At 40.0% G+C, this 144,179-nt stretch overlaps 1 protein-coding gene across 3 annotated transcripts; it reads left to right on the forward strand.

Annotated features, from left to right (window-relative positions):
* The first annotated feature begins 6,586 nt into the window (after window positions 1-6,586).
* LOC136012148 (paired box protein Pax-3) lies at window positions 6,587-72,320 on the forward strand. Of its 3 annotated transcripts, none has more exons than XM_065675027.1 (6): window positions 6,587-7,308; window positions 45,598-45,803; window positions 56,889-57,054; window positions 58,218-58,432; window positions 69,916-70,162; window positions 70,689-72,320. In XM_065675027.1, exons 1-6 carry the CDS (start codon window positions 7,245-7,247, stop codon window positions 70,721-70,723), a joined length of 933 nt encoding a protein of 310 aa, XP_065531099.1. In that variant the 5' UTR covers window positions 6,587-7,244; the 3' UTR covers window positions 70,724-72,320. The 3 variants fall into 3 exon arrangements, with proteins under 3 accessions (XP_065531099.1, XP_065531100.1, XP_065531101.1); XM_065675028.1 differs by having other exon boundaries at window positions 6,866-6,923; XM_065675029.1 differs by having other exon boundaries at window positions 6,897-6,923; window positions 45,604-45,803.
* Window positions 72,321-144,179: the final 71,859 nt, after the last annotated feature.

Raw genomic sequence — 144,179 nt, forward strand, 5'->3', positions numbered from 1 at the left:
TATTGACCCCAGGATTTGGCTCAAGGCAGATAGTGCTAATAGTATTTTCTGTCTGTCTTCCCCCCTCCTTTCATTCCTCATATCCCAATAGTGTGTGAGATTCCAGTCCTGGATAGAAAAGCCAGGAGCTGAATGAGCACATACCAATGTAGGTGATACCGCACAACCCAAATACATTTTCTTCTCCCTGACCCATCATCTTTGTGGGGTTCTGGGCTCCCACTTCCAAATCATTATTTTGAGCTAATCATAATGACTGATGACCTCAGTGATCAGTGCTGACCTCACCATCAAGCGAGAGCACACCATCCCAGCACCGTGAGCGTTTTCAGAACATTGCTAAATGTTTGTGTTTTGGGTGACTTCAGAGTGGAGTTCTGCTCCAGAGATGATGGGAGCAGCCTGCGCCCTCCTGTCTTGAAGGCAAGCTGCGGGACTTTGAGGAGAGTGCTAATTGTCAGACTAACTGCAGGCTAATCGCCTTACATAAGCGCTAGTCATACTTCCAGCTTTGGAAGAAAGGGTGTTACTCACTGAGCAGCGTCTCTTTGAAGTAATACACAGATACATCATATCCCTTTCTTGAAATGATGATTTCATTCATGGATTTGCATCTTTTGCCACCTTAGGGACACTTTCTTCAACTTAAAAAGAGTTGGCACTTATTCAAACAGAACTGCTGTGGGCATCGCTTCCAGTTTTTCTAATTGTGTATATCTAGAACAAAGGCAAATGTTATTTTAGCAAGTGTCGGGGTTGCTTCACATGCAGCAGTAGAACAACTTGAATTTGTACCAAAGTTTGCATCTTATTTGGTTGCTCTGAAATTCTTAATAATCTAATAGTCTTGTCATTATTGAAAGGCTGAGGCAAGAAACACAGGCAGTCGACTTCAGTGTGGCTAGGACTTGATTCAGAAACTTGACTTTTATCTTTGGCTTTCTGGATTCTCCTACGATTGCAAAATCCTTGACGTCAGTAGGAATTTACCACGGTAGAGATCAGGCTTTTCTTGAAACCGGCTCTATAATGTGCTGAGCAACTGTGGCTCGAGGGGGAAATCCTCAGGTTTAGGGTGTAAGATGGGTTTCCTGGGTCGGGTATCAGACCTCCAGTTCTGCAAATGCCCTCATATGCGGGTAACAGCAAGGAGTCCCACTCAAAGAGCCTATTCATGTGTGTAAAGTTACTCACGTGGGTTGGGTCGGGCAGGAACGGGGCCCAGATTTGTTCTGTTCTGTTAATAGAAAGTACCCACTAAACAAGAGTGTGACTCTAATCCCGAGTGAAACTCTGGCAAAACTCTTATTGAGGGCAAAGATCTCTTCATCTGTGTTTACACAGAGGTAGTGATAGAATCAGCAGACAGACAGACAGAGCTTTTAATTAGATAGATAAAAAACTAATTAGCCATTAATGCTGAAAGTAAAAGTTAATTCTGATGAAATGCTTTAACCAGATTTTTTTCTGGGTCTGATTTCAAATACTATATTTTTTTTTTTTTTGTATCAGTAAAAGACAATGCTTTTATCTAACACTTACTTGGGGAATTTTTAATTTGGTATTAGGTTTACTTATTGATAAGGGTTGGAAAAGGGTTTAGAAGAAAGAAGCCAATAAAGTTGGTAGTGATAGATTATCACGAGTCCCCAGAGCTGTGTAATAAAACTGCATTGGGAAATGAAGCAGAACTACAAAGTGCTCTCTGGTTAATTTAAGAAGAAATTGAGTGAAACACAAAGCAATAAATCAGAGCAGGCCAGTCAATGTGAATTTCTCCATGTAAATGTCATTTTAAATCCTATGTAACAAACACATGTGGCTAGAGAAAGAACAAAATATAGAAATAAAAACGTGGGATACTTCCAAGTGCTCCCCAAACGCTGAGCTCTGGCTAATAAAAATGATGTACAGTAATATAATTCACCGCAAGACCTTGTTTAGTGTAGTGTGAGCACAGCGTTTAACTTTACTTGCCCTGGAGTACTCCTGCCCCATGCTGTTAAACTAATTCAGTTTAAATCACTCTGCCTAGAAAAAAAAGTGAAGCGTAATGAAATTAAAACTCACTGAGGACACATTAGAGTTAAAGTGTGCCATGTGCCGAGATTATTTAGTTAGTAGAGTTTGATGTAATTGTTGACAGGTCATTTATTCATCTCAGTAAATAAAGATTCACGAACTATTACAAATGTGCATATATAACTAACAGGACAGTAAAACGCAATTAAGCAGTCAGTTTAATGTCTTATCTTGCTGGTTGCTCTACAGTTGTTTTACAACTACGAATTAAAATTTGAAAAGGAAGTTTTCAGTGTCCCTGGCCAAATATTGATTAAGTAGTTGTTTGCTGATGCCATTGTGGCACATAAAAAGGCCAGTAGTTCTGCCCCTTGTTGTTCATCTTCCATTGTCACTGATTCTTAACCTCGGAGATCAAAGGAGGATCATTTCAGTTTATCTGTCTTGGAAAATCCCCCTTTGCTCCTAAACCCTATGGATTAATGGCCAAATTGTCTTTAATGAGATGTGAAATTTGAATGGAATCCTTATTTTTCATGGTTTGTTCAATCTGCGTGCTGTACATTCTTCCAGTTTTGAGGAGGATTTTTCTTTAGCATCATTGGATTTGGTTTTGTTTGATTCACTTTATTTTCACTATACAGTGCACAAAAATTTTACTATTACAACAGGTAAAATATGTGATATTTAAATGAATTTTAGTCAAAGTAATTTTGTTGCATGTAATCTTTTTTATGAGTGCAGCCTAAAGTGGAAAAAGAAAAGTTGTCTTTATATATCAAATCACATAGATAAACAGTCCAGGGCTGCCAATAAAAGAAAGGGATTTTGAGGAGTGAGCTAGTCCTCCAGATTTGGCTCTTGGTATAGAGGGAACACAAACGAGCTTCCAGTATTTCTGTGTGCATTTTCTTCAGTTTTGATTTTATGGACTTTGCTTGCATCAGCAAGGACAGTTGTACTGCTCCTTCTCTAAAATAGAGGGGGGGGGAAAATCAGGTCAGCCAGGCTGTGCAGAAAAGTGAGCAAGAGTCCTTGAGAATAATGAGTTCCTTGTTGCATTACAGAAAGCTATACTTATTTCAGAGATAGTAAAATATATTCCACCACATCCTCAGTAGAAGAGGCTGTGCAATCTGGATGTGTTATGTTGGCTTGTAATTATGATATGAGGTTTCATCTGAATTGTAGGGTATGTGAGCATTAGATCCAGAACACTGGCATATCTGGACACAGAAATCAGATTCACAAACAGTAGTAAGAAACCTGGTAAAGCTGGAGAGCCTCCTCTGGTGTCACATTGATTTTTATGTGGGAGAGCCTCTTCTGCTGTAGTGCAAACAGCAGAGTAAAGGGATAAACCAGAACTTTTAAAATCAGCATTTTCTCATTCCCTTTCCTTTCATTCCACTCTGTTTCCATTTTGTCTGGTTATCTCTGAATAAAATATCAGTCTGTGCGTGCTTTGCAAGTACTCACCTACTTCAGGAGAGATTTCGCCCCAGAGCAACAGCTAGAATTCTTTGAAAGCATTTTAGGGACAAATTTCCTAAAGTCCATGAACTCAACTTGTTCATTTGCTGGAGAGCTGCAGCGGGAACGGTGACACACATTCTACCTTGCTTTCTTTTTCTTTTCTTTTTCCTTTCCTAATGGACATTTGCCTGGATGTAGACTTTCTGCCAGACATGAACAATGTTTATGTCATGCAGATGCCCATAAAAGGAGCTGTCTTAAGGATTTTTGCATTTATGCAATGCCTCGTGTTGGATGTCTGATCCAAAATTGACTGTGTAGTAATTTCTTTATCAGATATACTGTCACATAGATCACAGTGGTTTGAATAGTATAAGGTATAAACTGCAGCTGACATTTCTTCAAGCAGACAGCTTATTCAGCCCCCGTCACATCTTATTCACCTTATTTAAATGAGTAGGACTGTTTATGCTGGTATAATCGGGATCTGTTCCATATACCAGCCCAGAAGAGCAACAACTACAGCTCTTCTGGCAAAATTACTCTCTTCTTTGTTAGAATGTAACCTATGTATAGTCCACACACCACCCCCTCCGTGAAGCAGTAGCACCACTCAGTGTAAGCAAATTGGACTTAAAACTACTTTCCATCTCTATGTCTTTAACTGGCTCAGAGAAAGGTGGAGATGAATACAGACAGGTTTTATAAAAACCAGGCTAACGGAGAGGCAGGGAATGCTTCTACAGAAAATCCTCTTTTGCTGGAGGTGATGTGGAAGTGCAGGACTTCCTTTTAGTTTTGACCCAAAGGCTGGCTGGTTGATCTAGTGTGAGGTGCTGAGGGGCTGGAGTGTGAGCTGGGGGGATGGATCATTTTCCCAATGAGCACTCAGACACCTACCCAGCCCCTCCTGTCAGGCTGAGTGGCAAGAAGAAACCTGCACAGAAGTAGCTGGAAGTCAGGTTTCCACTGGTTTCACTAGCAGCCAATGAAGCTGTTTTCAGAACGGAGGCATTTTGTCAGGAAAAAGGGAAGTGGCAAATGTTTAGCTAAAGAAATGTGAGAATGGAAAGTGAAAAGCACTGCTTTCCCATTTTCACAATGAAATCTTGCAAAGTATGGATTTTGGGGAAAAAAAAAACCCCGCAAGAAAAAATCTCCCCCCAAAACCCCAAACAAAAACCAAACCCCACAAAAAAGTCCCTCAAACCTCAGGAAATCCATTTACCAAGTTATGAATCAAGATTAACTCCACTGCAGATGGGGGACTGACACTGGTGGGTGAGAAACGCTGAATTAGACCCTCAGTATTTCCATGTAAGCAGGGGTAGTTTCACATAACTGCCATCCTGCAAATTTATCTGCCCACTTCTAATAGTCCAAAGCCAGAAAATGTATCGGGGTAAGGACTGCTTACAGAAGGAGTGATGTTTTAAGTGAGTAGTCATCAAACTTTTATGGTGCAGTATTCTGGACAGTGGGAGAGGGACACTTTTTTCTGTACCTCTTTTAATACATGTAGTGCAGAGAGAGACATTGCATGCTCTAACTTCTCTTGCTGCCTATGGTAGCTGTCCGTGTATGGTATATAGCTTAATTGTGTTCTTTGCTACCATCTGTGGGACTGGAAAATAATAGAAAAAAACCATTTTGGAATCTATTTAGAAGACTGTACAATAGATGTTTTAGTTAGGAAAAAGCCCTGTGGGTTCTTCCCTGGCTTTGCACAATTGATTGGACCTGCTCCCTTTTAAATCAACAGGATCAAGCAAAAATGCTCAAGTATTTGGCAGCTAGAGAGAAAACCACACAAACGCCTGTTGCTTGAGCACCCACAGTTTGTTTTCTAACAAATGCAGTGCTACCTTTGAAAAGCTTTTAAAACTAACTGCTCATCCACCTCTTCTGAACTGCCTTGACACTGGCATGAGCTGCATGTTCTGTGTGCTGGGGCAGGTGAATGGGTCCAGCCTGCACTGAGCTGGTGCCCAGTGGGGACTCAAGCAATGAAAAGTACTGCGGGCTCTCGGGATGCTCAGTTCCCCTGGTAAAAATGCAAAATGGCTGCATGCAGCAGACATTTTGTTTATTTCTTTATTATTTCCTTCTCCGTCTATATTTAAAATGGTCTTGAGACAAATTGTACTGTCATTCGTATCTGAACAATCTGCTGCTCTCAGCAGGGCCGTGCAGGTTCCTTAGGGTTGAATTTGGGCCCAACATGAAAGTTTAATTATATTTCAGTTTTGTGTGAACTCATTCGCTGTCTCAGACTCAGCGAGACTTTATAGTGCTAAACATCTATTTTCGTTGGTAAATAAGAGATCTGACATGGCAAGTAAGCATGGTTAAAGTAAAATGTTACAAGAAAAGCAAATTAAAAAGAGCTGTTTTAGAGAACTGCACTTAAAATCTTTCTAATACGAGGTTTAGCAAAAAAAAGGCAAAGTCACTGGTGCTCTGCTGCAAGAAGCTCTGTAACCGATCTGCTCCATCAGTCCCGGCAGGACGGAAGGCAGAGCGCTGCTTGCTCCGGCTGATTTCTGGCTCCTCCCTGGCTGAAGGGTACCACAAGGGGAGGCATGCTCTGTCCTCCTCAACTGCATTCCTCCCCTTGGCTTTTGATCCTAATCAACACAGCAAATGAAATTTTGGGAAAGAAATCGGGAGCTCTAATTCAAACAGCTGTCAAACCCTATGCTGTGACAGGCATAAAGAGGAGTTTTCTCCAAGCTCTTAGAGGTCACTTGGCCACGGAAGAACTTAAAACAAGCTAGGATTCAAAGAAAGTTACTATACTTCTCCTGTGTTGGCAGTTGAAAAGATGGATGATTGATGACAAATATTTCTCTTAATCTGAGTATTGGAGTGAGTATTAAAAGAATCCTAAATACATCTAGTATGTGAATCCTGATAATGGAAGTTATAAATGAAAATTAATGGTGGGGAGAGAAGATCCTCCAGGTGATAAAAGAGTGGAGCAGCGACTCATCTGTTTTCAATCTTGGGTGTTATCATGCAGAAAAGTTAGTCTATTAATGAAATAGGCCACGTGGTGCTTATTTTTTGGCCACTGGCTAGTGTGGGGAGAGCATACAGAACAGCAGGTTCCCCGGGACGGCAGGGGGAAGTCTTTTGGATGCCCTTTGTCTTACTGCTGTGTTACCGTTCACGTTTTAGCCTCAGGGCTTTGGAGGGGTGGTGTGCCCTCGGGGTACCTTGAACCAGTTTTGCAGGGCAGGATGCTTTGGTTAAAAGACTCATTGTGTTTCTCTGAGTTCCACGCACTGAGGAGAGTCCTCAATATTCAGAGCGGGGTGCAGAACCTTTAAGTTGAGGGGTGGTTCTCAGCCCAGGTAGGAGTTGATGTGAGCCTGTTTCCAATCTAGGAGCTCTTTGCTCTGCTTTTCTCTTCTGGGAGGCTTGTAAGTACTCTTTATTCATTTTATTTAATGTGAAGTTTAAAGCTTCCACAGGACTCTTGTGTTCTCTAGGTGAAGATGTGGTGGTTGCAGTTGTGCTTTGTAGGTGGCTTTTGCACTTGGTATTGTTCAGCTCTTTGAGTAGATGTCACAAGTCCCAGTGATTTGGGGTAAATAGCTTCCCTCCACTTGAGCAGCTGGTGCTGGTTTGCTGCTGAAGTTCCCACAGCTGTGAGAAACGGGCCGCTGAAGGCATCTTTCCATAGGCTTTAATAATCTTTTGACGGGGCTGTGATGAGTGTAGTTGTGCATCTTTAGAGTGGGATGACATTTTTTAATGCCCTTTTTGAGCAGCGAAGAGTGATCTTGGTGACCAATGTGTTTGTAAGTAAGTGATACCCCTAAGTACAAACAAGAAAAAAAAAGTAGTCATAGCAGAATTAATGTTAGAAGAGTTTGGTTTGTTCTGGAAAAGAACTGGTTTGAGTTGGTGTAATCTGCTCTGTGCTTCCCAGTGCATGTTTCTCAGTGTTTCTGAGTTGCCTTGAGCCAGCTGAGATAGGACTGCTCACTCCCCCTCCCCAGTTACTGGTGTCTGCCTCTGAGCCATGATCCTCCAGAGCCAAAAGAAGCTGTTGTATCTCTCTTTCTGCTCTCTCCTCTTGTTGTTTCCTGTTGGTGTGCATCCTGGCAGTGTGTGCAGTGGAGAAGGGGCTGGAGTATAGGAGATTTGCCTGCATTGGCTGCTCCTGTTGGGCTAATTCTTCTCTTTGTTTTTTTATGTGGGCTTCTTTTTTTCTTTTCCTTTTTTTTTTTTTCTTCTTTCTAAGAAATCAGTTAGAAACGATATTTTCCTCCCTCAAGGGTATTTCCTGGTGTCTGGGATCCAGAAATCCAAAGCACTATATAGGTTCAGCTGCCATAGCTCATAGGTTGGAACCTGAAATCCAGATGAAATGGTGTTTCAGAAGGAGCGCTTTGTGGCTAGAAAGGATTGCAGCCTGTGCTTGGCTGAGCAGTTGGACTTCCAGCCTTTGGGGTTGCAGAGCTGGGGAACACTAAGCTCTTTGTAGAGGGGCCAGTGAGTGCCCTTTGGTCGAGTGGCCTGTGGTGCAGAGCACTTCTGAACCGAACATAGTAATGCTGCAACCCCTGGCTCAGAGCTGCAGGTAAGTGTGTTTCGATGAAACAGATCAAGGTTCAGCATTTTCATTTCTAATGCCTTTATTACTGCTATTTACAGTAAAAGCAAATCAACAATAATTAGCATGATCTGGGATTAAGCTCATGAGTTCAGAAGCGTTGCTTGAATGTACATTGAGGCTCTGAGTCACAATGTGTTTTATGGAGTACAACAACTAATGATACATTCTTCATGCCGGTTTAGCTGGGTTTCTCTTGAATAGCCTGCAATTTTCTTAAATATGTGGTGTGGAAAATCTATTCAATAATATATGCAAATAATATTTGGTTCTAAGCAAATATTCAATGCTTGAAATTTATGTGGTTGTGACTGGGCACGCAGGTCTTGCACTGTTCTCTAGAACTGAGTGTTGCTGTTGAATTCTCTAAGAATATATCGTAACTTCTGGATAGCTGCTTAAAATGTTTTATTCCTTTTAAACTGGGTTTTTTCTCTTTACTGTTGTACTTTTCAATAGAATTACAAACAGAGCAGAAAAAAAGAGGGGACAAACCCCATACTTTAAACATTCTTTTGGTGTAAATTGTTAGTATTTATAGTTCAAAACTGCAGCTTACAAAATCTTTATGCAACAGGACGCGTTTCAGTGATAGGGTCTTGTGTTACGCAGGCTGATTAGAGATGAACTCTTTGGCTTTGGGTTTAAACTTTTTTTTTTTTTTTCTAATTAAATCTGTATTTATTTACTTTTTTTAACAAACATTTTTCCTGACAGAGAAGTAGTCTAGGGACTTGGACATGAAGCTATGAGCCAAAAACCTGAGGAGCCAGGTCCAGTTGGATAGACTAGCTCGAACTTGTCAACAGGTCTTAAGAAAAGTTTTTGTATATGCAAGTGCAGTACAATTTGCAGTAAGGCAAGATTTGATTTTTAGAGTTGCTGATACAAAGAGTTTTTACTGATCTCCAGAGATCTGAGGCATTGTCACAAGCAGGTTTTTAAACCGTGAAGTTGTGGGATTTGATTTGTGGTTTTAATTTGTTCTTTAACACCATTAATTCCTCTAATAGCATCAAGCGTGTGAGATTTCCCATAAACCTCAAAAAAGCCTGCTGAATTTAACGACAAGACTTGCATTGTCTTTAGCAGAATTTAGTCAGACCCTAAACTAAGAGGGTTTCCCTCCATCCTTTCCTTGAGGGAGAAAAAGTTTTTGTTTCTTTTTCCTTTAGGAAACTGGGGAATTCTAGCATTCCTGGGCATGAGAGGAGAATACTGATTAGAATCAGGCAGAGAGCAAGCAGGTGCTGAGCATGTTCATTGCTTAACCCCCTGCCCTGCATCCCTGCCCTGACCTAGTGCACAGACCCTGCAAATAGCAGCAAGTTGCCAGATGTTGGAGGTGTTTTCAGGGAGCGTGATTATTCACCAGGTCTCGTCTAAAAACAGGGAGTTCCTACAATGGTTGTATTTCATGTTTAAAGCTGTGCTGGGTAAACCACTGGGGACTATGCTGCGGAAAAGTACTGTATTTCTAAGGATGAGAACTGGCTGTTCTGCTGCTAACTGCCATGCATCTGTGGTATCCGCCTGCAAAATGTAATAAAAAAACCTACCGGGAAGAGTAGATTGCCGGAGGGGGAAAAGCAGTCTTTTTTTTTTTTTTCTTTTTTTCTTTTTTAATGAACAAAAAAAGATTTTATGGCTTAGAAACAGTACACCCTAAAGAGAGGTGTGTTTAAAAGTTAGACTCGAAAGCTTTTGTCTGGAGAATAATATGCTTGGTGTGAAGAGCAGCACAATGGAAGTCTTTTCTTCTAGTTATGTATGGGCGAGCATCAGTCAGCCAAGGAAGAACTTCAAAGGCCAAAGTAAAAACTTGCTAGGCTCTTTCTTTCCTGACAGGTTTTTCTTGAGGTAAGATGGGGAGAGCTGTTTATGCTGGGAATTGTCTCTCTCTTCCTGTAGCAGAGGAGGCAACAGATCATGTGCAAACTGAGGTGCCCAGCCTGAGCTATCTCTTGTCTCCAGCTGATGTGCCTTTTTGGAAGGTACTAACTCATCCCATCTCGTGAGTCATTTATTGCTTATGCATAAAGAGGTCTCAGAAATTCCACTTCTGCCTTCCTGGGAAGGTACCAAATGAAAGGGGAAGCTGTTTTCTAATTGTGTTCCTGAGGAAGATCTATTTCTCTGCCTCCAAAAAATACTCATTATTCATACACTATAAATTGCTTTTTAGAAGAGAAAATAGCCCTGATACGTTAATATAAAGTAGTCCAAGGATATAACTCCTATGCATTAAAGCAGCCACTGGACGTCATGTCTGTTAGCATGTGACACACAGTGCCAGGATTTGTAAAGAAGATGCTTATGTGATAGGAGATAGAAACTCCAAATAGCATCTAGACAAAGCTCTTCAATGCGACCTTACATCATCATTTCTTTTTGTGAATTTTAAAAGCTTTGTTTTTTGTGTTTTTTTTTTTTACCTAGGAATTTCCTTACAGGATGTTAAATACAGCAGTCTGGAGTCATTTATCTAGGTCGAAATGGGATTTAAGCAGCAGTTTAGGTGTTGCATGCTCTGGAGGCATGCAAAAAGAAAGTACTGCTACTTTATCAAACTGCGTCACATCATCCTTTGTTAAAGCAGGGGCACAACACAGAAACCAGAGGATGTCTAGTGGAGAAAGCAGCTCTTATTTTCCAATACCACAAAGCAGAGTTGTTCATGCCACAAGCCTAAACTATGCCGACCCTCCTGCTGATGCACATAAGGCTATTTGCTTTCTGGGAAGTGGGATAGCTAAAGACAGTCACCTTTTGGAACAAAAGAAATATTGCAGCATTTTTGCTCTAATACGCAAGAAATGATTGTACAGGCAAGAGAGCAAGCCCTCTGCCAGCCCACATCCAGGGGTGGTATGGGAGCATCAGCATGTGCCATCCCACAGCTTGCTCCATCGTGAGGCCAGTCATCAAGCAAAGCTGTGGAAGAGGAGTGCTGGGTCACCTTTCTCATGAAGCATGTAGCTTCTGAGCATCAGAGAAGGCTTGGGTGGGCTGTTCTCAAAGCATGTTTGGAGCTAGCCTGTATCTGGACTTCAGTCCTGCAAAAGGAGATCAGTGGTGGTTGTTTGCGTGCTTGCTCTGTGTTCTTATCCTGATTGTCTAGCTGTGCCAGACTTACAATTTGAGTCCTTCTTCATGACAACCCTCATTCAGCTAGCTATGCATTCGGCAGGGAAGAAGAACCAGCAATTATGAACAAGCTGGCAATAACATGTTTCAGTAATTCTGTTTCATATTGTGTTTGAGTTGATGGCTTTGAGAGTGGAAAGCAAGACTTTGGGATGATGTGAAAGATTTTGCATGCTCTGTCTTTTGGCTTGAGCCTGTCATACATACTCAGGCATCCCTGGCTTCAGTCAGGGTGTCTTTGGGTTAGGTTGAAAATAAATTATTTGCCCATAACAGCAGCAGTTGCAGTTATATCTGCTAGGGGTGCATCACATGGTTTATATAGGCAGAGGTTATGGACTGCTTTGAAGCCATCAGTGGAAAGTAACTGAGAAAAGCTGCCTTAGTGTTGATTGGCTTAAATTGGCTATGTGACTGCACACCTACTGATGAGCACCTCCCTACATGGAAAAAAAAGATGGTAACCACTGCACTTGGGATTTCAGATGAGTTCAGCTTTGCTGCTGAGAGAGTTGCATTTAGCAAAGCGAAGGGGATCATCAGGGAGCACAGAACAAAGATACATGCAGCTGTGGAAAACGGTCATCTGAACGGCTGCTGTTTTATAATAGTTTTCAAACACACAATACCACCACTTATTCATGCTTTGCCTTTTGGCATGATGCGATGCCATCCAACTCTCTGAAAATCGAGTCTGTGAACAGACAGTTACAATTATTTGTATCTTCCATTTTGGGGAAAATGGTGAAAGAATAAATGGGATTTAGAGCTGAAAATGAGACGGCAGGCTTGAATTTGGTAGACTGTTGTCAGTGGGGATTTAGTTTTTCAAAAGTAGAGAAGAAGCGTTTTGGATTCCAGTTCTGTTGTGGGCTGACAGTCTTAAACCATCAATGGGATTGGGTAATAGTCCTTGTTTTGCATCAGTTTTACAGAGTTTGAAACATATTTGGGAAATGAGAGAATTTGGTTCCCAGTTGCCTGGGGCGTTTTCAGACTCTTGCAGTTCAAATATAACATTTTTGACCATGATCATGTCTCTGTTTTCTCATCTTCAAAGTACTTGTTTTTACAGAAATAAGTAAATGTCTTTTGATGTCCTAGTGGAAAGTACTAGATAAATTCAGGGTATTATTTTTACCCTATTCCTTCCTGTAATTTAAACCACTGTCAATTTGTCAGAGATTGAGATAGGAGAAAGTTGAGGACCAAGAGGAATTCTTATTTTGCTACCACTTTTCCTTAAGCATTCATCACTCAAGGAATATGTGCCACAGGCAAGTTTCTGTTGCACGAATATCCAGGATATATTTGGGCATTTATCTTTTTCTGCTCCTTTGCATGGAGAAGAAAGTGCTGTAAGGAGCTCAGCACCAGATTTAGTACACTTAAATTCAGTCACCATCATCTCCTTTTTCCTGTATATTTCTGATTCAAATATTAGAAAGAGAACAATTTCTAATCTCGTTTTGTATGTTTTGATAGGTTACAAAGGGGAAACCAGCATAATTTGAGATACTGACTTGATCTAATTACTCTTGTGAAACACGAAATAATGGACTGAGGCATTACAAATTTGTACTTCCACATAGATGTTCCAATAAGCTGGCAGGAATTAATGCCTTAATACACTATATGTTTTAAGACCAGATTCTGGTCTGGCATCAATTTTGATGCCTGTTGGCATCTGATCAGTCGTGCCCCTGTTGAAGTCCTTTGATTCCCAGCAGTGTAACAGAGATCTGACTCTGGCTTCATGGATAATTGTACAGTTTGAACAACTGAGGATTTTTTCCTAAGCAAGGGCTTGTAGGATGTACTGCCAGGCATAGGACTATTTGTGTTGTAAGGTGTAGTTATTTTTTTAATTTTCCTTAGGGGATATAGTTGGTGTTTATAGAGGATCTTTAATTATATAAAACAAATTATGGAATGATTGAGATAAATCTGAAAGATTTCTGTTCACTTTTAATACATCTTGTGTAATATGGTGGCAAAACACACTTCAGTCTGATGTATGTGTTTATCTGGTATGAGTGCCCTAAATGTATTCTTAGGAAGCCTTACAGATCTTAAGGATGGTGCTCTGTAACTTCTGCTTGTTGGGTGTGCGTCATGTTCCACACACACAAGAATTACAGAAACACACAGCAGATACATGCGAACTATGGAGTTGCTGAGGCAGTACTGGGGCAGAGTTGAGTTTGACCAGGCACATTGCTTGTGCAGCCAGAAGTAAATCGTGTACTTGTTACAATAGATGTGTATTAAACAATTTAAACAAAGCTGTACCTGCTTTTGTTTGTAAGCTGATGCCAATAGAGGGGTTTTATGCATATTAAGTTTTTTGCTGCTCAGAGGGCTCGCTGTCAAAGTCTCCAATTTAAAAACAACAAAACCAGAACCAAACACCCCAGCCCAAAAAAACCCAAAACGAAACACAACAACACCACCAACAACAAAAAAGAACCCCGAAACCCACAAACTCAAAACAAGAACCCACCCCAGACCCCAGATTTCAAACAGAACCCAAACATATGTATATGTTCAATGTGACTGATAACATAGTAAACGAGGCTATATCCAAGACACTTTAGGCATCACTCCACTGGAGCACTGTTGATGTCCTTTGAAATACTTTGTGCTGTTGTTTTTCTAAATACTATTTAGAGGTTGCGCTGATCAGGAGATATCTGAACTGTCTTCTGCTGGGAGGATACAAGTACACTGAGCACGAAACTCCCATCAGATCATGGCAATTACAGCAACGTTTTGTTCTGAAGTAAATGAAAAGAAGGAAGAATTCAGGCTGCATAAAATCACTCATTTCAGCATTTTACAAACCTAAATATTTATATTTGATGTTTAAAAAATTGTGTCTAGTTTTTAAGCTCTTGCCGTTGGAATATGAAGATTAAAGGCCTAATGATTTTTTTGTTGTTGTTGCTTTTGAGACAAAGCAAATATGTTTGGAAAGATTTTTCCTGTGCAGTTTTCTGCTATTGAGGCATGTTCAGATTTCTGTTCTTAACCAGAACGTAAACAAATGCTGAGATACCAAACTTCTCCGGGGACCAGAATTTCTCACTCCAAAAAGTGTCCTTCAGAGCTCCGAGTGTGAAGAAATGTCAGAAACAATATTTTCACATTTTTCGTTTTTCCCCAGACTCTGGTTTACACAGACCGGTTAGTCTGTGGGATATGGGGAAGTTGGCAGCCTGTTGTTGAAGTAAGGAGGCAATTTTTGTGGTGGCTGTTTCCTGCAGTGTTTCTGTGCAGAGCATCATACAGTGATAGCAGGCACCAAAGCTGGTGGGAAAGACTTAGCTCTGACTTTACTGGCTGGGGCAGTCCTGAAAAGTAAAAGTGGAGGCTGTTACAGCAAACAGTAGAAGTACTCATTTCTAATAGGGCAAAATGACTTTCCTCACCCATGAAGTGTCAGTAATGAGTAAATCTGATCTGTCACTTAGCTTAAAAAGAGGTGATCCATGCAATACCTTTAAAGTTTATTTTCTTTTCCCAATTTGTTTTGCTGACTTTCTGTTAATTTAAAATCACAGGTGCTGCTCAGGGAAATAGCAGACTACGTAGCAGCAAACCAGTTAATTATAACTGAGCAGTGGTTTGAAATAGAGACATGAATATTAATTCTTTGGGAGCCGTTTGACGTATAAGCTGAGTTTGATCGGGGCTGCTTTTCTCTCTCTCTCCATTTAGCATTCCTTCATTTTTTTATTCTTTTGTTCACTTGACACATAGCCTCTCTGAAGCGGCCTTGAAGAAACTGTTGGCATGGTTCCTGAACGGTTTCTCCGTGGAATAAAAACTGCTCCCCCAAAATATAGTCTGACTTGTAATTAAAAATCTTGTCTACGCTGCTTCAGACAGATATAGAAATAGCTATTGACGTGCAAGGATGGGTGGAAAGATGGTCTTTGGTGCTGACAGCACTGTGCACCACAGCTGCTGTTGAATGTTGAGGATAAAGAGGTTTGTGGGAAGGAGGATGCTGTAATTTTTGATTTAGGAAGATTTCTGTGGCTGTCAAAAGTTTTCAGGGAGGTTCTATTTGGTGTCATTGAAATTTAAGTACAGGTTGAGAAAACAGTTTTGTTTATTAACTCAAGTTATGGGTGCTGTCAGTCTTCTGCAGAGAGAGGGGAGGGTAGGAAGGAAAGAAAGGTGTAACTTTAAGCACACACTGATTTGTTCTTATTACATAACAAAAGTCTATTTCTTTATCATGTTATCATTCAGTTAATAAAAATTAGCTACAATAACAGCATCAACTTAGAAACCCCTCAAAGTCCAGGGGATTTTCTTTCACAATGAACATGAATACTGTTCAGAAATACAAACAGTCAAAGGATAACTTTAGGTCTGAAAGAGAAACCTGGCAAGGGTAATTGAATAAGCCTGGATCTCCTGAATATGTCATGGTGAGTGCAGTCAACATGTCATAATTAGGTTTATTGAGGGCCATTCCAACAATCTGCTTCTATTCTTCCTGCCTTATTGTCCGCAGCTAGGCAAATAGCCAGGGGACAAAAGGAATCAAGTGCTGACAAAACATGAAAGAGGAAAAAGATTTAGCTGCTTTTATCAAAGAAACTGAGAAGGACTTTGTGTAAATAAAGTAAGTAACTGGCCATCCTGCATTTAGGCAATGCCGTTTTCATTAGAATTAATTCTTGACATATTGGAAGGGTTCCAAGGAAAGGATTTCTACTTCTGACAAGTTTAATTTGTAAATTAAAAACAGTTGGTTAAACATGAGCCGCCATCAACAAAACTTAACTAAAGCCATACATGGTCAAGTCCTAAGCAGGTGAAAAAGAGAATTACTTTGAAAAAAGCTATTCTCCAAAATTATGTAAATTCTTATTACTTCATAACAAATGTTTTCTATTGAGGCCTTCAGCAGGATATCTGTTTGGAAATTTTCTTTGGATCCTATTTATTTTCCTCTTTAAATCCTGTAACCTTGCACAGGAGTCACTGCTTGCTCTTTATGGTGGAGCAGAAAAGTGGCCTCAAGGTTTTGAGATCTACTGGGGACTAAGGGGGGAATAAAAAAGTAAGATTCATCTAAAATGAGTGTGCTTTGGGGGTCTCTGTGGTATTAAGTGCAGACCAGTGTTTCAGGAGAGTCCCTCCTATCTCCCCACTAACTCTTGAAGTGATGGTGATGTTTTGTTTGACCACAAAATATTTTCTGTGGTTCAAAACTGGTGATTTGATTGAGACCAACTAAATGCTGCCATCCTCGGCTGGGAGCGGCTTGTGGAGCAGCCTGTTTCTATTGGAGTCAATACAAGCTTCTTGTTGATTTAATGGGAGTAGAATTGGGCCCTCTGGGCTGAGCATGTAGAGTAGATTACATCATAGCATGTGCTTTGGGGTCACAGCAATGGTCTTTTAAGATTAAAGAATTAACATATGGTCACATTTTCATTCTCTTATATGGCTTCTAATTTTTCTTGAAGATAGTTGTATTGTATGTGTGAAAACTAGAAGCTCCTATTCTGTAACTGTCTGAAGTGTTTGTTTTTTGATAAGTTTGTCACGGAACATTTCCAGACTAAAACCCCTCAAACCCTTTTGTTAATTTGAATTTAAGGTTAAGCAGATGTACAATGAAACTTGTAGAGGAAAAAAAAAGGATTTTTTTTTCTTTTTTAACACACATATATCCTCTTCTCGACAACTTTGGAGTGGCTGGATATTAAACAGGAAGGCTGAACTTCATAAAATAAAAATTCAATACAGAAAACTTTGGAAAATATGTCTAAAGCCTTTGGCATTTTCCAGGACTCTGTTGTGTTAGAGCTGGAGGTCTTGGGAGAGTGGCTGTCCCGCTGCAGAGGAGCCTGAGAGCTAATGGCACAGTAAAAGTGTATCTAGATGCTTTCCCATACATTTTGGTTTTGTTAGGCATTTTTGTTAGAAATTCAGCCTTGAACTCTGAGGATTTTATGTTTTCTAAGATCTGATTTGTTTTTCGGCTTCAATGTTCTTTTAAGATTCTTTTTAAGTCAGATGCCAATTCATCTGTTCAACTTAACTCAGAATCTTCCTAGGCTCTTAAGGAAGACCATAAGATTTTGATGAGATACCCCAGCAGCAGGTAGAGCTTGAGCTTGATCAATGAGGACATTTGCACCTGCATTTGGCTCTGCATAAACCACATGAAGGGCGCTCTTGTGGATGTGCTGTCCCGGCGAACTTCAGGTAGGCTGAACAACAGTATGATTAGTATTGGGAACTCTGCATTAAGTCAAATATGGTATTAGGAGTGTGTTGATACAGGTTTAACATCTGGGTTTTAATTACTTACTGAAATGGCCATCTTGGTTGCAAACAGCAGGTTGTATCAGGTTTGGGACTCTCTGTTTCTGAACATAGTACCTAGATGGTAGCGGAGTGCTGTTCTTCCAAGTTGTAGTTGAGTACTTTGAATCTCCTGAAGATTATATGATTATTAAACACTAAAGTATTTTGATTCATTTTTTCATTATATGCATTTTAATTATCTTTGTTTTGTTTAGTAACAATAATAATTACAGAAATCCACTGTCAGTATTGAATTACTTTGTATAGCATTTACTACTGAAGTTTGCAGATAATAGAAAAAGCTGAATAATCAGAGTTTGAAGCCTGACAGTTAACGTATTTAGGACCACAAATAATACTGAAAAGATGACAAAGTAGAGAATAGTTAAATCCAGTTATCACAATGTGGTCCTGTATTATTTGTTACTAAACTTCCAGGAAAATACTGTCCAGGAGCACATATGCCCTCAACAGTACTGTATGGACAGCTAACTACTTAAGGGGGAGTAGTGATGGTTATTATGTTCATGCCCCCATTAGGTAGAAAGTGGTTTGTCTCTACGAATGGTGTTGTTTTGCTTTATATCAGTAAAGAATTTATGTAATACAAACCACTAAGAAATCCATTTGGTTACGTTTTGAATTTTATGGTGGCTCTTGATAATTCAATAATGATAATCACAATAATAAAGAGTTCCTCTGGTTCACAACATAAAGTGATTTAACTGTTTTTATGGTAATGAGTAGGTCAGGTGGCTTGACGAATGTTTTTTCTGATTTGCCCATTAAGTAGGCTATTTTAGAACAGTTATTATTGTAACTCTAAATATGTTTTCTGTATTTAGAGTATTTATGTATGCTAGAAGCTGGAATGACACCAGACAAAGTAAGGAATTAATAGGCAAATCCATTTTTTTTTTTCTACTTTAATGTTTTATGGTTTGGTTGTTTTTTAAATATATAAGGGTAAAGCAATGTTACTTAATTTGAAAGATGGAAAACACCTAAGCTATTTTATTTTATTAGCTTCATACTTAGTATGCTCCCAATGGAAAGTCTAGCTATCCTTATTGAAAACCTGCAACTCCAGATCTAGCTTTGTATATGCAATTTATATAATATAGTTAGGAATTATAGCTGTGACATTTTTCTGTATTTCTAGACTGCGTGCTAAAGAGTGAGAGCAATTTGTTTCGAAGATCATCTATACAAACTGAATACCATTGTAGTCCTAGTCATGAGAGGATATGTTTGGTGATTATTTCAACAATATAGTAATTGTGGCAATTAGTGCATGGGTAGATGTTTGACTCGAACTAGTTTTGACCTGGTGTTGGTCAAAACGTAAGTAAAGTCTCAGCTCCGGTAGTGGTACTGTAGTATCTATCATGACTGAATAGCAGTGAGATCCTGCGCAGTGGTGAAGTTAAGGCTGTGCCAGCTTCATGGCCCTGATGTCTCTGACTGAGCCTCATCTTCTGCTTGTGAAGCTAACAAATGTGGTGGCACGCAGATTCACCTGCTCCCTGTTTTTCTGAGAGGCTGCAGCATGGAGGAGGCTGTTTTGGTGCATGGTTCAGTGCTGTGAGCCAGCCAAGCATCAGTCCCTTGCCTTGGAGCAAGCCCTCAGGAATGGCTTTGCCATCTCAAGCGCCGAGCTTGTGTTGTGTGTCAATCTGCTGCTTGGCTCTCTGTTCCCGCAGCCTTCCTCTTAAGCATACTTCATGCGCAAACGTGAAAAACATTCGCATTACACGAGTGGAGGTGGTGTATAAGGAACGATTACTAAATGTATCGTGGTGCAGTTTCACTTCTGATGCTATACTGAGGCTGGTGCTGCTGAGAAGTCAGATGTGCTGTGGTTTCTAGAAGAGGAATTCAAATGGGACAGTGTGTCTTTCATTACCAGCTAACAGTGTAATCTAGCATAATGTACAGAACTGTCTGTGAGCATTTGAGGAAGAGTGAAATTAATAATCTGAAATATGGAAAATGTAGGGAAAAATAAATTAACTTGTATTTTTCTTGAAAAATGTGCTGGAAAATGTAGTGCTTCAGAAACAGAGGAGCATCAGGCATTAGAAGAGCGGTGCAACCTTGGTGGTGTTGGACATTTACTGAAATAAATCTCAGAGATAATCCAGAGTTTCTAGCATCTGGGCAAGTATTAAAATGGGATTGCAAATTAGGCTAGCTCAAAGAAACACCCAAATTAAAAGTTTCAGTAGTACCATTAATTTAAGGCAGTACAGTTGAACTGTTTCCCATCAGTCTGCTCAGTATATGGTGAGCAGATATATCCTGGAAAAAGATGCTAATGCTGACACCAAAACTTCCAAGTTGCTTCTGTCCCTCTTCTGCAGCTAACACCTTTCTGCTCTTCTTTTGTGTGTTTTTCACTGCTATGCTGCTTCTCTCCACAAATGCAAGATGCTTTTCCAGTGTTTGTCAGTACTGAGTTTTCAGCTGGATGTTTAAGGTCAAAGTTCTTCACGTTCTGATGAGTAATAAAGATTCAGAGCTGGGATCGGGGTGATGAGCTCTCTTGCTGAGCAAGGTAGGAGTAGGGGTAGCAGCAGAGGGGTAAAGAAAATAAATCACAGGAAGTGTCAGTGAGGGAAAAGTCTTGTCAGATGTTACATACAGGGTTAGGCTTCAATGTATGTGGTATCCTTTTTGAAGAAGCAGGGCTAAAAATGTGTTCTGTATTTCTCTGCTCTGTTTGTACACCTACAGCCTTGTTAGTTATGGGAGATACCAGCACAATTCCTGATGTGAATGCACTCATAAGGCACCTTTACACTGTTATGAGCATAGCTAATCCTCTTTCATGGGGAGATAAATTTACTGCAATAAAACAACCTTGTATTTGTTAAGTAAGTTATTATTTCTGTGCAAAGAGAAACCTGAGTCCATAAATAATAAGTCAGAATTTATAAAGCAGACACCTGTGAACTTCTTGTTTCTGTATACTTGCATTGTGGTTGTAATTGCATTACAATGCACATTAAAGCTTCTCATTTTAATTTTATATTCTTGGTTTTTTAAAGAGAAAATGGAAGACTCCATAGGTAGGATTAAGAAGCTGAGTAAGTTTTCTTAGTGCAGCTTCATAGGTTTTAAATAAGCAAAACCAGCCAGTCAACCAGAAAAAATCCCCCAGTACTGAAATTGAAAACAAAATATGGGAGACCTTTAAACAATTAAGATGGACACTCACACAGTTTAGCACAGTACTGAACGCATTAGCAAAATGTAAATCAATAAAAAATTCAAGTATGGAGTTTGTTATTCCACAGGCAATAAAATGCAAACAATTGAACATGCCCCATCGCAGAGAAAATTAGGCAAAGTTAACTTGCCGATTCCTTTGCTTTATTACTGCAAAGTCGGAGATTTTTATTTTTTTAATACCTGTGGAAACAACTGTATTAAACCAATTTGAGTCTTTGTTCTGAGACTAAGGTGGAAGTTTAATCCCCAAAATGTTTTTTTGAGGAAGGGAAGGGGAAACAAGGAGGTTGGAGCAGAGCTGAGCTGGAGCTCTGCAGAGCTGAACCTCAGCCTTTTGCAAAGTGTTAGTGGCCTTATTAGCACAATAGGATGTCGATTGTTTTTTAACACGTTCAGCCATATGAACTTATTTTCTGTCGTTGGGATGTTTGTGTTGTTTTTTATTTGTTTACTCTTGTTTGTTTGAACTAATCACCACTTAAGTAAAAGTCTCTTTGCCTTGCCCTGCCTCCTCTTCATGAAGCATTTAGCCATGGTGACCAGTCAGGCATAAAAACGTGCTTATCTGCAAATGAATGGCAGCTCTTTGCTTCATTAAAGCCTCTTTCTCTTTTGGCACTCGCATTGTGACCCTTTGATATTAATTCAAAGGGCAATTAAAGAATGCGGCCCATCTTTGAAGTAAAGCATTCAGGGCAAGGAATGGGATGAACCTGGGACTCTGATGGACTGTGCGTATTCAACAGGCCTTTTCAAGGCAGTTTGAAGTGACTCAAAGAAAATGGGCAGGAGAAGGTCAAAGAGAAAAAAGGGGCTAAAGAAACAGTCTGTATTTGTTCGAAGTATTAGCCAAGCAAACTGCAAATAGCAACAAAATGAAACAGTTAATAGAGCAGCCAGACAGAGGCATGTCAATCACTTAACTTGAACAGCATTGGACTAACCAAGGCTTCAGTCCACTGTGTTATCTAATTATCTTGGGAAAGCCAGTAGCTGGAAGTAATAGTATTGTATTTCTTTCTGCTTACTGCTCAGAAAAGGTGATAAATACTCACTGCTTCATAATTATTCAACGTATATACATAAAGAGTGGTGGGTTGGTGGATTGTAGGCAAGCTGCTAGTAGAAAACCAACAAAAACCCTTCGTGATTAACCTGAGATGCAGAATGTGAGCATTAGCATGTTTAGAAATCATGTAAGGGTTTGCATATGGAGCAAGCTAGGGCACACATGGTTTCCTCTGGAACAAACCTTAAAGACAAACACGTTTATGAACCTAGGAGAGTAATTTTCACTCTGTTTTGTCCAAATACAGTTTTAAACCACATATAATGTTAAGGATCAGACTCTAAACCACAATAAACAACAAGATTAAGAGCTGAGGCTTCAGCTTTCCTTACTTAACGTGCTCTGTTGTACCTAAGAGCTGTAGCAGACATGGTATGAGATTCCTGCCTTATTTCGCCCTAACAGGGTAAGTTAGGGACAAAGTTTCAGATTTGCTTCACAATTTTCTTTGTATTGTCAGCTAAATTATCCCCATGGGGCTTAATTTTCCACTGGCCTGAATTTGAACATGCAAAACAAATACACAATTTTATTTGCATAAATGGATGTGCCCATAAACAGGCATATTTCAAGGTCCTGGTGTAAGACAGGATTCCTGAGTTTATCTTCATAGTTGCAGTGAATTGTCACCATTATTGAAACGAGGAGATAATAATGAACTTGCACCGTGCAAGAACTGCTCTAATCTTGATCCAGCTGATGCAGAGAATTGTGTAATAACAGGCAAATGAACACAAGTGTGTAGCGAGAACCGCCTTGAAACATGAAGTTTTACAACATTACTTGACTACCTGTATCTTTTTAAAATGCGTAATGGAGTTTAGCTGGAAAGAGTGGCTCTTGCTTTGTATGGGCAAAATATGCCAAAAAGGCTTTGCATTAGTTTGAGCATGATGCTGCAGTCACATTTGTGTAAAGGTAACTTGAATCTCCAGCACAATCCTGTTTGGTGGAACCCCACTTGCGTTAATAAACCCTAAGCCATATAACAAGATTGGGCGATAATCTTGGATTTATTGGTATAAGGTGGTCAAGGATTTGTAACAAAAAAGTGTTTTTTACATGCAAACTGGACAATATATGACTTAACGCATGTTAAAAAGATACTCCATCAACAGCTGGTAATGGTTTTCTTTGGGGGGGAAGAAAGAAATATTTTTTTGTTGCTGTTGTTAAGAAAACAAAAGCTTTGGCACAGTCAAAAATCACTTTTGAGATCTTGCATGCTAAATTTTAACAAGAGGGATTTTTTTTCTCTTTTTTTTTTTTTTCCTATTTATTTTATTTTTCTTTTCCTGGCTATGTTGCACCCTCCTTTGAGCTTCAGGCTAACAAATAATCTAAAAGACTATTCAGTGTGGTTGTGCTTGTATGGAGGGTTCTGCCATCATACAAGAAGAAATACCAACTTTTCCTTTATAGTGGCCACTATATTTATTTTTCTTTTTAAAGGAGAAGAAGAGGAATTCCTGTGTATGTCAGACATAGCATAGTTTCAAAGCTACATATTAATAGAAAAACTGGCATTATGTGAACACTTCACTGTCCAAGAATTCCAGCTGGAATAACTATACTGAACCAATGACTTCTTTCTTTTGTATGGGTCCCTCCTGATGTCTGTAGGGTTTTATCTATAGTCTGTTGGAGTTAAATTCATAAATTTGTTTAATTTTAAAAGCTTCTCCCCTTACAGGAGAACTTTATTAATATTAGAGACTGGTGAGGGTAAGGCTTTATAAGGATCCCTCTGAATATAGCAAGTCTGATAAAGTGCCTTGAAGTTCAGAGGAGGCCACAAAGATGATCAGATGCTGGTGGGTCTCTCCTATGAAGACAAGCTGAGAGAATTGGGGTTATTCAGCTTTGACAAGAGAAAGTTATGAGGAGACATTAAGGTACCAGAAGGGGCCTACAAGAAAGCTGGAGAATGACTTTTCAAGAGGGCATGTAATGACAAAACACCAGGGAATGGCTTTAAATCAAAAGAGGGTAGATTTAGATTAGACATTAGGAAGTTCTTTACTGTGAGGCTGGTGAGGCCCTGGCACAGGTTGCTCAGAGAAGTTGTGGCTGCCACATCCCTGGCAGTGTTCAAGGCCAGGCTGGATGGGGCTTCTAGCAACCTGGTCTGGTGGAAGGTGTCCCTGCCTGTGGCAGGCAGGTTGGAACTGGATGATCTTTAAGGTCTCTTCAAGCCCAAACTGTTCTATGGTAGTAGGATCATTGCATCAGCTGAAAATAGAGGGGATTTCTAGGAGCATAGAGCCTTTGCTGGTACAGGCTGTCTTGTCTGTATCTCCAGCAGGATACACAGCAGTGGAAGTCCAGTTTGGTGTAGTTCATCAGCTGGTCTCATTTTCTTGTCTGTCTCCTTTGATTTCAAGCTGTTTCAAAATGTTATTTAAGCTTCTTTCTTCTGCTGCAAATGGAAAGTGCTCTGTTCTAACTTCCTGGGGCTAGCTGTATTTGCCTGGAGCGAGGAAGATTAGTGCACATGCCAGAGGTGTTGTCTGCTCTGTTGAGTAATCTATCAGTTTCATAGGCTTTGCTGACCTAAAATTTGGAGCATAGGACTGAAAAATGAAGCAATTGTCTTCATATTTTGAATGAAGCAAAGAAAGGGTGACTGGATGGAGTCAGCTGAGTCAGGAGAAGAAAACAGAAGGCATTGAAATCCCATGGTGTGCATTATCTGTAATTTGATAATAACAATAAACAACTTTGGGTTTGAATACCCTGTTCTGGGGAAACATGAAGAGTCAGGATACCTGCCTCAGTCTCAGTCCTATGAGCTTCAGGGAGCTTTGCTTCCTCTTTAACTTTAGGTTTTGAACCAAGCAAGCCTTGGCTGCAGAGTTTGTCAGTGGAAGAGATGCTGCCTGCCAGGGCCTGGAGCAGATCTCCTTCCTTTGCTGCAGTAGTCTCTACTCATGGTTTAGGCCTACAGAAATCTATCCGACTACTGCATGATCGAGGGGAGCCATGTAGCCCAAAGCCCTGAAAAGAGTAGTTCAAAACCTGCATTATTTGAGGTATGTTCTGTTCCAGAAGCAAGAAAAAGCATTTTGGGTCTTTTCAGACATGCATAGGAGTTTAAAACCAACCTCTTCCAAAAAAAAAAAAAAAGAAACTCAAAACCCCACAACAAAACAGAATCCCAAGCAAACCTTGATTGTTGCTGTTTGCCTGCTAGGGTTTCGTAGATACTGCGTGTGTGACAAAGTTCCCCATATCTGTGGGGTGAGTGTGCCTAGAGGCTGGCCTGAGCTGCTCCCTCAAAGTTAGCAAAGGAACCTGAGACATGGGGTGAGTGCTTGGGTTGCACCCCTCAGACAGCAGTGGGATGCTTAGAACACAACATTTCTTATCCGGCTATTCCACCACCTTAAACTGGAGTCTTGTTCACCTTGCAACAGCAATAAGTGGAACCTGAGCATGTCTCCTATTGAACAGGCCACTGTCTATCCTTGTTGATGTAATTGCCCGATATGTCCCTTCCCTTTAATTCTTTCAGTGAGTGTTGGGTGGTAGTGTGAGGATTTGTGTGGGTTTTTCTGTTTTTTTGTTTTGTTTTGTTTGGTTTTTTTTTTATGTAAAAATTTTTAACTGTATTTTCTTGGAGCTTTTGGGAAATATTTTTGTCTAGCAAGAAAATAGAACAACTCTTAAGAATATAACATCATAATTGCTGAGGCTATACTGCATTTTATGAACAAAAATAAAGGTTAGTTGCTTCGTTTTGTTCAAACCCCTCATTTGCTATGTCCCAGTGCTCCTTCTTGAGACTGGAGGCCTTTTATTTGATGGTATGCCTTACCAGACGCTGATTGCTATAATGCTATGTGTGTGATGTACACTTGATACATCATCTAAGCGCTGGAAAGCGTTCATTCTTTTTGTGCGATCTTTCAGTCCTGATGTAAAACAGGCAGAAGTGCAGCAATTCCTGCCATAATGTAACATGATTCCAGGAATCAGGAATTTCCATCTCAGAATGTACCAGGAAGCGGCAGCGTACCTCGGATGGTGGGGATGGGCTGGTGGCAGGCTCCTTGCCCTCTTCTTTAGTCCAGAGAAAACAGAGGGTACAGAGTGTAGGAATATATGTCCATATAAATACACATAAATATATTTACTCTTTTGCATAGACACAGAAATTTATTCTTTTAAGAAGAAAGCCTAAAAATGTCAAGTGCTGGCTGAAAACTGGTGTAGAATGCCTCAGCCGAGGCGCTGGATTCTGCCAATGTGGGGATTAATTGATGGAAGCTTTCCCATTGGCTTTTATGGCTGTGGGATGACATCTGAAGCATACTGTAAAGTTATCTGTAAAAGTTTTGAAGCTACAGAAATGCACAGATAAATCTGAAAAGCAGTGGCCAAACGGAGGCTTTTTAAAATGTATTATGGTTCAAGGGATGCTTTCTTTTGAAACATCAAGGCACTTGAGTATTACTGGGAGTTTTACAAAGCCTGAAAACAAAGGATTAAACTCTAAAGGAGTATCCTTAAGTTTGTTTTTTATTGTTGTTGTTGTAAGCTGGAAAACCACTAAAATAAATAATGGTCCATTATACCCAAGTTCAAATAAGAGCAAGTTAAAAAAGAGGAGAAATGCTTAATAAAACATGACCAAAATTTATTATTACTAGAAAATAAGTTTTTTCCACTTGCAAACAATTGACAGGGTTTAGGAATCCAGTCTGGGGTCAAAGGGTCTTGATGGCCAAGTCAAAGGGCTCCCAGAGATGTATATTAATGCATGTCAGCTTCTAGATCCTAGAGTCAAGCAGTAGTTCATAAAAGAAACAAGGCATCTTAAGAAGAAGTGTTATTAGCAAACATCAGGTCAAAGTTTATCTTTGGGTCAGTGTATACTGGAGAGTCACCCATTGACTCTCCTAACAGGCGTTATCCTTAAAGCTGCCTCGGTGTAAGGTGTTAAAAGGAAAATAGAAACATGAAGTTTTTAACTGTGGAACCTGAAAGCTTATCAGAACACTTTATGAGACTGAGACTTATACTGTGGTGTCTGTAATTAGAGCAAAGAAAAACGGGGATTGTATTTGCATTATTTTTGTTTCCTTTTTAAATCAAAAGCTAAAACATACCTTTGTACGGACATACAGGATTCTCAGCAATGTCTTTGCACTCTTTTTGAGTCGGTAGATGCTGTAGGGGACGAACATGGCTTTCTTTTGAAAAGAACCAGTATAGCCAACGTCAAACCCTTTGATGTGGAAGTATTGTGAATCTTTCCACGTGACTCTTCCTGGAAGCCATGCGTTTCCTAAGAAGCGTGTTGACCAGTTCATCCCATTTACAACGCTGCTTCTGCAGCTCTGCTTTCTCCTCTTCCCACCGCCTTGGGTGTGGGAACCCCGGCGCCCAGGGCAGCCGCGGCCGGGGGCGCTCCGCCGCTCAGACCTGGAGGAATGCTCCCGCTGTGCTGGAGCACACAAAGGCTGCCTGCTTGCTTTGACAAGCCCATGCTGCAGAAAATCCCTGCGATCTTTTGTGCTTCGTGGTGTTGACTTATTTTAGTTCCACGCTAAGATGCTCCCCATTGAAACATGCAAGAAAAAAAGAAGTGGAGTACGGTTCTTTTAAATATTGTTATTCTGACGCATTTAGGAGGCACTTCGCCTGACTTTCTAAAGAGATGGGTTTGAACAAGGCAACTTTGCTTATGCTTTGGAGGGGAAGAGAAGAGCATAGATGTAGGGATAACAAATATGACTGTTCACTAAAGCAGATCATGTTTGCATTCAATGGCGATTAAAATATAATGTACAATGATAATGGGTGTTTCAGAGAACCAGTGTGGCAAGAAGCGGCAGAAAAGAGATTATCTGTTAGAATATTTTTTACCTGTGTGGACGCACAGTTGCAGCCCTCAACTGTGCGTTTAGTACTTAACGTTGTGCACTGGAAAGTCCTAAACTCCAGAGACATCAATTAGCATAATGGAAAACCTTGGTGCGCTCCTGAAAACGGTAATGAGTTTGCTGCTCTTCAGTGCACTTACACCAGAATAGTTCCAGCCTTTTAATTAAATCTTTCAGTAAATCTTTCTGAATTTTGTATTGGTAAAATATATGAGGAAAGAATCTTGAGCTGCAACAGACAAGCTTCAATGTTTTTTAGACTAAATACATTTCCTGTTAGGCCTTGGCAGTTGGACAAAACAGGCTTTGCTTGGGAGCTAGGAGAAGTTTCCTGACTCCGGCTGGAATTCCTGATTGGAAGTGGGGGAAGAAAGTGCCTGTCCCATCTGCTATGAGCAGGGCAGCTCCCTGCCTTAAGGAAGGGACATGTTTCCCTGGCGCTGGGGGAAAAGCTGTAGTCAGACCTCCGTGGGTCCTTTCAGAGTTCCTCCATTTCATCTGCGTAACTATCACCTATTGGGCATTAGGATCCTTGCTTGGGGTGTGGGAAAGCAAAGTTCAAATGGTTGGGCTTATTTGGGCAAGACAGATGTGGTTTTGTTTGTTTGGGTTTTGATCTATTGTTTTTAAGAACTCACTGGACATTTCAAAGAGTGAAAATGGAGAAGGAGCTACTGGTCTCAGAGACTGTCCAGTGCATGGTTGGTCTCCTCTGTAAAGTATCCTGAACAAGTGCCACGACCACATGCTTTTCCCTCTAGAGAGAGATGATTCCCTCTCTCTTTCCATTTTTCATGAAATACTTTAACAAGATTTTGTTTTTTCCGCTAACACAGAATAGGGGAGGCGGGGGAGAGAGATTGGAAAGAGAAATGTGAAACGAGGAGAAGGGCAAATACTCCCTTCTTCACCAAGTTACAACCATGGTCTGAAAGCATGAAATGACATCAATTAGAAACATACCCAAACAGCGGAGCAGCTGAACCTTTGCTGGTATAATCTGTCATGGCTCCACTGAAGTTAATTTGAAAGTCTGTCTGTTCCTAAATAGGTGCAAAGGCCTTCCAATGAATTGTGTGTTACCATAGGAAATCATATTAAAGCGAATGGTATTTTAGGAGTCTGTAAGTCGTCACTTTTAATGGTAGCTGCATTGAGTTTGATATAAACACTTAAAAGAGTTTGCTGGATTGACTTTAACTTTGTTTGTGAGAATATCTGTACTGCTAAACTGTGGGTTTAAGCCCTGTAAAATACTTTGTGCTAGAGTCTGGTCCTGACAGAGCTCTTCTAATTAGTGTGAGCTGAGTGCTCACCCCACGTCATGGGAACAGAATCCTGAAACCATGCTGTACGTGGGGTGCAAAACAGAAAGCCAAAAGTTTGTTTAGTGCGTTGGTGGACTCGGAGGCTGAGGAGGAGAGTGGGAACCTTGGTTCCTTCAGTGGTTCAGCAGGATCAAATTTACTTCTAATTCTTTCTCGCCAATTCCTATTGCAAAAAATAACCAAATAAGTCTTGGCCTTATCGGAAAGTAACGAGGAGCTTATCTTGCTCTTAATGAAGTTGATGGCAACATCAGTTTACTGCAAGATGATGCCCACTAGCATAATAAACAATTACTTTAAAGGAGGAAAATTACTGAATGTCAATTAAGACAAGCATCAGAATGACAATGTTCCATTTTTCCACTGCACAGAGAATGGTTTATGGCCAAAGGATTACTTTTGAAATTGTTTTGAATTCTGCCCTTTAATTTATTAAATGAATCCTTCTTAGGAACTTGATTGCTAATTCACTTTAATTTAAAAAAGCCCCACTGTCGTCTTTGGATGTAGGCAGATCCCTCAAGGGTCTATAAAACTGTCAATATGGCTGTTAATTTGGGTTTTCTTTTTTTTCTTATGGCTTAAAGCTTAATTGTGAAGCTGGGAAGATGCCATGGTTTTGGTTTGCAGAGACTCAAGCAGTGTCTTATGGGTTTCAGATCCCATCAGAAGCCATAGGAGCCCTCCTGCTGTTACTGACATGTCAAGTTGGAAAAGCTGCAAAAATCTGGGGAGGAGTGGGGGTTTGCTGAAAGTGGGTCCCACCTGGTTTTCATGCTGGAACTGGAGATGGACAAGAACCAAGTGTCTTAGTCTAAATGTCCCTCAGCTTTGGGTGGGTCTGGATCCAGATCAGGATCTGAACTTTTTGTGCCTCAGGCTTGTCTCTAATTGAATCCATGCAAAACCACACATTTCGCATGACTTTGATGCAAAACCATAAATGGGCCCATTTTTTATTCAAAACAAAGTCCAGGCTTGCTTAGAAAGATCACAAACCTTCTACTGAACCTTGCTGGTCTCAGGTTGTAACGAAAATTCAAGTCTGCAATGCAGTAATGTTCCTGGATGGAACGATGCTTGTTTCTGTCATTCAAGTTAAGTGTGTGACTGCTCCAAGACAGACAACAATGTCCCACTCACTGTGAGTTGATCAGAAGATGATCTAGACTCTTCCTCACACAGACTCTGACTTTAATTATTTTTCTTGGGTTAGATCCTGATCAGAAAATCTCAATGGAATTTCTACTGGCTTTGTGCATTATATAGGATAATATGGGAAATATTCTGAGTGATGTGGGATTGAAAAAGCAAGACAAAGCATAGAAGCCTGAATGAGATTGTTTCGATTGAACCATTTCTGCAACCTTTTCCCCGAGCAGTCAAATTAAAAAAATAAAGCAACAAAAGAACCCCCGTATGTTTCAATTTTGGAAAACAATTCTGATGTTTGAAGGAGACTTTCAAAACAGTGCAAGGATTTTAGCAATATAAACTCTAATACCTTAATAGAACAGCGCGAGTGTTACTTTGATGACATATGCAGGCTCTTCTTTGAAGATCACAATCTGACCATTCACTATGAAGTTATCCCCTGCGCATGTTGGTTAATCCACTTATATACGATGATATATCTTAGAATTACATGAATGGTGACCAGAATGTTGACCTGGGTCAAAGTTTGTTTGTAAGGTGTTATTTGGTAACTGCCCTTAGACCATGATTTGGAAAGTCTAACTGGAGTGTCTGAATAAGGTAATTGTTACTGAAAACATCAGAAATGTTTCCAGGCCATCTGTTGCTCAGCCACTTGTTGTTACTTGTATTGCTATGGCAAACAGGATCCCTGTTCATGGATTGCCACTGTGCTGGGACCTGTACCAATACACATCTTCAGCTGTCCCTGTGAAAAGGACCTAATGATGTAGGCATATGACAGTGCACAGACATGTTTAGACTTTAAAGCAGAGATAAAGGCTATTAAGCTCTATGACGAGCAGCGTTCTCATCCCACTGATATCCAAACTGCAGCAGAGATGTTGCTGAGCTATCACAGCAATGAAACCTCTCTAGAATTCCTGTATAATTTGATATCCATAGTGACAATGAATGTTCCAGGCTCCTACTGTGAACCCAAAGCCACAACATTGCATGCTACCAGGGATAAAGAAACACTGATTACTTGGCCAACAGTAGGTGAAGGCAAGAAGCCCACAAATACAGCCCCACAGGGTAGCTTTCTTGTTTCTGTGGTTTGTGATCCCCTTGGGCAGCATTAAGCCTGGTATCCTGGATATCCTTACCCTGCTTCTCCAACAGTAAAAAAGAAACCACTTAGAAAAACTGTAAAGAGCTTGTTTGTCCTGACCTGTGTTTTCCTTTGCAGACACAGGAGGCTGGCTGGGAGCATGTGGCTTTTATTCTTTTCTGCCTCTCTGCTATTGTGCTGAGCTCATTCTGGCAGGCTCCCCCATACGCATCTGGGGCATCTGTCAGGCCCTATCCTTGGGCTCTGTCTGGCTGGGTTGCAGGACAGGTTTTTACTTCCTAATCTGCATTTAATACTTTAGTGTGGCTCTCAACAGCATTTGAGCAGCCAGAGAATTGCATCTCACAATCCATAGGGTGTGAATTGAGGAAAAAACTAACATCTAAAAAACTTGCTGTCAAATAAAGTGCATAACTTTTGCTGAAATTCCATGGGTGTTGAATACTTGTCTTTTCTAAGCTTCTAGAAAAGCCCACTAAAATATGTACTGCTTGTCTGCATAGGCAGGGGGAGACAGGCGGTGTGTTAGTGGTTGTACTTCTTCCAGTATTCATCATGGGGGTATTTCTATTTCAGACTGGACTTAAACATGAGATATGGCTTGCATGCAGCCAAACCAAAGCTTCTGTGTGAGGACCTGTTATCATTTCATATGACAGCAGGCAAATGCAAAGCATTGGAGCTGTGAAAAGTCTGCTTTTAAGAAACCCTCTTGCCTTTGAATGTGGTACAGTATCAGGAGGATTTTAGTGTTTTCAGGAGAAACAAGAACTACTTCTATTTCCACTGAAGAAAGTGCTCTCTTTACATGTTTTAATGGTACAGCTATTAAGACTTTCACTTGTGGTACTGGGAACCTAGCATCACACGCAAAAGTCTTCACTTGGTGCTCTAGTTGTGTACAAGTGGAACACACAGGGACTTCGTTCAGTGGTGCAATAGCACTGGAAGGCAAGATGAAGCAGGAGGCAATTTTTATAGTTTTATAGTTAACATATAGTTTTTCCCAGATCCCCCTATTTTTACCCCTGTAACGCTGAGGACTGGGAAGCAAAGAGAATCTTTAACAAGATTCCATCAATTAACCGTACTACCTAACAATTCAAGATAGCTGCTTTAACAGAGATGAAAGACTGTAACTGAGAAATTAGGCATTTTATCAACTTTCCTGGATTCTTATGTTTACATGTTATTATTTTTTGTTTGTTTTAAACATTGTAAATCTGTTTGGGACCACTTATCTTGAGGACTTTGCCTCATTGCTGGAGGGTAAATCCATTGATTTTCAGTGTGTGGGAGATTATCTGACAATGAACCCTTCTTCATGCTCCAAAAAAGCACAGGCTCTTTCATTGGGTTCCCATCGGGGTAAAAGGAGCTAAATTAAAGACCATCTACCTCACGTGCTGTGTGCCTGGAACTTCCTGATACCTGTGAGTGATTGAGGGCTGCATCTGAGTCTAGGGGCTAGATTCAGAGACAACCTAAAATACGAGATTTGCATTTAATACTTTGGATGAAGAATTAGATTCTTCAGTGTCTCTTCCACTGGGAATAGCAAGGAGCAAATGGGTGACAGTATGGGTGGTTTTGTACCTTATACATGACTTAAATACTCTTTTTAGACAGTCATGTCACTTTAAGTCATTGAAACTCCAAGCACTCACGTTGTAGGGATGCTACATGGAAAGTTCATATATCATAGTAATGCCTTGATCTACATGCTTGGAATATCAAAGCACACCTGTGCCTTTATAAAACTAAAGTTGTTTTCTATTCTCTCCTTGTTTTCGTACCAGATGATTATTGCTGTCAGTCTTAACAGAATGTGCAAGACTGAAGAGCAGTGAGCTAGATTTGGAAAGAGCAAAGCAGGGTGAGGTGCCGTGAGAGCAGAAAATCGTGGAAGATAGTCAGGAGGAGAAGTTAGTAAGAACCAGAGATCTGGCATCTTGGGTTGCGTGCCTTGAGTGTCAGACCCAGGAGGCTGCAATTGCAGGTGCGATGCAGAAGGTGTCCCATATACTTGATGTGTAGCAGAGGTGTAGTATTGGATCTATAGTGCTTCATAGCTGTTAATGAGTACAGGGTAGATTAGCTAAATGGCCCAAAGTAGCCTCAAACCCATGAGGCTGTTAGAAACTGAACAAATACTTAAGTTCCGGTTTAAATTTTTATGCCTTTGCTCAGGCTCTTCTATATTTTTGTCTATTTATAAGATTACCTAACATCCTTGAGGAAAATCCCCTGATCTTATGTTCCATTACGTTGCACTGTGTTAGAGAAAGCTGGGAAGCGGACAACATATATAGTGGCAACTAAAACTCTTGTGATTTTAATTACTTAAAAAAAACCCCAACCTCCTCCAAAAAACCCCAAACAAAAAACCCCAACAAAACAGTGACCAAACAAAACACCACTCTCCAAAAAAGGAGTGGTGAGAACCCCAGGCCTTGAAGACCTTCATGACAACCCTGTGCCAAAAGCTGCGCATTAGCTGGGGCTGACTGACCCTGCAGCCTGTGTGGTGCAGGAATGGTTACAGCCAACAGACATTTCACAGCGTGTCCTCTTGGGGACTGCTGATGTCCGTGGGTTAAATAAAGGTTGTGTAACACTGGTGTAGACAGTCCTTTAGATACCTGTAGGAATTATATATTAAAATAGAGTGAAGGTACTTTCCTCTCCCCACCCCCCAATCAAGCAACCTTATTTATTGTTTAATTTGCCTGGCTCTAACGAAGCCATGGTTTCCCTTGTTTCTTTTATACAGGTAGCAAGCTGTATACGTTGCTTGATTATTAGCAAATCGCAGTGTTAATCCCTTTATAGTACGGTGTGTGCGTAGAACTAATTTGTTTGGTTTTTTTTTTTTGTTTAATTTACAGTTTTTTAGTAAATGCTTTGCAGTAAATTTTTCTTAGGGAAGTGCATAAAATCATCATTATTTTTAAACAGCTACAAAATGCAAAGTACCATGGTGAAGTCTGCTATAATTAACACAGCAAAGAGAATAGTTTAGTTGACATTTTATATTGGTGTAACTATGTAAGCATTATGTACGTTGTGCTCCATGCACTCTGTCGATTGCATGCTTATCAACACGTGTTTCATTTCTCATGATTTTAAATTGCTGTTAAAGTCAGTTATCTAAAGGGGCTTGATATCAGTTAAAACTTTATTTCATTTTGATTCATGAGCAAATATTCTTTCTAAATAAATAATATTGTGGGAGGGAGGAAAAAGAAATGAGTCAAAATGTGTTTTTGGAATGCTCAGCGGATGTTGGGCTTTGTTCTGGTTTTCTTACTGGACTGAAGAATTGTGGGTTTTCTTTGGAAATTAAGATCTCCATGTTTCTTTTAAATAGATAGCAAACTGTATACCTTCATTATTACCAGTCACAATGTTAATCTCTTTATCTCACTGTGTGTGTGCACGAAACTCTTCCAATCACCCACATTTCAGCTGTTTCAATGCCTGCACAAAAAGTGGAAAATGTCTTGTTTTAATTTCTCATGTCCATTTAGCATCTGTAATATGGTATGGTCAGGTGGCGCCTACGAGCTCTAGCAGCTTCTGTGAGGGTTGTTTGCTTGCGTTTCACCTAACCAGAGCAGTATGAGTTACGTGTAGGTACTGCACTGCAAGCTCTCAGGTGACAGTCACAGGGAAGGATAATTAAAAGACGATGCCAAGAGTTCATTGGTATACAGACTCCACTGGGCAAGTGACAAGGAGAATCTGCAGGTGGCCAGCTCTCAGAGGGACTCTACTTAATTACTGCAGTGGCATCACTGGCATTATTATGAAAGAAGCAGCATTGTTTGCTTTGGGAAGTCTCATGCACAAAAGAGTCCTGCATGCCCTGTACTGGTATCAAAGGCAGGATCTGGAAATGAAAAACCCCATAGGAAGTAACACGAGGAGGTGCTGAGCACCCTACTGCCTGTCCCATTGTAGGGTCCTTTCATCCCAAATACTGGAACAACCGTAAAGGCAAAAGCTGTCTTTGACCAGTGGGCCTGGAGGGCTCAGTACCCAATAGGATCAGGTCCCATGACAGAAGATGATGGATCTTGAGGTCAGCACCCCAATTCTTAAGTAGTTGTGATGGGAGTGACCTTGAGTTACTAACAGATTTGGCTGGAAAAGAAGCATTTGGCAGGAGTAGGTAACACCCTAGAAAATAAATCACAGGAAAAATGTCTGATGAAAATATTTTGTTTTTGTTTTATTGACTGAAATCTGGAGGGGCAAAAAAAGTCAGCACTTTTAGTTTTCTTCCACAAAAATTCCAGAAATCTTCTGCAAAGTTAAGTGGTTTCTAGGGGAAATGGAGTATTCAATGTCAAAATACAATATTCCATTAAAAAAAAAAAAAGTCTGGAGTTATTTTGGTCATTCTATGTCCTGAGAGTGATCGAGATGATCATTTAACTCAGTTTAGTTCAATGTGGGTAAAAATGGCTTGAGGGGTGGTCTGGCTGCAGCTGTGGGTATAAGAAGAGATGATAGCCTTGATTTCCTACAGACTTTGAGGACTGTAATGTTGGCATTGAGATGAAGCTATCTACAGCAGCTTGTTCTGACAGTGTTTGTTTTGAATCAAGGATGGTATTAATTCAGGTGCTAGAACTAGCTGAGAGAGATAGTGTATTAAAATGTTCTCATTTTCTGTCTTAGGCATCTGTAGAGTTTCTTGTGTCTTCAAACATGTTTTAGCAGTGCTATGAGTTGATCAAAACCCAGAGAAGCAATACAGAGCTGGTTATGGAAAATGCGTGTAGGCTTTTTTTTTGGTGTGCCCAGTAAGTCTGATCATCTTGTATAACTTTTTTGGAGCATTGTTCTCATGCTGTTATTGCAAAGGATTGAGACAAATGTAATTTATTGATTATTTTTAATTCTGAAGAATCTACACTGCCTCCCCCAGGAAAGATTGTTGACAGCTCAATTATTTGCAGTGCTTTAACTCACAAATACAGTCTCAGTATTTATCCAGAGACTCCTTCATTTGCTTTATTTAATTTCTCAGCTGACAAATTCCATCTCCCAGGATACTCAATGTTTTCAATCTTAATTGGTTACCAATCAGCTGATACCGGCTTGAAAACATGATGGCAGTCCTTTCTCAGTACGTTCTGGGATTTGTACAAGAGAGATTAGCTTTTCTCTTAAGTCTCCCTGGCTTTTATATTAAAATATAGCCTAAAACATCAACCTCCAAAACTCATTTGGATTTGAGCACTTAGTTTCCTTCACCTTTTTCTAAATTTAGGAGGTAAAGTTGGTTTTGGTGGTCTTTTTTTGTGGTATGTTTGTGGTTTTTTTTTTTTTTTGTGCTCTGTAAGTTTTCCTTTGAAATTTCCTAGTCTGTGTGTGTTTGGAGTTTGTTTTTTTTTTTTTTTAAGTGAGAAGATGGTGCAGTGCTTAAATACAGTACTCGTGTTTGCAGCATTGCTACAGATGCTCCCTGTGGGAAGGGCTGGAAAAGCCCCCAGACTTGGGCACTCATGAGCTCCCAGTGAAAATCAAAGGGTCATGCTAGTGACTCTTCTTTGTGCTTTACAGAAAGCCCTCCTCTCTGAGTCAGTAGGCTGTATTCAGAGAGAAGGTCTGGGGTGACTTGGAGTCCAATGACAGTGAGATTGTACAGGTTCATGCTGGAGTGCTTTGTTGTGCCTGGGGTTATCACAGTGCTGGCTCCCTCTTGCTGTACTCCTTCGCTGGATCTACTGCTAATGATGGAGAGATTGAGCAAGGGCCAAAGCTTGCCTGGATCCAGCTTTGTTTTTATAACAACAGAGTAATCCTTGAAGGCCAGTGAATAGAGACTGTATGAAGTCAGCAAGGCAGTCTTGTTTTCATGGGAAAAACTATCAATTTAACTTTTATTTAGTCATTAAACCTGAGCTAAGCCTTATGCGGGCATCAACCTCTGAAACAATGAGGACAGCTCCCACAGGCTTTTTACCCACATGAATTTTACCAAATCACGTTGTTTTTGAGTGTATGTGGGTCGTTTATTTGTTTGTGTGTAAACAGGTAGAGCCGGTGCTCAGGTATATCTGGCTGAGGGTTTGGATCACCCTGGTCTGTGTGACAGTCCCCAGGTCTGTTCTGCTCTCCCGTTGGCAGGTTCCTCAGCTATACACGCACACATTTGTGTGTACTACCTATACAATAGGATCTGAGCGGTAACTGCAATTCCTTTATGTTTAGTTTTCAATGTGAAAGAATAATAGTGCTGATAATTCCCAGAGCAAATTTACAGCAGTGAAACTTGGGAGTGGAATCAAGCCCACATGCAAAGCTGTTAAGTACTTTAATGTTACTTGTATCAACAAAACAAATCTCTTCTTGGAAAAGGAGGTGGGGGAATAAGAAGAGATTTTTGTAGTTGTATTTGCAGTTTCCTCTTCCCTTCCTTTCACTCTAGAAATTCTTTATCCTTTCATGCAGAGTTGAGAATTAGCCATTTATTCTTAGGGCTGGTGATGCAGGCTTTGATATTTAAAATGGAATGTGTTCCTTTTTGATGCTCTGTGGCTTTGAATGAAGTACATGCTAGCAGATTAATGGTGCAGAACAGTTAGACACTGGCCATTTTTTTTTTCTTTCCATATTATTTCATCATTCAAAAAAAATTAAATACATTTTTAAAAAGAAGAGCCTGTGAATTGTCTATTGTCTGTGCGGTGAAATTATTTTCACAGTGCTGTCATTCTCGTCTATGTTGAAATCGTTGAATAGCTATGAGCTGTCACATTTTTTGTAAGTTATAACTGCATCAAGCTGTGCTGACAAAATGTCCCTGCGTAACTGTTAATATGCATTGTCATTTTAAGCATGAAACAGTTTAGCTAATGATTTATCTCTTATAATGCAGCACTTGGGGCAGCTGTACGATTTGTCTCTTTAGCAAGTCAAGTAATTTCTTTAACAAAATGTTAAGCACAGATGGGCCATAGGCTGTCAGTTAACCATTATTGTGCATGCATCTGCTTGCCTTCAATGCACTGTTTTATGTATTCAGCCACTTACTTAGGCACAGTTCTCTGAAAAGCGGAACCTACTCTGATTGGCAAATAAAATGTTCATTTGTCTCTTCTTCCTATTGTTTTGTTTTGGTAACACATGTCAGCAGCTCAATTACCCAGTTCATTAACAGCTCCCAATGGACATGATGGCCAGCCCATGATAAGGAGGGTGATTGTGGCACATATGGTCAATAATAGCCTGTCTCTTGGTAATTGTAAATAAAAGTCACTGTTGGCCACTTCCTTTTACTGCAGCTACTGTTTTCCTTTTCACTTTGCTGTACAAAGCACATTTCTCTATGTGAATCAGCCCAAACAAAATAAAAATACCATCCACTTCTCTCAAGATCACTTTTATCACTGTTGTGGTGGTTGTTCCCTTTCTGTGCTGACATTCCAGCTTAAGAGATGCAGTTTTTCTTTTCCAGTTCCAGTAACCGGTTAATTCCTCTTATTAATCAGTTTACTTAAACAGCAACATATTTTCTCCCCACTTCTCTCATTCTCTCACTTCAGACTTTTGTAAAGTGCCTGTGGAGTTTTAAAAAAAGCCATTTACAATGTTTTTGTAACTATGCCCTTTGCAAATAGCAGCGGTTTTCAAAGGGGTAATTGAAGTGTGACTTAATCCTTGTTGGATGAGCAATATTCATGTCTGGAAGAGAGGCTTGCCTTTTGGTTTTGTTTCTTAGTTTTTGATACGTCACTGTCAAAATGATGGTAGAAGAGGTTAAAAGCAATTTTACTACTTCTGCATATTTAACATAGGTGTTCTGTTGCTTTCTAGGAAAACTGGGAATTTTCTTAAATATTTGCTGACCCTAAATTTTCCCTTTTAACAGGGAAGAGTGTGCAGCTACATTAACATGTTTTATCTTAACTCCACTGAGAAATGTTTTGTGGCTTCTTATTTTGTTCTTTGTTTCTTGAAATTAGATTTACATGTCAAAGAAGAGGAGTCCAACTGCTAACAAATTTTGGCCTGTGACCTAATAGGGTAACAGTGGGGATGCCTGAAGGTCCTCTCTATCCTCTTCCCTTGTTGACAGTGAAGCAGGGAAAGCGAACAGTGAATTGGATAAAATTGCAGCTCTGAGTCCAAATTGCTTTGGTTGGAGCACTACAGCCTAAAATTTAGGGGTGCTCTTCTAATCTTTGGAGCCTGTTTTGTCTTGGATAATCACAGCGTTTGGTTGTGGCACAGCTCACAGGTGGCTGAGGGGTGACTGCAGACCCCCTGAGTGCGTCCCCTGCTGCCTGCCATATTCATAACTAATCTGTAGCCTCCACCCAGGGCGGTGGGCACTCGGGGAGTTGTTGAGTGTCAGAGTTTATTTGTCCTGTTTTGATTAGCGCAGACCTGGCAGGGCCCATTTTCTTTTTAATGGCTCCTTGCTGTGACAGTGAGGTTTTGGGAGGAGGAGGAGGAGAAGAGGCAAGCCTGGAGTCATGTTTCCCCAGGCAAATAGAGCAAAAGCAAGGGACGATGGGTTGGGAGGGAGGTAGTTGGTTGGCTTCAGAGTCTTCATTACATTTTGTATGCAAATATGAGCCTGCTCCTAAACGGGACTGCTTACAGAGGGAAAAAGGAGGGAGGCTGTCAGTAGGAAATAAAAGATGTTGTTTTCTTTTCCTGTAGACTTTAGTTTGAGGAAAGAAAGGATTCCTGATGTGTTTCTAGTCCGTTGACTGTTAAATCGCCAGCTGCTGAAAGCCTACCCCAACACAAACAAGGATCCAGGGAGGAATGCACTGCTGGCCACCTACTGCTGCTCCCAGCCCTCGCAGCAAGCCAGCGCCGGAGGTTTATTTAGCGAGCGCCTGGGGTGACTCTGACGGCCCACATCCTGGGGCAGTTTTCCCTCTCCCTCCCTTTCCTCTCTAATTCATCCACAACATGATGGAGGGTTGCGTTTGAGCCCCCTTACCTCTGGCCGGGAGGGGCAGTCCTGGAGGGACGTCTCCAGGTGCGGAGGTTTGGGGAGGGGATGGCTGGGATTAACCCCTGCTGTGCATCCCCTTCACCCTGGCTGCCCTCCCCGCCGCCCCCCTCGCGTCCGCGGCAGCCTCCTTTGTGCCTCCCGCATCCTGCCAGGCAGGTGTCAGAGCCCTGAATGCGGGCAGAGGCCTTGCTGATGGATACCACAGATGGAGCGTGGAAATCGGCCGAATAGGCCTCAGCCACAGGCCATTTCTTAGGACCCAACAAAAGCCTCCAAATAAGTCAACAAAAATCCCAAAGATCACAAAGAGAAAGTGTCATTTGTCATTTGCTGTGGGTTTGTGTGGGGGGTGGCAGCCCTGCTGCACTCCTCCTCGCCTGCACCCGAGTAAACACGAGGCAGGTCACTTGCCTCTCCATGGCGTGAAAGGGATCCCGCGGCAGCCCCGCGGTACCCGCTGCCTCCCGGCGCTCCCCCAGGGCTGGGGATGCCCTGGCTACGGCCATGAGGAATAGAGATGTGGCACGAGGGGGAGAGCCTGAGGAATTAACCATGTGTAACTAGAGAAATGAGAAGATCTGGGAAGGATAGCCAGCAAATAAGCCACCATCAGAACCCCCTCTGCCTTTGTATGTTGGCTTTTTCAGTCTTGTTTTAGCAAGATCCGTGGCCAGACAATTTATCTAGGGCAGACCCCAGGCTGTTACACTTATAGGAAGAGGCTGTGCAATATTTTACTTAAACATTTCACAGCGACTGAAGGATTGCCAGAGAACTTGTGCCTTTGTAGTGTTAAAAAGATAACCTCTGCCCACGTTTGCCAGGTGCGCTGTGCTGCAGCGGTAACGTATGGGTTTTAAATGGTTGTCACGTTTTTGATACCTACCTATTCGAGTGAAATGGCTTGCTGAGAGGAAGAACAACCCACAGAATGACCACTCGTGCGTGTTAGTTTGTTGTTTGGGTTTTGCCCCGTTGTGTCTGTTTATGGTGTTTAGAAAAGGGATCGTTGCAGAGCTCCAGGTGACCGAATGCCTGCGACACTGGGCAGAGATTTTTTTGCATGTCGTGGTGATAACAGGCATGCAGTGTGTCCTCAAGTCACACAGGGTTAAGAGACAAATAATTGCTCTTTACTTCTGTAATTCCTTCTTGAATTAAACTTCATCGCTCAGTTACTGGTCGTGCTTTTGGCTGCCTCTCCTGCTTTGAGCTGTGCAGTAAGGGACTGGGGGACCTGGCCGCAGATCTCCCAGGGCACTGGCAAGTCTCCTCCTTTCTCCTGTTTTTAGCTTGAGGGGATGGAGTATTAAGATTGTTAGGACAACTGTAAAGGTTAGCGATATACATATTGTGTGTGTGTGTGCGGAGATGATGGAGATAGAAACAAGCTATCTAAAATCTGACCACCTTTACTTGTGCTGAATAGTATCTTTTTGCATCATAAAAGTCAGCGGATCTGTTAATGAGATACAGCTTACCAAAGGGCAATGTGCTATGGCTATTGAGCATATATAAAACAAATACTGCTTTTTTAAAGGCTGAGGTATGTCGAATTAATGTGCTTAGCCAGTGCTCTGATTAGCTTCTTACGTATATATATGTCTAACAATGGCATTTTAATAGGGAAAAATAAGAATAAAAGCTTCATTGAATCTAATAGTACTTAAGATGACTTTGTAAGAAATAAAAAGTGTGGTTTGTAGTACAGGCACATAGCTATAATTTAAGATTACATTTCTCTGATTTTAATATCACAGATCAGACAAGACAATGGAACTCAAAGGAACTGAATGTTTTCAATAAAGCTGCACATAGCAGCCGGGCCTGATGAAGGCTAACACCAGTAGAATCAGGCAGATATGAAAGCCATTTCATTTGATATACATTTTCTCCCTACTTTAATTTTGTTACTTTCTCTCTAAATGTTTGCACTTGGTTAAATGTATCGTACCGGACTCTCAGATACTTCAGCTTTTGATGACTGGTTTACCCTTGTGCCTTTCATGTACAGCTTAATGAAATGTAAAGCTAAAATGAAAAATGAAATCAAGTCAGCATTTCAGTTCTGCATTCTTGTTGCTGCATGGGTGCAAGGTGCGGTGAAATGTTATGGGATTTTGCTAAGACCTTATAAACCATTTTTAGAAAGATCATTATAGGTTTCTCCGTACTCTCCACCAGCTGGTGAGGGAATTCACTTAAGAAACTTAACGATAAATATCCACTCTGAATCAGACAATTTAAGCTGGCTTTTTATAGTCATAACTGTAGATGTTTGAAGAAGTTCCATACGTACATGCAGAGCCTGAAAGAGAGTACTGTAAGAGCTCTTGAGATCTGGGGATTTGCCTACTTGATTTAAAAAACAACCAACCAGCCCTCATTCTGCACAATCAAAGGCAACTTTTGGCACAGAAATTCTCTCCTCCTGAGCTCTGTTGCAGATCTTTCCACAAATCGGGTATGGTCAAAGTGTGATGCTAGCCACTATGACTGTGTCAGCATGGCTGGTGTGCTCTCCTCCTCTAGACTAATTTGTCAGCACAGCTGCTCTGCTTAAAATCCATGATTTCTATCTGAGACTAACATAAGGAAACTAGATTTTAAGTATCCTGGTTTTATTCTTGAACCAGCAGCATGAAGCTATCCTGGACGACTGTAACTTGGTTGCTGAGGAAGGCAGGTGTCACTTGGGACCCCAACTGAGAAGATTTGGGATTTGTCAGTAATTGAGACAATGCATTATGTTCATTTTGGGATACCCTAGATTGTTTAGTAAGGAATGAACTTGAACTGTTTGGAATAGGATGTTTGTATTGGTTCCCCTTTGTTCTTGAGGACAATGTTCTCAAGAACCAGAGTTTTACTTGGGACAAAAATTAAATGCAAGTAGAAGACTCTGGGAGTCTGATGTTTTCACACTTACACCAGTGGTGAGCTTTATGGGAGGTTCTTCTGATGTTCTGTATATGTTGGGTTCAAGATATTGACGATGTCTGGTCAGTGAAGACAGCTTTCACATAAAAGTCTCTGGTCTAGCAGTAATTGTTCTTTTATTTATTTATTTATTTTGGTAGACAAATTCATAAACTCTTCATCTGTATCGTCTGAAACAGCATTTTGTCTTTCTCATGCTGTAACACTAAGTAAACAGATTAGATGTATTAGTTCAAACAGCTTGAGTGAAATTGGAAATGCAAGATAGCTAGAAATGAACATGGTGGGGGGTTTTAGCTGGCTCTTGAGAAACAGTGATTTCTTCTCGGCTTTGTGTTCTCAGTTACTGCCAAATAAATCATGTTAAGAAGATTATTTTAAATCAATGACTATATCAATAGTTTATTTGGCATTATTGAAGTAGTAGAGGCAGCGCTTGCTGAACAAGTGGTTTCAGCATCACTGGGGAGTGTCTGCCCTCTTTAGGTGGTTTCCCTTGAAGACTCAGACAAGAAGGAATGCTTGTTGCCTGGGACAGCAGCTGATGCGAGTAAAAGCTGGCTTTGGAAATCTACTCTTTTAGTTCATTATGGTTTTTGGAGAAAGAGAATGTGGTTGGGTGCTGGAAGGGGCTTTGCTGCCTTCACAGCTATAGCTATGGGCTCAGCCACGATTGGGCTGTAGCTGGAATTTACTTGATTGCCAGGGAGTGCAGGGGAAACAAGCAATGATGCCAGGAGCTGTCTGTCTGTGTGTGATTTCACTCTCTCCATGCCCATGAAACCCAGAAAGAGTTTGGTTTCTGATTTGTTTTTAAACTGGTGATCTCAAGAGTTGGTAGGCCCTTCCTGGGTCTTGAACAATGCTGTATGTGGTCTGTCTTTTGCTGACTTTCCTTAAGTACCGATTTGGGATGTGGTGTGAGGGACCCTTGATCCAGCATAGCCTTGGCTGTTTTGCAGTCACGTCCTGGACTGTTGATTGGATGCTGAGCATCAGCGCATCTGTACGTAGCTGTGCTCTGTGCTGAAACCTTAAGTGAAGGAAGCATGCAGTCTGTGTATTTCAGCTCTGGTCATCACATACGCTGGAATCTCCTTGATTTAGTAACTGGAAGTGTCAAGTCAAACTATTGCTCTAAGTTATTCTTACAGGACTTCTTTGTGCAATGTGCATCTCAAATTTTCTTTTATATTTAATATTAACATTTGTCTGGCCTGTCTGACCTCATAGCAGCCTTCCAGTATCTGAAGGGGACCTATAGGGATGCTGGGGAGGGACTCTTTGTCAGGGACTGTAGTGACAGGACAAGGGGTAACGGGTTAAAACTTAAACAGGGGAAGTTTAGATTGGATATAAGGAGGAAATTCTTTCCTGTTAGGGTGGTGAGGCACTGGAATCGGTTGCCCAGGGAGGTTGTGAGTGCTCCATCCCTGGCAGTGTTCAAGGCCAGGTTGGATGAAGCCTTGGGTGGGATGGTTTAGTGTGAGGTGTCCCTGCCCATGGTAGGGGTGTTGGAACTAGATGATCTTGAGGTCCTTTCCAACCCTAACTATTCTATGATTCTATTCTATGTTTCTAAGGTTATGTTAGGCAGTCCTAAGACACGTGAATAACTTCCAAACAAGGGGGATGTCTAAATGTGCTGAGATATACTAACAAATATCTACAATACTGCTCAGAGTGTATGACAAATAATACATGTGACATGAAGTAAATATTTGTGTATAACAATATATTTCTCCAGTAGTGCTCCTCATACCTTTGCCATTACTCTCATAACCATTTCAGCAATAAGACTCTAGTTATGGATTTCTAGGGAAAGTCTCATGGATCTGAGTCTATAAAGTCTGAATGTTTAAATTACAGTGTTCACACTGGTGTGTGTGTGACAAGTATTTGTATCGGCTTCCTAGTTCAGCAAATGGAACAAGGAAGTATTGCTTGGTACTAAGCTGTACTCAGGTTTTTAAAACACTTGCAAACTGCTGGAGGAATTAAAACAAAGAAATTGAGTAATACATTTACTCAGATTTCTAGAGGTCCTTCAATATTGGCCCAGGTAAAGGTGCTAAAAAGTCATAGTTGAACTTTTGACAACTCTTTATTTGTTTGAGCACATTTAACTCTGATTTGTTTCCTTTTATTAAGTTTGCCCACTCAGTTCTGAATCGTGGGGACAAAGCAGCTTTTCCATATCATCGATTGACCCAATATTCTGTTTTTTGTTTTCCTCTCAACTAAAGACAATTTTTGTCTCATTTTTTTCTTTTTTGAGCATTAGCACCCCAGTCTGATGAAGGCTCTGACATCGATTCTGAACCAGATTTACCTTTAAAAAGAAAGCAGCGTCGCAGCAGGACAACCTTCACGGCAGAGCAACTGGAAGAGCTGGAAAGAGCTTTTGAGAGGACACACTACCCTGATATTTATACTAGGGAAGAACTTGCTCAAAGAGCCAAACTCACAGAGGCTCGTGTCCAGGTATGTATGCAAAAGCTGCCTAAAAAAGGGAATTTCTTTTTCTATTAGCATGTCATTCCTTTTATATTCTGCAGTGATCCTATTCTAGGGTAGAATGAAAATGTGAAGCTACATCGTTTACAAGCTCAGGGGTTTTTGCTGTACATGGACATTGATTTTTTCAACTGCTCAAGACAACTGTTTTGAAAAAAACATTTGTGTTTTCCCCAGTAATTGTTCCATACCTACCATGAATACAATACTGAGCCTTTGGAAAAGAAGGTCTATTATCCCAGTTTGTTTGTTTTATGCATTTGACAGCACTCTGCATGTAATCAGGTCAGCTGTTGTGCCAGTTTATAGTTACTTAACTGATTTCATCTGTTGTTGTTTGGGTCTTTCAGGCATTAATAGAAGAGAGGAAAACATTTTAAAAAGGACAATGTGTCTGTAGAGCCATGCAAGTGAGCAAGGTTACTGGTGCTGTATCTACAGTTTACTTTTAGGTTAGCTTTTGAAGTTGACTTTATTTAAACCTTGTAATATCTCTTTTAATCTCACTGTCAGTTTAATTTGAAAGAAAATAAACCCTCAAATGACTGTTAGGTCTTCACAACTTCGTGTAGAACCAGATTGTCTAAAAGAAGCTAATGCGCTGGAAGAGTAAACCATAGAGTTGATTTAAATAAAAAAGAAGCATGAACCTGGATTTTCAGATGTACAAAACCAGACAAATAGCAACCAAATAATTCTGAAATAAACTGTGCCCCAGAGTTCAGGTTCAGGCTTGAACTTACTCCGTTTCATGGCCAAGCAGCATGTCCGGTGAAGTGTTTAATACTGCAGGTGGAATCATCTGCTGCTCTTTCACTGCTTGATCTCTAAGAGTCATTTGGAAAAGCATGCCCATTTAAATCTGTCTGAGTTGCAAGCATTCATAAGCAAATATGTCACTGGGTAACAAGCAAAATACTGTAGCTTGCGATCTAACTGAGAAAGAGAAATGAATGATAACTTGTGATCTAACCAAGGGTACAGGTGAATTTGGCTGCTTTGGTGAAACTCTGCTTTGATGTTTTGATATTTGAAGCTCAGCCTGAGTTATTCAGACTCTGCAAACTGAAATCAGCAATAGAAAGCACATCTCTTGACTTTTTAAGACAAGCACACCTACAGCAGCATGGCTGTATTATTGAGTATCTGTCTTGAAAGGTCCAGACTTTCTCAGTTTTACCTGCTACACGTTGTTTTTTTTTGCAGAAGACTTCACGACACATTTTTTGTAAGTGTTTGTTATGACTGTGACAAAATCAGGTGTGTAGATGAATTTGTCTGGAGGGCAAACTCAGTGGTGCATGACTCTTTTCTTAACATGTTTACTAAGTGAAATGCTTGCAAAACAGCTTCATTTATAGACTTCTGTCAGGTAAGACCAAATCAAACCCTAGGAATCATCCACACACAAACATAATTAGAATAACTTCTTGCACAAGTTCTGTTAGCAAGATGAATGGGATCTAGGATATGATGTTTTGGGCTATGTTAGCTTCAGAGCAAAAATACGATAAAATGAAAAAGATCTTGTTCATGTTTTTTTAAATCAATGACCCACAGCTAGAAGAAAAGCACAACTCTCATTAACATAACAGCTGTCTTAATGTGGCTTTAACCCTGTGACTTTTTACATTCCTTATGGCTTCCTTGGTTCCCCTGAGACGCATCCTGTCTCACACCACTCCTATGATCTACAGCCTCACAAATTCCCCAGTAACTCTGACATGGATATTTTACCTAACCCAGCATGGAATAAAGTTCCCAGTCAATCAATGATTAAAATACCAGAACAAAACCTTTCTGGATTAAAGATGAGCTGGGGTTGAAGTAACCAGCCTATGGGCAGTTTCCTAGTGCACTCCATCTGTCTAGTACCCTTGAAGACTGGCAGAGTGATTTAGCAGTGGATTAAGGGATACAGGATTTGCCTTATCAGCATTCAGCACCTCTCTATAGCTCCTTAAAATAGCCACCTATGATGGGCATGAAATAAAAGACAACCTGTGAAAAGAAAATAAACCCAAGAGACTTGAGGCTGAGAGGGCTGGAAAGTCATACTGATGCAGCATTCAAGCTTTCTTAGTCACACTTCTTTTTTGGTAGCAGTATGACAGAGATCAGAGATACCAAATTTTATATGGATATATACACAAAGATCTCTTTGACTGCTTCCCCATCAAGCATTATCTAAAAGAGTTGGCTTTTTTGCAGCCTAAGTCCAGCTGAGCCCAGAAAACTTATTTTTCTCTCTGGACCTGCAAGGTCCGATTTTATAGAGTTGTTTCACATTGTCTAGGAAGTTATTTAATTGATTACAACTGGACCAACTTGCTATTCCCTCAGTCCCTTCTTGTAGTGCTTGCATCTCATGTTCTGTTTTTTCTACCCCGCTACCCCCATGCTTCCCCTTTCCTTCTACTCCCTGAGGCACTCTCTGAACACCCATGAAAGGAAGAGTCTTAAACTGCCTAACCATCTATTTTCTCACTTTCCCACTGTTGAAGGGTAACCAAATACATGTTTCTAAGCGGTTTTGTTGGAGTGGGGAAAAGAAGTCGCTTCTGGGCTGAGATCAAGTTTAGAACATTTCAGCTCCTAAGGCAAATTTTTTGAAAGCTGCAAACAACTGAAAACAGACTTTACACTGTGTTTTGTGGGGACAAGAAAGTGTTGCAACAAACCTCACAATGGAAGAGTCACGAGATGTGTAGCTAGAATCATTGCGAATAATTTGCACTGGGTGTAATAGGAAGTTAAAATGCTCCCTGGAATTCCTTCTGAAGAGTCCAGTTAGGGACGGTTGAATCTTTCTCCCGTGTTTGAGCCTAGATGTGGTGTGGAGCCAGGACAACCTCTTCTGCTGCCTCTTCCAATGGCATCAGGCTCTTCTCTGTATGTTAGCGGCAGCAGGAAGGGAAAAGTTCTTTGGTCTTGTGCATTCATCAGATACAATTCAGAAACGTAAGTAGAGTCTCAAAGGATGACCATTAAATAAATAAATAACACACCCCCCACTCCAGTAATACTCTGGGAATGTGAGGTTAAAGATTCACATGCTGAGAGTAATAATCACAATCATGCAGTGCTTTACTGGTCCAGTTTAAAACCTCATTAAAACCATCGTTAAGTTGTAGTTCAGGCCCTTAAGCTCTGTAGTCTATTTTTATTGACTGAATCTGAAGGCGAATTCTAAAAGTGATATTTTCCCCAGTGTAGATAAAGATCAAAGGCTCTTTCTGAGCTTCAGAGCAGTGTGGTTGCAGTTTGTGTAACAAATAGTGCATTAGGAATGAAGTGGGTAGCATCTTTTCTGACTACCTCTTGATTCCCACATCAGGCTTATTTTTAGACCTGGATGAACTGGGTGAACTTTGGCAACAGCTTGGAGCCTGTTTCAGATTGACAGTGGGAGGTGTTTACTTCAGTCTTTCAGTGAAGGGTTTTTAAATAAGGTTCAGGATTGTCCTGCAGCAGGCAGAAGGCCAGGAGCCTGCCTTGGCTGATGGGGGCTGGCCAGTAAGGCAAATCTTCCTGGGCTGTGTGTTGAAGGCAGGCATCCCAAATTGTCAAAATTTGATGTGTAAGGCTTGTGTGTCAGACCGCATTGAAGATGTACTCCCAGGTGTATGAGACTGTGCAGGACAGGAGGTCCTGCATTGGAAGCAGCTGGCACATGGCCTTCCTATTTAACCCCAAAGGACAACAGGAGAAATTTGTTTGGACTGTTTCAGTCCATGAATAATGATGAAAAATCTAGGGAAGTCAGGAAGAATTTTGAAACATGTCTGTCCTGTCCTGAAAAGGTTGTTCTCGGCCAAATCCCAGGTTTAAATTGGTTTGCTTGAAAACTTCCAAAAAGAAAAATATGGTTTAACAAAACAGCATGTCTGAAAATTCAGGCAGATCTCTCCAGGCTATGAGGATGGGGTTGAATGTTCCCATGTCAGACTTGTAATAAGCTTGTAAGCTTTTGTAAAAAGCTTATTACAACCTCAGCAAATAAAAGAAGTCCCAAGAGCTCAGAAGCCTTGAGTAGCCAGAAGAAAAATGATAAAAATATTCTTTTAAGTGTTTGCATATTGTTTCCTTTTTTTCACTGTGGTGCAGGGAGTGGAAGAGATAGTTGGGAAAATAAGATAGTGGGGGGAAAGCTAAGGGAAGAAATTAAGACCCTTAAGCTATGAGTAAGGTTAGAAGTCTCTGAAGTCCAGCTCCCAACTTTAACAGTCTTTTCTCAGTAGCAAACTGAGAAAAGTATCCACTGGGAAATCATAGGGGAGGGAGGACCTGTGCCAAAAAAAAGTCTTAATATGTCCTCAGTTCTTCTGAGCCTGTATGCTGAACTGCTCAGTGCAATGGGAAGATGAGGTAAAGGAATGTAGGATGGATTCAGGAATATTAAAGACCTTTCAGCAGATCCTTACTGTTATTCCTGATGTGGTTTATGGAGAATTTCTAGTGCCTTTTCTTGAGGCTGTCCCTCTTGCATCAAATACAGGATAAAGAAAGAAAATGCTGTGTGCATTCTTGTAGTAGATATCCCTGTAATTGCAGATATTTTTTTTTCCCCAGGGGTAAAGGAGAAATTCTTATGAGTAAATTAGTCAACTACTAGCATATGCAGGCCCAAGAAAGGGGAAGAATACAAAGGAAAAGAAGGGATGTGATTTTGATTCACTTTTTCTGGTTTCTGCTGCCTAAGGGCTCAAATTAGTGGCGCTTTAATTTATAAATACACAGTTCAATTTGCTTATTACTCAATATTTTGCAGAACTGTTCAGCTGCAGTGTTTAAGAAGTATTTGTGTGGGGCTGAGTCAGAGTCTTGTCCAAGAAACCTAAGACAGTTGAATGTGTTGGATTATGCTTGGAGGTGGTTGGAAGTCCTTGTTCCCTACTGGTTTTGGGGTCTTTTTAAATTTTGTGTGTTGTTGTGGTGTTTTTTTTTTTTTTTTTTTGGTGGGCTTTTTTTGTGTGTATGTGTTTTTGTGGTATTTTTTTGGTGGTTTGCTCTTTCCCTCCTTTTGTTTTTAAAGAACTCTGGTTTCTGTCAAATCAATAACTCCTTGTATCCCAACTAGCATGTCTTCCCATCCACAAACAACAGCTTCTGGCAGACCCCAAGCATAGAGCCTGCACTGGTGGTCACAGCAGGTCATTTTCAGCAGGCTAAGAGCACTGCTTTGGGATGCTGTGAGGAAGCAGGCCTACCAGTGGTGTGCCTCCGTGTGTATGCTGGAGACCTTATTCTTGTGAGGCTGGAGGTGTGCGGGTGTTTCAGTGAAGCTGATTCAACAACTAGTGTTTGTCAAAAAGCAATTCTGTTTCTACTCACTCTTTTTCCTGCGACTTGTCCCTGTCAGTGCTCTCCCTGGAGCACCACAGTGAGCCAGGGTGGAAATTTACCCTACTGCAGAAAAAGAAAAGGGAAGAAAACCTTTTTTTCCTTTCTTTTCCCTCTGCTGTTCTGTGTTTTCCCCTTTGGGTTAGGCAGGCGCATGGGCTGGTGTCAGGTGTTGGCCTGCTGAGAGGGTGAAAATGCTGGCACAGACTGCTCTGAAGGCTGCTAAAGTAAATGTAGGTCCAGCATCAGCAGGGACTGCAGGGTCAGATGCTGCAGGTGTCTTTAGAAGTTATCCTGCTGTGTTTCGTAAAGGTAGCAGAGTCAGCTCTGTCATGGCTGGTGCAGCCCAGCTTCATTATCAATTTCCCTTCTTCAGCCTCCCCTCTTTGTAGGGCATACCCACTGCTTCTGACCACCCCATATTCATTCCCTGATGACACAGCCACTAAGGACTCCTGCTTGCAGGATGATTAGACTTCATTTTGAATATGTGAACATTGGGAGAAAGAAGGTAGATGATACAGTGGGTGGGTTAGACCGTTACTGTGAAAAAATATTGTAAGGAAAAAAGAGAAAAAACCCCCTTCTGTCTAAAATTAGAAGTGCCATTAACAATACATCAGTCTTTTGACATTGTGTGCTTTTGGCACTGATGCTTGCAATGGTCAGGACTGTGTATAACAAAATATCCACGGGTTTTCTGCAAAATTCACATCTCAAATATTTTGCCCTGTTGGATCAGAGATCTTTTTGCCTTAAAAGCACATAGAGCACTCTGTGTTTATGATCAGACTTGTTGAAATGTCAAGGCTAATTACACTAGTGTGTTCCCAAGTGGATAAATGCATCTTTTAAAGAATATCTTGTTGAGCTGAACAAAATAAGATTTTTGGCGTGATCACTTGCAAACTACTTCAAATAAAAATTGTAATAAAAGGCAGAATCTAAATGTTAGAAGGTAGAGGCAGGAGAAACCTATTAGTTTACCTCATCTATTCTACATTGGGCAAAATACCTTTTTTAATATTCTTTGTGGAGTGATTTCTTTTTGCAGTCAGTCTAGTTGTAGACGCTTGAAAAACTAGAGCCTCCAATACTTACTTCCATTTTTTTTCCTTTTGTTCTAATTTTTTGTTCTTCAGATCTGCTTTTGTATGTAAATTTTGGCCAGACACTGGGGTTCAATATTGTTACCATTCAGGTAATTTATATTCCATCTTTAAAAGTGACACAGAAACTGGGAAGCCAGAGCCTCATCAAAATGAATGTGACTTGGCTTCTGTTGCAGACATCACTTTTGGATGCTTGGGTCTTTCAGACAAACCATGTTGCCCATGTCTGCATTTCCACACCACCAAGCACAATGCTGACCTAATTTAGAGCTCCTTCATGCTACACCAACACAAGTGGATCATATTCCTTCAGACACAGTACTCTTTGTGTAAGAATGCTATATTTGGAGTCTCCAAAATGCGATAGCTTGCTTATCCACTGCTTTTGTTTCCATAAGGGAATTCTGTGTGGTAGTGGTGAAGTACTAGTTAGGGTTGATCTGCCTTCCACTGAGATCCATGCTGTTGCTGGTTTAGGCAAGGCATGAGATACATTAGTTTGTCAGATTAAGTAGGCACAGATAATTCAGAGTTGATTTCTGTCACACCCACTGCAGGGTGGCATTTTCTCACAGTATAACACCGGTGGTCTTTACCAGGGGCTATATTATATCCTGAGCATCTCTGCATCTTTCTCAGAAGGGAGGTGTAGGAGAACAGAACCATCCATCCTTTGGGAACCCACTAGATGAGAAAAGGCTACTCATAGGACGAGGATTTTGTTATGCTGGTGGAAGATGAAATGTGCTGCACATAAGAGGACATGGTGTTTACATCATATTGGAAATGTACAAACAGAATAAAATACTTCCCCAGGTGTTTGCAATATGTTTCTAAGCAGACACATTGGCTTGTGGTGACTGGATTTGTTTTTAAGTCTTGGCTTGATAATGGCAAAATTTGTCAGGATTTCTTTAATCATTGGTAATAGCACACGTGGATTCTTTAGGGTATATGCTGATCTAAAAAATAAAACAATTTCCTGAACTCTTGAGGGTAAGTCAAGGCAGCTGAATGTAGTCTAAGTGAAATACTATGACTAGAAAGTAACAATAAAATGAATCATCTCGGTTAACTTGGAAAGCATGTAACTACTACTGAATTAAGTTTGGGATCTGACTCATTTTAATAAACATTATGTAAAGCTTAAATAAAATTTTTAGAGTTATTTTTTTTTCTAGTTATTCTTTTTAGTATTTTTTTCTTGTCTTTTCCAAACCTATTTTCAATGCTTTAACTCTCCCGTTTAGTTTTATTTGCATTTTTTCCTCCTGTCTCACATTATTTCTTCTTTGCGTTCTGTCTTGTAAAACAGCTAAACTCTGCAGTTACATAGGATAAAATGGGAGTTAAACACAGTTGCAAACAGCATCTTGAGCCATGTGAAAAGGGAGAGGCCATGAGAGTAAATAATAACAATAATACAACTGATTGTGTTAAAACACACAGAACTACAGATTCAGAGCTTCAGTGTGTTCATTTATAAAAAACAGTGATGGTAAGAGTCGGGGCCATGCTTATGGTCATTTTAAAGATAAATTATTTTTACCAAGGCTGGTCCAAAGCCCATTAAAATCAAAGGTGAACAAGTGTGTGTGCGGGTCAGGCTCTTGGTGCTCACTGTAATGGTGCATGGTGTGTTTTCTTGTTTCTTATTTTTTTTTTGTTAAATTAATGGGCCCCCACTGTCCTGTAGTGACAAGTGTGTGCGGTATTAGTGGCAATAAGCCTTGACCTGCATGTTTGAATTTGTTCAAGGGGTTTGGTGAGTTAATTTTGGGCTAACTCTGGTGCCAGTTAGGTGTCATCTGCCTTCTGCCAGCCAGGGAAAGTAAAAATCCACAGCAGGTGGCAGAAGGTGTGTGCTGTCCTGATGGGGCAGCAGTGAAGCAGAAGTGGCTGGAGCTGATGGATGAGCCTGAAGCCATGGCTGTGCCAGCATAATGTGACAAGGGTGACAGTCAAGTAGCACCCATTTAGCATGTCCCAGTCATGTGGGACTGGGGGGCTAATGTACTGCCTTGTTTCTGCACAGCTTGCGCAGGTTCCTGCACCCCTGCAGAGTCCAACTTAACTTAATGGAGTTCCAGGTGGCAACAGAGCTTTGTGCAAGTATGTTCATTGCAGGGCTGCTGTAGACTTTTTGATAGTGTTGAGTGTGTCCCTTTCAGGGCTGTAATATATACCTGCGGTTCTGGAAAAAGGTGAATCTATAAAATGAGCCAGAAATCTGTCTGTAAATAAAAGCATAAACCTCAATGTTAATGCAAATCACTTGCCACTGAATTAAAGTTTGGGATCTGACAAATTATAATAAAGATCTAGGGCATGAAAGTAAATACTTATCTGTAAAGGAAACAAAATTACCTCATTTTTCTCAATGAAATCCATTCAGGTAATGTAGTTCAGTTAGTGTTTCTAAAGTGTTTAAAGATCGTCAGATAACCTCCTTGACCTGGAGAAGGGAGAGTGTCATGGAGAAAGCCGTAGTTAATGACCTGGGTAGGATAATTACAACATGCATTTACTGTTCCCTGCTCCCTCTCTGACCTTCATTATCATTCTTAAATGCTCTTCAGCTCTTTAGCAAAGCCTCTTCCTCCCTATTCAGTGTGTCTTGCCCCTTTTTCCTTCTCTTTGGTTGTCTTCAAAAGATACTGCTGCAGGAGTATAAGACTGGTGGGCTTTGGGAGACATAAGCAAGTGGAAGGAATCTGTGACGAGTAAATAAGAAATTTAGACTTAAATGTCAGTGTGGGAAGCAGAGGTAAGGAGAGAGAAGAAAAAATATATAGATGTCTGTAGGATGAGGAAGTAAAAAGATGTTGCTGAATCTAGACTGATCCTTAACTCTCCATCTCTCCCCTGGTGCCTTGCCCCTGCTAGCTGCTTTCGAAAATGGTTCATGTGGAGGCAGAGGGAGGGTAGGTATGTACAGCAAAACACCAAGAGAGGGATTCTGAGGTAGGCAGAGACTCCATCTATCCCTCTGTCCTAAATCTTAAACTGGAGTGGGAGTAAGTAATTGAGGGGTAGAAGTTGTGGTCAAAGGAGGAGGCAGCTGTGTGAATTGAGCATCTCATTCTGGAAAGAGGATGAAGCCAGATCAAACTACATGGTGACAGATGGCCCACGTCAGAAACCAGATGGCCTACTGAGTCCCACCACTCCTCCTATGAAATAGCAAGCAGAGGAGAAGCCCACAGTGTAGTCCAAAATGTTTTTGCACTCTTATGTAAGGGCCACTCATGGATTGTGAATGATGTTACACCTAGGAATCCAGTCTGTGATGCCTGATTCATAAGCCAGCATGGGCTGATTGCAGGAAGGGTGACAGACCTGAGACCCAGCTTTTAAGAATATATCTATGTGTTTGTAGGTGTATTCAGCTAGCTAACACGCCTCAGTGGCTTTCAGGCCAGGCTTTACAGGCTGTGCAGATGTACCTCGTAAAACGCTAACACCCAATTAAATTTTTATCTAATCGATAATATCCATGGATGATCATTGCAACTGCTTCTTGGTGTAGTTATGAGTAATTGTCTGCTCATTTACAAGTGTGTGCAACCTCTCTTATCTCTCTTTTCTGGGGTTGCCCACTCCATGGACTTGAGCGCTGTAATCTAGAAGTTGTTCTAAAGCTGTAGCCAGGGTAGCGTGCATGCTCCCTGGTCCAGGCACCCCTGTTGTGGCTGGTTGCTGCTCTGATTCATGGCAAGTGTAATCTCTATAATATCAATATTAATCTATGTGTTTTGCAACTCTTATTGTGTCTGCATTTGTGAAGTCTTGCCTCTTCCTTTCATGGGGGTAATAAGAGCCATCCAAGACTTTGGAAACTTAAAATATGAACTGAGAATGACGTGAAGGAAAGCAGATTTATAGCTAAGATGTCCCACTAATCCAAACCTCATCTGTCTGGTACCCTGTCCTGGGAACAGATTTCAAAGTGGTTCTGAAATGCTAATCTAGTACTGAAATTCTGATCTACTGTTAATGTCAAGATTATTATGAGATGTTTTGCACATATGTGAACGTACATGAAAACTTGCTGGGAGGGACTTGTGTGTTTTGTACACTAGGCTTGTATTTTTCAAATTAAAAGCTTAAAGTTCTGTTGATCATTAGGGCAATGTAGTATCCTAATATATAAGTACAAGCACCTTTTGACATTGCATTAAGCAATGCAGCTAACTTGTCAGCAAACTAAATATAAAGACAATACAATTCAGACCAAATAGGTTTGGCTGGCACATCAAATGGAGAGATGTTTTCCCTTTCTCATTAAATCTGGCACAGTAAGGATAGTGATTAATAGCTATTAAAAGCACTCAAGTTTGAAAGCATTAGTCAGCTTGTTTCTCAGGAGAGGCTGTATTTGAGAGGAAACTAGGGTTTGCAATTCTTGTGTCCTGTCTGCTGAACCATGGAAGTGTGTGCCAAGGGCTCTTTTCTTGTCTAGGAGCTCCAATCCCAGTGCACATCTCTGTATCTCTCGTCTCAGACACTAAATGCATTTGAAATATAATGCAATTTTTTCTGATTCACCCATATTAAGTGTACAAACATCAAATGTCCCTAATTGAAACATTTGTAGGTCTGGTTTAGTAACCGGCGTGCTAGATGGAGGAAACAGGCAGGAGCCAATCAACTGATGGCTTTCAACCATCTGATCCCAGGAGGATTTCCACCCAGTGCCATGCCAACTTTGCCGACGTATCAGCTCTCCGAGCCCTCTTATCAACCCACTTCAATACCGCAAGGTACGGTAGCCAGCAGGTACTTGGTTAAAATGGTGTTGTTGGGAGGTCTCCTGTATTGGTCCGTTGTAGAAATATTTTCTAATGAGAAAAAGGGGTATTGGCTACTTTAGGGTCTGAGAAAGTGAGGACTTCGCAAGACAATTTATTTGAAGCATGTAAGAACTTGGGTTTGTTTTGCTGCAAGAAAACGCTGGTTACATGTGAAAGGAGCTAGCTACAGAAATAATAACTTCCTGCATGGCAGAGGTGCAGCGTTGATAAAGCGACGTAGATGCTTCCCTGCCCTTCTGTTGCATTGGCCCTCATTGCTGAGAGTACCTGGTGTGGTGGGGAAGGAGGCAGAATTTGATTCTGTCTTCTTTGTTACTTTTGATGATGGTGCACTGGAAACTTCCGTAAGTACTCTGAATATTTATCTCATAGTGAAAAAACAGCTATTTAGGCTTCCTTGCTTCACATTAGATAGTAGCAAGTCTCAGTATGGTAAAAAATTTGTCTTAATGTTGTCAGAAACTCTCTGAAATTTGATGGTTTGGGTTTTTTTTTTTTTTGTGGGGGCAGGGAGGAACAGAGTTTCAAATCTAGGCTATGCTAGATTTCATTGTTAAAGAAAAACCTTACAGCTGAAATTTTATAAAACAAATTACTGTATTCTTCTTGCTCCCTCCTTGAGACTTACCTCCTAACTGTTGGTGGATATTCTAGTTAGGGGAATTTTTCAAAGCCTAAGGGAACTTTTCAAAGCCTAAGGCTTCTCCCGTCTGTTATGAGGTTCACTACAAACCATGGTAGAATTTCTGTGCTGTGACCGGGAGAGGGAAGCCCCTTACTAGTCCTTTCAGCAAATAAAGCTTTTCATTTTTTTTTCTTTTATATGCATCTATCTAAATAGATATTGTTGTATCAGTTCTTGACAGTATGTGCCCATTAAGGATTGTCTGACAACTGTGTGTCTTGTTATGATTTTATTGTCTGTTTTGAGATTTTTTGTGTAATCTTACTTGCCAGTTAAATATCTAACAATACTAAAGATTTACCTTTCCACTTATCTAGTGCTCAGATGCAGGTTCTGATGCAATTCGGTTAAGCTGAGATTCACATAATGAATTTATTATGCCAGAAAAAGAGAGGAAAACATATCAACATGTTTCTTTTGCTTCTAGCCGTGTCTGATCCAAGCAGTACCGTCCATAGACCTCAGCCTCTCCCTCCAAGCACTGTACACCAAAGCAGCCTCCCTTCGAATCCAGAGAGCAGCTCTGCCTATTGCCTACCCAGCACCAGGCATGGATTTTCCAGCTATACAGACAGCTTTGTGCCTCCGTCCGGGCCCTCAAATCCCATGAACCCTGCCATTGGCAATGGCCTTTCACCTCAGGTCAGTCCTGTGTTTTCAGACAGAGGATTTGCTGTATACCAGAACCAAAGAGTCTATTCCCTCAGGCCACGGTATAATGAATTGCCAAATTTAAACCATAATGTATTCTTTATACAAGCCACATGATTTCAGTTTGCTAGTTTCCTTCTTTTTTTATTTTTTTTCCTCCTACTGGCTGTATCAAGAGTCATAGCTTATATTTAATTTCCAGCGATTTATAATGTAATCCTGCAGTCTTCATGTTTAAATTCAATCATCAAGCATTTGTAATGTTACTGCTATTCTCCTGAAGGTCCATGGCTAGGTACAGAAAGTAGATCATGTAGTTTTTCTGTGAATATATGTTTAAGATAACCTCACCAAGCTTTCACCCAATGGTCCAGGAAAATTACAGGCGAGTTGTATGAGGAGAGTTCCAAGGGCTGAGCAGTGTGCATTGAGATGAGCATTAATCAAGTTATAAATACATAAATTGGGACTATTACTTCTCTTTGGCAATATATAAATGCATGAATGCCGTAATTGTTTTTCTAATTTGTGTGAGCTCTTTTTAGGAAATTGTGTTAATAAATTGCCTTGATAATTGAGTGTCAAAAGGTTGGTTAAATTTTCCTACAAGCGGCATCCATCTGAAGCTGACATTATTAGTTAAAGCTTGAAGAGATGGTAGTTTATTTTATTAGCGAGAGCTTTGCTCAGGTGCTTGGAAAGAAATGTCCACTAGATTCTGAGAAGTCACAAAGAGGATGCAATCTATAATTACAATCAGGAATCTCTTCAGGGCTAAAAGTGAGAGTTTTAACAGCTTTATCTGCTTTCTACCCTTTTTTCCTCTTGGTGGTTAGAAAAACACAGAGAAGCTCAGAATGACACAAATGAAAAGTGAAAAGACAATTATACTCAATTACACACTAATCACTGACTATCGCCACTGCCTAAGCAGGGAGAGGGCATTCTAATAGGCAGAAAATGAGATTTTAATGGCACAAAGGGTGGCCAAAATAACGACTCGTATATCTTTGCCTCCTTCGTTTTCTTCAACTTGTGGTTTGCATCTCGGGAGTACAGTTCCTGGTTCCTGTGCAACGGTGATAACTCTGTGCAGCTGAAAAGTTCAAAGGCACTGGAGTTGAAAAGAATGAATAACAAAGGCAATGAAATAAACATTTTTGCCCAAAGGCAAAAGTTCATAAACCCTTTTTTGTAACAGTAAATGTAATTAAGATTCACAGATTCCTGTAGCATAGAGTGGGGTACAAAACTTTATGGCTTGAAACCTCAGGAAAAAATACCAATAGAAAAACAAACGGATGTATTTTCAACAAGACTTGAATGGATTTTGTTCTAAAGGATTCTTATTTCTAAATGCAATCTCCAAGAAAAGCTATGACATATTAGTTGCTTCTTTTTTTTATGTATATGCACTTTTTTTAAGTGGCCAGTTTCACAGTGCACAAGCCTTCCACATTTTTGACATAAATATCTTTCTGTGATTCATTGTTAATCTGTCAAAAGTAGTTGTTAGTGTCAGTTTAAATGTATGTTGGTCCTGGCTATGGAAAATGTGATCTTTTCTTTCCTTTCACAAAGCTTTTATTGTCTGTGACACAGAAGTGGAGTGCAACAGTAAAGAAACCTTATGATGTCTGGGCAAAGCGGGATAAAAAAGTGAGGCCAGGTTTCCTACCCACAAAATCTTGCTGATTTGAGGTTTGATATAATCAAACGGAGATCCTGGAGCAGATTAGATTACTTTAATCAGCTGCTGTGCTGCTTTACACCCAGCCCTTTCTTTTTGCTATGAAGTTTCAGTTGTTACAGCCTTTTTTCCTTAGACTGTTGAAACGTTTTTCTACTCCAGCACCTAATGTTCCTGGCTGTGTTCTGCATTTCTACCAACAGGTTTAGGAAAAGGCAGTTGCTCAAAATCTGACATAATGTGATCATCACTGAATGCATACAGGAGATTACTTATATCCATTTAGATCTTAAACAGCTTCTTGGCAACTGAGTGATTACCTTCACTGGCTGATAAAGATCTTTCCATCAAAAAAACCCAAACCAGCCCTAAATCCATGCAATGTTACCAAGAGCTCCTCTAAAATGGTTTTGGGGCCTAAACAATAACTTAGAGACATGTATAAAACGTATGTATGTATAAAGGGACATACCTAGACTTTGCGTTTACGTAAGGGAGTGATTCAGCCTCAGATATGTAAATCGTGGGACTGTAGCAAAACAGTGAACGTCTTTATGCCCAAAAGAGCCTCAGACATTGGTCCATGTATGTTGAGAAGTTACAGTGTGTGAAATGCCCTTAGCCATGGGGTGTGTCACAGTGTATCCCCCTATCACTTCCTCTGGGCTCTTCTCGCAGACACCCAGGTGCTGAATGAGCAGCTGAGGTAGCAGTGGCTGGAAAGTTGAAAACCAATTCTGTGTTGGGGATTTCACGAAGAAAGAGAAACAGGAGTTTTCCTGCTGAGTGGGCATGTTGCAGTGCCCTGCCTGTGTGCGTGGAATTTAGATGAGAAAGAAAGAGGGTCTTTTTACTAGCCAGTGAATTTGTGACCACAATAAATCTGGGTGTGTGAGCAATTAGCATAATGTTTCCACCCATCTATGTCTCCTTGCAGGCAAGTGCTCCGGACCTACTGTGTGTAAAGCTGAATTTATGGCTACTTTAGCCGGAGCTGGGGGACACTTTCTGAAGCCCAAATAATCTTTTGTGATTTAAAAGAAACCCAACCTTAGAACGTGCAGAACAAAATCTGATATTAAGATTCATGGGTTCATATTCTTACTAGACTTAAACCTCCTTTTCTCCTTTGACTTCAGTTTATTTCAAATGAAGGTCTGACATGCAGACCCCCCTGGGAAGCTTCATTTTCCACGCTGGCTGTTTCCTTTCTAACTTTGTTCTTGAATATGATGTACAAATATATTGTTTAAGGCAAGTGCTGGGAGGACAAAAGGAGATGGCTAGGGTGCTGTAATTTTATTTTTATTGTGTTAGCCTTAGCGAGTTAGAGAAGGCTGTATGTCCTGGTCAGTTTCAGGAAGCAGAATGCTCCGTAACATACCTGTCTTGCAGGCTGTGTAATAAAATGTTGCTGCTCTTGTTAAATAAAATAAGAGAACAGAAGAAGTCCTTCTTATTAATATTCAGCACTTACATAGATGTCTAGAAACAAGGTCTGCACTTCTTCTTCATATGACTGATTATTCTCCTTGTTTGTCTGGTTTACTCATTACTACCTGGCTGTGGTGAGCAAACCTATGTCTTACAGACCTGCAAAGGGCTGACTTTTGCAGGAATAAGACAGGAATTAACGTCTCAAGGAACTGGTAGCCAGGAGTGTCCTTGTTTGTATTTCATGGAGTAGCAACTCAAATGTAAGCTTGCCATCTCAGCCAGAGCTCTTTCACTATAATGTCAGAATGGAGATTATTAGTGTGTAATATATGTAAATTGCATATTTTTATGTTTTTTTATGCCTATTATGCAGCTTCTTGGGTTTCATGTGTACGTGTATGGGAATATTGTATTTCCTTTTCAAATTAGGTTTCAGTTGCTCAGTGCATTTTCTTTAAACAAACATTTGTTAACTCAAATGCATATCCATGTCTTAATATGTGTGTACAGGACTTGAACGTGCTTCTGAATTGGCGTGTCACTTTCTGATCCCAGCATTAACGGTCTTTACTGGTTCCTCAATGTGAAGCAGAAAAGCAACTGTAAAAGCACTTGTCTCACAAATGCAGGTGTATGGTCTTACTAGAGAGGAGATTGTTTTCAAGACAGGATATCAATATTTTGAACTGCTTCATTTAAGATAAGGAAAAAGACTTTTCCGGTGTACATAGGCATCCCCTGACCTTGTCATGTGCTTTTTATTAGTGTCAAACCAGCAGTTTGCGCTATACCAGGTGGTTCAGGCAGTTCACTGTTTTGGACTGCTTGTGGATTCAGGTGGAGCAGCAATGCCCTGCTCCCATTGCTGCTGGGGAGGTCACTGACTTCCTGTATTTAACCTGTAGGATACCCAGGTTTAAAGAGGACTACGTGTTACGTTTGTACTGGAGGAAGAACAAATGTGTATAACCTGTCTCCTGCTGGACATAGTTTTTCTCCTCCTTGCTCTCTAGAACACTTCTGAGGTCTGCTTTTTCCTTTTCCTTGTCATCTTTCCCCATAACTGAGTCAAGCCAGTAGCTTTAAAGTTTCAAAATGAGAAGTGGATTGAATGTTGAATGGGTTGTGTAGAAGATTATGACAGTCTTTAACGAAGTTTGCAGTTCTCATGCCATTACCTGGAACTCAGGAATAACCTTGATAAGAAAAATCCAGACTTTTCTGTGAACAGTAGTAAAGTTGCAAGCTGTTTCAAGGTTTCTTTCTTCTAGTGTCAAAACATTTTGCTGCCTGAGTTCAAGAATTATTCTGTAACTCTCTTTGTTGAGATAGATCTTAAGACTTAGTCTTTGAGAGCACTTGGTTTTCATTAACCTGAAGTATGGATCTGATGGCAGCTGTCGAATCAGTTAGATATGTTTGTATTGTCTTGTTAACCCTGTTTTTAAGAGTAACACAGGAACCAGTGGCTAAAATCTTTCATTCCCTCATTAAGAAGAGGAGGGGGAAAAAAAGCAACTATTAATTTATTATACTTTTTCCTATGCTTTCTGTTGAATTACTGTGCAACTAATTGCCCACAGAAACATTTAATTTGGATCCAAGTCCTGCACCAATGAGAAGCTCATGATCTCTGTGACAATGAACTTGATTTTGAAAGCTCTTCAGTTAATGACTCAAGAACATGAGACAGAGGTCAGGGATTTCTTTGTGAGGAAGAAAATTAATTCACATGATATAATTTTTGTGAACATGAGTTTTTGTTTTGTCATGTGTTTGTTTCACCTTTATTTAATTACAAAAAAACCCCAGTTCAGGCAGTGGTATTATTTTTGTTTCTGTGGGTGCAAATATATGAGCTCAAATAGTTGCATGGTTGTTATCATGCAAGAATAACACCATTATTTTATATATTATTAATATACATATTTAGATAATTTAACCTATAAAATACATTAATATAACAACCGTAATAAACAGGTGACCTTACATTGGAATGCCCACCTTAACTTCTCTGGGCCTACTCCTACCTCTACCCCTACCATGTCAGAAATGATGGGGCAGGAAGCTGAGAGTTTCAGCATTCAGAGGGTCTCCTCTTAGCTCAGAAAGTTTACAAGGAGGTACAAAAGTGCTCTGGACTTTTCTGAAAACTTAAGTCAATTCTACTGTAAGTCCATAAGAATAGATGTTTAGAAATACAATAAAAAGTACAGATACCTCAAATACAAAACGTGTAAAATGACACTATATATAATATGCCATCAGCTTCATGGTTTTCTCAACCCCTTTTTAATGATATTGCTCTGTGACTGACTTATCTTCATAATAATTTGTACCATTTAGAATATACACAGTGTGAGTGTTCAGCATCACTGCAGCCTTTGAAATAATGTCTTTTTTTGCCTTTGTTACACTTAAAAGTTCAACTTAAACCACTTGTTAAGTGAACGTATGAGTCAGCCCTTCATAGAGTGCAAGACTGGCATGTGTTGGTTCACTTCTAATTCTTTAATGAATTTGCAAACCAGAAATATCAATGAGAATCTGAATACTTGCCTATTTATTAAGTTAAGGACTGGTACATGATGGAGGGTTTTGTCATGAGTAATCACAGATGGCTCACTTGAGTCCTTAATTATGCCCTATATTTTAGATTAAAAAAAAACCCAACTAAAAATACCATGATTCAGTGAAAAGCATATGCTGCAGTGGGATCAGAAAGAGCAGAATTTGATCCTTAGCAGTACTTAGAAAACAATGTATCTATCTTTAAATGTATTGGGCTCAATTTCCTACAATTTTCCTACCTCTTTTAGTGAGAACTGCTTTATTTTTACCTTCGTTTTCCCAAGATGTCAATAATAGTAATAATTTTCATATTAAAGAAAGACTGAGTTCTGAATTAGAATATAAAGAGGCTTCCCCTGATCAAAATAGCAAGATATACCTTTTTTTTTGTCCGCAGTTCTGATTAGCCTAAGAATAGAGGCCCTGGCCTGTATGTTATTGTGAGTCCCATAAATAAGCCCTTCCTTACAGGTTGGATTCCTCCAGTTATGTGTGTCCATCATCTTTTTTAATTCCACACATTAACACTGACTTTGGTGAGAGTCCTCATGTGAAAGGTTTGCAGATCCCATACCCTGGCCATCTGCCAGAGAAAATAAAACTAGTGTTTGAATTAAAGAGAAAAAAGATATATTTTTGGTTTGTTTTGCTTTCAGAGTATAAAACCATGTATCCCAGTTGTGGAGGGAAAGTATGCGACAGCCCAGCTAGTGGCAGCTGGGCTGGCTTCATGATGGCCAGAATCCTCCTTTTGCATTTTGGGTTGAGTAGAAGGTAGGAGGAGAAGAGTTCACAGACAGCAATCTAATCTCAAATTTAGGCTTGTTATGAACTGTTGTAAGTAATATTGCCATATCTGAGCATTTAAACTCACAAGCCTGCAACCTCTGAGACTGCCTGAAAAAGTTTTGAGATGTTTTATTTTGTATATGTACTTATAGATTCATATATATTATTCACATAAATTGTGACTATATGATCATTTTTGGGCTTTGTTTTACCTTTTCAGACATTAAATTTTTGAAGCTTTTCCATAAAACCAAGAGCTAGAGAATTAGCTTCTCTGGATTATTTTGGTAACGTTATCTAGTCCTGTTGCTCCAGGATCTAGCACCTGAAAAAAGCATGAGTTCTGTGACAGACTCTGATAATGTTGTGAACAGCAGTAATCTCCTGTAGATAAAAATGTAATTCGTGAAGAATCAAGTTATCCTTTTAATTATTCTAAATGTACACTAGTGCACCTTCTCTAATTTCATTGATGTCTACTGGTGTGAAATCAGTATGCGGTCTAATTTGATACGAGTATGCAGAAGGTCAGATCATCAGATGTTCAAAGTCAATGTATTTTCTCCTGTTTACATTAACCAAGTATGTGGTTCCCAGTGCTTGCCATTTGGCACAAAAATTCTTTGTTGGATTTCTTCATTCAGCAGAAATATAGATATATATAAAATGAATCTGCAACATAGTTTTAGGATTCTCTAGGTATAGATCCATGTAGCTGATTAATTTTAATTAATCTTCTAAAATATCTCTTTTAAATGCATTGTAACCATCCTTTTTATGTTCTTTCGTGTGCAATATTTTGTTTTTGAGAGATTTTTCTACAGTGAAAAGAGTTAACAGCAGGTAATGCCATTCATCTCAGAAGGAGTTTGAAATTTTCAGTGTTAGTGATGAATGAGGGTATCTGACCCACATCTGTTTTACATTAGAATGGAACATTGCCCTGACATAGTTAGGAGCATTTGTCAAGATTCCCTGGACAGAGCTTCTGTAAATTACATGCTGCAAATGTGTCAGGGTCAGATAAGAGGATATCATTAACTCCACTAAAGTTTACTCATGATTCTGTCAGTTCAACTTAATACGTTAACTGCCAACAATTTTCTTTGAGCTTTTTCATTAAATCTTTCATTCACAGGAGGGGAGAAAAAAATGTATCACTGTACTCAGAAAATATTGCACATGTTCTTTTCTCATAAATCATATTAATTGCAGACATGGTCACAAAGCATATTAAATGCAGGCATGCGTAAATGAATTAAAACATATGAGCATTTTATTGTGCCTATGGTAGGTTCTACATCCTAAAATACCAACCACAGTAACAGGCATAAAGTTTCATTTAAATGGAATAAGGTTTTTCTCAGTTTAATGGACTTTGTTTTGTTGATAATAGAAGTATTTTCTAATAGCTGATAATGGACCAGATGTTGCTTACATGGTCTTTGAGGCTTTCATCATTCAGTTTCTCTTTCTGGATCGTATCTTCAGCTAGTGATGTTGTGCTGACCCCATCAGCAAGGGATTTGTCCTGATGAGTATTTTGGATTGCGTGGGATGTGCTGTCTGAAAACTTGTGTAGAGTTTGGTTGTTGCAGTTTACTGTGTTCTCTTCGATTGCTCCTAATTGCATTCTTGTTTTCTAATAGAATAGAATATTTTTATCAGTTATATATACTGTTGTTTATTATATGAGCTCAAAAGCTCATCATCAATATTTCTGCATGTGTTTTGTAAATAATGAGAACAAAATATATGTGGCCGAAAACCTTACAGCCTGATTTTTTGCATTTATAGGAATACTTTTCTAAAATAAACTGAATAATTACAGCAGCATTTGTTTCTAGGTGTTAGATTAGTCCTTGATTTTTCTTTCAGCTTCTTTGGGATCCAGGGAGGCAAGGTTGACAATTACTACCGTGGCTTTCCCAAAGTAATTCAGAGGGAAGTACATATTTTCCTGTAATATAAATGGTGTAAGGATTGAATAAATGAGTTGTCTTCCTTAGTTATTGTAAAACAATCAGACCTGTTTACCTATTTAGAACTACCAGGAAAATATCTGCATTGCAAAATCCAGATTTTCGTGCGTCTCTTTTATACTACTCAGCTGAGGGTGCTGGGCATCTTACAGACTTGGCCCATAAATGGCTTTCTAATTGATTAGGTGAAAGTCAGCTATGCCCTTCCTGTAACTCCTTGTATGGGTGATAAGGTCATGGCACATACCATAGGAAAGACTTTGGCCCTGAGGCTGCTTCCCCTGTAGCTTTCAAGACAGACATGACCAAAAATCTAATTATTTATATACTAATCAACTGCAGGATGATTCTGAAAGCCTCTGGAGAAGACATTCTGAAAAGATGGTTACTGTTCAGACTTCAGTTTTCTCCACTGCAGAGACAGAGAGCTATGTCGCTTCTGCTCCCAAGTGTCTATTAGGTGTGTGTGTGCTTCATAAAAATATACCTAAAGACTTACATTATTATCCAATTCACTTAAAATTTTTAAAATAAATCTCATCAAATGCTCATTTTAGTTTGTCAGAGAAGGTAAATCTCTATCCAAATATAGATGCTACTGAAGTTTGAGTGGCTTTTGAAAACTGGTCTGGATTCAAGTTTAATTTTTGAGGCTGATCTCTAACTAAAATTATTTCCAAATCCAAAGTTTTTGAGCTCACTGTTTTTGCTGGAAAAGCCCAAATAATGTTGTCTACTGAAAATATTAAACAGAACAAGTTCTAGTTAAAATACATAGTTGGTGAAATAGCTATTTGCTCAACTCTGCCAACTGGTCCTAGAAGTCCTGGTGGAGATGGTGTGTGATGTGAGAGTGATTGTGCTTGGACTCCAGCGGGTCTGTGAAGGTGGTGGAAGCATGGCCCATGCTCCCTGATCTTGAACTTGGAACAGAGTGTAGTAAAGTCCTGTAAATATGGGTGTCATGTAGGTGCTCTGTGGGAATGGAAGGGGCTCTGCATGCACTTCAGATTTCTGATAAACCATGTGTGTTTTAAGCTGCCGTCAAAACCATGGTACTTGTGCCAGCATAAATATTCTCCAAAGTAGTAATTTTCAATGTAAATGTTTAAGCTATGCTTTTTGAGGATCTTTCTCTTCTTTTAACTCTGTTAGTGTTAATTTTAAAGGACAAGGATTAATATAACCTAAATGAACATAGTTTCTGATATTGTACCCTGCTGATGCAATGTTAGATCATTAAGCATGCTAGATTTTCAGGACTGTAAGATTTTCCAAAGATACAACAAAAACATTTGAAACTCCTAAAATAGAAAAATTTACTAAAAAAATATTTAGAAATTTTAATAGTTTTCAGGAACCAATTTTTAGAAGAAAAACTTGAGAACCCCGTTATTTCAGCTTTTAAGGGGTTTGGGAACAAAATGCTGTGCAGGTTGCTGTGCAAATAGCATGATTTTTTAATCTGGTGATGCCAGAGATTTTTAAAAATTTGTCTTTTTTTGTTTGTTTTTATTAACCTCAGATTCTTTTAATGCACAGGTTTTGTGCATTGAAAGGGTTATTTGAATTATATAGAAAATATAGCCTAAAATTATTCTTTTGTGTTTTTAACTTAAATGCTACAAGATTTCAGTATCTAAATGAAGTCTTTGGATGTATTTTTAAACTTTTTTTTGTTGCATAATTATTTCAATTTGAGAAACAGTCAGCAAATACCATCAGTTAAACTCACGTTTTTCTGCTTAGTGAAAAGGAAGTGAACATTCTAGTGCTGTGAGTAGTAACTGAACTTCTTTGTCAGCTTTTCTTTTTATTGTGAGATGTCTTGGATGCATCTGATGCAGTTTCGTGTTCTTGATGTGGGTATCTGGGTGTCCCTTTTTGAAATACCCTGCTTGTGCCTCTTGGTCTTTTCCTTATCAGAAATGTAAGACCTTGATAGGTATTCTTTTCTATTTAAGTCATGATCCCTGAGTCTTATTTCATTTATTTATTAAAAAAAACCCCAAAACCAAAATTCAGAGCTCGGACCACAAGCTCCTTCCAAATAATAATCCCTTTTCTTTTGTGATGCAAAATATATACAACTTAAGATGGTGCATCAGATCTTTAGGAATTGGACACGTTTTTTAGGAATTAGACACATTCTTATGAGCATTAATTCGTTCTTTACATAATAGACTCCATTTTTAATAATTTCTTTTTAGTTTATGGTAAGGATTGCAGCAAAGCAAAATGATCATCAAATAGCATACATCAGATATTTGTAATGCCTTTCTGAAGGAAGAACAACCTGCAAATTATCAGAATATGCTGTTTTGGAAGAAGCTGTATGTCATCTGTCTGTTATAAGCTTCAGACTATTTCCAGCAGAAATAAGCAATTGTCCCAGTCATGCTTACTTTCAAAATGTGCTATAGAGATGTGATGGGAAAGGAAATGCAGACCAACCTATAGTGTGAGTGACTTTTATACAAAAAGAACTTACCAATGTAGCTTCCTTCATTTCTGCTTGAAAGCACAGGTGTTTTCGAATTTTTCTTTGCTCTTCTACTGGAAATTATGACCTAGAGAGTCAGGTCTTTTATGGGGACAAGTGCATATTTTCAACTCATCTCTTTTCAACTAATCTTAACTGCTGATTTGGTAACTGCTCATGTCCAAGCAGCTTTTTATTGTCTTATAATTGAATCCTCAAGGAATCCTCAAGGAATAAACATCTGACCAGCTTGGTCATTTAGTTACTCTAAAATCATAAAAGTTTTAAAAATGATTTTTCCTTATTTGCCCTTAGTTTCACTTTTCATTGGTTGTTAGACATCAGGTTTCTTTTTGGTGGGTGCTGCAACCAAATTCCACTTCTTCTTTGGATTAGATACTCACAGCATATTTTGAATACCAGGTCTACCTATTTTAGGAAATCAGACTGGGCAACTCCTGTAGTTCTGTAAGCAATACAATTCTTCACATATTTTAACTCTTTCTATTTTTCTTACTTTTAGGTAATGGGACTCTTGACTAACCACGGTGGTGTGCCTCACCAGCCCCAAACTGATTATGCCCTGTCCCCTTTAACTGGGGGCTTGGAGCCCACCACCACTGTCTCAGCCAGCTGCAGCCAGCGGCTGGATCATATGAAGAGTTTAGACAGCCTGCCTACGTCCCAGTCCTACTGCCCACCGACCTACAGCTCCACGGGTTACAGCATGGACCCTGTCACAGGCTATCAGTATGGACAGTATGGACAAAGTGAGTATCAGGACTTCCGCATTGTGCAATACTGTACCCATCTGTCAACAGTCTGTACTTTCTGCGTGTAACAAAGAAAACTATGAGCAGGGGTCCTAGTGGCTCACTACTACCTCTCTCCAAAGTGAGCAGAGTGCATTGGTGAGATAGCTGACTGTTCAAGCAAAATTTCTGCTGCATAATTATTTTCTTAAGTGATGTCAACAACATCTTGATGTTATTAATTGTTGAGACATGAAACCTGATTGCCATTAGGTAAAACATAAGGGTTGTCCAAAATGAAATAACCACTGGCATTCCACTATTAGAAACACATGTTCTTAATGAGGTCAGCTCAAGAATCATTACAGTATATAATCCCAGATACATAGAGTTTTGTCAAGCTTGTCCTAGGAATAAAAATATTAGTCCCTTTTCTTTGATATATCAGTATTAAATATGACAATGTCAACCTGTAGTTGGCATGGCCCCATGCTGTGAGGTTGTCACAGTATGACTTAAAAAGTTTCTTTTGCTTTTTTTACAGGTGCCTTTCATTATCTGAAGCCAGATATTGCATAAATGAACTGTCCACTTCAAGTTAAAGCTGGTCTTGTTTTCCGGTCTCACTCCAAGGCTTGGATACGAGTGATCTTCTCAACACACTGCAGTCTAAACTGGGGCAGTCCCATCGAGAGAAGCAGGATTGTTATTTTTTCTCCAGTCATAGCTTTTAGTAGACTTTTGAAGGCTGGACAAAGCTATACAGAAGACAAAGGCCAAAAGCAATAATGAATAAATAAATGCGACATGGTTCATTACGAGTGGGTATACAAAACAGAGCAGTATTTAATGTCACTGCCTGGCAAAAACATTCCATTTTTTGTTGTTGAAATTAATGTGCATTGACTGGCACAAACAGAACATTTTGAAACTCGGAGCAGTTGAGCTCTGCTTACTCTGGCTCATCTGACATCCAGTACTGACTTCAGTCTAACTTCAAAACTGCTCAGTTTCTGAAGCAAGGGCAGGAAAACCTCTTTATTTTCACACACTGGAAATTGTCAGCAAGAGGAAATGTCACAGTCCATAGGAAGCTAGGATAAGTGCGAATGACTTCCAGAGCAACTTACTGGTTACCTTACCGTGCTTCTGTAATAATGTCGTCAATAAATGTCACTTACAAATTTTGCTTTACCAAGAGATGAGATCTTATGTAACATGAGAACCAGATTTTACCTTCTTTGTACGTGGAGTTTTCCTAGTTCATTGTACCTTTCCCAGCAAACACAGGAGAAAGAAAAATCAACCAACAATGCGACTGAATTTTCACAACTGCCTAGCAATGTGCAATACTGTGTACCTCACACAAACTTTGGGATCATCCAAAGTCATATAGATAGAATCAGAACTATATTTTTGCAGGTACTTTTATTTTTGCAGTGCATAATTCCTGATGATAAAATACAGAAATGTTGCAGTCTGCTGGACAACTAAAATCTAGCCTGCTAATCATGATTTAAAGGTCATTTTCAGGAAACAATACAAAGAAATGATTACGTTTACATGTTTTTTTAGTGACGTACAGGTCATAGAGATGGACCTGTACTTGACACATTTGTTTAAATTATACAATAATATCCAATATAGAAAATATAGGAACCAAGGTTTACAAGAAGTTTGCATTGTGACATTTTAGAATGTCGATAAATTTGTGTTTTGTGATGTTGAGAGGAAGATGGAAGGCAGTGTTATTTATTTCTCTCTATTCTTGGAACAAAAGAGGGAGGCAGAACACAAATACATTCCTTTTAGCATTAAGGACTATGAAGTAGTGAGTTAGACTAGGTTCAGTACAGAAGTTAGTTCACACATTGGTCTTAAGGGTGATGGAAAATGAAATATTACCTTTATGCTGCAGCCTCTACAACACCACATGTGTTGTAAAAAAAAAAAAAAAAAAAAGAAAAAAACCCCAGTAAAAACCCAACAAACAAAACCAACAAAAAAAGAAATGTTTCATGTAAAAAGTTCAGTAAATATTTACTATTTATAATGAATAAACATTATGAAGACTTGCAAAGCACTGATGATTTTGTCCTAAAATGTAGTATTGTGCTAAATACATTGATACATTTTAATCTGAATATCATGAAGAAATAAACCATATTATCTTCAATGCAAACTGTATTCATTATGTAAGGATTTTCTTCACACATCCTAGGGCTGCAGGAGCCTCAGGCAGCCCCTGTGCACAGGTACTGCTAATGTGCCACCCGAAGTTCTGCGTTTGTTAATGAACTATGCATTTTCCTAGTGCTGTTGGTACCAGTAGTGCATCTTTCTACCAAGAAGAAAGCATTGTACCTTTGCTGTGCTTTTAAAAGAAAATAAAATGGGCTTAAATCCACCAGAAGTAGGGCAAGTGGGATGGCTTCATACACGACAGGAACTTTGTAGTCGGTTATGGGTGGTATCTGTCCTGTTTCTTTTTTTCTTCAAGAATTTTTAATAGGCTTACACACAAGCCGATTGTAACATGGGAAGGCCCTTCAAAATGAATGGAGTGTGTTTTAGTAGCACATCAGCGTGGGAGGAAATCTTGGCTCACACTGGGCTTGGTGGACATTTAGTTTTCTTAGTTTGTGGGGAATGTAACCATCTTGAACTGCTTTCAGCTTCTATTTCTGGGTGAGTTTTATTTTTGTTTTATATTTATTTTATTTTAACGCTAGGTCTTTTCTGTTGGAAAAGGAGGGAACATACTTTTTGAAACCAGGATGTTAAAAAAAATGCTGAAAAATGAGGAAAGGGGATTTATTTTTTTCCTCAAGTTTATTTTTCTCCTATATGCTTTTAATTTCTGTGACAATTAAAATTTAAAAGTCTCGAATATCTATTCCCTCCTCTAAACTGCTAATTTTTCTGATTCTTTTTTTCTTTTCAATGTTGCTTCCCCTCTGCGAGGACTTGGCCCTTGGCATTTGTCTTGTGTCCTAGGCTTGTTTCAAAGGCCAAATAAGCCTCTTTTTCCCCACTTGCAATCCCTTTGCTGAAAAATATAGGAAAAAAGCCTCCTTGCTTGCAGTTTGGTGATGGCTGATATCTGTATGAGTGCTCCTTCCCAGGAAAAGTGTGTTGCAGGATGATTGAAAAATGCCACCTTCACTGGCTGTCCTTTTCTATTGCAGCAGCTGTGGGGGGTGGGACAGAGCTGCAATTTTTTTTCCCCTCTCCCCACAGTGCTATTGAGGTGCTTTCCTGACCTAAAGTTAGACTGTGCGTATTTTGGCTGCCCATCCTCTTTTTAAGTGTCTCCCAAGCACTTCCTTGTGTGCGAAGCTAATGCTGAGCAGGAGGGCCTGGAAACAAGACAGATGAGGAGAAAATCATTCAGTCCTCTCATAGGCAAGACATGCAAGCGGGGAACTAGGATGAGCTCTTGCTAGATGAAGGGAGGAGCCCAGGGCGAAGGGACTAATCAGTTCTCTGATTTATGATGTGCCATAGGAATCTTTGACAGAGCTATAAGGATTACTTGGGGTACCATTGATCCCTTCTTATTATCACTGTCAAGTCTGAAGAGTTTTTTGGGAGTCATGTATGTTTCTCAAATATGAACACTTGGAAAGTCAAAAGGGCACGGATATGCCCCTTATGCTGCCATGGATATTGTGTTTGACAGAAATGCCATGGATTAGATTGGAGCAATGTGCTCATAGCAGCGGAGTCCAAAACCTACTCGTTGATGACTACAAAAAAGACGGATCTCTGGGTCCTTCCTCTTCTTTCTTTCTTTCTTTTTTTTTTTCCCCTTTTTTTTTGGATGGTGGGGTTTGCATGTTTTACAAGGTGGAAATAAATAACAACAGCTACTTAACTGTCTGTCATCTCATAGGAGACTGGAAACTCTTGAGAGACAGGCTTTGAAAAAAAATTTATTCCTTGTGGCACAACCATGATTTTTAATTTGTTCTTTGCATTTAAATCTTCCTTTATCCACTAATAACCTCTGCACCCATAAAAAGAACCAATATATGCATTTTGGCATGTATTTACATTGATATATATTATTATTCCTTTATTTTAGCATATGTAATATTTACTGAATAAGCTAGGAAAATCTTCCTTTTTAAAATTACATCTATTTTTCTTCCATTCTCCCCGGATAATCCAGTGCATATCATTTAAACAAAACCTATAAATAAACATTTTTCTCCAATAATCACACAGGCATTTGTACTCAACATTGCTGAAAAGTCTCTCATCTATCCATGTGACAGATGCTGTTGAACCAGGACATACAGCCATTCTGAAAGGCACAAAATGCCAACCTGAGCCTACAAATCTTCACTGAAAATAACTGATTGTTAAAAGAGGATCTATGTCCTCAAAAATCTGTTCTGTATATATGTGATAATAGAGCTAGATTTCTCATCCTTAGGTTAAGATCTGTGCCATTTCAAACTTTAAAAGTCCGGCTACAGGTGCATAACCTAGATTTTCAAACTCGATGAAAAAATATGAAGTTACTTAATTTTTCAAGTCCCAAACCCACCCCAAATTATCAAATGCTACTAATAATTTCTGTGATAAGGATGCATTTGCATTTTGTCAGAAGTACGACAGAGTATAGCATGCAAATTGTTTGTTATGTCTGAATTCTGTGATGCAGTCTCATACATATAAGGAATGTATTCCCTACTGTCAGAGGGCCACTCTGCTGACTGCTAACATGTACAGCATACATTTTTGCTATGTTAGTAACATTGGAAGTTCTCTATGTTTTCTGTCCACAAAGTCTTCTGGCCTTAAAGTCTATAGTGGATTACTAAAAGGTATCTCTGTATAAAATAACAAAATAATTTAAGGCAATATCAATGAAACCACCAGAAACCTGGAACAGCTTGAATTCATAAACCTCTCTGTATTGTTCATTTCAATTTTCTGTTGCTCACTTAATAATTGCCAGAAAGCCTTCATCCTGATTAGAAGATCCCATTTTTAATTTCTTTTGGGTTTTCCAATGACATCTAGATAAAATGCCTAGAGCAACCGCAGAGTCATAGAGTTATCTTAAAGAATCACATGAGTTGATCTCAATCTGTTCTAGACATTTGTCTATTGAAAAATAACCAAAACTGCAGTCTGCTTCTGTGGTTGTTGTAGGTAACAGGCTATTTGGACTGTCAGATTTTCACTACCTGTTCTCTTCCAGCACTCCCTAGCAGCTCATTACAGGCTGGGAACTTCTCAACAGTCACAGGGAGCAAAATGCTTTAGCTAGATGGCTAGTCACTTTCAAAAATATACGAAGTATTTATCGTACAAGCAGGCTTCAAAATCTAATACATATACATACACATATACATATGCATTTACATATACATATACCTGGTGTTTGCTTTTGTTTTGCTGTTGTGGTTCCACAAGCAACACTTTGCAGGGTTCACATGTAGTTTAAATCTTAATGCATTTATATTGCCTCAGAACTGATGACTGAATAGGCTCTTAATCCTATGTGCCTGTGGATAGCTAAGGCACTGCAGCATTCTGACATGCACTGTTTATTATTCAGCTACTCAGGCAATGTCATGAAAAATCATAATAAAACTAGGAAGACACATCACATTTGACCTTTGCCGAATAATTTAATAAAGCTAGCTCGATACACAAATATGAAAGAGCAGTTGCTGATAAGAGAAGAACTATTGCTTCCTTGTCTGAGAATTGGAAACAGTTCAGAAGCTTTATTAACTGTTCGGTGTCTTCATCTTCAGCAGTTTATCCCTTAGGCCATAACCAAATGTTAAGCTACTTGTTTCTGACCATACTCTTCTCCTTTCAGCACTCACACAGGTATCATTGCTTGTGGTGTACACAATTATGTTCTCAGTTTTTCTTATACCTCTGTACAGTAATCCATGTTTTTTTCTCACAGACTCCGTTTCATTAACATGACTATTTTTCTCCCCAGATAAATACGCATTTATTCATAATGATCTGAAGTGCATACACTATAAAGATTTAGCTTTTTAAGGATGATTGCTACAGGTACTCTGCACAATTTACCCATAATACTTTAAAATTTGGCAAAGTATTTAAAAGCCCACTTTTGTGTAGGAATCCCTACAGTCAGCACTGGAATAACTTACAAAGTGTACAAATGTCCAGAGGTTTTCAAAATGCTGTTTTAGACTCACTGCAAAAGGCAAAGGGCCTTGGTGATGGGGCTGGTGCAGATCACCCATTTCCTGCACCGTTATGGGTACAGAGGCTCAGCAGGGTCTTCCCCCTTTGCTGAGTCCATTACTTGGTATTCCATGGAACTCGCTCTCCATTGTCTTCATCTGAAGTCTGCGAGTGGTGTCATGGCTGGTCCCCCTTATGACCCTTACCCCTTCAGCTCCAGCAACCTGGAGGTCTTGTACTCCACTTCAGGGATGCCTGAATTGAAAATGGGACAATGACTATGCCTTTAAAAGTAAGATAGAGTTCAGCTTCTCTTTTAGGCCTCAAACAGGTTTCTAATCATGGTTTAGCATAGCCATGGCAGGCCTAGGGCAGGGATGGTGGGGGGACACTGTGGAGCACCCATCCTGTGGGAAGCAGCCGAGGCAGGACATCCATCAGCTGTGGGGGCAGGCAGCCCCAAGCAGAGTGAACAGCCACTGCTGGGGAGAGTTTCTGTCTCGCTGGGGCTGCATGAGCAAAGGGGTGAGCAGACATGAGGACAGCACTTGGCCAGGAGAGGCAGTGGGAAGAGGCTCTATAGTATGTGGGTGCTGATGGGTCAGCCATCTTATTGCTCTGATGCTGGGGTGTCTGATTGCCATGTTCAATGGAAACTGCACGGCATTCCCTGTGGGTGGGAAGGGGAGGCAGCAGGAATCGTGCTGGGAATCTGCTGAGAAACCTAAGGGGTGGTTTATCCTGAAGATGAAGCCCACATACAGTTTTCTACATGAGTGCTGCTGGCCCAGGGAAGGTGCATGGTCACTGGGGAGGAAAGAAGTTGCTGTGGTCTCTCAGTGCTGCTAAAAGTGTGTTTTCCTTGAGTGTGTGGGTCTGTGAGCGGTGGCTGAGGGAAGCAGCCATGGCAGAGGTGTTCTTGCCCATGGCAGAGGTGGGTGTCTTTGGACAGAGCTCAGTCTGCCCTTTGGCAACAGCTGGGATCAGCCTGTGCCATTGCTGAACTCTGCTCCAGGCACACGGGGCACCGCGTGAAATTAGATCCTGCTCCCTTTGCAGGTGCCATTCTGGGACGTGGAGGAGCTACCTCAGGTCCCTGGTGATCTGTGTGGGGGCAGCAGCATGGTGTGGCTGGGATCAGGGTCACCAGTGACTGACTGCTGGGAATTTGCTGGATAACAGCACATGGGGACCAAACCAGACCATTCCCGTGAGCCTTTGCATTGGGCTGGCTTTGGTTTCAGAGCATTTTGTTGGCTCCTATCTCGATTCAGGCACGCACTGAGAGCCCAATGCTGAGAGCCCAATGGCGTCTCAAGCATGAAGTCTCTGTCAGCTCTGCTGGTGGCCAGGTCCCCCCAGGCCAGACGGCTGTCCTCAGTGATGGTGGCAGGGTGCAGGGCTAGCCTGCCCCATCTCAGTGAGAGCTGGACACACCGAAAACATCCACTCAGCCTCAGTAAAAATAGTTAGCTTGGGTAAAAATTACCCTACAGATCTTGGTAAATCATGTGTGGGGTTTAGATGTTCATCAAGCTTGTGGCAGAAATCCCTGCCTGCCTCCTTTTATCATCTTTATCCCTAAAAGGCTAAATAAATGCCATGTATTTAAAAGACCTGGAAGGAAGCTGTTTCTCCACTCACCAAAACATTGCTTGGCTATTACGTCCTAAAAATTTAAAGGAAAGCAAAAGCTGAGCAAGTGTGGATAGTGTCATAATCTCTCTTGCCAAAAAGAGACTCAGAATAGTTAACCTTTTTATCCCTAAAAAACCTACAAAAATGAATATCCACAGTAGATGAGGAACTTGATCTATGTCCTGTGCACCAAGGCACTTTCCTTTGATTTTTAGTTGAGTTTTTAGGTGTTTTTGGACCTGGAGATAGAAAAGATGAGTGAACAGGGCAATTTTGACCTGTGAAACTGCAGTTCTCTTGCTTCTATTCTGATTCTGCTCAAGTTCATCAGGAAAGATTAACTTTGGCAGCTTATGCAGTGACTAAATCTTGATATTTTTGTGTCTTAATTCATAACATAACTGTAAGCTATTGCTCTGTGTTTATATTTCCCATCCATTTCTCACATTTCCAAAGCATACTGATATGTGATCATGGCAATTTAGCTACCATAATTGGCATTTTTCTTGGGCCAAAAGGAAACAAATTCCTTATCCTCCATACTTCTTTAATTTCTGAAAAACAACAAGTAACATGGTTAATCCTCTTTTTGATCTTTTTTCCCCCCCTTTGAGATTTTCTTATGGTCTTTTCCTTTTAATCTTTTACTTTCTTTTTAATCTTCACTCATTGTCCCCCCACATTTGAAGAATTTCATGTACTTACATCTCTAAAAAGAGTTGGACCACTTTATGGAAATAGCTCTTTAGGATCCTGTTCAAAGCACCATTATATACTTTTAGCTGTTTGGGGGAGGGGGAAGAAAAGGAGAGAAAAAGCAGCTTTAAAGCAGTGTTTGTTTATGTAGCCTAACAGAGCATTGATCTGTTCAACTAGACGCAGAAACAGTGCACAGAAACACCCTAAACCACAATAAAGGAAGATTACATTAGAGGAGCAGAAAGCTGAATGAGCATCTCCCTTTAATTTGCTTTAATTGGGGTTGGGTCTTATCTAACTCCTGATGCAGGTGTGTTTGAACATAAGCATTTTAGGAAGGGTAAAGCAGGGCAGTATAGGTGAGCTCTATGGGTTGTTATTGAGTGGTTGGTTCTCTCCCAGCTCCTTGGAAGCAGAAGGGAATAAGCTGTGCTGTGGCTGGAAGTCATAAAGCTTCCTAAGGCTGATCAGAGTGCAGCTGAGACCCCACCACTTACCCAGGAGTATGCCTGGAAGCCCATTTTAGCCGTTTGAGTTGGAAGGCAGAAGAGTTTGATTGCTATGGTATGTGCATTCCTTCATTTGTAGACTTTTTTTGTACAAGTAGTTTTGTACAAGTAGTTTTTTTGTAAAGCCTTTAAATCTTTCCTACAGTGGGCAGTCTTAAGGCTACAAGTCTTCCTTCGTGCATCATCTTTTCTTAGGTGATGTGAATAGTCGTGGGGAGTGTGGTATCAATTATGTTAAAGGTGGTTTACTCTGGTCTAGCATATCCCCTATTATAGGGGCACCTCGATACCTTATGGCATGTCTAGAAAGGAAGGTGTAGAGCTGAGTTTATTTTCCCTGGATTCTGAGTTTACAAGCTACCTGTGGGAAGAAACCCATGTATTGATAAGTGTGGCTAAGTGTTAACACAGTAATTTAGCTTCCAGGCTTAGGTTGATGGATCTGACTGTCTGAAAGGTGGGAAAAGTACAAGTCTTTGTGTGCCTTTCATTAAGAAGCATTAAAAATTTCTAAGATGTGTGAGGCTGTCAGTTCACTGCATAGCATAATGTGAATTAAACCACTTGGAGAAATAATTACTATGCACCTCAAGAAGCAGGGTACTGCAGCTCTGCTTTGAGGCATGCTGTAGTATAGGCACAGCACTACTCGCTTCATGGTGTATCTAAAACTGTTGCTGCGAATTCACTGTGGTTTTTGTCACTTCTCTATTCAGTTGTGGTGGTGTCCTACACCCCCTCTTAAAATACATTTTGCTAATACCAAAAAGCCCCAGAATCTTGGCCATCAAAGGTCATGTGTTTCTCAAGCGGGCAAAAAATTTACAGGGATTAGCACGTGTCCAATTTAATTTATGTAGAATTGCATGCTCCTTTTACTGAAGAAAATTCTTTAAAAAACAAACAAACAGTAAGAGTTTACAGAGTTCTGGAAAAGTTGCAAAACCTAAACGAAAATCCTTTTCCAGTTACATGAATATAAATTGGGCATAGTTCTCCTGAAGATTTTATACTGGTTTAGTGACTGTATTTTATTTGTAGTTAAACTGATGATAAAGCTCTTTGTCTCTCTCCTCAGAACAAGGTTATGTCCCATATCTGTTATCCTTCACACACAAGAATAGGTGAAAGAGATCCCTCTCATAATTTGCCCCCAACCAAGCACAGGATTTGGCATTGCTCTTTATGGGAATTTTTCATCTTTTTTCTGTTTTGAAAGGCTGATTTAAAAACAAATAGTTAAAATGTGGAGCTGAACATTTCTTCTAGAAGTTGCATATTCTAAATGTATTTATACCATAGTCTGCTGCTCATATAAAATTACAGACTTCACTTTCATCTTTCTTTTTACAAGTAACCCTTAATGACAAATGCAGGCTGTTTAGTGATACCGATATACTGCAATCTTAGCATGTGAATTAGTCATCATACAATCAGTTCAGGGGGTCAGGCCTAAAGAAACAGTGCAGAGTTGGCAAAGTGCTAGTCGGGTGATGTGCTCTCCACTTCAAAGTCATGGTGCTTACTCCCTAGAATTCAGATCACAGAAAGAAACAGCTGGCATTGTCGTTTGTGGCAGTAAGGATTTTTTTTTTTTTTTTTTTTTTTTTGTAGGAAGATAAGGTTTCACTACTTTGTAAAACAACAATTTACTTTAGAGTGACCTAGCCTGTAAAACACAATAGGAAGCAGGAATCCACAGAGCACTGCTCTGCTATTATCATGCAAGTAGACATGACCTGTGACAAAGCACACTGGAGAGGACTTAACCCCCTTGCTCCTTGTCTGAAAATATTCAGTGTAGTCCACTTGTCAGTGGCAGTCAAGGGTTTCATTTTCCAGACTGTATCAAGAGTTCTTTTCATTTTAGATATTACTCTATTGCATATTTTCAGTGCTGTACATGTTTGCGGCATCTCACAGCTACACATCACCAGTCCTAATACTTACACAGACACTTAAAAAACCAATTCGACTTCCCACTGAAGCTCTGAGGCTGTCACATTTGATTTGAAATTTAAATTTTCATTTTAAAGTTATAGTTAGCTACTGACTGAAATGCCATATCAGTATTCAACAACCCTTTCTTATCTTGAATGCTGGTTTCCTCTACAGGCAGTGTATTTTGGTGGCCTTTCTCTAGGGACTGTGTAGAAAGGCATCAGACTCTGGAACATCCTCTTGCAAAGCCTGACAGCTGTGATACTGAAAGAAAGCACCTGAGAATGGCATTTAGGTTGCTTAGAGAATGTGTGAGAATGTTTGAATGTTTCAATTCTGAGATGGACTTAAGCACCTTCCTCCAGGGGTGTGATATTTTTAACATTTTTTCTTCCTTTTCTTTCTTTTTCTTCTCCTGCCCTTGCACCCCTATTGTATCCCACTGTTGTTTTTAAAATCCTCTGTCTTGGTGGCCTGAATGGGTTTGTTCCCGAATATAGGGGAAGAAATCTCACATTTAAAACTTCCTGGTGGATGTATGTTTCAGGGGTGTGTTATTGCTCCATTATTGTAATTATTAATAGACATCACTTCACAGGCAAGGCAGGCTTATCAGCTGAATTCCTCATTATCAAATGACTGAGACCCAATAAGTACTTAACAGCATTCCTTACCAAAAGAGGAAATGACTACAGGCCAGATCCAACTCCTGTTAAAGCTTGTGGATAGACTCCTACTTCAATGAAGCATTGCTTGGGGCCTCTAGATGCTCACTCCCTTCCTTGTTTTCTGACATGCTTTTTACTTCCCCAACATGAACCAAACGGCTTTAGCTTCTCTCATCTCGCAATGTGTTCTGCAACTTCTGGAAAGGAACCTGGACACAAGGAAAAATGCTACAGAACAAAAAGAGCCACAATACAAACCATATGACAACGCCTATTTCTTCATCCTCTTTGTCATGTTGTTTTACTCTTTCTTGGCATTAACTGTCTTTTTTGGTTATGTACGCTCGAAGAAAGCTATTTCAAAGCAAGATCCTTACCAGGAGTTCATTGAGGATAAGAGTCGAAATAAGAAGTGGAATATGACCCGGCCAGTGGTGGTGAAATTTGACTTTGAAGAGGAAAGTATTCTTTGAACTCCTTAAACCAAAAAATACTCCACAAAATGCACCGGAAGGTCTCTGCTGCCTGCATCTCAAGTGAAGATCTACATATTTATCATGTTCGGCTGTCCCTTTCACAATAAATCAAAAGCATTGCTTAAAATAGGTAATGGAAAAAGAAGTTTCTTTCTTTCTTTTTCTTGTAATCCGTTTGTTGCTGGAATGTAACTTTTCACAAGATTTCTCCGATATTTAGAACTTTACAGCAACAGTGAAAAGTGGCATTTTTAGCTTCCACTTCCAGTTTGGTGGAAGAACAGCAATACATCTTATGTTGAAGCTCTTAATGTATTTAACACAAAGGACAAGTTTGGGTATGTACATACTCGGTCCAGGGGAATGCTGCTGCTTCTGAGTTGCTCAGACCTGGAAACTGATGCGTAGTATCCCTGGAAAGTGCCTCCCTCAAAGAGCAGAACACATTTTACTATGCCTAGGCCAGCAAATGTTCTTTAACATGTAAATGTAGAAAAGCTTCTCTTGTGTTCCCTCCCCTCAAAAATTAATTTCGCATGCTATGGCATAAGATTCAGAAAAACATCTGCAAAATGTAATTTAAATGCATCTAGTGGAAAAGCAGGTTGTGTGTTCAGTGAATTTGGAGTCCTTGCCTTTTCCATCTCTTACAAGTATTTATTCTTTGCCAGTTTCTCATTGAAATGTATGTTTCAGTCCTAGTGAATGGTAGCTACAGCCAATCACAAATCTGACAGAGTAGAGCTTCTCTGTATCTGCAATAAATATTTGCTGAAATGTTGCACAAGCTTCATTCAGAGTTGTATTGAATACACAAGATTGCAGTTTGTTTTATTTTCTTGTGCTTAATAAAATCAGTATTAAAGAAAACATTAGCTCTGACATAGAACATATTGCTGTGCTTACTATAAAAAAGCAGCGTTTACAGCTTTGTGATAACATGCGTGTGATATGACACTGCTTTGTGACAGCACATGTATTGTCTTCTAAGGCTTTGTTTTCTGCCTTATGTAAGGTCTCTCAGTTTCTGGCCTTTGCTTGTTATAGAACTACTTAGCTACATTGTATGTACCTGCAGTACAGATCCAGTGCTGCTCAGAGAGCTGAGCTGAGCACAGTAATCTTTTTCAGGTGGTAGGTAGGCTCAGGGTTTTCCTTAATATGTGTATGAAAACAAAGTAAAGCAAATAATTTTATTAATGTGTTAACTTTTCTTTTTCTGCTATTGGAATTATAATTCCAATTTCAGGATTTGATTTTTTTCTGAAGTGCACAGTGTTCATGATTATATGTTTACTATTTTAAGGATCTGTAGATTTTTAATTCTTTCAATATTTAGAAAAAGGTTTTATGAATTCAGCCTGGGCTGAGTGATCAGATGTTATTCTTGTTTCCTGATGGGATATGTTAAGTGTTTCTGGTGTGTGTGCAAGCAGGAAGGTTGATACTATGCACAACCCTCTTCTCATAAAACTAAAATTTGTTTTCCACTTACCACGTGCATGTTGCAAGGAATATGTTGGCTCAGATCATACTGCTCTGTCTCTGATAGCTGCGCCAAAGGAAGGTAATAAGGTGATACTTTCTCTGTTGTACTTGCCCAGCCTCCAAGGATTTGCTGGTTGGGGACCATCTGAGCCGGAGGCCACTCCCTTTGTCTAAATGTGGGGGTGGGATATGTGCAGAATACTGATGTGGAAGTATATGAACGTAAGCATTTTAACAGGCCAGAAAATGTTCACAGATGTATTTTTGCTAGATTCATCCAACTCCAATTTAATGGTTTTGACTATAGAAACAAGACCAGCGTTGCTGTTCTTGCACAAATCAGTGTTTTGTCTATATTATACGTGTCTTGGCTGCTTCATCTAGAAAGTTTGGGGTGAAAAAATGAAAGTTCAGGTCGTCTGTGTTCACATCATGCTCCTGACTTGGGATTGCATGAAATGGAAGTCACTCTCAGCTGGGTGTCTCGCAACAGCTCGGAGTTGGAAAGACTCTTTTGAACGCGAAGTTCTGGATGTCTGTCCTCTGAAAGGGAAATGTGGGTTTGCTCTCCTGACAGAAGATCCTAGCTATTTTTGTCTTGTAGTTGGCGTTTTTGATTCCTTGCAGTGTGTGCTATGTCATCTTAAAAATTAAAGATCAGCTTTTTAAAAACTTCATTCAAACCCATGTTCTTTATTTCTGTAAGCTGTTTCTGCTTTTGACTTACCAGGCAATTATCAGATCAACTGAAATCCCTTTAACATTCTTTAGCAATGTGCTGCCATTGTCTAGTGTTCAGACTTTTTGGAAACATTCACAACTCATTTAACAACAAGACCACAAGCTCTTCAAACAATTTTGCACAGTGTGCGCCTGTGTGTGCGTGCATGTGTGTCTGTGCCAACAAGACCATGCTTTTTTCCTATCCTATCTTCATACAGCAGTAAAAATGTCTCTTTGTAAATGTTAGCCACAGGGCATTTGGTGACATTATTAGCCTTTCTTCTTCTGTATGTGAAAGCCTGTTTGTCCCTCCCCAGGAGATCTTATTAAACAAACGAGAGGAGACACTTGGATACTACAGCACCATTGGCATATCCTCAGCCATGACAATGTTTCTGTAACTTCAGTGCAGCTAGGATGATCTGCCCCTCCTGATAGCTAAACCGCTGAACTCACTAGAGTTAGAAAAGTTTTAGGTTTGGAGCTGTGGCATAAATCCTACCTGCAGCCTTGGGTAGTTGAATGCCTGGAAGGCAAGCAAGACCTCTGACACATTGTTGTGTGGAGAGAATGGGGAGCAAAAGATAAATCTTTATCTATTGGCAGATAGAAATGTGGCAAGGCACTGTAATTTTTGGTTCCTCCCATAGCATTATATGTTGGCTGCCCACACTGGAAGTGGAAGGGAGTGAGAGTGGAGAGGGTATGGGTAAAAGGCACACATACCTTGATGTGAAATTGCTGAGGCAGCTGACACACTGCTTATGAGAATTGTTCACCTCATTTTCTTTCTTCTGTGTGTGAAAGTAGTATCTCTACAGTGCTTCCAGAGCTCACAGAAGCCTGTGATCTGTAACCTTGTCAGTCTCCTTTATAGCCACTTAAGGTTTTCTTCATGTGGGGTGTGAAATGGGAATAGGAGAGCCAAAATAACCCCATTCATGGCGATCTGCGGGCTGTGAAGTATGATTTACACCTCTGAGATGCTCAAACTGCTCCAGACTAAGTACTGGAGAGAGAGGGCAGTACAAAGCACTTGACGTGGAGTTAGCTCAGGCAAGGAGCTGTGACACTGTAGGAAAAGGAGATGGAGAGGGCATTTCCATCTGCAAGATTCAGTTCTACACACTAATAAGTGCCTTGAATTTTAAAATCACAAGAGGAAAGGGATTCATTAATTGTCTTTATCTTTGTGTGTTTTTTTTCCACTGCTTATTGGTGTTCTGAATTAATATTACTCATCAGGTGGTCTTACTCAGAAGCTTCTTGTTCCTTCTTCCTTGCTGGTAAGAAACATGCTAAAACAAAGTAGATCTCAGATCATGCTTTAGTACCTCTAAGTTTTACTACTTTTATGGTCTTTGGTAGTGCATTGCAGCTGATGTGTGGGGGTTGGATTTATTTTTTGGGGAGGTGCTCACTTTGAACGTAGTTTCAGCATTTTGAGATACTCCACTAATGGATTCACAGGCATGTTACAGTTTCCACTTGCCCTTTGTGAATTAATACTTTAGCTTTCTCGACCTTCTTGCAGACCAGTTTTACTTTGATGCAATCCCTGCTGATGAATATTAGGCTGTTCTCTAGTTTTATATGCATATGTATATATACACGTGTGTGCATATGCATTTTTTTGCGTATTAGGGTCTGTCATTCTCTGAACGCCAGAGGTATGACAGATAATCAAGACTAGCTAAAATGGTAGATGTTCTGGATTGCTCTCATACTAGTGTAAATCTGGCATAAGCTGATTTGGTTGTTTAAAGATCTGGTGTGTGAATTATGTCTAGATCTGAATCTTGCACTTGAGGTTCATTTTGATTACTTACAGCTCTGATCTCTACAAATGAAACTTTCTGCTTCCATAGGGACTCCAAAATACATATTGTATGTGCCCAGATTTTTCTGGAGCCTGTAGGCAGCTGTACACATTAAGGGCATTCTTCTACTGTATTATTCATGCATGGAAAAGTTCATGGCAGTGACTGCTACTGCATTCCAGAAAAAAATAAGTGTGCCAGAACTAAAGCAGGCCTGATGCTGTACCTGTCTTTAACTTCTTTCTCTGTAATTTGCATGTCAGATGCTGCAAACTTTTGTCACTTCATCTGTGTCATACTTGCATGCATAGACAGACAGAGCTTGATATGTTGAAAGAAAATCTGTTTCTCGTCAGAGGAACGAATTGACTTTATGGAGATGTTCAAGTATTCTCTGGCTTGGATTCAGAGGAGGACGCCAGTCAATAGTGATGACTTCTGTCAGTCATGTGTATGAGTGTAGTGGGACTTGGAAAGCATTGGCTGAAAATTAAGCATATGCTGCCATGTTTTCTCGAACGAGCACACTTCCCTCACTTGGAACCTCAGTAAAGTGCAGCAATATGTACTACAGACTTAAGCAGCTGAAATAGGCTGTTTGCTTGGTTTTTTTTTTTCTTCTTCTCTTTGGTGTGGGATGTGTAATACTAAATCCTTTGCCATGTAAGTAAGCTTAGTGAATTAGCAGAGCTCATACTACTGGGAATAAGTGAATTCTGTGGGCTTGTTTTGAATGAAATTCATATGAACCCCCCAAAGACTTTTTTTACTCAGAAACAGAGTGATACACTTAGAGGAAACCTTCTAACTTTTTTAGTTACTCTGAAGAAATTGGAAGGCACAGTAAGACCTGACTGACAACTGCTTGTAGTGTGACTGCATGCTACCTTCAACTTGTTCTTTAAAGTCCCAGCAACAAAGATTTCTTTTCAGCCTGGGAATGCTATGTGACCCATCACATGAAACTTCATTAAATATAGATGACCTTTGGCAGTGACCCTTCCCCTCTATAGACTTTTTTTTCATCCCACAAGAAGAAGGGGAACCAAAGGGGTCATAAAATTAACACAAACATAAAAGATTCTGACAACTGAGGTTACATAGCTAGGTAGCCTCGTGTGTATAAGATAATCGGTGTTCAAAAATCCAAAAGAGAACTGCAATATTTCTGATTCATTTGGAAGCCTGTGGCCAGGCCCAGTATGCTGTGCAGGGTAGCTGTTCTGTTCTTCTGTCCTAGCGAAGCGCCCCTTGGCTAGGAGCAGCAACAGTTGCACACTAATGACATAATTTCTACTGCCAGTGACCTGAAGAGGACTAATATCAGCTGCAGTTTTGTAGGCACAACTATCAAATGCTGATACTGATCACCTTGTTGTTTGCTTTGAGTCACTGAGGTCTCTCAGTATGGTAAAGCTTTTAAACCTGTATTCAGTACATGATTTTGTACCCAGAGTCATTATGAGAGGATCAGGCACAGAGGTACAGAGGACATTATAGACAGATACATGCGTGTGATTTATAAAGGGCATGATGATAGTCGCAACAGACTACTGAAACAGTCTGTTCCCCTAATGTGCTGAGCATGGGCCCTGCTTCAGCAAAACCTGTAAGTATTGTGGTCTGAGGTCACTTTGACCAAAAAAAGAATAAAATCTGTTTGACATAATGCTAAGGCTATGGCTTCCCTCTTCCCTCCCAAAATAACATCTTTAAATAAAGACATATCAGTTTTATTTCCAAAAAAGCATTTTTATTGAAACATTTTGGTACACAGAATCATTAGATCATAAATGATTTGGTCATGCAGTGTCATGTGGCTTTATTTAAAGTATGTGGCCAGAAATTTTGGTGAAACACTTTCTGTCTCTTCTTTCCTCTACCTCCCTTGTATTTGTTGACTCATGTAAACTGCTGTGTTTTGAGAGAATGAGTTAATTGCAGTGGAGTGGTAATGTCAGAGCCTGTCTTGGGTTCTCCCATGTTTGCTTATCAGTGCTAATCCTGATGGGCTTGAAGGAGGGAGTGTAATCTGCGCTCAGCAGTGAGCACTGTTAGCCTGGCAGGGTTCCTGGCTTTCACAAGAGCTCTCTAGAAAACGACAGTTTTCAATTCATCGTCATTAAAAGAAAACCACCCTGCGGAATTGTGGAGTTTGTCTCCAGTCTTGGAATCATGAGCAAAATGGGATCTGTTTTGCCCTACTTGCCTTCTCAGGTGATTTTAATGTGGTGGGTTTTTTTTGCCTTTTTTTTTTTTTTTTTTTTAATGACATGAAAAAAAGAAGTATTTTTTTAATTTTCATTCGCATGGTTTTGTGAAAAGCACCTAACTATCTAACTATTTTACACATCTATGCATGCATACAGAGCTTTGGTTTCACTGCTACAAGATCAGGATGTGGAGGATGCAGAACAACTTTTATTCTCCAGCCTTACATTGGCATCAGCTTGGATGCACAGCCAATTTGAGGAGGGTGCAAGCTGTTTAAACTTGGCATAGAGAGGATACTCATCGCAACCAGCTCCAGGCACAGAGCTGATTGGAGTGTTGTTATGGCTTTCCTGTGTGTCTGTCAGTATTCTGTGAGAGTCCACAACTGAGGTCTTTTCTTTACTTGGGCTTCCTCTACCTTATTCTGTCGCAGCCAATAATGCTGAAATGAAGACTTATTCCACCAACAATGTTCCCTCTCTCCAGACTGGCTATTGCAGGTGTAAGGGTTTCTTCTAATTTTTTTCACTGTTATCCATTGGAACTGGGCTGGTGATGGCTTGTCTCAGAATATGTAGCTTATGAGACTGCTCTGCATGGCTTGCTTGGTGACCTAGTGCTTTGTGAATACTTCACTGCCATGTATATGAATCTCCTTTGTGCGCAATGGCAGTATCTATTTAAGTTGTATAGCAATCAGTAAACATACTGTAAGCACCACCTATGGATTTAAACATTGGTTGTATATACTGCTTTTGCACTGAGCTGTTCACAGGCAGGTGAGCACTATCATAGCTGTACTGCAGCAAACTTTACTTCCATGGCCACCTCTTTACCATTTCAAGTTTGATGAAACTTAGACTGAGTATCTTGATTTAAGTAATTAACCAACTGGACTTTGTTATTCTGTTTTCTTTTTATCACCTGATTACTTTGCAATTTACTTTCAGGAGAAGTCATCTCTGCCTGATTCTTACATATTTTGTACTTCTCCCCCTGCCCCTACTGCCCCCCCCCTGAAATGTTTGGTACTTTTCAGAGGGGCAAGAGGTAGGATTACCTGTGCCAGACAGCATGAGGCTTTCAAATCCAGAACATTCATCATTTCATCTACTGGAGTGTGACTAAGGGGAGGAATTTGATCCATGAGTTTTGTATCTACCAGATCTGTTGCTGACCTTTAGATTTGCAACAGCATAGGCTGAAAATGCCATCTTTCATAAATGCCTACTATATATAGTATGTTTATATAATTTATAATATTTACATAATGCCTGCAATAGAAATTAGTCTAAAAGAAGTTTTTTAGAGCTATATGTCCATTCTTATTTTAGTTGGCGTCTCTTACTCAAGCCCACATCTACTGCAAATCAGCCTCTTTTTCCTGAAGCCGACATTGCTTCACTGAGTTACACCACTTAAGGATCTGTATAGTGTTCCTTATATACACTTAGAAACTCCTTCACTTCCATTGAATTTAAATACTTTGTATTTGTCAGAGACCTCTGAACTCTGTGGCCTTTGAAGAAAGAAAATTAAAACATCAGATTATGTTTGTGATTTACTTGTATTTTTCCATAAATTCCTGCAAAAGCAAATGCAACCCTTTATTCTCAATCTGGATATTTTTTTACTATTGCTGGAGCATAATTGTTGCTGGTTTTATTAAAAACTAAACCAAACCAAAATATCAATACCTCTATTTCTTATTTCCCCCTTCCTCCCCTGCTTTCTGTTTTCAACTTGCATCTGACAATTCTCTTTGACTCAGAAAACAGGACACTTGTCAACCAACTGTGAGCTGAGATTCTATAATTTACAGAAAGAGTGGTCATGAAGCTCTTAAAGCTCTGGGGACTTGGGTACCACCCAGTGCAGAACAGATTAATTTCACAGTGTTTTTCTTCATTTGCACAAATTAATTGTGAGAGTCTGTGCTTTGTTTGTTTGAACTTCTTGAACAAAACTTCTTCAGTTAGTTTTGTGCTCAGGTTTGGATGCTCAGCATTTTCTAAAAGTCTCAAAATTCCTCCACATCAGATGTGCAGACCTCTTCACCTGTATCAGTTAGTCTGCGATGCAAAAGGATTTGTTTCTGCAACTTCTGTTCATCATCAGTTTTCTCCCCTTGGGTGTTACTCTTGTTTGCATGTTTCAGATCAACATACCTAAATCATGTTATTGCTGGATGAAATGCTAATCTCAGGGACTTCAAGTTTGTATTCACCCCTACCTGAAATAGTTTTGGTGCTTCATGTTGGAATAGGTGTTTAAAGAGAAAGAACTGCAGCTTCAGGAATCTCTCATGGTTATTTTGGAGAAACTGGTTTGATTAACAATTTTAAACGATTCAGTGATGTAATATAATTCAGCCATGTTTAAATTTAGCAAAAGTTGTCCAGATCTTTAGGGAATTTATTCTTTTTTCTTCTCTTTCCTTCCTTCCTCCCTTCCAGTCAGAACTGGTAAAAGAGTGATATTCTCCCCCACCTCCTCCAGAAAGTTGCCATGAAAACAATACCTTTCAAACCTGCTGAAAAATAGAAAAACCACAAATGGAAATTTTTGGGCTGGAAAAAAATAGCTATAACAATAGTTTGGTGACTCAGAACTTTTTGAATCATGTCTCCCTCTAGGGTTTTTATGTCCCTGGGTGGGGTTAGGCTGAAAATTGGTGACTTTGTCTATAGCAAGTTTTGCCATTTATAAAATGTCTCTATGCAGTTCCCATGATGATTTTTACATGCAATCTAGCAGAAACTGTTCTGAGCTATAGCATTGCTGGGACTACACAGGAAATAACCTGATCATTCAGCCTGAAGAAGGCTTGGGGAGACTTTATAACAGTCATAGAATCATAGAATAGTTAGGGTTGGAAAGGACCTCAAGATCATCTAGTTCCAACCCACCTGCCATGGACAGGGACACTTCACACTAAACCATCCCACACAAGGCTTCATCCAACCTGGCCTTGAACACCGCCAGGGATGGAGCACTCACAGCCTCCCTGGGCAACCCATTCCAGTGCCTCACCACCCTAACAGGAAAGAATTTCCTCCTTATATCCAATTTAAACTTCCCCTGTTTAAGTTTTAACCCGTTACCCCTTCTCCTGTCACTACAGTCCCTGACAAAGAGTCCCTCCCCAGCATCCCTGTAGGCCCCCTTCAGGTACTGGAAGGCTGCTATTAGGTCCCCACGCAGCCTTCTCTTCTCCAGGCTGAACAGCCCCAACTTTCTCAGCCTGTCTTCATACGGGAGGTGCTCCAGTCCCCTGATCATCCTCGTGGCCCTCCTCTGGACTCGTTCCAGCAGTTCCATGTCCTTTTTATGTTGAGGACACCAGAAGTGCACACAATACTCCAGGTGAGGTCTCACAAGAGCAGAGTAGAGGGGCAGGATCACCTCCTTTGACCTGCTGGTCCCGCTCCTTTTGAGAAAGCCAACCGTATCCTGGGCTGCGAGCGCACACTGAAGCCGGCTCATGTTCATTTTCTCATTGACCAGCACCCCCAAGTCCTTCTCTGCAGGGCCGCTCTGAATCTTTTCTCTGCCCAACCTGTAGCTGTGGCTGGGATTGCTCCGACCCAGGTGTAGGACCTTGCACTTGTCATGGTTGAACTTCATAAGGTTGGCATCAGCCCACCTCACAAGCATGTCAAGGTCCCTCTGGATGGCATCCCTTCCCTCCAGCGTATCAACTGGACCACACAGCTTGGTGTCATCGGCAAACTTGCTGAGGGCGCACTCAATCTCACTGTCCATGTCAGCGATGAAGATGTTAAACAAGACCGGTCCCAACACCGATCCCTGAGGGACACCACTCGTTACCGGTCTCCAGCCGGACATTGAGCCATTGACCACAACTCTTTGTGTGCGGCCGTCCAGCCAGTTCTTTATCCACCGAGTGGTCCATCCATCAAATTGATATCTCTCCAATTTAGAGAGAAGGATGTTGTGTGGGACAGTGTCAAACGCTTTGCACAAGTCCAGGTAGATGACATCAACTGCTTTACCCTTGTCTATCAGTTCCATAGCCCCATCATAGAAGGCCACCAGATTGGTCAGACAGGATTTCCCCTTAGTGAGGCCATGCTGGCTGTCACCAAGCACCTTGTTGTTTTTCATGTGCCTTAGCATGCCTTCCAGGAGAATGTGCGCCAAGATTTTACCAGGCACAGAGGTGAGACTGACAGGTCTGTAATTCCCGGGTCTTCCATTTTCCCCTCCTTGAAAATGGGGGTTATATTTCCCTTTTTCCAGTCGTCTTCCAATACATAAAGGGGGCCTACAAGAAATCTGGACAGGACATTTTACAAGGGCTTCCAGGACACGGAGGAATGACTTTAAACTGAAAGAAGGTAGATTTAGATTAGATAATAGGAAGAAGTTCTTAACTGTGAAGGTGCTGAGATGCTGGTACAGGTTGCCGAGACAAGCTGTGGATATCCCATCCTTGGAAGTATTTGCAGCCAGATTGGGTGGGACTTTGAGCAACCTGGTCTAGTAGCAGGCATCTCTGCCTATGGCAGTGGGGTTGGGATTAGATAATCTTTAAGGTCCCTTCCAACCGAAACTGTTCTATGATTCTATACCTTTTTGATGACTGAGCTACACTTCGGGGCTTTCCTAGAAATTTTGCCACTATGTCAGTGTGGTATGGTGCTATTTAATTGAAACTAGTCAGGTTTAGAATAGAAGTGTTCCTGAGAGCTTTTAAACTCTAATTTTAAGATTGGTGTATCAGTTTCTGGGGTCTCTCTGTCCACTAATCAGTTAGGTTAACATCTATTTACTTCATTTAATCAACTTGATAAAAAATAATTCTATATATGAAAAAGTAAGCACTAGTATGTAATGCTTAGAAGAATAGATAATTTTTGTCTAAGATGGCTTCATAGTTATAATCTATTCCTCTATACTAAACTCTATCAGCATAGCAATTACTTGAGAATTAGTTTTTCTTTTCTGAGATCTGGAACATTCGTTTGCATGTGCTTAGTTCTTGAGGGCTGACAATGCATCTTTAATACAAGATAGATTGCTAAATATCTAGTAGCTGTTTCCAGCTTCATGCCTCTTCATTCCAGTTTGATTTCACAAACTGTATCTTGAACTTATTACTAGTTTTTGACAGATAGGACTGTGTGGTGCAATGAAGGCCAAAGCAGAAGACAGTGTGAAACAGCTGTTGTTACCTGCTGATATAAGTCACTTGAGTAGATCAGCCTTGTGGTGCTTAGGCCAAGTAAAGACAAGTTGGAACCACCTACATTTCATAAACATTTCAAGGGTTGCTCTAAAATTGAGAAGTAATTAGTTTATTCTAGCTGCTTGGCCTTTTATAGATGATTGCAATGACACTGCTCTCCTTGTATTAATAGAGAGTGCAAAGGTAAAGGTGCAGTAGTACTTTGATGGATTTTGTAGACTCCAAAAATAGCCTGTCTTTCCTGCATTTATCCCATAAAGGAGGGTTGGTCTACAACAGTGTTTTTTTTCCAGAGACCATGCTTAACTCACATTAAAAATTTTTCCATTGTAGAACTAATTAGCTTTGGTTGAGTAACTCATCAACATTAAGTAACAATAAGAACCATGTTTCCAGGAACACTTTCCTTGTTATGGAAAATTGGAATCAACTGTGGAAGTGTGGTTACTGAATCTAGTTACTTTTAACAGAGCATTTTTTGAAAGACAGAGCTTCCTGTTACAGTGCAAGGTGTTTCAAACACAGCTGATTGAGCAACTGGATTATAGACATAAAATTTTAGGCTTCTTTGATTGTAAAGTTTTATTGCATTTTGATTTTAATAGAAAGATTAATATGTTCTGAGATGTTCCCAGCACGAGGGATAACACAGCTAATGGAGGAAGATTTCAGAAACCTTTTCTCTGGAGTGATCTAAGAACAGGTTGGATAAATGCTGTCTCTGGGTAGACCAGTGCTGATAGACCTCTGAAAATCCTTCCGGTTTCACACTTACTGTGAGCCGTGTAATCTGTTTAGTCTATTTGTGTTGCTCAGGGTTGCAGTTGGTTTCAGTTACAGAAGTCTTGTTTACACTGACCAGGTTTCAATCTTCAATTTAGGGGCAAATTCTGCCACTGACGGCCCATATACAGTGACCCTCTCCCTGAAAAATCAGCCCAGAGCCTAACAGCAAGTTTCTACCACCTGCTACTCCCTCTGTACAATAGAGGAATTTTAGTCTTCTCCTTTCCAATGTTTCCTTTCACTCTCAGTGTCACAAGATGCACACTTTCTTCTAGTTTTCACCTACCTGAAGGCTGCTTGCCTTAATTTCCTTTTCACAGTTACTGCTTCCTAGGAGGATGCAAGGATCTACTTTTTTCTCAAGCTATGAATTTTGGGGTGTGTGATCATTCTTGGATGAATTATTTCTGCATATTCTGTCTTTTTGCTCTCTCTTGAGATTCTTCTGCTGTTCTGTTATGATTTCACACTCTGTCTATTTACCACCAGGCAAGACTGCAGTAAAATAAGTTGATTCCCCTGATGCACTGTGGGACATGTTTCTTTTAAATGGTGTCATGTTCTTTGTGACTTGTTTTTTCATCACTCGGAAAAGAAGGGAGAAAGGTGAAGACCCTAGGCTTTTATATTTCTCAATTGTCTCCTTATTTTTCATTTGAAGTTTTGCTTCTTGTCTTTCATCATTATACCACCCAAATGTGCTTAGGTCAAAATGAAGTACTTTGCCCTTCAGTGTTTTACATTCAGGCTTTGCTGCAGAATCCACAGCTCCTCACATCACCCTCGTGACAAGGGAAAGCAGCTATTCCTCAACAAGAGGAACCAGTGAGCCTCATCACCCTTGGTGGTTTTTTTTTTTCTTTTTTTTTTTCTTTTTTCTTGCTTTGACTGTCTAATGTTAGTTTACATACCAGGAGAATGTATACGAGATGAGAGAAGCTTACTGACCCATTGAGGCCTGCCCTTATTAACCCTGAAAAAATCAAATCAACCAATCCATCAACACTGTGAACTAACAAGTTCAGTCGGTGGCTGTAGCTTCTGGTTTCTTCCACAAACATAGATGCAAGTCTCCTTTGAACTCTCCATTGTTATTTACTTTCATTGCTGGTTGTGTTCATTTGTTGCTCATCTTGGCTACCCAATGGATGGATAAATTTTACCTGATCTATGTCCTACAGCCTCATCTTTAACTTTTGTTTGTGCCTTCTTCTCTGTAACACCAACTTAATTAAAAGAGCTTAGTGGCATAAATTTGTCAGCTTCCTTTAGCACACATATACCACAGTGTTCACACAGTCAGAGAAGCTGTGTTCATTTCTTGAGCTGATTTTGGTATATATGGATTTAAATCTTCACTACAGAGTTAACCTGAATTAGCCACACTCACGTGATTCCCCTTTCAGCCTGGCAAGTGAGAACACTTACAGTGATGGGCAGTATGCACAACAAGCACAATGACTTCATAAGCAGCTATTGTTTTGGACTCTCAGTGTTGATCCAGTTGAATCAGATTTGAACATTCATATTTGTTTCTGAGGCAGTTGTACTCTGTGTTTTTCTCAGTCCATCGGCCACAGCTTTGGGGAAGCTGCAGTTAAAGAAAGACCAGTAATTTCTCCCAGTTTCCTCCCATTCATTCCACAATGGCTGACATCTTTGATTTACAGAGCCTACAGGAACTGAGTTTACTGTGGGAGATTTTCACTGGCATGATGAACTACCCAAGGAAAGGTAGACAGAAGAGTTGTGTAGCTTTAACTTTCTTGCAGCTCTGCGAAATTTTACTGCAGTACTGCAACCACTGTCTCATGAATGTAATTAGTAAATCAGGGATAATTTATTGATACAGAGTAAGTCCTGCTGTTCTGATGCCTGTATGGATGCTCTGTGGATCGCAGTCTGTTTCACTTACAGTTGAGGGAATTTTGTTGGGAAGAGAGAGAAGAAAGCATAATTAAAGGGAGGATGGAGGGAGGGGAAAAGCAAGAAAGAAATTGCAAATGCAAACCAGCAGTTTTACTGGGCATTGTAGATTTCCAGTACTGCCTAAGAATAGTCGCACCTTATCTGTACTCACATCTGGGCCAACCCTTCAGCTCATGGGAAAAAGGGCTAGCTGCATGATGCCAAAGTAGCTGGGCTAAGAAGATCCAGCTAAGAATCAAACTGCCTGATTTTACTTTTGCTGGTTACTGTGCATTGCATTTCATGTATTTCAGGCAATGTGTTTCCTATTTGCATAACTGTTTATATTTTAAACAATCCTATCTTAGAGCAACAATGTGTACTTGCTTTTTAAAATATTTGTCTTGATATGTTTCCCAATTTCTGGTCCTGGCACATCAAACTCAATAGAACATATTCTGATTTTGGGAAGATGAAATCAACCAGTGATGTAATCTATGTAACTGATGTTTCTCTCTTCCTTGGCTCCTCTGAATTTGCTGCCTTTTATTTTATCTCTCATAAACTCAACAATAAAGGAGAAACAATAAAAGTAAGTTTTGGATTTTAGGCCCTCACTGTGTTTTACATTTGCAAGAAAATCTTATAAGACTTAACTAAGATATAAGTCAATAGGAAACAGAGATAAGAGGAACAATCATTAGACTCAATATCTCTCTGTCAGCAGAGATATATGTATTTTTAATGTGGAAAGGAATTGTTACTTTAAAGAGCTATTTTAAAATCCTATTTTAAATTCATTACAAATATTAACCACAAACCATTAGCAGGAATATCACTTATAAGGGTGCTTCAGGTTCTGGAAAATATTTCCAGGTATCAAAGACATAGTGGGAACAGATTGCTGAGCTTACTGTTGAATTACTTATTGAATTTGATGCGTCACATCCCCCTCATCTCCCCTTACCATACAGCAGCACTTAATTGTTTTGGTGCTGGCAAGTCAAGTCCTGCGGATGGTTATTCTATACCATTACCATTGCCTTTACAGCTGATAGTTGCAAACTTTTGGGCAAGCCCTGGCAGAAAAGCTAAGGGGGTATGGAAAGTCCTGTCTAAAGCAATAACTTCAAGAAACACTAAGCCTCTACAATTGTTGTTAGTGCTAATTTATATCTATTTAAACAAGATGTTTGGTCTCCTGAGTTCTCAACTTGCCTCTTTAAGCACAAAAGCAAGATGTTGGCAAATTTGGAATAACCAGCCCTCTCTGTGTTAAACACTGAGATACAGGAAACAGCAGATTGACAATGATGGAGGAATGCACTAATGCAGTCATAAAATACTTCTTTTTTTTTTTTTTTTTTCTTTTGTGGAGCAACAGGAGAATTTGTGGGTTTTTTATTTATTTTTTTATTGAATCTGTTGTTAAATGGCCTATTTTAGATAAATCTGCTTAGGAAGCTAATTTTTGCTTATTTTCAATTCCTTTCCACTGTTGGCATGCTGTAACTTGGTGCTCTTAATATCAGGAAGGGTCTGTCCTATGACAGCAAGAAGCTATTGCTGACTATTGAACCACTTATTTATGTAAGGTCAACTACTATTAGAAACATGAACTTACCATGTTGTTGGTTTCAGAAAACAGACCCTGATCAAGACAGTCAAGACAAAATGTATTTTCTTACTATAAATATTCTAATTCTTTTAAAATATTATCTCGTTAAATGTTGTCATTTTTGCCAATGGCAGTTATGATTATACACACATATCAAAAGCAGAGCTATCCTTTACTCCTGCAAGGAGTGAATACTATCTTGGGTTAGCAACAGGTAGACTGTATGATGCTTTAAGTGATATTTTAGCTTAGGATTGCATGGGAAATGCCGGAAAATACTTAAGAAAAACAATAGCAAACAAATAGCACTCAGCAAAACAACTTTTTTAGTTAGCTGGAAGTCAAAAGAACAGATGTCAGAATTATTTTCTTTCCCTTTGTTCTTAAAAAAATAATTTTATTGTAGTCTCTTCAAAAATTTAAATGAAACAAAAATACTATTCAGGCCAAAAGTAAAGCAAACCTCTTTGTTTCAATGTCCTAAGTCAGTGGAAAATAAGACACTGCAAATGGAAACCTGAATCATGAGAAGCTATTTTAAGAATGGAAGAGCGATGATTGAGTGCAATGACAGTGGGGGGATTGGTTAATGACGTCTGAAAAGATATTGTCCAAGTAGATGCAGTTGTCATACTCTTGCTTGACACTTTGTTGCTAGAAGCTCATCTATGACAAATGCAAGCCAGTTATGTCTTTTTGATCCCAATAATGACTAAGAGAAACACTTTCAAAGTCATAGATGAATGGCCACATGTGGCTTCTGTTGACTTCAGTGGAACCTCTGCATGAGCGTCTAGATTCAGTATTTGGTTTGCATTATTTAGGAGTATGGACTCTTGCCTGTTCTGCTTCATATTGGTCTGGAGACCACAAAAAATACTCCCCCTTCTTACACCAAGTAGTGGCCTGAGAAAAAGCCACAGGAACATTGTATTCCAAAGCTACAGCAATATGCAAGGTCAAGTACAGAGATATGGTGGATGAAAATGAATGTGGGGAAAAAGAATATGGTCCTGAGACCAAATATGCTGTATAAATTTAGCCCACAATGGGAATGCTAAATTCAAACAATTGCACCAATACCATCATCTACAAAGCTCAGTTATAACTTTTGATATAATTCCAGTGGAATTTGTAACAAAAGGTTGAATTTAGTCCTAGCAGCATTTTTCCATAATGTAACAGGAACAATGTATAGAAAATAAGAGTCAGATTTATAGCTATGTTTAGACATTGAAAAAAAGCCAAAACAGATCCACTGATCCTCTCTGTGGAAATCTGTATAGTCTGCATGTTCTTGTGAAATGGGGCCTACAATGGCTCATGTTCTCTCCCCTTCTGCTCTCCCCTTCTGTTGTTGCCATTGTTGCAAGCTTTGAAAACAAATGCCTGTGTTATGAGGTCAAAAATCTTTTGAGTAGACCATATACCATAGGTGTAACTCAATGATGACTTTAGTATGCTTCCTAACCCTTCTTGTGCTCCTGGCTCCTGATTTATTACATCACACAGATCAAACCTGTCTCTGATGCTTGACTGGTCATAAACTCCTTTTTGTACAAGGAGGAGAGGAAAGTATTAGCACGCAATAAATTATAAAATGAAAGAACACTAGGAGTAGCAATATCACTGATTTTAGTATGGCTTTGAAACTCCGTGTTAGGCAGAAGGACGGCAAGCTTTTTGGCTAGAGAAATCTGAGGCTAAAGACTCAGAAGAAGAATAAGCTTTGACAGTGTTCTTCTGAGTCCTGAGATTTCCTAGACCTTGGTTAACTTCGCTTGAATGTGGGATGAACACTCCACTAGCTGTTTGCAAAAAGGAGCAGAGAAAAGAGTGGAGTAATTGGGAATTACATTTCCTCTTTCAACAAGACCAGCTGTTGTTGCAGTGCATTTAGATACTGGAGGTATTCAAGCTTCTAGTGACCCAAGCTGTCAATGCTTATTTTGGAGTTTAAAGTGAGATTCTCCAACAAATCCTGTAAGGCCCAACTCTGCTCCCCTGAAGGCTGGCTATGATACTTTTATTGAACTTTCTGGGAGGCACTTTGCTGAGCTAAAAGGTTTTAATGTCTTTGTCTTTGTTAGGAAGACAAAAAAGAGGTGCAAAATGCATTTAATCTCATCTTTTCTTTCACTTTGGTACTCTGGTGAGCTGCTTATTTTCAGCTTATTTCCTCACTGGAGGAGTAACTGGGAATTTTTCTTAAACTGTCATGACACAAGCTGAACAAATAGAACTGCAGAGAGCTTCATCCTGAGTTTGTCTTTTCATAGTGCAGCAGACATAGTGTCTTGCAGACATAGAATCAGATCCAGAGTGGAGGGAGTCAGTGTAACCATTTCCGTAGTTTTCACTAAAACTTGGATTGGGATGGTTCTTATGAAAAGTAAAAAAATTTCCTGTACAGAAATTGCACCAAAATAACGTTTAGTTTTGCTTAGTATCACATTTCCCTGTAGTGTGGTAAAATCAGAAAATTATAGTAAATTTGAATGATATAAAAAGTGCAAATCCAGCAGTTAATTCATTTTTCACTGCATCCTCATTCCTACTGAAGCCTGGAAGGCTTGAATTGCTATTTAATGTGAATTTTGAAGACCAAAGGGTGGATAACAACCAAGATTATATTTACCAATGCACTGAGACATGAGTGGATGCTATTAACTGCTTGTTGGAATGGATGGCTACGTTGTGCTCAGATAGCTGAACTGGCTGGCTGAACTGTTAAAAACAAACAAACAAAATCAACCCAAACCCCAAGTTTTAGAATGTGGCTTGAAAAGGATTTGTTACTGTTTTATAGTCTTTTCTCTAAAGCATTTAGTGGGATATTCAGGCAGATACTCTGAATGATGATAATATAAGTTTATGGAGATGGGAAACATGGCTTTTCAAGGCTGAAAAATGAGCTGGCAAAATTTATACTGTGGTTCTGTGTACGCTGAGGCTCTGCCTTGGGAGGCAGAAGAGTAACTGCTCCTTCTGGCATTCCTGTTAGCTTTACAGCAGCGTGGAAAAGCTTGCTTAAAAACCTGGCTATACTTCTGCAGCTCTGCTGAGAAATTTTTCTTGTCAATTTGGATGATAAAACAGGAAATGGTAAATTTTGTCTTGGTGGCTCAGAGGCATGTTGGGTTTGCATTATTAACAGAAGGGGAGGAAAAATAATAAGCCCCTGTATTCTTTATAAGCAATTCAGAGTCTTCCTGCTTTTAGAGAGTAATTCGTTTTTCCAAACCAGCAGTAGGATTTTAGGCACCTCACTTGTCTGTCAAGGTCTATTAATAGAGAATTGTTTTCTCTAAAGAAACTTTTTGTGCTGAATGGTACAACTGTGTCATCTGAAGAGAGGATCTGAAAGTCCGTCTGCGTCAGTGAGTTGCAGTGGTATGATACAGTACAGGGTTTTAACTAGTGCGGTGACATTCTGGTAAAGGCTGTTCACTTTTAAGGTGGTTTTGTTTTTCTTTGAGTCTTACATGTGGAACCAAATCTGATGTAGTTGTAGCCACTAAGCAAATTATCACTGTCAAAACCCCTACTCTTGTAGTCCTGTACTCTTGAACTTTATTGTTCTCTGTTTCTTTTATTACGAGACGGAGTAGAACAGGTTCGTTTTGTTTCATGACTGGAATTTGGGCACTGGCTTCCTTGGCAATAGACAACTTGTGAAGGCAACAGAATTAAATTGCATTTGGATTAGGCTGGGTCCTCTCATCTAACTGAATTAAGACCCTCTTAAGGTACTATGATATAGTTGCAAATATTTGTGTAGATTTAGATGGGTTTAAATACAGATTTAATTTAAATCAATATATCAGATCCCACTGGAAATGTTTTTTGTAATACTGTTAATATTTTCCAAAGAAGTGTCCTCATGGTTGTTTTGATACTTGCTGGAAATTATAAGCAGTTGGACCTCAGAAAGGTGAGGTGGGTACAGCATGATCACATGGAAAGGCAGGCAAAATATACAAACCACTAGGGTTTTTCAATTCAAATGACAGAAAAATATGTTTCATGGAAAAATATCCACGTGGACAATGTGCCTTAGTTTTTTGCCAAACCCGGATGATAGATTATTTTAAGGTTTTTAAACATATGTATCACAAAATTTCAGAATGTTTTAATTAGCTTAATCTCCTGTGTCATGGAGTTTATATATAAATATATAGTTTTTTATATATATACACACTATATATATATATATACTGCATATATATTTGTTTTATATTTGAGTAGCTCTGTAAATGTTACGAGAAGGCATCAACTTTATAGACCATGTATTTGATGAGATTGCAACATCTGATTAATTATGAGCTTAGATAAGCTGGTGTGGACATGGGTAACAGTGCTGCGTGTCTGGGAAAGTGGAGAAGAGACTGCAGGGGAAAAGATAAATGCCTTATTCTGACTAATCAGCTCATCAGCTGCTGCACTTTTGTGGCATGCCATACAGCCATGCTCTTCCCAGACATACAGATTCTCCCATGATATGAGAGACGCCCAGGGAAATAAATCCTGGCAGTTGCATTATACCAAAGTGATAGATAAGTGCAGGTTTGGTATTTTTTCATCTTGCTATAGTTGGTAGTTTACAGTTGTTTTGTGTCTTCTCACCATAACCTTTACCAGCTGAATGGTACAGATTTAAAGTAGTAATATGAATATCTTATATGAATGGTAACATCTAGCCACATACTCTGGCTGCCAGAGAAACTGCACATGTACAAGTGTGGAATAAATGGGCTAGCATGTAAATTTCCTTTGCTAAAGAGAATTATTCAATGTCTCCTTGCCTGTTCCCTGTTATTTCATTTGAACGCACAAGTTTGGTAATTTTTTACTTGTCTTTTATGGGCAGGGATGAAACAGTCAGAGTCAGGCCCTAAACAATATCTGTGAAAGCTGTGCCCTTTCACTCACATGGAGTGGAGACTTGTTGGGTTTTGGATGGAAGCCTATGGATACTGTGCAGCCGTGTATCACAAATGCTTCTCTGAAAAAAAATCTGTGCAGCCTCCCATTAAACCCTTGGAGCTGACAAGGACATGAGGTCTCAGTTGTTCTGCTTGTTGGAATAATTATGGGGTATGTGTAATCTTAGGCTGGGGTGCAGTAAAAAACTTCTCTTTCCTGTGGAGCAGTATCACACCAGGCGCTTTTTCTGCAGTATCTGTGAGCAGCCTCATTAGCTTTTCCAATGGCTGTCCTGACTCCTTGTGGCCACCAAAGGTACTTGTTAAGCGTCAACTAATTTTTCAGAGGATGCTGCTTTTTTTTCTATTCAGTGATGTTATATGGGTCGATGCTTACTGTATTCAATTAAAATAGGTAATTGATTATTCTTAAATGGTGTAGAAGTCTCTGTTTATCTAACTAGAGATCTCTGACAACTAAGAGGTGGCTCACAGATCTTTATTAATGCTGAACTTTAGCTTGCCCTGAATGCTGTTACAGTGAGCATGTAACTGCTGACAGTTTTTAGCTATTAGCCTTAGCTGCCCTCTATGTTCTTTACATCTCACATAGCTACAGTGGCAGGAGGTGCAGCAGAATCAAGATGATGAGAATCTGACCCATTTTTATCTGGAAAGTCCTGTGATACAAGGATGCAGTAAAAACAATCAAAGTTCTCCTTTTCTGCATCTTCATTTTATGTTAATTTTAATCTGTTGCTTGTTGGGTTGTTTAGCAGAACTGAAATTTGGCAGGAAGAAAATACTCCTTTATCTATGTAATGTTGACAGTTGTTTTTCTTCTCTTTCCTGGATTAGTTTGTAGTGGTAAGTGGGTTGTTTATTTTTCTTTGGGCTTTTTGCATGTTTAAGAACAGACTACAAATATCCTAACAGACAGAGTTACCCAAAAATGGCATCAGCCAACAGGCACTGCCTAACAGTAACTGAAAATTGCTAATGTAGCTACAGAGAGAGGGTCTTCAAGTGATACCCACATCTGAAAGTTGCCTATACTTCTTTGGGTGTTCTTATGAGATCCTCTGAGAGGAGCTGGGAACAAAAGAAAGCAAAGTAGATCTTGGCCAGATTCATTAAATGAAATCTTAGATTTAGCAGTGAATGGTGGTCAGCCCAGTTTTGTTTCTGCAATAATGTGCATGTTTTTTTCCCTGTTGTTGACTATTGTAAATAGACCAGGATAAACACTTAATATTCAAAAGCCGCTGATGGTGGTAAGTCCCTTGTGTGCATATAACAGAATTTGCTGTTACCTTAACTTTCCCAGGTGCACTTACATAAAATGTCAGTCTTTAAATACGCATTCATGTGTAGCTTTCTCTTCCTTCCTCAGAGAGGCTGACTATAGCAATTTACTAGAATTCAGCTTTAATTCAACATTTTCCACTTTCCCTGGCTTTTATGGGCATGGTTTGTAAACTAAAACACACTCTGAGTCATTATTCTCATGTATGCTTTCTGAATGTGAAATTTTACTTGCTACAGGTGAATACTTCCTAACACACTTCTACTGGATTCTGGTGAGGTCCTATTTTATAGGGTATAAAAATGTGAACAGCTATAACAAACATGGTGCAGTAGAAAATATTCCACTATCAATTAAATTTTACTTGAAAGTTTACTTTAAAATTGCAGCTCAAATTTCAGCTGTCACTAGAATCCAGTGAATGTCTTATGATTCTCTCTGTTGTAAGGTAAAAAATTGCTGACTGCTCCTTCCAAAGAGATTTCTCTCTGTGATAAGTTTTCTGAAGCACAGTCTGACCGTTCATTCTTAGAGTATGTTAAGAGAGTGGCAGTGAGCAGTGATGACAGAGTGACAGAGTTGCAAAGAAACATCATCCTAGCTGACCGGGAGCTAACATCTGGGACTCAGGCAATGTTCAGTCACTTCTGTGTGGGAAAACACTGGTGCTGCTGGATAGAGAAATTGCAGCAGTCTATAGGTACATTCACCTGTAGGGATATAGGGGGATATGTAGGGATAGAGGTGGCCTCCAGGAAGTGAAACAAAAATTGTGCATGGGGCCAGATGCCAGCCTGTGTGAATGCTTCTTAGTATAGTTACTCTACAGTGATACTAGCAAATCAGTCTTTATAAAAGCTCTCCAGAGAAAGGCTGGTTTCCTTGTTTATATGCTGTCCTGCAGAAAGTGAGACAGTGGAGTGTTTGAGCTTCCCCCTCTGGCATCCAGTGCTGCTCATGCTCTGCCATGTGCTCTCAAGGAATAATGTACAAATGTAATGTGGCAAAAGAAAACCATATGCAGCACTCCATGTAAACACACCAAACAATATTCATATTCTGACTGAAGAAAAGGAGAAAAGCTGTTTTCTTGTACCACTATTTGATTAAGGGGAAGCTAATGAACCAGCAATGCCTAGATGAAGTTGCTGGGAATAATATAGGCAGAGGATCCGTTATAAATACCTGTGTACTTTATGGAAGCAGAATTTCCTCCTTTATTCTCATCTCTGTAGTATTATAGTAGGAAAAGTTATGGAATTTATGAATTTATTACTGACTATATAGTGCTGAAGGACTTTTTTTGTAAAGAATTTGTAAAGAAAGTATAATAAAGAAATTTGTAAAGAAAGTATAGTATAGAATTAATTAATATTTTGATAATGTCTTGGACACTTCAGATATTTTCCTAGAATCAGATTGAGGATCTACCTAGTGAGCAGTTTGGCACTTTGTCTCCCTAACTTCCATCCTTCCAGCTGCCAGACCCCATCAGCATGTTTTCACTGTAGCATTTCACATTGCAGGTGCTGGAGTGCCACACACAGTCCGAAGTGCTGCGCACCACTAGCAGTCCCAGGGCTGTGCTAAGCAAAGCCAAGTGATGAATAATTCACTTTTGAATTAGTTGACTCTGCTACAGCTGGTAGTGAGCTTGTAAGAAATCCCAGAACTGACACTTGGATTCTTCAGCCAGGGGAACAGCACCAAATGGTCTGTGTAGTAGTATTCTTGAATGTGACAGAGGACAGAGGCTGATGAGATCTCAAGGCCTTAATTTTGCTATCTAAAGAAGGTATGTAAACATCAGAAGATGAAAGGCCAGCAAAATATGTAAATTTAACCCTACATCTTCCATAGAAAGATTAAATGTCACAACCACTTAGTTTCAGTGGCTTTCTGGGGAGAATTCAAAGGCACTTAATAAGAATCAGGTGTACAAGAAGTTGCTTCTCACTAGCTGGATTAAAAAAAATTCGGAGATTTTTATGTTCATACTCGCCAGTTTGGCCAAGACAGAAACTACTGCCTACCATCTGAAAGCACAAAGTCTGAGGCAGGCAGGAATCACCTCTGACAAAGTAGGAGAGCACTCAGGATTTGCAGCAGCACTGCAAAAGAGGAATTTAACTGTGTGAGTTTGTCTACAGTGTGTGACTGTACCTTCAGCTTGCTTGTATTTGTCAGTTCTTTGGGTTTGAAAGGGTTTTAACTGAGTAGCTCCAGCCAGCACCCTGCTGCCAAAGGGCAGAGTTGCTCTTCTCTCACCTGTGGTGTCTTGTGGCCATCCATCTGCTTTCCCTCTCTTGGCACAGGCCCTTAAGCAGCTGCATGCTGAGTAGGACTGGGGAAGTGATTTGGTCAAAAATGCGGCGGAGTTGCGTGTCCAACTTTCCAAAGAGATGTGGGAGTTGTTGTGAGTAATCAGAGTAGCATGACACACTAAAATTCTAAGAAATATCTGACTTATTAAAGGGCGTGTGAAGATGGCAAAGAACAAAGGAAATGTGTTAAAGCCTGCTCTGGAGAGTGGGGAGTAGAGCGGCAAATGGGATAAGCAGTTGGCAGAGGAGTCTGAGTAAGGGTTTAAAAGACAAGGAAGTTTGGAAGAAGAGAAAGGAGGGGCACATACTTGGGAGGTAGAAGGGATAGTTCTTGCTGGAGCAGGCTTTGATGAAAGGAGGGGAGGCTAGGCTCCCTGTTGCGGAGGGAGAAGGTGTGTGCCGGGAAGGGGGATCCTAAATGCCTGATGTAACTCCAACCAAATCCAAGTAAGTGCTCTACAGTGAGGAAACCGAGGCTGTCAGTGTATGACTGGATGTATTTTTAAAAAAACTAAATCTTTAAAAACCTTGTGCTTTCCATCAGACAGAATAACAGAGTAAGAAACCTTTGGTCAGATTGCATTGTCTGTCCCATGTTTTTGCAGAATAGAATTGTAAAGCAAAGAGCAGGCAAGGATGAAACTCTGGGAAATGATTGGCTTAATGATTTGCTGTGGTGTTGAAGGTTTTACAGCTGGGCTTAGTGTCTCAAAATAGCAAGACAACAAGGGCTCAATCCTACCACAGGATAACAGATGCTATCTCTGCTCAGGATTTGCAGGGACTAACAAATCATAGAATCATAGAATGGTTTGGGTTGGAAGAGACCTTCAAAGGTCATCTGTCGTCTAGTCCAGCCTCCCTGCAATGAGCAGGGACATCTTCAACTAGATCACGTTGGCCAGAACCACATCCAGCCTGGCTTTGATCACGTTGGCCAGAACCAAATCCAGCCTGGCCTTGATCACGTTGCCCAGAACCAAATCCAGCCTGGCCTTGGTCACGTTGCCCAAATCCACATCCAGCCTGGCCTTGAATGTCTCCAGGGATGGCTCACCCACCACCTCTCTGGGCAACCTGTGATAGTGTCTTACTACCCTCATTGCAAAGAATTTTTCTTTCCATCCAGCCTGAATCTCCCTTCTTTTGGTTTAAAACCATTACCCCTTCCCTTATTGGAACAGGCCCTGCTAACAAGTCTCTTCCCATCTTTCTTATAAGCCCCTTTTAAGAACTGAAAGGTCTCTCTTGAGTCCTCTGTTCTCCAGGCTGAACAATGGCAACTCTCTCAGCTGTTCCTCAGAGGAAAGGTGCTCCATCGCTCTGATAATTTTTTGGTGACCCTCCTCTAGATCCTCTCCATCAGGTCTCTGTCTTTCCTGAACTGTGGACTCCAGAGTTGGATGCAGTACTCCAAGTGGCATCTCATGAGAACAGAGTAGAGAGATAGAGTTGCCTCCCTCAACTTGTTGGTCATGCTCCTTTGGATGCAGCCCAAGATAAGTTTTGCCTTTTGGGCGGCAAGTGCACACTGCTGGGTTTCCAGTCTTTCATCCACCAGTACTCTCAAGCCCTTCTCCTCTAGGTTACTCTTAATCCCTTCTTCCCCCAGCCTGTATTGATACTGGGAGTTGCCCTTACCCAGGAGCAGGACCCTGCACTTGGCCCCATTGAACTTCATGAGGTTCACATGGGCCCATCTCTCGAGCCTGTCTAATCCCACTGCATAGCTTCCTGTTCCTTAAGCATGTCAACTGCACCATTCAGCTTCATGTCATATGAGACAGTTGCAGCCTGATTCAATATGGCAGCTTTTAAGTGTTCATGTTAAGAGTGCGAGTTCCTTGGCAAAGCATAGGAGAAAGAACTCGGCCTGCCTTCATGACATAAGGGAATGTCCAGTCCATCCTCCTATGGGAGGAGGATGGTGGATGTCAAGGAGAGGCCGGCAATCCCCGTGCAGTATATCGAGCTCTGCTAGAATGAGAATACTCCTTCAAGTGAACAGTTGTGTCCATGTTGCTGGTTAAGTTGTGTACATGTAGTATGCTCTCAGGTTGGAATTTTGCATGGCAATGTGTACATGAGGAATTTGCATGACCAGACAAGGAGGATGGTTGCAAAACATGAATAAGCCTGAGCTGCTGATGAGTTCTCCTGACTATCTGCTTTTCCTGCACTGAAAGAAAGAAATGGGGTTGATTTCCTTGCTCTGACACTAGTGCTTCTGAATGCCTTTGCTGCTGAAAATTCTGAGTAGTGACCAGAGAGAGGGAATAAAGTGGTGGAAATGCTTACAAATGTCAATTCTCATGGATATTAAAATCAAACATGAAATCTTTGTGGAAAAATGTATGTATTCTGAAAACAAAACCTGTCTGTGTTTTGGAACAAGTTGCATACAAGACTTTGGTCCTGCTTGCTTGTTGCCTTGTGCAATATTGTTGATTTTTTTTGTTTCATCATAGATTTTCTGTTGGGAATTTTTGTTTTCTGTGTTGACATGCAAAGAAATTTTGCATCTAAAATTTCAGCTGCTTTTGACAATTTTATCTGCTTTTGTGCACAAGTAGCATGCAATATGCAGAGGATGTTCAAGGCATGCAATTAGTCACGTAAAGATTTTTGTGTATGCCTGTTTGCAAGCAAGTGGATACTCCTACTGAAGTGTTAGAATGTCTTTGAAATTAACCATGCATATGTGTGTCTTGACCTCATAATTTTTTAATGTAAATATTATAGAAATACAAGTGTTCAATTTTAGAACATCTGCACTGTCTCTTTGTTTGTTAGAGAATTCTTATCATTCAGGGAGAGACAATTGAAAATGTGTAAGAGACCAAAGTGCTGCTTTACAGATGTGTTGGAGCCTGTAGGCAGCACAGAGGAAAGTGTAGAGTAGATGAGAGCATAAACAAACACATCCATTAAGCTAACATAACTTGTGAACCATTAAGGATCATGGAAGTAGTTCTAAATAGAACTGGCAGCAGAAGGTTATTTCTGTGGAGAACTTCAAAGTGAGGACAACAAACTTGAACGTGGTGTTGAGCAAGTCGGTCAAGGGAGAGTGACAAGAATGGGGGGCGGTGTCCAGTGGGCAAGAGATTGGAGCATATTTTTAACAACAGGAAGAAAAACAGTGACAATTATAAACAAAGTGTTAACTCGTTGAAACCAGCATCATTAAAATCTGGAATCTCTTACACAGTCAAGTCTGTTCTGTTTTTTCTTGGTCAAACTAACAATTCACTTTCCAGGTTTAAATTGATAACTAATTTTCTTTTCTATAGGGCTCATGCACCAGGAGTTCTTCAAATTGGCAGTTATTTTTGCTGGGCTCTACTATTAATTTTGGCAGGATGTATCCCTCTCACAACAAAGTTATGAGAAAGATTAGTTCATTTGTACATTTGATAATGATGTTCTGACTGGTAAATGGACAGCCCTCACTTTCTAAGGTATTCTAAGGAATACATCTTGAAATGAAGTTTAGAAAGCAATAAAGAAATCAATGCGGAATAAACATGTCATAATTATTAAACGTGGTGATGTAATAGTAAGGTCCTGATATTAAATTTCCCCAATACATGTTGTAAAGATGCACTAAGAATAAAGTGTTAATTCCAGTGATAACATAATGTGAGGAGAGAAGACCACATCAAACAGCACAATCTACAGTTCCTGCTTGGACTGTGAAGACCTCACTGAGTTGGGGAGGTTTGTTCCAAAAGGAATATTCTGACAAAGTGGTTTTTGATATTCTGCTAGCAGTTTATGAAAACTCTCTTAAGTCTAACTTATGTAGAAACGTGACATTACGCTTTTGATTTAGGTAGCTTTGAGAAAACCCTACTTTGATAAAACATGAAAAGTTTTGATTACACCTGCTTGTATGTGACATTCAGAAATTTTGTCATGGGACGGGTCAAGACTTCTCTTAAATGTTAATTTGGTTAATATGGACTAATTTGAATATTTTTAAAGCTCAGCCAAATTAATATATGCATTAGTATATTCAATAAAACATAAACACGTAGAATAAAAACATACTTCAAGGCATACAATAATTAACAGTGAAACTTTGTACAGTCATCACATGACAGTTTACATACCCTGAAACAAATGGTGTGCACTGGTGCTTATTGACTATCATTTTGATAATGTCCAGCCTTTGAAGACATTGTAATTATGCCCAAGTAAATAGAAAGTAATTAATAAGAAATCTGAGTGAGAGAGGATTCCTTCAGCCCCTAGCAATGACAGGCCATCTATACCTGGAGGTTTACAAATAAAAATGGAATATTAAATGGCACATAAGGAACAGAACGATTGGCCACAAGAGCAGAGATTTAAAAGCGAAAACAAACCAAACCCAAAACCAAACCCGAAAAGCCCAACAAAAAAAAAAAAAAAAAAAAAAAAGAAAAAACAAAAACCCTGCATGAACTCCACTGTTAACTCATGCTTGCAGAGACTAGAGTATAAAAACATGCAAAGAATTATAACAACATATAAGAAAGATTCCCAGCACTGTCAACTTTGAAAGAAAAGGCTCATATGCCTTGACCTTCTTTCTTGGATGAGGGATTACAGCCAACGTCAGCGGGAGTAGTCTGTAGGAGCGAGTGCAGGATTAGGGTCAGTGTATGCCTGTGTGTACTGCATGTGTGCTGCCCTTAAATCTAGTTGCTCAGAAATGGGCTTGAGCTGAGAGCCAAGTCTGGATTTAAGGTGGGTCTTTTTGTGAGTGCAAGGGTGTTTGACAGAGGAGTTGTAAGGCAAGTCTGGAGGCAATGTGTAAGCAGGCACTTAAGTGGTTCAGCCATGTGTGCACAATTCCTGGATCAGAAGCTGTGCTGCCATGGCTATTACAGTGCTCACACTGAGGAGATGAGAGCTGCCGAAGGGCAAGGTGTTGCCTTTGACACTGCATCCTGCTTGTGCCAGATGAATACTGTGGAAGCTGCTTGCGGCAGAGGCAAAGATTATTCATATCTGTCTGCAGAAGCCTACGTACACATACTCTCGGTCTGCCTTATGAGAGAGTAAGATGCTTGCTGGGAAGTGCAAAACTGGGCCAGACTGGTTAGATGCTGGGATCCGGTTTTGGTTCAGCTCCTTTTCCAACAGCACATTTATTCCAGATAATTATTTTATGGATGAGATTATAGAATATCTTGTTTTTGAAAACTGCATAAATGCATTTAATTGCTTTAAGAGGTATTTACCACTATGGTGTAGTGATTTTTATAGCAGACGTGTAGCTTCAGAAAAATCCTACAGTGAATAACAATACCTTAATGAAACTAGACTCCCTTTTTATAAGGCACATATGGTATTCAAACAGCTCTGTTATCATAATCATGGTCTTATGATGTGCTGGGCTTAATGATGGATGCAACAATGCCACAGGCATTGGACTGATAGGATAGAAGGGAAGTAATAATTTGTGCCTTATCCATCTGCAGCTTGTTACTGTAGTTATTATCATCACAATTTGAACACCTTTGGTTCAAGAGATCCATTGATGATGATTATTATTGCTTGTTTTCAATGCCACTAATGTGAAATTCAAAGCAGAGAGGGTGGCTTATAGAAAGCCTTGGTGCCTTTATCATACTTTCTGGTAAGTATGATAAAGAAATAATATAATAATAAAGATAGTAACAAGAAGTAATGAATTTCTCATTCAGTGGTGGGAAAGTGCTTAAAAGATGTATTTCCTCCAAAACATATGGATTACATTCCTTTAAATGTTTTAACTATATTTTTTTCCAGCCAAATGTGGGGAAGAAAACAGAAATTCCTTAATTAATAAATTTAAATTTTAAACTCCTAGTCATTTAGCTGCACAGGACATGAAGTTTTGAGGTTTGGCTCAGATGTTGTATTTTTCTTGATGCTCCAAAATAGTTGCTGAGAGTGAGGAATCAGAGGGTTTGCTTCAGAGTGAAGATGGAGCACTTTCCGCTTTAGATTATCTTCTTTCATTTTTCTGAAAATCTAGTATTTGCACAGTTCTAATTGTGAGCTCTGACATGGGATCGGATTCTCTGCTTTTCAAGAGGGCTGAGTAGCTCAATTAAGAGTACTTTGTATGAACAGTCTGGCCCTGAAACTTGAGGTTCACGCATAATTTCTAGTTATGTGCTACTGGAATAATTGTGGAATCTCTTAAGTGTGAGTGAGGGGGGAAGAGCAGTAAACAAGACCCTAGCATGTATTTTTAAGAGCAGGTGGCTTAATCTTCCACTCAATAAAGCAATAATTTCAGCATATTCTGGTGATTACAGATAATAGTTATTCAGGTAATATTAGCTTTTTCAGGTGTGGCATCTTGTTCTAGATGTTGTAACCTGTCGTTTACTCCTCCAGTGGATTCAGGTTTACTTTGTAATTGCTTTGCTGAAAAACAGATTATATATTATTTAGCTGTCAGATGTATTGGAAAAGAGCCAAATAACTCTTAAACAACCAAATGTTACCCAATAAACAGTAGTGAGAACAAGTCATGCATGAAGCAAAGATCTGACTTATTTTCTTGTTAGATGGTTAATATTGGAAAGAAGCTCTGAATCAGGTCTTTCTGCCTTTGCCTCATCATCCAAGTCATCTGATGGGCTTGAAAAAGTTTAAGTTTTCAGTTAAACTATAGAAAGAAAGAAATCTTAGCCATCTCAAAAAAGACCCTCAAACTGTTTTGACTCAAGAGCTCCAAACAGTCCTCACTCAGTTCAGCATGGTGTTTGTTTCTAGATTAAGTGTTCCTGCAGTGGAATTTTATTGTAAATTGTTACACTTTCATAAAATTGGTTGGAAACAGCTAATGATCAGCCTTTTTCAGAGTCAGAACAGGAATCCCTATTGAAGCTTCCCTTAGAGCAAAGCAGAGACTCTGTCAAACTGCTTCTTAACAAGCAACTACATTATCCTATATGCACATATGCAGCAAAGACATGCTTTGCTGGAGATAACGACCAACCCCAAGACTGCATATGTGCTCAGACTTACAAGAGAAAGTTCTAAACCTGAGTTTTTGATTGCATCCATTTATTACACTTTAAAAGTAAGGGAAATAGGCTAGCAAGAGACCCCTTTGGCTTAAATGTGAGCTTCTGAGTCTGCTCAAAACCAAAAGGTAACAATATTGGAGATGGAAAAGGAGATGAATAACCACTGAAAACTACAAGGGCATTGCCTAGATATGCAGAAATGCAGTTAGAAAAACAGAAGATCAGCTTGAATTTAAATTGGCCAGAGATGTCAAAAGCTACATGAAAAGATTTTCAGATACATAAACAACAAACAGAAACAGAAGGAAAATATTGGCCCACTGCTAAGCAGGAGAGGGGATTTAGTCACCAACAATGCTGAAAAGGCAGAGTTTCTCAACACTTTCTTCAACTCTGTCCTTAGAATCACTCTTGGCCCCCCCAGCCTTGGGAACAAAAACCCAGGCTGATGCAAGCACAGATCATCAGTGAAAGAAGAGTTAGTATGTGAACTGTTACAGGAGCTTGACACCTCTAAGTCGATGGACCCTGATAATATCCACCTGAGGGTGTTAAAAGAGCTGGCTGACATCCTTGCAAGGTTGCTCTCCATAATCTTTGAGAAGTCATGGATATTGAAGAATGTCCCAGAAGACTGTAAGAAAGCAAATGTCATCTCCACCTACAAGAAGGGCTCAAAGGAGAATCCAGGAAATTATAGGCACATCAGCCTTACTTCAGTCCTTGGGAAGGTTTATGGAGAGAATCATCCTGGAGGCTATCACAAGTCAAGTGAAGCGTGTGGTTGGGAAAAGCCAGCATGGATTCACCAGGGGCAAATTGTGCTTGACAAAGTAACCTGCTGAGCTGATGTGGGATGAGCAGTGGACATTTTCTACCCAGATCTCTGCAAGGCTTTTGATACTGTTTTCCACAGCCTCATCCTAGAAACTGATGTACTACGGTCTAGACAAGCGGTCTGTGTGCTGGGTGGGAACTCGCAGACTATAGCTGCATCCAGAGGGGTGGTAGTGAATGACTCCTTTTCAAACAGGCAACCTGTCACTAGTGGGTTCCCCATGGATCGTAATTGGGCCCAATGCTGTTTAATATCTTTTTAAGTCAACTGGAAGGTAGGATCAAGTGTACCCGGATGAATTTTGCCAATGATACTGAACTGAGTGGGGAAGTGGACCCTTTGGAAGGGAGAGCCACCTTGCAGAAAGACCTGAATAGGCTGCAAGAGTGGGCTAACAAGAACCTTATGAAGTTCAATAAGGACAAGTGTAAGGTCTTGTACCTAGGAATACTGTCCAGGAGTACAGCATAGGCTAAGATCTACCTGGCTGGGGAGCAGCTCTGTGGAAAGGGACCCAGTGATCCTGGTTGAAGACAGCTAAAACGATGTGGGCTACATCAGCAAGGGCATCACGAGCAGAGATAAAGATATCATTATCCCACTCTATTCAGTGCTTGTCAGGGCACATCTGGAATTCTGCATTCAGTTTCTGTCTCCACTATGCAAAAAAGATGTGGACAAGCTGGAGAGGGTCCAGAGAAGAGCCACAGAAATGATCAAAGGACTGGGAAGCCATGAGAGGAAAGGCTGAGAGAACTGGGTTTGTTTAGTCTTGAGAAAAGAAGTTTCAGGGGAGACCTTATTCCCACATTCCAGTGTTTAAAGGATAGCTACAAAGAAGATGAGGACTTCTCTTTTACAAAGAGACACATGGAAATGATGAGGGGTAATGGGCACGAGTTATTGCCAGGGACATTCTGGTTGGACACAAGGAAAATTTTTTACAATGAGAGCAATCAGCCACTGGAATAATCTCCTAGGGAAGCTCTGGATTCCCCAACATTGGATATTTTGAAGATTCAGCTGGTTAGGGCACTGGGCCTTTTCGCCTAGACTTTTGTCATGAAAGGTTGGACTAGATGATCCTTAAGGTCCCGTCCAGCCTGATGATCTATGATTCTATGATTCTAAACTTGAAATGGAGTTTAGCAGAAAAGCTGTCATATTTGAGGTGTTAATGTTTCCCTGACTTGGGAAGCATGCAGGATTTAGAGTATCTGATATTCTATTAGTGCTGTGATATAGCTGGGTAATGGAGACAAGACTCTAAAAACCACAAAGAAAGTCAGTGGCAAGGTAAAGACTTGGTGTCTAGTCCTGAAGCCTAATTCTGAGGCTTCTGATAGGGGCTTGGCTATATGCTCGCATCAAGAGTTCTCATGACCTTTTTGTGAAGGATGAGGTTATTTTGAGTCAAACAAGCGTCTCAACTATCATGCTCTCATTTCCTGTTCCCTTGACATGGTCTTCACTGGAAACACATTGGGCAGAAAGGAAGTCATGTCAGGATGGGTGTTTGGTTGGGCAGGTCTTCACAGCCTGTTGGGTAGTTCACATTGCAACAGCTTGTGGTCAGTGGGCAGAAAGCAGGAGTCGAAACTATTTGAAGAGTGTGCTTCCCGCCCTTCCTGCCTGCTCTGCTCTGCCTGAAGCAACTTGTTTGATTCCATATACATTATTTTCCCTGTCAGAAAATGACTCTCACTCAAAACAGGATTAGGGAGCTTGGCAAAGGGAGGATGAATTAATTACAGGACAAACTAATATTCCCTCCCCCAGGAGTCTTGGCTTCAGTTGTCACTTCTGATGTTTGTTCTCTATAAATGGTATCTGGTTGGCCCGTGCTCCTTTTCATCTGATAAGATGACATCTTTTTTACTCCTGTTTTGTTGCCCAGGTGTACAGAGTTCAGGTATTGATAGATTAAAATAGACAATCTGCAGAACACAGTGACTGATGCTTTTAATCACACTGAGATTGTGGTGTTAGGTTGGATCCCATCTAAGTTTAGACACTCTGAGGCACCTAAAATATGAGGAAAGTCTCTCCAGATTTCCCAGTTGATGAAGCAAAACAAGATCTCCAGTCAGGCCTAAGGAAGTTAAATAACCTTCTTCACATACGTATTTTTCTTTTCTGTCTACTGAAAGAACTTACAGTGGCAAAGGTCCTAAAGATTATTGAAGTGAATCTGGATGTTACAGAGAAAAATGCAACATTTTGGCCTTGATCCTGTAACAGTTATTACATGTCCTTAGCTATGTGCACACAAAAGCAAACACAGGATTTGTAACATAATGAATCATTCTGTGATAATTTCGATAAGCTTATATTATGTGATGAAGAAAAAGCAGCACAGGATACAGGGCCTGCTTGTAGCTGATAGTGTTCTGTAGTGCTAGGTGCTGCACTATTGAAGTTGTCTTTATTCCTGTAGTTGATCTTTCCAGCATTGGGTCCCACCAAGAATTTTCAGTGTTGACTCTACCTGGGTAACTGGCATCACAGTTAGACTGAACAGACAGGATCTGAGCAGTCACAGTGCAACTGATAAACAAGGTACTTACAGTTCCTAATGCCTGTCTTACCTCAATGTTGCTGAGAAGTTGAGGGTTGTTTATGCCATAGACCTTAGTGCTCCCATAAGCTGAGGTGCTTTGGTGCTCTTTCTCAATGAACAGGTAGGAGAGGCTGGTATAGTATCCTAGAGCTTTAGGAGACGTGTGGAAGGTGCTGAAGAACTCTCAGTGCTTTCCACAATTACCTTCAATATCAGACTTTGTATTCTGGCTGAAAAATAAAGGGGTTAAAAAACCCCAAATGTGAGTACAGTCATCTTCCTTGCCTTCAGGTAACTGGGTTGAAAACTCCATTATCTTGGCATTTTCTGTCCATAAATAAAAGGGAGCTGTAGAAAACACCTTTCATGCTGGCTTTGCAAAGAAGTGATGTTCATTGCTTCTGTCTTGCCAGATTTAATTGCTCGATAGGTCTTATTGTTGTCAGCAGCCTTCAGTTAAAGCTTTTTTGCTGCCTATCTACTACTGACAATCAAAGATAACAGATGTCTACATGTATTATAAAGCAGTAAATAACACCAAATTAGGAAAAAGGGGACATGGGCAGTGACTGATGTGTAAAGGGATGAAAGAAGGTCAAAAAAAGGTCAGAATTAGAATTCAAATATTGCTTTAGGGGACCCCACATGGTATTCTGATTCAGTATACTGCAATAGGGGCAATGAAGGACCAGGATCTTATCCATCAGTTACTATCTGATCTGTAATATTTTAGGTGCAAAATCCATCTGTCTAAGAAAGATTAGTCCCTATCTTATTGTAGAATTGAATTGACAACAGAACTGGAGAAGGGTATCCTTGTGGTCCTGGATTGAACAGATATTGGAGAGGTTTTAGCTCTGGAGAAGATCCTTAAGACAGACACACAGCATCATTCTACCATGTTCTTTTGTATTGCTATGGCCTGGTCTAGAGCTTCTTTGAGCTAATGAGAGACTTTTCATGAATTCAGTTGAATATAGCAGAGCTGTTGCTAACAGCTGAGAATCATAGAATCATCGAATGGTTTGGTCGGAAAGGACCTTAAGATCACCCAGTTCCAGCCCTCCTGCCATGGGCAGGGACAACTTCTACTAGACCATGTCACCCAAATTGCATGTCTGTCCACTGTTTTCAGCTTGAATGAAAGCAAAATAAATGTTTACCAAAGGAAATAGTTAGACATTCTTTCTTCATCCTTATCAGAATATTTGATAATGTTGCTATGATTATTTTCCCATAGCAAATGTAAAATATGACATGGTTCAATCTCTCATGAAAGATGTTTATTGTGGGATATTTTAACTTGATCAAATCTGCATTTTTCATTGGGGAAACCATTGTGTACATTATTTTTTGACCAGCACTATCTGAGCTAGTATAAAAGTCATTGCAATTGAAGAAAATAAGGCTTTGGATTAGCGATGTTCTGGTTCAGAGTTTCTGCTATACAGCACCAAAAGTGCTGAGCAGGAAGAGAAAGAGAATGACAAAAGTAACTTTGTGAGTTCTTTTGTTTACATTGAAAAACCAAACCGAGTAAACCTTCCTGCCATCCTCCCCCACAAATACCCATCTCACAACACTTTGAAAACAAGCAACTATTTTCTGCTATCTTCATTTGCCACAAAAGGACTTAGAGTAATTACTTATCAACTTTGCTGGGTGCTTTGTGTTTTACAATTGCAAAATTAATTTAAAGGTTTTATTTGAATTTGCAACTTGACTAATCTGAGAATGTTTGTTTAACATCCCTGTTTCAATAAGTGAATAATGGAGACAAAGCTTATTTTATTAAACCTACTTCTATTTCTTTTTTCATTGTAGCCCATTTTTATCTTATGTTTCCATATTTTAAACCAAATAGCCACAGTTCTTCATATTTACGCTCTAGTAAATGTTTCCTCATATGCAGTAATTACCGTAGAACTAAATTTATGCAAATGAGGCATTTCCTTCCTTCTACTGTTTCTTTGTATGGTGGAACAGTAAAAATGTGTATAAGTTGAGTTTCATTAGTTTTGCTACCAGGAAGATATCAGGAATTCTGAAGTAAAGAGTGCTGCTTATTGGGGCATGCGTTGTCTCTTCCTCTTAGGTATTTCAGACAAGAAAAGGATCAAAGTTAAATATGATCAGAATTATCAAGATATCAAAGTGATCAAAGGTTTTGTGAGCAGGGTTAGAAACTAGTATGTAGAATGCTTTGGTTCTGGTCTTAGCTTCTCACAGGTCCATCAGTAAATCTTTTGGTGTTTGTGTTTTCTGTCTTCAGGTACAAAGCTCCAATACCTCTTTTACCTCAAAGGGGTTTTTCACAGCTTTGTATGCAGTTGTGCCATGCTTAACATGTAGTGAGTGGTTCCTCCTTTGGCTGGATGTGGGTAGGAACACGGCTGGGGCTGCTTCTGGTTCCACCCTTTCCATCTGGTGTGAGCTGGGTTTAGCAAGAGTTGTCTTCTGAAGAAGAAAGGAGCTGGATCACAAAATATAGAGACTATCTGTATTTATTTTCAAGACATAAGCTTCCAAATACAATATTAATTTAAACTGAGCTGTTACTGGCAAGCAAGGCAATTACACTCAGTCTATAATGAATCCTCTGTAGTTTGTTACATATCTTTAATGGGCAAAGCTTAGTTCCTTGTGACATAGTGATGTTCATGTTAATTATATATATATATATACATATAAAAGTATATATATATTAATGAACATTTGGGTAAGAAGTCTTACTTAAATACAGATTAAGTATTTATAAAAGTTAACCCGAAATGTGTCACAAAAACGTGTGGAATAGGTCTAGCTAGCAATTTCTTTCTATCAAACAAACAATTAACTATTTGTACTATAGCTGTATTCGGGGCCCCCTGAGGCTCCTGTGTTAGGAAACATATAGGCACTCAGCAAAAAATACACTGCCCTGTACTGAACATTTCAATTTACAACAAGAGAACAAATAGAAATAATGATGTGGTGTGAGGGCAGAGGTCCAAAGAATTACTACTCTATCTAACCCCAAAGAGAATAATAGCCCTAGTAAGTCTGTTATTTGATAACACTCTTTTGGACTGAAGTGATAGAGACCTGTGATTTTGCTATTGAAAATCTTTGCTTCTGTCTTTGCTGCTGCCTGAATGTAGGCTATCTGATGGTCATGGTGAGGAATTGTGTACAATGATTATGATTTATATTCTTATCAACACTGGGACTTCCTTTAAGGGTTAATGCGTGAAGCATTGCAGAATGTACTGCTTTAAATATGTATGTATAGCTGTTGTATACATTTATACATTTTATTTCAATGGGATTTCATACCAGAGTTATGAAAAACTATCATCACCTGGGAAAAGAACGTCTCTGTGTTACGACAAGCAAGAGACATGTCTTTCCCTTCTGTGTCTTTTAAAGCTGTGTCTTGAACTGAATGGTATTTACTAAAGCTATTCCAAATGCAATGAAGCTGCCAGTAGATTTTTTGCAGTGGAACTGGTGGTGTTTCACCCTGGTGATTCAGGGCTCTAGCAGAGAAGCTGAAAACCATGTTGCATTGCTCAGGTGACAGGTTTTATGTGTCATGGGCTTGCTGTTATGAGCAACACTAATAGCTATCCTTTTCTGCCATCTCTGCAGAAGTATGATACAACAGTCTCCCCCACAAAAGGCCTTGTCAGAGATGTGCCCAAGCACTAGCGGGGGTTATGGAAGAAACTTTATATGTCTGCCAGTCCTGATGATAACCTGTGGCAGGAAATTAATTTTAGATTCCATAACTCCTATTTCAGTGTATAGTCTAAACACTCCAAAGGCCTAAGCTGTGTGAGCTTAGTGCACACAGTACTGAAAAGAGCTAGCACTAAAGCCATTTTTGTCTATTTCCCTGTGTTGCTGTTAAATTACTTTATTATTTAATCCTTTTAAACTGAAATTGCAGACTGTAAACAGACATGAGCACTTCCTTACCAATTCCAAGTTCCCTTTGGAGCCATGTCTGCTTTTAGTTTTAGGTACTGTGTTAATACAAATAACCCAGATGAGAAGGCACAGTCCGCAATAAAAATGTCTAACTGAAGGCTGGGTGCAAATTGTCATCAGCTGGTGTTCATAAGAAATGCCGTGATTATACTACCTAGTAGATTGACAGCTCAATCCATTCTGATCAAACATCTGAATATTCTTTCCCGTGGAGTGCACTGAATTCTCAGGATAGGGGTCAATTTTGCCTCGCCTTCTGAGAGCAGAGGGAAAAACGCAGGAATTCTTAATAAACTGGAGAAAGGCTGCCCTCTAGTGTTCAGTGATGGAATAATTCTGGGAAGTGCTGGAGTTGTATTCTACATACCGCAGCATGCAATCATTGCTCAGATTTGATTTAGGCTTATTTGACTTTCAAAGGCAGTAACAATTTGACGGAGGGAATTTCAGCGGATATATTTGTTGAGCCTCTGTGACATTTTGCTATTTCTACTTGATTGTTTCCACCTACATGATTGCAATCCATCTCTGGATGATTACCAAAAGTTAAATCCTCCTGCAAGTCTCAACCAGTTGCTAGAATGTGTCTGGCAGGTGTGAGGCATCCTAAGATGAGATTTGAGTTTTTTAAATAGGAGTAAGCAAAAAGCTAAGCAAAGTGTCACATCAGCCCTGCAAAAGTTGGCAGGGATTGTGGGAGACCAATCATCTTCATCTAGGTAGGGAACAGCAGAGAGATGCAGCTCCAGAGGAATTGGAATTTAATTGATTTCTAGCAGAAGAAAATATGTCACATTCCGAGTTATACTTAGTGTATTTTCACTTACTGACATGTCTGCGATGTCCACTGCAGGACATAATTTAGTTTGGTCGAAGTATTTTACTATTGCTGCTCTGCTGATGGCTACAAGTTAATAAGAATAAACAAGTTAAGAATAGGAATGAGGAATGTATATTAAATAATAGCCATAAAAAGGCCATAGGTCTTGAATTCAGTCTCCTTACCCTGCCTAAGCTGTAATGAAAATCTTTCAAGGACAGAGACATCACAGACTCTCCCTGATCTGTTAATTATCCTCACCACTGCAATGCTTTGCCTAATGGCTAGCTTAAGTCGTATTTGCTATACATTAAGCCTACTACTTCCTGCAGATGTGAAGATCAGGTTATTCTTCCCCTCTTACCAGCAGTCTTTGCAGCAACGTGTCCAAGAATATCTGAGGACGTGTGAGTAGGTTTTATCAAGCCAAACAGTCAGAATGAACAATTAAGCTGATCAAGTCAGCAAGCCAGGTTTATATACTTCGCTGGGAGCCGTACTGAGAGAATTAAGGTAGTGTTAACAACTTCTCTTTCAGAGAAAATTCTATATGGTTTTAACAGAAAGGACACATCCTTTGTAACTGACAGTGTTGCTTTGGGTTTTTTTTTTTCCCCCTCTCCCTCCCCTTTTATTCGTTTAAGATTTATAATACTATGTACCACAATGGTAAAAGGAGTGGCTAAAAGAGTTATTGAAACTCCTAACCTCGTGCTAGTTCTAACACTTTAAAAGCTGTCCTTTTGGAAAGGATGTTAGCTGGAGGAGTAATGGTTTTGCATCTGAGATGTTAGATGTGTGAGATCAGGTGTTACTTAGAGGTCAGGTGAATTAGAGAGATTAGAGGTCTTGGGTAAGACTGTACACATGTGAAATAATGCCTAGTAGAGGGGGAAAGAAAGAGAGTCAGTTAGTTGTTAGGACAAGTCAAGGATGGATCTAGACAGAGATATGCTTGCAGTTCGTTTGTTGGCTGGAATAATTTAAACCCAGCAAATCTCTCCTTTTAAAAGAATACAGCTGGTCAAACTGTACTGATTCAAGTGAAGCAAAAGACTGGTGTGGAGCTAGTGTATTCCCGACTTCCTGCCATGCAGAGAATGGAGGAATCACTTTCTGATCATTTCCGGTTTTGCCCAGCAGGCTCTGATGACAAACAGATATATGTAGTTCAAAAAAGTCTGCATCTTTGAGAAAAGAATCCACAGGGAAGAGCTTTTTCCTGCTGCCTTCCTCCCTGCTTAAGATGGAGATGGGTGCTCCTGGGAGTAAGCCAGGTGCAAAATCCCAATCCACAGAGCTATACAGGGAGGGAATTCCTGCTGCTGACTGACAGCTGGAAAAGCAGAAGACATCAGAGTCTGCTAAGGCTGGCTCTCTTACTGGAGGGAGCCTGAGGAGTTTGGACTTGTTAGGTAAGTAACATGCAGAACTAGAGCTCTGGGAGAGCACGTCTGAGCAGCTGCAGGGAGTATAAAGTATCTCTACCAAAACAGCACAAATGTTCTGCTGAAATGAGTTGACTAATAGTTTCCCTCTGTCCTGGTTTCCCACACACCGAGTCAGCTTTTTATTTGAGTTTACTTGGCCCAGCTGAAGTTGGCACCACTCATCAGCAAAGCTGACTCTTACTCTTTTTTCTGTTGTAGAAAATAAGTTTCCTTCTGCTGGCCTTCAGGAGGTGGAGGGTGAACCTGATCCCATTCAAGCAGCTCAGGTCAGCCCAGACAGAGAAAATGGAGGACTGTCTCGACGTACTGGTACTGCAAAGGATAGGTGGCAAAGCTGCTGTCTTGCTGGTTTTGGATGTAATTTGGGGAGCAGATGTTTTTTCAGAAGCATATTTCAATAATTCTTTAGGATCAGGGAAGCTAACGTGCAAAACTACTTATCATATCAGAAGCAGCAAAAGCCTGGCTTAAGTAGGATATGTGATAATTTTGTTTCTCATTTCAAGGATGAGAGGGTATGTGGAATTAGTGGATGGTGACACTAGAATCGATGGTTCCATGTCTCAGTGACTGTTTGGTGGGAAAGTGCCAGGAGGGGAATATTTACTTCTGCTGTAATTAGAAAAGCAATTAATATAAAATCTGAAGTTATCCAGCTTTGGATTAGTTCCAGGCTCTTTTGCTGCCTCTTGCAACCATTATCTGCCTGTGGAATAGAGTCCAAAGACCCCACTTGATTCACCATGTGTCAGAAGTGTGGAGAAGCAAAATGAATGCAGAAACCATGGAAGGTGTGTATCAGGAATATCTTGGCTTACAGTCAACGTAACCTGGTAACCTTCTGCAGTCCATGGGGAAAACCGGAGGATAAGGGCATACCATAGAGTGAATATGGACTACAGAGAATTCTGTTCCCTTCAGCAAACTATAAACACATCTGCCAAATGTTGTCTGGTCTGATTTTGTTATGCTAGTGCGAAAAGGTAAATTTCCTAAATAAGAATTCGTGAAACAACTTTTGGAAGGATGTTGTAGGCAAACCTAGTCGTAATCAGAGTTTGGCTCTTTGCTGGTGAGCAGAGATTAACATGCAGCACTACAGCAGCATGGAGCAGAGGGTGCTTTCTCTTAACTCTGCTCTCTGCAATGTACAGAAGGCTCTGGTGACACACCTGACTGTGGTGAACTGTAAAAAGAATCCAAAAGTTCCTTACTAAGGGGACATTTTGTCTAACTAGATCAACAGTCACAGTGGTGATGTGTACGTTACAGATCTGGGGAGATCACTCGCAGTTGACTGTGCTATCTGAACACACAAAACACCTGGTTTCCTTCTGTGTAAGCAAAATATGTTCATATGGTAACTCACAGTCTAAAATCTTGGTTTGTGCTAAGATCTAATCAAAATGCTCTGCAGATGCTGTATTTGATGAACAGACTTGAGATCATACCATAGTATCATCAGTAAAATTTGTGTACTGAACAAAGGACCTTGCAGAGTAAAAAAAGCATTGAAGTCTAATCTAGATCTTAATTTGAAAGTGCTACGGAATTTGAGCACTGTACAAGACTTGCATTCACTCTGAATAAAGCATACACACTATTTTTATCTGGTCCTACTAAAGACTGTTTATTACTTTTTCTACCTCCATGGCTAAACAGGAAACAATCTGTCAATAATGAGAATTTGGCGTTTAACTACTGAAAAAAAAAATAAAGTAACTTTTCTTTCTGTTGTCTGTAGTTCTATAATAGTGCTTGTGACTATGCAGGCCATCAGAATCCACAGCTTTTGCTTTCTTATATATTTTGAAGTTAATATTTTCTGTTTTAAGAGAGTGTAAAGTTCAATTGACTAAATTTATTTTGGCAGTGGAGATATGGTTTAATTGCTGATCAGTAAGATATTATAAAGTGATATAATTTCAAGGAGTACTTACAGCAACAAAATTCCAGGTGAAAGGATATAGTCTTGGTATTTTGTCTTGCTTAAGCTTATGCATTTTGACCATCTTGCATATGTTAAATACCAGCACACATTGCAATGATTAATAATCCTGTGTTAATGAGACGAGAAACAAAACGTATATGCATTTTGGGTTTAGAAGTAGCTAGTGCAAAAAATAAATCCTCCAGTTATTCAAATACTTTTTTTGTGATTAGAAACACATCTGGAGAATGTTATTGGCACATTTATAATAGATCCATGCTTATTATTTTAGATGGGCATGTATTTGGCTCAATGCCTATTAGAAATTAAAGGCCTATCAATGTCTATGGTTTTGGGTATTGTTCTTCTATACCAGTGTTTTCCACCTCACCCCCTGCTCCCCGGCATCATTATGAAGAGATCTTCTTCCTTCCTACTTTTCCAATTAAAATCTGTATTGCTTTAAATGGAATTAGAATTAGTTATCATTTTTGAGAAGCGAAAATAAATGCACATTTTTAAGTTAGAAAAGATGTGAGCCTTGATGCAGCAAAGAGCTGCTCAAATACTTATTTTTTGCTGGAGCAGGGATTTTGGCTTAACATCAAGAATCCTAATATGTTTTGGGCCTTCTACAGCCCACAAAACTGGGAAGGAGATTTGTAAGAGCGAGCTCTGTGCACTAGCAGGGTTGTGGAGCAGGCATTTAAAAGCAGAAACACTACTGAGGGGTGCAGTACAAATGAAGGATGTTGTCAGGACAACCCTTAATATGACAAATCCCCCTGCTGCATTCTTACTATGTAAGCTATTGGCTATCAGGTACAGTCATTCACTTTATACTGGAAAGCTGTCTTTTGGAAAAATCAGTATTTTCTCTATATGTTATTTGGAAATATTTCTGTCAATAGTAAAAAGAAGTATTTGCCTTGGCTAGTTTTCATAAGGGTTGCTGTAATTTTTTAGTTATTTTATTTTTAAGCTAATTTGATCTAATTCAAAAGGTTTTGTTGAGTGTATCCACAATTATGTTTATACCTTGTAAAACACAAGACGTCTTATGGAAACTGAAGTTCATGAAAAAGAAATGGAGGCTGATGGCATGAAATGCACTGATTTCTCTGAGTTCATTGAAAGGCGTGTGACAGGGTGCACTGGGCAAGAGGAAGTTTGCTTTGGGAAGCTAACTGACTGGGAAAAACATGGTCTGTTGCTTTATGGGGCTTTAAGTTCAGGAGTCACGATTCAGCATAAGGTTATGTCAGTTCATCAAAATGTCAATGAAATACATGGATTTAGGAAATGTCAATTGCTTGTTTTTCATGAAATATTGGAGCAAAACACTTTGCTTCAAACCAAGAATATTCACCTTTTCTTGGCACAAAGTATTGTGCAATACTTAGAGAAAATTGACCTTTAGGTCTCCTATTTTGGGAATGCAACAGTATAGCAAAATATCCAGCATTTTCATAGGACTGGGAATTCCAATTCATGTGTGAATTATGTACCATTACACAACAGCCTCCATACATATTTTACACATATATAAGAGTCTGCAATGAAGTACAGAACAAAACGATTCCAGTTCAATAGCTGCACATAAAAGTTTGCTGCAGTTGCGCTAAGTCACAATGAAGAGCCAGGTGTCATCAATGGAGTTATTCCAACAGGAATTGTTCATGTGTCTGAATTTCCTTTATGCTGTCCAAAGTACATTCACATAAGTATCACTTTTATAATTTTATCTTACTTGTACCAGTAACCACATTAGGTAAAAATCATGTTTGAAGGATCAAGCCCTTAGTATCTCTACTACTAGGTAGTCCAGGGGTTGTGGCAATGCTACCCCCAGTACTGATGCTGTTCTTTTGAGTCCTTTTCTTCACAATCATCACTGAGTCAGAAAGAGCAAGTCACAAATATGATGTCCTTAGCATAGTGTTAGAGCAGGTACCTACATAGGTAGGGCAGATGAGAACTGTGGTCCAAGACAGATTAGTTAAGTGTGGTTTCATGTAAAATACATAAACATCCTTTGAGTGGACTGTGGTGTTCCTATCCTCTGTTCCAGTATGGAGTGCTACATGAGAGCTGTGGGCACTTGGGTTCTCTTTTTTGGGTTACTGTTGTTTTCCCTATGCCTGAATCCCATGTATTAGGACAGCATTGTCAGATAAAGGCAGGGGATATGAATGGGGATTCTTACTCCTTTTTTTCTTTTTTTCTCCGTGTTTTTTTTTTTTTTTTGGGGGGGTGGGGTGGGTGTTTGTGGTTTTTTTTTTTGTTTTTTTTTTTTTTTTGGTTTATATCCCCTACCAGCAACTTGCTGGCTTTAGCAGCCTCTCTGCCTTCATCTCTCTATTGGTAAAGTGGTTTTTAATACTTCCCCACATAAAAGAAATGGATGTAACGTTTTCTAAGTGCTTTGAAATCTTCAGATAAGGGTGCAAGAAGAGCTTAAATGAGACAAATTCAGTTTTAAAGGGATCCAACTTTGCCTGTGCCCTACAAAGGGTTATTTTGAAAGCTGGTGGTGGATGCCTCCTGCTGCTGCCTACAGGGAATGCACTTCACTAAGATCTATGAATGTTTGTTGAATTATAATATGAATTTATGATGCAAAACTGCGCTGGCACATATAGCAGGTGCTTCCTGCTATGTTTCAGATTGCTGGCCTGATCAAACTGGCACATGCAGGAGATGCTTGAACAGTCATGAAAGAAGGGAAAACTTTAAGAGTTGTTTGACTTTTCACCAATTCCTGTCGATAAAGACACCTATATTTCAAAAAAAACCCCAACCAAACACAGAAGAGGAGATATTTGCTTTCTAGCTTTGGGGGCCTTTGATAATAACTGCTTTAGGAAGGTACAGTCACTGGCTGAGCTCACAGTAGAGGTTTCACTGTTTCCCCCCCATCTGAGAGTTTTCAAGCCCTTATTGGTAATGCTGCATCTGAAGGCAATGCAATCCCATCAGTTTGAGCTCATCTCTTGAGACTGACTGTTGGCAGCACAGCCATGAGGAAAACTGCCAGAACGTAATTTGTGTGTTGCTCCTCTGGAGAAGGAGACCCAAGAGGTGAAAGCATCAAACCACATGTGCAGAGGCACATGTTCACTAAGGGCATTTAAATCCAGGGGCAAGACTAAATCTAATGTGAAGTAAATCTAAAATACATATAGTGGAGATGTCAGGAGGCCAAGCACCAGACACTTTCACTTACCGATCCATTACTGTTGTGCCAAAGTACTTGCTGATGTGGACCTAGCCTAATGCTACTTAATCTGGACCAAATCTAGGACAGTTTGGGAAGGGTGGTGGATGACAAGCTATGTTCTGTTCATGCTGCATGAATGTTTTGCAGAGTAGTGAGAACAGCATCTAAAAAGCTGGTTGTTTATTCAACCTTTCTCCTCCACGAAGTCAGGTTTTCAGTAAACAAGCTGCCAAGAGAATCACCTCTATTATTTATAGGGAGGTGGGTTTTCCAATATGTGCTCTCACCAACTAGAGATATACAAATTGACTGTATTCTGGTGCGGTTGTTTCTCCTCCATGAACTTCAAAGACAAAACGCCATTTTAAAAACAGGTTAACTAAATAGGTCGGTATTTGTTCCAGGGTGAGCATGTGTGGTCTCTAAGACACTGAAGAAATTCTTCTTTTTGAAGGCTTGCATTTCACAGCATTGAATGTTTCAGCAATGCTGGTTTAGCACAGGTCCTTTTTAAAAGCTGCATACTTCAGTGCTAAGGGGATTAGAGTTGAACGCACTTTAATGAACACCTGTGAAGAGAGTGAATCTGTTTAAAAGAATAGACATGCTGTGCTTCAAAGTAATCCATAGAGAGAAATATGGAGAGCTGTTTTAAAAGAATACTGTGCATTTTAACTAACTAATCCAGTTAAAAGAATAAATTTTCAATGTGCAGAAAGACAAAATACAAGAGAAAGGAGAAGAGTTGTGTTATATAGCTACATCATTCTCTGCTACATTTTTTGTTCTTAATCTGAATAAAAGCAAGAAGACTTTGAACCACCTACCTGAAACAGATATTCAAGGTGCAGTTTCAGTGGGGTTTCTCTATGGCAATGGGATTATGCATTTAATGGGTGTCACTTTTACCTTCTCTGTGCTTTTTAGCTAATAGTTGTTCTGATCCCTCAGGAAATGAGAGAATTTTGAGTGAGGATGTAACGATCACATTCACTAAGGGAGAAGTAATAGAATTTTTGCTGACTGATTATTTTATCACCATTAATGCTTCCTTATGATGGTAATGAAGACCTTGAAATATTCAGCTGATGAAATGTTTTATGATTAAGACTGAGCCGGTTTTTTGCAGAACTGAATTTGGGGCCTGGTAATGGCTTTCGAAGATTGGCACAGATGGCAACAATAGTAAAATATGCAGTGAATAGCACACAAATACTAAAGCAAAGGTCTCTAAGACTCTTTTCATAGTATTATCCTATGCTGAACATCTTTTGTATGAGAAACAAATGGAACCTTGCCTGCCTAGGCAGTGCTGCTGGAAAGACTTATTTCCTACTGTAGGAAGACTGGAAATAAGTGTCTCTTTTTCAAGATTTTCATTTTTAATCAGATGTCCTGTAACAGCGCTGCTCTTCATCCAGCCGTTCATTCCTTCTGCTGTTGCTCATGTACCACAGCTTGTCCTGGTGTGGAACCTTTTCACAGATATTTTGATTAAATTCATACATCACCCTGGACTCCCCAAATAATTTTTGCATGGGAGGTATTCTGTCTTTTCAAGCATAGCGAATGTACATGGAGATCAAATGAATACCGGGATGAGAAAATGAAATTTTTTCTTTTGTAACCCTTATTGTCTGAGCCTTCTGAAGCACTTTGCAAGCTTTAGGTCCTCCTTGAAGGGAGCATTGCTGTCCCTGTTTTAAATACAGGGAAAAGAGGAATGAAGGGCAAAGGAAATGAGACCTAAATAAATGAGCTGAACTGGAGCTGAAGGCTGACCTTCCACTTCTGCACAAGGCAACTATGACTGGACCTCTCTTTCATGTTTGAATGCACAGTAGAGGAGGGAACATGTGTGAAGGAAGGCAGTGACAGATCAGTGTCAAAGCGTAGATTTAGATTAGATGTGAGGAAGAAGCTCTTCACCATGAGGGTGATGAGACACTGGAACAGGCTGCCTGGAGAAGCTGTGGCTGCCTCATTTCTGGAAGTGTTCAAGGCAAGGCTGGATGGGGCTTTGAGAAACCTGGTCTAGTGGAATGAGCCCCTGCCCATGGCAGGGGGTTGAAACTAGATGATCTTTAAGGTCCCTTCCAACCCAACCCATTCTATGATCTACATCTGATTCTCAGGGCAGGCACTCCTCTAAGTCAGTTTAACCTGGTTTCCTTGGCAAATACTTCAGTAGTGGGATTAGTGTGATGAAGTTCTCCCTTGCCAGCACGTCACTGGGCTATCCTGCTGTTGGCAAGAGAGGGTGCCTGTGCAAAAGACATGAGGGTGCTAATGCCCCTACAACAGCTCACTGGGGTGAGCAGAGGGATGGCTGTGCTGCAGTCCTGCAGGACCCCCATACTCTGTTGTGGAGATCACCTCAGGTCAGATGCTCATTGGCGCAAGAGCCTTGTGGCCGTTCTCTTTGCCCATAGGAATGGCAAACAAGATAAGAAGGCTCCTTGAGTTAGTGCTCAAGTGTTATAGGTTTGACCAAAAGCAGTTGTGATCTTGAAAGAATTTTGAAAGGGTTTAGCTATTTTGCCTATGAGGTCTTTTGCCTTGTAGTGCTGCAGAGTGAAAACATTGATACATCTCTTGCATCTGGAGCCACTGATGTATCCCAGTATCCTTCATGAAAGGAAGTTCTGTTATGAGGACCAACTCTTTAAAAAGTGTATTTAGAGTGATTTAAGGGCAGATTTTCTCTTATTGTCAGGGTTTTTTAAGCTATTCAGATGAGACCCAGTTCACCAGCCACAGAAACAAAAGAACAGTGTAATCCAAAAATGTGTAAAATGAAGGGAATGAAAGTCTCTTCTTAGTCTGTGTGGAATCAGCTTAAAATGGGCCTAAAATAAGTAGGATTTAACTGAAGTACAAAAGAGCAAACCTTAGAACAAATTGTCAGGTAATTTTAAATAAATCCTCTTTTCTCCTTGTGCTAATAATGAGACTGCTCTGGAAACCTGGATCACTGCTGTTTCAGAGCAAACAGCTCTTTATCTGTATAGTTGCTCTTCTCACCTCAGCACATCAAACCTGAGCCACCCGTAGTGATTTGTGACTGAAAACATTTCCCCTGGAATAATAAAACTGATTCCAAAGGTAGAATTTGACGTTTCCTTCTTGGTAACTTTGTTGATCCTTTGAAATGGAGAGAAAGCTCAGTTTCCATACTGAGCATGGGGGGAAAGAGGTCCTCTTGCTGAGGTCAGGGTGTGCCTTCTATTAGATGCTGTTGGTTTTTATTAAAGAAAAAAAAGGTGGGGGAGAGGCCAAGGGAACACACACGTGCTCCCCGCCCCCCCCCCCCAATACCTGTTAAAAATTGTGTAAGTAGCATACAGCCTTCCAAACATGAGGGCAAGAGTGGAGTTTGATCAGTACCCAGGAAGAAAGCCCCAGAATGTCGTGATTCATCTGCGTGAAACTGTTTTAGAGGAGGAAACATGCTTTGCAGTGAGGGTTTGGTCTGTCCCCCTTGCATACAGGAGAATGGGTCCTGCTTCACTCCAGTTATCTCCTCTCACCAGGGCTAAGGTTGGTACTGGGCAGCCAAAGCCTCCTGTGCTGCTTGTGGGTGACTTTATCTGGTGGTGGGGAGAGAAGAGCCACAGGTAAATTAATGTGCATGTCACCTGTGTGTTGTAGGAAATTAATAGCAGCTGCTGATGGGCAGGGGCAGATTGATTAGCAGCCCTCAAAAGGTGGGTGTAACAAGTTTTAGCAAGGTTGGGAGTTGTTTGTGTTTGGTTTAAAAGTAAATCAGGGGTTTGTGTAATCATTTATTTTAGAGCTTTATTGTGTGTAGGTCTATAAGTTGGTGATTAGAGCTGGATTTTGTAAACTGTGTATTCAGGGAGCACAGCAGATGAAGAGAACAGCATGTTCTCCCTATTGTAATACTCTTGCACAGAGGCTTCTCTGAAGATTGCTCAGGTAAGAGGCCCAAAGGGTCATCCGTCCTACCCATAGGGTAAAGTGTCATTGCAATGAGGGGGCTTCATGTTGCAGTCAGTACTCTGACTACTAATTTTCTCAGTTAATAAAATAGAAATAATCTGTCTTAATCAAAGTACCGTAAAATTCAATGTATGCTAATCAAATATTTCAAGAGATTAGCAATTATTAACAGGGAAATGTGAGAAGAGGCTGCTTAATGTAGATTTTGGGGGTGTTTTTGGCTCAGCGGGGTGCATGGTGGGAAGGCTGTAGTTTGAAATACTTGAAATTGTTGTGTGGTGGGGAGATGGAAGTTTTCCGAAGTTTGCTTTCCCATATAATTTTGAAAACCAGTTTCTGGAAAAACAGGATGCACAAAAAAAAAGATGATGTTCTGTGGAGGCTCTTGAGCTGTCCTTCCCATTCCTCCCTCCCCCCTTCCCTTCTTTAAGGGGAAAGCTTGAAACGCTCCAAGCATTATCAGCGGCACTACCTCACAGAAAGCCTGGCGTTTGAAGTGGACGTGTCTGGTCGGCTCTGATTTGCTTTCGTGGCACGTTTACCTCCCGGCAGCTCCGTGTCCGCGGCCCGGGTTGCGCCTCACCGCCGTGGAGATAGGGGGCAGCGACGCGCCGCCACCGGCACCGCTCGGAAACGAGCCGCTGTGTAGGCTCCTGCGTTCAGCGAACAACCCAGCTCTTAAGGGGGGAAAGAAAGCCAAATGTGGGAAAAGTGCCGTCTGGCTGGGGAAAAGACGTTTAAGCGTGAAGGTAGCAATAGGATACATGAAGAAGGGAGCAGGGAAACGCCTCCTGTTAGGGCCACCCGTCTACAAACCTCATGCCTCTTTCTGGAAAATCCTATAAGAGGAGAAATGCAATGTTTGAATGTTTGGCAGGTGCTCTGGGTTTAGGTTGGGCTGTGGGACGTACTGGTGATGTTGGAAAATGTCTTATTTCTACACAAGGTGCTTTTGAAGAATAGATTCAGCTGTGTTTATTGTAAGTGTGGTTTTAATGGCTGCTAAGGTGCTGGTGGGGTGGATTTGTGTGTGTGTGTGTGATTTTTGGTTTTTGGGGGGATATTTTTGTTAGGTTTGGGGTGTTTTTTTGGTTAGTTTTCCGACCGTTCTGCTGGTGGTGCATGGTGGCGTGCCTGTGCTTTGTCCTGCCAGGGTGGGGAGAAAGGCCATGCAGGGACTGTTAGCTAATACCTACATTCTGTCACAGGTGTTGATTCCCATGTCCCTAAGGCCAGTGAGGTTTAGCCCCTGTATGCCCATTACACAGCGCTTGGCTGGGCCCAGTGCAGTCAGGACAGGCTGTGTAGACTGGTGTTTTACTCTGCGAGTACTGCTATTAGTTCAGTGAGGTTGTAACTGCTGAATGTCTGCAGAAGGATTTAAGTCTAACCCATATAGTATTTCCAAGAGCATACTGTATATTGCAAGTGTATTTACGTTTTTGTTTTTTAAACACAGTAACGCTATGGTGAGTCAGTGCTGCAGTTCATGACTCGGTGTACAGAAAAAACAAATGTAGCTATTGTAACTAACCTCAGAAACTAAAATTCTTTCTAACCAGGAAATGTTGATAATTAGTCTACCTACATTTCTATTGTTTAAAAAAAGAACACAAGTTCTTTTGTTTTGCTTACAATATAGAAATTATCTGATGCTGCTTCCCTCCCATTTTTGCCAAGCTACGTGAAGAAAATGTTATTGTGGTTCCTGCCTTCATATATAATAGAGATTTTTATCAATGAAAATTTCCAAGGTTTCTTACATGCAAATACTATTTTTTAAGGGGTTTTCCCAGTGCAGAAGTTTGTATTTGGTTTTTTTTTGTTTTTTTTTTGTTTGTTTGTTTTTGTTGTTGTTTTTTTTTTGTTTGGTTTTTTTTTTTTTTTAGGAATAGAAAAGAGCAAGGATGTGTTTTCTGAGCTGCTGTTAGTAATCATGAGGGGTGAAAAAAGAGGCTGCAGGAAGAAACTCTGGTGTAATACATATGTTGTGCCGTACTTGGGTGAGTGAAAGGAGGCTATAAACTTAGACTTATAGAGTTTAGACTTACAGAATATAGACTTAAGTGAAGGAGAAGCTTTGGGTTCTGCATGAATCGGGCTGTCCTCACACCAAAGGAGTGACAAAAAAGGTAAAAGTGGAGAAAAAGCTATGTAATCTTCCAGGTGTGGTATTTTGGGCCATGTTTTATGCTCTTTCAGCTCAGAAAAATGAACTTTCTTTTTTGTGGGCTCGGACTATGGAAGACTTCACTTCAGAAGATACATGCTGGAGTTTAGACACAAATCTTCAGGCTTAAACAAACACAGCTTTCAGGTTTGTTAAAATTTTCCTTAAAGCTTTGAAACTTGCTCTTTCATTGAAAGAGGAGCTTTGACCAAACCAGGGTCTGACTAAAATTGGTGAGCAGAATCTGTGTCAGTTATATGGGTTTGAATTCAGCCCCTATCACAACACTTGATTGGAGGAATTTTGGAGAAATTCTGAAGGCTCATTGCACGGAGAGCTATGCAAAATGAAAGACTCACCTCATCTCTAGCCAGCAGATGCAGTCATGCCTTGCAAAGCTCTGGTGTGCCTACATTGGCCTAAGTACAGCAGCTGTGCCTTACTTTGAGTCCCAGTCTTTATCTGGTTCTCTTTCAGGCTTAGGCATGGCAAAGGTTAAGGTGATTGGTGATACTGCTTGATTAAAGTGTAATTTTTTTTTTCTTAGTTCTTTTTGTAATGAGATGTTTTTGCTGTTCTGGGGCTTTATGAATGTATATGGTATCTTTAGCAGTCAAGTCTCTTCTTGGCAGTTGATGGCTTGTAATGGTCATGTTTTTTTCTGTATGTTAAAGCAAGAATTCTAAAGCTGCATTGGAATCCTGTGTACTCAGATTTGTGCTAAGGAACTGGCTTCAAGTTTATCATTAAAATGATAGTGATTGACTTTGTTTTGTTAGATAGCAGCATAAATATTAGTGCTGTCAAATAAAGTTGGAAGAAACACCTTGAGCTGAAGCTTAGCTGAGCTAAACCAGATATTAGAATTAATATCTGTTATTAGAAATAATTTGGCTACAAAATAGATTTCCAGCTTGGAGTTTAGGCTATTCTGATCAGTATATCTGGTCTCTAAGTTCCTGCCCACCTTTATTTTATCCTTTCAATAAGATAAGCCTAAGCCGTTTTAGACTTGGATCTCTCTGGCACAGTTGTATTCCTGATGCAGTTTCATCAAGTTGCTCTCACAGGCAAGAGAGGGATACCTGTTTTTTCTTTCTGATGGTGAACTTAATCCCTGGATGCACCCTTATTTGCATTGAGGAAAGCAGCAAAAGGTCATTGATCACACTAGAATTCATGTCTGATCATGACTATCAGTTTTACGTGTTGCATATGCCTGTCATTGTTCAACTGACTTTGGTCCAGCCTCTTTCCTTGCGCTTTATCTTGGCTCATACCTAAATTTAGCAAAGACTGCCAGAGCTGGCCAGTGTGTGCAACGCACTTTGGAAAATCCTCATCTCCGAGATTCGCCCCTCTCTGGTAGACCAGCACCACCACACTGGTTACCTTCAATGCTTGACTTTTCAGTTTACGCTTTGTTACCCGCAGAGCAGTTCTTTCGTTGGGTTAGTCTGTAGCTAATTTAGCTAACATACGGTTTTGATTTTTGGAAACTGAAAATAAGTGTTGTAGGCCCTTAATAGATATCTTTACAAATAGAAAGAAAGCAAACATGATTTTTAGCTGAGAGGGATTGCTTTAGAGGAGAATACTAGAGAGACACGATTTCACAAATGTATTGCACAACAATACACTAATTCTTTGCATGTATCCAGGGGCCTCAGCCCAAAGGTAGCTGAAATTCTATACCATAATTGCATTCTTTCAAAATTGCAGCTATAAGAGACCATAGTTGTTTCCAGAAAAATGTTAAAAATGTGCATTTTTCTGTACATACGTTGCATATGTTAACATTCAGTCATAGATTACTTCATTAACCTTTGCTCTTCAGAAGCCTTGGAAAGGAAAAATATTTGAAGGAAAAAGAGATTGGTGGGAGCTGAAGGGCTTTCTTGAAAGGTCAAAATCTATCAAGTTAAATCCCCCTGCCCCCCGCTCGACCAAACAGCTCCTGCTCCATGTCTCCACAAAGAAACAAGTAGGTGTTGCAGGTGCTGAGGAAGTGGAGATTGTTTCACTGCTTGTTCTTTATGTTTGCTTTCATGCATTTAATAGTACTCTTCCATTGTTTGTTTATTCAGATTTTCTGTTGTTCTTGAATGAAAGCTGTAGTAACAACTGAACACCCCACAACCAACCCAAAAATCCAATCAAATGTCTTTCTTTTAATCCACTCTTTTGCTTTAAAGACATTGGAACAAGGGTTACCTGACTGGCTTGAGCTTAAGATGCCTTTAGCCTTGCTAACTCATCAATACACCTAGTTTTGATTTAGCTGTAGCTGGTTTTTTTTTTTTTATTCTATTTATTTTTATTGCATGTTGTTGGTGTCTGCCTGGTGACAATAACATACAGAGTGAAGTTAATTTCACTCTGTATTCTGGATTCAATTTTATAAGCGACTTCTCATGGCCAAGTAATAAGCCTTTGAAATATGGGAAATGCTGACAGTATCTTAGCAGTGTCTGCAGTAATGGGCGTTTCTCTAATGTAAACAAGTGGTGTTATTGGGCTCTCTTTTTCCATTCTCCCTGCTTTCTTGCAGAGGTGTTTTATCATTTGTCAGCTACAAAACCAGCATCTTTTTTGCTTAACCTGTGACAGGTTTCCCCGCAGCCTTTGAATCTTGAGTGGAACAGGACAGATGGCGAAAATTTATGTTGTACCTGTTCCGCCCATTTTAGCTTATCCAGAAGACTTCACTGCTGTCTGAAGCTTTTATGTACTTGTATTCAGTGAGTGTGTAAATAAACACTTTCAGTCTAAGCCTTGAAGGAGACAGTCTTTAAAGAAAGTGTCATGACTGTGTAATTAAAAAGATGGTCATTTTGAGATGCTATATATATCTAGTATGTTGTAGTGACAGAAATCAAACCTTTTCCCATAAAACTCTAAAAACCCTATAGCTTATTTAGTTTAAATGTTTAATGTAATTTAAAACTCTCTCTATAAGGCTGATATTCTGAGCAGCCATAACATGGTGAAATGAAGGTAGAAGGAGCATGTGCTCTTCATTTGGGTGATAATGTTGGGGCTACCCATAAGCTTTTCCTGGAAAAGAGCTGATAAGAAGTAGTAAGAGGACAGAAGGGAGATGGGAACTAGGATCTGTAGACAGGCAAGGGCGGTGCCTGGGCTTCCTCCTTTGTGCTTTCTCCTGACTGTGAATACCCAACAGAGTGGAAGCTGCCTTTACTAACTGTGGGATGTTTCTTAGCTTCCTGTAAATACTGTTATAATTGAAGTGTGACTGGGTATTTGTGTGTGTTAAATAGTATTTTCTCTTAGAAAGCCTGCTATGCACTATTGTTAAGTAGCAGTACTTGTGGATTCCTCTTTTCCAGCTATTTCCTTTAGCTAAAAATGCAAAATTGTGCTGCCCTGAAGGGTTATTTAGCAAGAGTTTTAATGAAATAATAGAAACATTGCACTCTAGTGATTTCCCCCATGCAGGGAAATGTCACAGTCCATTGGTCTTTCCCAGGAACATTAAATGAAATTACACCAATTTTCATTACTCTGCTCAAGTACAATGTTGTTAAGTAAATATTTGCACAAAAATGTGGCCATCCTGAGGTGTGAGCTGTCCTGCGAGGTAAATAATTAAAGCATGTGCTCTCTCTAGTAGCAGAAACCAGTGCTTGATACAGGTTTGATCATTTCACATGTCTCTTTACTAATCCATAACTGTCTTCTGCAATTATTTTCATCGTCCAGCCAAGCAAAGATAAAAGGTAGAACATGTCTCTTTCGCCTATTCCCAGGGAAACTCCATTATCCTTCAAGGGTCACGTGGCTGTGAAAAAGCCAATCTGAGTGGGAAGAGGCAGCCCACAAGGACGATCTCAGTATGAGCAGAAAATGAAGTTGTTACCAGACAGCAAACTGCAGCCCTTGGTTCTTATGAATATTTGAATGAGTAACTAAAAACAGCGCGGTGGACTCTAAGCAACTGTGACAGCTGAAACTGCCTGGGAAACTGGCAGTCTACAAGGACCACGATGAAAAGATCAGCAGTCACATTTCTACTTGCACCGCTATAAGTATATTGTAAAACCTGAGCAGGTTCATAGTCGTCAAATATCGTTCAGGGGAAAAAAAAATCTCTTCTCCCTCTATGAATTTTCATAAGCAAGGTACCTACAGAATCTGTCAAGAGATTCTGAATCCATTAAAATACAACGATTTCTAACAACTTACTCAAGGCAAGAGAATAGCCAAATTTTGTAGACATTGAAATATTGATGTTGCTTTTGCTTATACTCAGAAAATTTGCCCTAGTGAATCTTTCATTAATATCTTTCACTTAGTTCTGTGTGGAAAGAAAGATGATGAGACCAGTTTCCCTGGAGCCAAAATGTTCTGAATAATCTAAAGAAAACAACCCCAAACAACCCGGGAATGTGAGGAAGAAGAGCCATAGTAAGCAAACTGATGAAAGACTGGCCTGTATTTTATAGCAGTCAGAAAGACGTACGGTAGTTATGAAAGGAACTTAAAAGAAGGAAAAGTTATTACACTGAAGTGTAATTTTGACACTGATTTTTTTTTTTAATGTATGTTACAAAGCTGTGTTTAAAGTTGTGTCTAGTATGATGTACCTGATCATGCAGACCACAGCTAATGTGTCCTCTGCTGTATAACTACCCAATATTTAATAACGTGAACATTCCTCACTCAGTTGTTTTCACTGGGACTGCTGACACAAGAGAAGGTTGCAGAATCAGTTTAGTATGGTGTTTAAGATGTTGGCTTTATAGTAAAGCTGGGAGAGGAGCATCTTCCTCACATTTCTTGTTACTATTTCAAGCTTATACTGTAAACTTCTGACTTCAGAACCAGATTAATTGTTCAGGTAAAATGTAACTGGCTTGCCGTAAAGGAATAGCAAAGAAAGAAGTATGCTTTTGAAATAGTAAGATGAAGAGCCTTTTTAACAAGAACTGCACTTACATTTGTCAAATGGCACTTCATTCTGGCACTTGCGCCACTTGGTAGCAATGACATTGGTTTCAGTGGAATACAATACTTTGAAAAATTGTGGAGTTCCCACCAAAGGAGATCTGTCTAACCTGTTCTTAAACGTTCATCAAGATTGATGGAGGAATAATTGATCCTGTAATAGTAAAGCGCAGAGATTGACTGGCAGACCTCTTGAACTCCTGCCCAGACCTCTCTTCTATGAGCTCAGGAATTAGAGTCAAGTCATGATTTTTAAGGGAGTGATGGCAGAGCAAACTGGAAGGCTTAGGTCTGATTCTACCTATTCTGTCAATGCCATCAAGTAAACATTGACCTTTCCCAGAAAATGTGGAATAAATAAAAATTCTGACTACACGAGTTAGGTACAGAACTGCATTAAAAATCCTCTGCACGTTTCTGCTTCAAATTTTGCATCTGTTATGATTTATTTTTTTTATTTTTTTTTTTTAGTTCTTTTGATTTTTTTCATTTTGATTACATCACAAAAACTTCACCTGGTTGTGATTAACTGGTGGGATTTAGTTTGCGTTTTGGCATCATTACTTAATTTTGTTCTGTGTTGCATACAGAAGTCTTGAAACTTTTTCATGGGTTTTATGTTTTTAGTAATATTTTGTTCTGCAAATCTAATAAAAGATGTCATGGACAAGAGATAATGATTTTACAAGGAAGAAGAAAATGAGAGAGGAAAAAAGGTGGCAGGAAAAAGAAAAGGGATCTCAAACAATTTGATTTATAGAGACCATGTCACTGTTTGGGCCCATAGTATGACAAATGTGTGAAGGACACTTTCTTGATTCCCAATACTGGTGAGTAAGTACAGAAAGATCCTGTGCTTTGTAGGCTACAGTCATCTGCTCCTCTGATCCCATGTTAGTTTTAGACTGGTGTCTTGGATTATTTCAAGGGTTTGTGATTTTGGCTATACCTTTATAAGCCAAAGTTTTTGTTAAACACCACAGACAATAGGCTTAAGGAGGTCTGGAATGGAATAGGACTTGCCTGGAAAGACCTGTTTGTAATGCAGCAATATCCAAACAGAAATGAGCCAAACTCTTCTTGTGAAGATGGCTGTGGTTCTTGTCTGTACTTGTCTTAGGTTCTTGATGCCAGGTGGAATGTTACAAGAAAGTGTTGTTTATCTGCAAGAGCTGAGAGGTTGGAAAACTGGCTCAGTGCAGAGGCAGGAGATGCCAATGAGCATCCTAAAGACCTGATTGAAAAGGAAGGGGCAAAGGCAGAAGTGTAATGACCATTTCCCAGGGATGTTCCTGGCCTTCTGCTCCCCACCACACCCAAGAGGTCTGAGTCAGCCACTCAGATCTGCTAGTCATGGCCAGTGTTTCCAGCACCACTTCTTTTTGTTCGTGTCTTGTTTCTGACAGCTGACTTGTTGGTGAGCCCCTCTCTGGAGGCAGGCTCAGTGGGGTCCAGAGACAGCTCTGTCTCCAAGTTCAGATGAGTGCCATGGTGCAAGGAATAGGCCCAGTAACAATGCACATTATCTGGTGTGGGTGGGTAGGAAGACGCTGCCTGTGAGTGTTGTATGACTAAGAATTTGTGGCCTGAGACTTGATGAATGTGGGAGCTTGAGGAACTGAAAGGCTTTGTGGCTATGTGCTGCCACATATGTGTAGCAGAGGCTGAGTCCAGATTTCACAGTATAATTTGCCAGTGTCATCTTCTGTTTAAAGGAATACAAATTGCCTTGCTTCCTTGTATTACTCTCATACTTGTATCTTTTTCATGAAGCACGATGAAGAGCTATGATTCAGATAGTGGTGTGTCACAAGCAAAGGGGATTCATTTATCTGGCTGCTACCTAATGTCCTCAAGTCCTCTAGTTCTTCTTTATACTCTCCTTGCCTTTGACTTTAGTATGAAAAATAAGTAAATATGAATGTTGTGCAGGTTTTGCCCTGCAGTTAGTATCTACTAAGCCTCTGGAAACAGAGTCAATAAAAAGATTGATCGGATGATTCCCAGTTTGTTTCTGTGTGTAAAGCAATAATTTTCATCAGATGATAGACATGGCTATTAGGTTTCCAAGGCGAGAATAAAAAAAAGGAAAAAAAAACCAGATTATTTCTTGTCCAACCTGCATTTTGCTTAATGCAAATGCAACCACTCTGAAAGCAGAATGATTAATAGCATTGCCATTCTGTCTGGGTCCATAAATAGCCCACCTGGCCATCAATCTTCTCCAGAGACACTATGTGAAGCCAAATATGATGGCTTGAATGGTGCTGTGCAAAAAACCTCTGTAACTCTTCTGAGTCTTCTGAAATTCATCCCTGCTCCAAGCCTGGAAAAATCAATCCCTGTAAAAAAACCCAAGAACCGTTAGACTAATGATGCAAGTTTTTGAAAACTACCCAACATCACTGTTGCATCTTTATGTAGAGACTCTTTGCTCCATTAAAAGCTGCAGATTATTCAGTTAATCAGTTCAGGATCTTTTCTTTTACTGGTATTAATGTTGCTGCCTGTGTGGAGCAGAGCACCCCAAAAGAGACTACTTTCTATATTCACATTCACTATATCAGTTCTGACCCAAGTTAAAAGCCAGGAATATATATATCTTCCCTAATTCTTTAAAGGGTTTTTATCTGCTCAACTGTCTTTCAGAATCTCGTTTACTTTAACTGTGTCAACCTAAGTGTAACAGATGCAGGTATGGTTAGCTGCATGTGCACTTTGATGGATGAAGACTGAAAGGGTACACCAGCAAGAGCCTGATCCATTTACAGATACCTCTGTGAGATGAGGAGTTATAAAGTGAGAGTTATGATGTGCAGTGAAGATGAGCTCTATAGGGCAGCCATAGAGGTACTAAATACTGTGTTGCCTCCTTGTTCAGGCACGTAAAAAGTGTCTTCAGCATTGCTCAAACTAGGTGAAAAATCACAGGTTCCAGAGCTTTCCTGAGTTTCTTGTAAGGTAGAAGGGCTTGTAAGGTACACAGCTAAACGTCTGCCACAAATGATAAAGTATTTGAAACAATTTGGTTTGTTGTTGTTTTGTTTTCTAGCATTTTGTACAGCAAAGGAAGTCTGACTTTAATCTTGGTGCTCTTCCACTCTCACCTCTCCATTAGTGGTACCTAGTTTCTCACCAGGAGGTTGCAGGCAATGTTGATCAGAGGCTGTGGCTTCACAAGCTTTAGCAGCAACAACAAATTGGTCCTTAAAAATAGTCTTTCTTTCTGTTTCATGTTTTTTGGGGAAAAGAACTCTTTGCTTTATTTTGTTCCTTCCCCAGTAAATCAATGCAACAGACTGAAGCTAGTTGCTATGCACACAGATATCTGAACCTGCACCTAACGAGGCTTGCTTCCACAAGCAACTTTCACTTAACCATGAAAAGAAAAAGTGCTGCTCCTGAGATCTAAGTGTCTTTCCTTAGCATTCTGCTGGAGAAGGGTCTGTTTGGGTGCACGTTAGTGACCCCTTTACTTACAAAGAAAAAGATTAAGGATTTGTATCCTGCTCTGCACTGGGGAAACAGTTCAGCACTTACTAGTGGCTCTGGAAGTCATTTCCTTTGAGATTTCCTTGGCTTTGTACACAAAAAACAAGATCTGAAAATTGTTCCATTGCTACTCTTCCCCCCTCTCCAATAGGAGACAAGAGTCTGTTTCCTTTTGTTATCTTCTTACTAAATTCTGGAAGACTTTTTTTTTTTCTAGCCAACAAGTGGAAGCTTTTCTTCTCTTTCTGTGGTTCTTCACATACAGTGGAGACTTCTGTTACAATGCCGTATATGCTCACCAGTTTAAAATACTTGATTTTTTTTTTAAGTATATGATAGACTGGGGGAAGAAGGGAGAGAGTTTCTAGGTTATTGCTTTTAGTTTCTATTTGAAGTAGTACTCTAAAAAAGACAAAAATAAAATGGATTCTTCGAATGACTGGGAAAATGAAATTACTGACTTCCATAGAAATCAGTCACTCAAGGCTCGTGTCTGAAGAAGTGCGATTCTAATTGAGATAATGTAACAAGATACTTATATTGTAAATCTAAACAGCTTTCTACAGATTTTTTTATTATTTTTTAGAATTTTCAAGCAAAATACACAAAAACCCCCAATTTTTATTTTGTCCTTTTCTGTTATATGCAAGGAAATTCTGTTAAATAAGGGCCATTTTCCAAAGGTGTGTTTTGCTGGTTTTTAGGGACCTGTTCAGAGTCTTCTGAGTGTTAATTGCAGTAGTGTTCATAGACATTAAAAACAAACCATGCACAATACAAACCCCAAACATATTTTATGGAAACCCCTGACATAATTAAAATTCTCAAGGAATGTTTGGATTCATGTCCTCTTCTGAGGATAAAAGGCAGTCTGATTTGTCCGTTTGAAAAGGAAATTAGGTCATAGTCTTGAATGGCAGCTTTCTGGAATACTGAAAATATCTTTATTTAGAATGTGGAAGTATCACATTTAGGGTGCTTTTACTTCTCCATTGGAATTGTTGCATGACAGTGTTACTGAAGATGTTTAGGAGGGGAAATCATTCCATGAGAAGCTGTGTAGCAGTGGAAAGTGAATAACCTGAGGCAAAACAAGAAAGAAATCGGAACAAGTTCAGGTCTGGGATTATTACTTTGGGAATTAACAGCCGAGAGCCAAGCAGTAGTAAGTTGAAAGCAGGCTAAATACTT

This window comes from Lathamus discolor, chromosome 3 (assembly GCF_037157495.1).
Source record: "Lathamus discolor isolate bLatDis1 chromosome 3, bLatDis1.hap1, whole genome shotgun sequence".
Classification (NCBI taxonomy): Eukaryota; Metazoa; Chordata; class Aves; order Psittaciformes; family Psittacidae; genus Lathamus; species Lathamus discolor.

What these genes read in the sequence shown, in the direction of transcription:
- LOC136012148 (XM_065675027.1), top strand. Translation starts at nt 7,245, where the DNA reads ATGACATTTTTTAATGCCCTTTTTGAGCAGCGAAGAGTGATCTTGGTG. An exon ending in ACCCACTTCAATACCGCAAG is followed by an intron (nt 57,055 to 58,217) that starts GTACGGTAGCCA and finishes TTTTGCTTCTAG; the next exon opens with CCGTGTCTGATCCAAGCAGT. An exon ending in GTATGGACAGTATGGACAAA is followed by an intron (nt 70,163 to 70,688) that starts GTGAGTATCAGG and finishes CTTTTTTTACAG; the next exon opens with GTGCCTTTCATTATCTGAAG.